The sequence below is a fragment of the Scomber scombrus genome, chromosome 24 (genome assembly GCF_963691925.1).
Source record: "Scomber scombrus chromosome 24, fScoSco1.1, whole genome shotgun sequence".
Classification (NCBI taxonomy): Eukaryota; Metazoa; Chordata; class Actinopteri; order Scombriformes; family Scombridae; genus Scomber; species Scomber scombrus.
In genome coordinates, this window is record NC_084993.1 from 4,965,919 (window position 1) to 5,110,097 (window position 144,179).

At 39.5% G+C, this 144,179-nt stretch overlaps 3 protein-coding genes across 5 annotated transcripts; 2 read left to right on the plus strand and 1 right to left on the minus strand.

Annotated features, from left to right (window-relative positions):
* The first annotated feature begins 446 nt into the window (after window positions 1–446).
* On the plus strand, window positions 447–55,271 carry farp1 (FERM, RhoGEF (ARHGEF) and pleckstrin domain protein 1 (chondrocyte-derived)). Of its 2 annotated transcripts, none has more exons than XM_062414412.1 (28): window positions 447–592; window positions 6,412–6,634; window positions 27,037–27,141; window positions 28,629–28,671; window positions 28,872–28,950; window positions 31,321–31,418; window positions 33,223–33,337; window positions 35,132–35,279; window positions 36,020–36,115; window positions 36,209–36,375; window positions 36,478–36,546; window positions 36,690–36,765; window positions 37,144–37,354; window positions 43,576–43,784; window positions 44,506–44,595; window positions 46,945–47,078; window positions 48,291–48,372; window positions 48,497–48,558; window positions 49,132–49,307; window positions 49,412–49,542; window positions 49,655–49,723; window positions 49,847–49,936; window positions 50,183–50,265; window positions 50,737–50,849; window positions 52,372–52,532; window positions 53,546–53,653; window positions 53,783–53,934; window positions 54,156–55,271. In XM_062414412.1, exons 2-28 carry the CDS (start codon window positions 6,461–6,463, stop codon window positions 54,229–54,231), a joined length of 3,117 nt encoding a protein of 1,038 aa, XP_062270396.1. In that variant the 5' UTR covers window positions 447–592; window positions 6,412–6,460; the 3' UTR covers window positions 54,232–55,271. The 2 variants fall into 2 exon arrangements, with proteins under 2 accessions (XP_062270396.1, XP_062270397.1); XM_062414413.1 differs by having other exon boundaries at window positions 44,509–44,595.
* Window positions 55,272–55,360: 89 nt separating this feature from the next.
* On the minus strand, window positions 55,361–58,864 carry LOC133976254 (gamma-glutamylaminecyclotransferase-like). Its single transcript, XM_062414414.1, has 2 exons — window positions 58,803–58,864; window positions 55,361–57,101 (listed from the first exon to the last, which is right to left on the minus strand). The coding sequence occupies exon 2, from the start codon at window positions 57,073–57,075 to the stop codon at window positions 56,605–56,607; it is 471 nt and encodes a 156-aa protein (XP_062270398.1). The 5' UTR covers window positions 57,076–57,101; window positions 58,803–58,864; the 3' UTR covers window positions 55,361–56,604.
* A 2,640-nt stretch (window positions 58,865–61,504) lies between these two features.
* Window positions 61,505–69,456, plus strand: arl13b (ADP-ribosylation factor-like 13b). Of its 2 annotated transcripts, none has more exons than XM_062414795.1 (10): window positions 61,505–62,055; window positions 64,359–64,429; window positions 64,604–64,853; window positions 65,417–65,522; window positions 65,771–65,973; window positions 66,403–66,517; window positions 66,617–66,776; window positions 67,376–67,498; window positions 67,690–67,758; window positions 68,482–69,456. In XM_062414795.1, the coding sequence occupies exons 1-10, from the start codon at window positions 61,997–61,999 to the stop codon at window positions 68,556–68,558; spliced, it is 1,233 nt and encodes a 410-aa protein (XP_062270779.1). In that variant the 5' UTR covers window positions 61,505–61,996; the 3' UTR covers window positions 68,559–69,456. The 2 variants fall into 2 exon arrangements, with proteins under 2 accessions (XP_062270779.1, XP_062270780.1); XM_062414796.1 differs by having other exon boundaries at window positions 68,622–69,456.
* The last annotated feature ends 74,723 nt before the right edge of the window (window positions 69,457–144,179 follow it).

Here is a 144,179-nt window from a genome sequence, read left to right on the forward strand (position 1 = left end):
TGTATTTTTAAAGCTTTTCATATGATCCATTGTGTCAAATCTTCATCTGAAAAAAGCTGTCAAATAAATGTAGGCCTAGTGGAGAAGAAAGTACAGTATTTCCCTCTCTACCCTACTTCTCACCACTGCCTACTGGTAAATTTATGAGGAACTATGGCCTATTAAATAAATGAAATGAAAAAACACTAAAAAGGCATTTAAACACAAGAGCAAATTGAGTACTTCTTTCATGCTTGCCTAACTAAAAATTCCCCCAAACCACCGTGAGATGGCGCTGTTGAGCCGCCCTCCTCGCACTTTCTCCCCGCCTGCCTCGCACTGTAGCGCCCGGCTGCCTGCTTGCCTGCCTGCCTGCGCTGGAGGCGGTGTGTTACCCTTTTTATTGTTCCAGCAGAAAGCTCACTGCTCGCTTTCCCACATTTGTTTCAATGGCTACCACGCAGAAACCACGTCCCACCTGAGCGGGGGAGAGCTTCAAGCTATTTCTAAAAGGTGCGGGGATTTTTACCGGCAAGCGTTGGAAATAAACGCTCCCACTGACGGACTATCTGTGGATCCTGAAGAAAGAAGACAGCGAGAGAGAGAGAGGGGGGTAAGGAAATCATGCTATCCGGATTTTGAAGCGAGGTTACACGTAGCCTTGTTGGTGTTCCTTGTATAGTAGGGTGCACACTTGGGTTCATTGCATTACACGTTTCCAGTTTAAACACAGCACAGTCTTTCTTTAATGCAACTATGCGTGATGTTTGATAAGCTCGCTTTGCTCGATTGCAAGCAGCCTGTTCGTTTTCCTTAATCTCTTGAGCTTTAGGAGGTCCAGCAGGGCTTCTTCTACTGTAAGCTTAATGATAGACAACAGCAACCTCCTCTAATTCATTTCAATCTTAAACAAACAAAAAAAAAACTTGCAATGTGCATTTTTTCTTCCTAAACCCTGTCCGATGTTAATTATTGATTTTTTTTTCTCCAGTTTCTCTCCTCAGCTGCTCCCCTGCAGTTTATTAGTCAATGCCTATCCATTCAACAGAGCTTACAATAGGCTGAGCTTGTCATTGTCAAAACGTCACCGCATGCACATTAATATTAAGCAATACATACACCCATAGACACACACACACACAAGCCCTGTCTCATGAGGTTGCCTTAGCCTACTGACATCTTGACATACTCTGGCCTAAAGGATTACTCTGCTAACCTACATCCAGGGGCTTGCACTTTGCCAACTGTAGCCTACTCATTATATGTGATGTCTTTTAAGAACTGTGCCTCATATAGGGGTGTGTCTGGTTTTATTTCACTTGACAAGGATGTTTTGTGTGTGTGTGTGTGTGTGTGTGTGTGTGTGTGTGTGTGTGTGTGTGTGTGTGTGTGTGTGTGTGTGTGTGTGTGTGTGTGTGTGTGTGTGTGTGTGTGTGTGTGTGTGTGTGTGTGTGTGTGTGTGTGTGTGTGTGTATTTAGCAGGTCTTTGGTATTGGCACAGGCAAACCTTGACCAAGCACCCACCCACCCCCCATGGAGAAAGCATGTGTGGCACCTATTAAGCGACAAATGAATCCCTTCCCTTTATTGATCTCTGGGGGACACACGCTCCTTTTTTCCTTTTTTTTTTTTTTTTGCATCCCCCCACCCCCACCCCATTCAGAATAGGGGGCCAGGGCACAGAGTCATTGGGGAAATGAATGGAGATGGAACTTGGGTGTCCAGGCTGCCTTGTTTCCAATTCACTTCTGCAATCAATATCACACCCGCAACACCAGGAGAATTGGTGTTACACTCTCTTTATTCCTTGCACACACATACACACACACACAGATATATATATACGCAACCTTACAATAGGGAGTCTCCCGAGGGCAGTAGAGCAGCTTAATGGCTCTGCGAGTGGATAGTGTCACCTTGATGAAACGTGGCACGGAGCGCAGCCATTGATCTGCCGAAGGCGTGCTGTGTTGTAGCCTTGATCTCGCCCTCACCTGAACTTGTCAGGTTATAGCCGATGCTCAATGTGGATGTCACTTTTCAGCCGTTGATGTTGGAAAAATGTCAACTAGAAAGAGAATCAGTGTGCTCCCTTCATGGGGCTTTAGCTCAGGGTTAGATTGTCTTTTTTTGTCCTTACTTAGTTTTCTTCTCATTCTATAATGAATCCACATCCTGTATTTTCCCAAATTAGCCACCTTTTTCTGCTCTTTTCCCTCCATTTTCAGCCAATTTCTGTGATTTCAATGCCAAACCTTCACATATTGAAGCAGATCAAATAACATAGACCTTAAACTGAAATGAAAAGGACTAAATCTCCAATACAAACATTGCCACAAACTTGAATGTGTGTGGGTTATATATATGACTTCATGGCAGTTCGCCTAGCAGTGTAGCCATTAAACCTCTTGTGTTCTCTGAAGTATGTCCATCACATCCTTTGTAGTTGCTGCTGACCACTGAACTGACATGATTATTGAAGCGGTCTCATGTTGCTTTGAAAATTCACAAAATGTCAAATTTCCAGACCTGTTTTATATCTCACAACCACCATGTGTATATTCTTACCAACACTGGATTATAATGTCAGATATTTGTGGCTTATTTTCACTTTTTTTTTTACCTATGTGTCTCTTCATTTATTTAAGAAAAATGCCAATTTGCTCTTACAAAATGATTAAAACCAGATTGTGCCTGCATAAATTAAAGCTTTCCCTGCACTTGTAGACACACACACACACACACACACACACACACACACACACACACACACACACACACTCACACACTCACACACTCACATCTGATTCCCAGGGCCTGGCTTCCCACTCACAAACTCTTGGGAAATTTTCAACTCACACCAGTTCAAAGGCTGGTTGAGAGGCCTCTGTCCCTCACAGTTAAAGCCCCTCTGCTGGAGGCTCCCACAGTAGCTTCCTTTGTGCCTGTGTGACCAGCTCGCTCTGTATTCCTCTCTTGCTCTGCTCCGTGTATAATCCCCCCCCAAAACGCCTTACTGAGCAGATGATGAAACTTCTGCTTCCAAATTTCCACTCGTTAAGATTCATTTAGTGATGTGAAGTTGAAGGATGAGTACGTGCAATTCTCAATATGTATGGTTTTGTTGTAGGAAAGCTTATTAATATTCAGTATGCTGTACATGTCTTCTCATGCGTTTGTTTGTGTGGTTAAAACAGAGTCACAAATAGCCTCACGTGTAGCTAGCTGAGGCCTCCAGGCTCTTTGTTGATGAGCTTCTGTTGAATGAAGGAAAGCATCAAACCAGCCCTGCTGTCTGCACAATATGATCTACTGGTGTTTGTCAGGGTAATTGGCACATGCTTGTTAGTGAATGATTAGGCAGAGCTATAAAACTGGCTCCCAGTTGACACCACCCTCCTTTTGAAGAGACTAGAAGGTAACTCGAACCCAGCGAGGCTTTCAGAAGCCAGAATATTCAAGCATGTTGTGGTTAACCTCAGTCTTTTCCTTGTCAGCTACTCTCTCAGGCTGACCGATACTGAACTGCTAATAAACAACCAAACTGAGGTTTTAGTTTCAGTCCGGTGGGGGAAGCAGCGCACAGGAACAAGAAAGCGTTCCCACAGGTGTAATGAGTAACTTGAATATCAGGTCCCTTTTTTTTTTATTGTCGGGTCACTTCCTTGGCCGAGCTCCAGTTTCCAATTTCAGTTTTTGTCACAGAGGTGAGGAGAGGTTAGTGTGTGCAGGTGGAGGGGTTAGTAAAGAATAGTGTTTTTTTATGTGTTACCGTGCTGTGAAATCTGGTGACAAAGGAGTCATTCAGTTTGGCAACAAAAAGGCTCGATTAAGGCGTGAGAGAATAATGGAAACCAATGAATAGCTGTCTGCAGAGTTTCATTGCAAATATAGATTATTGCATGCGTTTTTCTTTTGTTTACATTTTCCATGATGGCATATTTTTGTGATTTCCAGAAGGACGAGTCCACTTTCAGAGGGCAGTCAGAGGTCAGCTACTGTCATTTCCGGGGCCTCCTCCTACTTTTTGTATATCTTGCCTTCAGGAATGCTCTGTAAAAACCCTGAAGCTGTGACTCCCTCTCAGATTAGACGGCAGCTTCAGCACAGTCACTCGTGTCATCGCAACTTCCTGTTTTAACCTCACAGAAAAAAGAAATGTGACTGGCACTGAGTGGATTTAAGGCTCGCCTGCAGGAGACCGCTAATTGTACACTAGATGTATCCTCCAGATTTGGGGCAAAAAAAAAAAAGAAGAAGAAGAAAAAAGCAGCATTTGAGGAGCCTTTGGAATCGGACAACCCAGTGACATACTGTATTTTGTCTTGAAACATGGACCTGACATCTGCAATAGTGGAGTCTTCTTCCCCCTTGCACACTACCCCACCCACCAGCCTCTAAATATTTACATGGTCTGTTTAGTCAGTTTCAGTGTTATTTAAAAAAAAAAAAAAAAAAAAGAAAAGCTGCGTGTGGTCCCCTTTAAATGAGAGGATTTAAACCTGTGACTACAAAGGAAGTAACTGCAGAAAGGTTGCTCCCCTAAAGACCTAACAACCTGTTAATCAGCATGATGTCCTATGGGTCCCTAATGACATATTGATTAACAATATATTGACAAGATGGATGTTTTCTCCCTGTGCTTTAACACGAAACAGCTATTCCAGAGAGAAATACAGTGAGAGAAAAGGGATCCAGACATGCACACAAAAGGGATCCTGTAGAAAACTGATGCACTCACACATACACACACACACACACTCACAAGCATAGTTTAGGAAGGTTGGAAACATTGGATCATTGATCTTAACAATGTGTGTACGTATGTTATCCTCATCCCTGCGTTCTCCTCTTCTAAAACATTCCTCAGCCATGATGTCACCAACCGTCTGAGAGGATATTTATTGTCTGAGGTCGAGGTTTATCAAGTGCGGGGTGGAGGTTGGGGGGCGTTGCAAAGTTTGTGTGTTTGAGCCTGGCAAAAAAGGGAGGGAAGCATAGGGGGGGGTTACTGTCTTTGTGTGTTCTCAGACCGTATCTCATCTGCCCCACTTGAGAATCTTTGATTCAAGTCTGAACTGGTCTTACACAGAGCTGGGTTTGTCTGTAAATCCCACCTGCGTGTGCTAAAAGTTGGTGTGATGTGAGTGTCTAGCTACGTTTTAAACACCTCTGTCTGCTTTTCTGTGCACTGGCCGAACTTTAACCGTAGTCGTCAAGCAAGCCGTGCATATCCTGGTCTGTGGTTTATACACTCATTTCATTTCATCATCCTCCAACCTATTAAAAAAAAAATCACAGCTGAAAAACTAACCGGCTAAATCTGTTGTGGTGCTCACATTGTGTAAGGTCAATTTAACCTAGACTGAATAATGTGGCGGGACTTGTAACACATTTCTGGAACAAATTCTAGCAAAGGTTTTTCTACATTACCACAATAGAAAGCCCATCTGAGGCACATGTTTTATTTATTTCCACACTTTTCTCAGAGAAGGCTGATAGAGCCTCTTATTTTCAGCAGCTTCCTGCTTCACTTTCATGTAGTTGTCCTGGTTGCATTAAAGGTGCACTGTGCAGGAATTGTTTGTTTCTGTTTGTAAACACACAGCATTCAAAATTGGCCCCTCCTCTCTGGCCTAACAAGCAAGAGAGAGAGAGAGAGAAGTGGCCGAGGGAGCTAGACAATGAATGAAAAGAGCAAGCGGGTATGTTGAGAATAAAGCTGTAAATCAGTAATAAGATAAAATGTTGCATGTGTGTGTCGGTGCTGTCAAACACACACTGACAGCAGATGAGCAGCAGTCTGCACGCACACACAACAAAGGGGGGAAACTTTGAAGCAGGGGAGGCACTGAATCAAATAAAACATGAATCCAGACCTCACACCCTGCCCGCTGTTATTGGCTGGGGGCTACACACCCACTGCCCAAAGGTTGCAGCACAGTAACATCTCAACCACAGTAAAATAATAAGAGAATATACCGAGTCTCTGCAGATGAACATAAGTGGTGATAGAGAGGAATTACTTTTGTGTGAGTGTATAGATTGTTGTTGTTTTTTAATAAAATGCTGCATAGTTGGCCTTTTTAAAAATGTGTTTAATTATGCATCAAACACCCACAGCAGGCACTTGATGATTCCCAAAAAGGAGTACTTACAAGATAATTATGTGCATACATTTACCAACACACAGGATGTGATGTAACTGTGCTATTTAGGACGAGGGCTTGTGCAGAAGCATGGAGGACATGCCTCAATCTGCTGCCTGCTATGTATTTAAGAGGCCAAAAATCAAAAAATACACTAAATCACAGACTGAAGAGGTTGTTGGCTTTGCTGAATTGAAGCATCTAAAAGAACACAAAATGAAACCCCATATTTTGAAGCGTGGAATCAAAAATCTCTCCTTCTTTTTTCCTCTCTCCTCCAAAGAACAGAGGTCCCTGAAGCTTGAGAGCTCCTCACGGTAGCATCTGTCATCATGGTCGAACCATCCGACAGGCCGTCTACAGCCGGCCAGAGGCTGGGCGCCCCGGAAAGTTTCGGCGTGTCCACCCTGGAGCCAGGCCTGCGCCCTCCTGCCCAGCAGCCAGGGAAACAAGTCTCCTTAAGGGTTCAGATGCTTGACGACACGCAGGAAGTCTTCCAGATATCGGTGAGTAATGTCTGATTTACTGTCATACTGTAGGGATTTTCCTCATTGGTCTGTCTCGCTGTCAATCAACTGTTACGAGCACTATCAGCTGTTACGCTTAGTTGTAACCGTTCCTTGAATGTTGCAATCCCAACAGCATGTCCTTATCAAAGTTTGTTTGTTTTCTTTCCTTTCACCTAAATGGGGGAAGAGGTTGTTAAGACTTGACTTTAGTGTTATTTGTGCTTTTCGTTGATGCTTTCGTAAACTGTTCACATCCAGGTTGTTGACTTTTGACCCATGTAAGTCAGAACGGTTAGTGACTTTACCGGATTAAAACCAGAAAAAGAGTTAGTTTGTTGTTGAACTTTCTTTTTTTTTTCTGTAGTCCTCTATGATTGTAAACTAGGCGTGTCCAAACTATACCATAAAGGGTCGTTTCCCTGCAGGTTTTTGTTCTATCCAAATCAAGAGCAAACATGATCGGACCAATCAAACTATCTGAAGAAGAGATCAGCTGATTAAATGAGCCAAGCCTGGTGTGCTCATGCTTGGTTGGAATGAAAACCTGCAGCCACATGAACCCTTTATGAATTAGATGGGACATTCCTGTTGTACAGGAACAGAATATATTTGGGTCATTTGAGGTTGCACCCTGGGCTTTGGGTAACTGTGACTGATATTTTTCACCATTTGAAAAAACAATTAATCAAGAAAATAACTAATGGATTAAATACTAATGAGTATAATTGTTAGCTGCGGCCTTATTGCTTGTGTTATCGGTTATACGTACACAAATAACCTCACAGATTTAATTAGCAAGTTGTGTTACTGTTTGGCATCAGCTATGCATTTTGAAACTACTTGTTTTTTCTGGAACCTAAATTCTACATGCATTTAATCCATCATAAATCTTGAATGCAACTATTCACATCAAAAGCCTTCTTAGCTTCCAAACAGTCGGGTGACTCTGAAAAGGGAACAGCTAATTAGAGACCTTGAGAGGCTCATAAATGGAAGAAGAAGGGCTTGTTTTGTTTGTTTTCTTTGGACTGGAAGTGACTTTATGAGGATGTTTCATCCTGTATCAGCAACAGGAGCTCTCGTACTCGATCATCCTGTCATTTCCAAGATGAACACACAGATATGTTCTACTTCAACCTGTTTGATAAGTCTGTATCATTTATGTAGCACTTTATATGACACTAAGAAGCATTCATTTGGTGACAGTGATGCCTTGAGGGCTCAACCTAGCTGAATCTCATCTGTTCTGTTTTATCTAAGGGTTTGTCTGCTTGTCAATCAATCTCATCTATCTATTTATCAGCCTCCCGCTGCACCCCCACATAAATGACTGATGCAAATCTTCAAAAAGGCGTGATAAAACACAAGAGATGTGGCTTATCTGTGGGGATATTCAAATATTTTTTCCCTCATTCCTTCCACAATCCAACTGCAGTCGGTGGCTGCAAAAAAGGGCTTGATATTTAGCTTTTACCTTGAGTCTTATCTGAGAGGAAGCGGGATAGAAGCCAGCTTCCTGTCTAAGCACACCACTCCTACAGACCCCTAAAATACTAAATATAATGCTGATTCATAGACAGAAAAAACACCAACCTCTTTCTCTTACTGTCTCACTGCTATTCTCTTACTTTCCTGCCTTATTTGTGTTCTTGTTCACATCCAGAAACGTATAACTGTTATATGCGGTTTGTAAATCACGCATGTGCTTTGTGTCTTCAAGAATTGGTGTGTGCTTGCATAAAAAGTGAGTCTGAGGCATGTGTTTGTCTACAGCAGTGCTCTAGCTTCCTAATGCTATTTAGAGAAAGGGGTCCTTTGAGAGGCTGCAGCCAGCAGCTTTAATGACATCGGTGCTGCGGTGCTTTCGGTATGTCATCTCTGGGTGTAGTCTCAGCCTCTGAATTAACGGCTGCCGCAACTTGCACGCCTGTGGATAAACCCGGCCGCCACATTATCAGCTTTAACATTTTCGGGGGGAGTTTTTGTGATGATAATTAAGAAAGAATCCAGCGAGTCACTGTCTCAGCTGGCTTGTGGAACATCCTGAGCTGCAAGTTCAGGAGAGCCGTAATTGGCTCTTGTGAAAATGCCAAGAATGTATGTGGTTGTTAGTGCCTGAGGATGTGTCTGTGGCTGAATGGACAGTTTGACAGAAGTCTGGGATCTGATATCTCTCTGTGTGTGTGTGTGTGTGTGTGTGTGTGTGTGTGTGTGTGTGTGTGTGTGTGTGTGTGTGTGTGTGTGTGTGTGTGTGTGTGTGTGTGTGTGTGTGTGTGTGTGTGTGTGTGTGTGTGTGTGTGTGTGTGTGTGTGTGTGTGTGTGTGTGTGTGTGTGTGTGTGTGTGTGTGCTTTTCAATTTTTCTGAGCATTTTTCAAAATCCTAAATTGATGTCTTGTCAAAGTGATATAAAAACACTGAGCTCGTGGTTCTCCACAAAGCTACTCCTCATGACAGGGATCTCTTGCACTTCTCTCCCTTTCCCTCCTGCTCTTTTTTTTTCCAAACACAAACACGCACGCAAATGAAATGACATACCTCCACCGAGCATCTTCAGACGTCACCGCTCGGACCGCAGGAGAGCATCAGCTGAGAAAACACCAACAACGGCACCGCAAAATACCAATATTGCACCCACACACACACACACACAAACATATCATTTCTCAGGTTGAGATTGATAACGGAGTCAGTTTTCAAAATCTGAATCAGTACAAGACTAGACTGGGAAAAATAACAAAGGGAGAGGTGGGGATGAAATAAAAGACAGGAGGGTTAAGGTAGAGAAGGTATGAAGAGTGAGGAGAATAGAGAATAAAGGGAACTGACAAAATTAATGAGGATTCAGTGAAATAAGGGAGCCATTGTCTTCTGAGCTTGACTCACCTAATCAGTCTTTTTTTTTTCTGGTACAATGCCCTGCAGTGTGTTTGTGCAGTAGGTGTAGTCTAACGTGTGAATCAAGAGATAAGCATGCAGCTCACACTTGCGTTGGTACTCGACAGGCCATTTTTCTCACTACAGGGAGGTAAAGTGGAAGACAAGCTCATTAACCGAGCCAGTTATCTAAAAACCTTAGCCAGCCAGGGGGGGTTCAGGATATAGGAGCAATACAATTTAAAGATCCAAAACATGGGGCTCTTTATATCTATTTATATCTAGCTGTGTGAAAGATGTGATAAAATGTATTTTGTCCATGATGCAATGTTTAGAAAACCACTCTGCAGACAGCTGTTTGAAAAACTACGTCAGACAATAGCTCAATGCAGCGGTATTTTTAGAAAGTACTTTAAGTGTGGATTGGTCATCTCTGGCCGAGTTGTGATCCGTTTTATAATGTAGATGACTCTTGGTTGACTTCCAGTTAAAGTTTAATCTGGGATCATGATGCAGCCAGTGTAATGTAAATCCGGAAGGAGAGGTTTAGTGTTTGAATTAGATTCCATAGAGAACAAAGCTTTGCCTTTTTAGAGCTTGAAATGGTATATTATAAATGCCAAATGGTTTAAGACATGAATGCGTAACGTTAACAGTGTTATGGTGCAACATGTAATATTCAAATCTTGGATCCAGGTGGTTAAGATTGAGGGGCCCGGGCTTTCATCCTCAGAGCTGATGTCCTCATGTTTATATAATCAGCTGTGTCCTCGGGGTTCCAGTCGGGAATGTGGATTCCCATCAGCCCCGAGAACGGACTCTATTATCCGGATTCCCGTGAGCGGTAACGTGGAATCCATTAGATCAAAAAGGAGAGCCTACGGAGCTCTTAGCCGGACTCTTGTGTTTTTAGTGGCACGACGCCTGGCCGTGGCCGCGCACCAACACACACAAACTTGCGTGAGTGCAGAACATCGCCACTCACTCCCACCTGGTGAATAATTGAAGGCTGAGTAGATCTGGGGTGTGTATGTGTGCATTTGCATTACAATTCTAATCTGTTTAAGCCCCAGAGTTTACTTGCATGTCAGAGAGAGAAACTTTGTTGCATGATTTGCCTCCACAAGTAAAGCCTCCTGCCCGAGATTATCTCAGTTTATCGTGAGTTAACACCATCAGTGATTGAGGAAATTTCTGCTCCCGTTAAGGAAGGAAACCATTGTGATTTGTGGGATGTAGATTAAAAAGAGAACAAGTGACGGCAATGTAATTTATCTCTGACCTTTTTCTAAATGAGGAGTGAATGTACGTCATTCAAACAGTGATTCAACAGATTTAAACATTTTTTGAAAGTCATTGTTGCTACTCAAAGCCACTGAGTGATTGATAGACTGGGTTAAAACTAATTTGAATGCATGCACTCAGTACAGATGACTTCCATAGCCTGACAGACTGTTTATTCTAATAATACAACCAACAAAAGTGTGTGCATAGCTGCACAGTCAAATACTGTGTGCCCACCCCAATCCCCAATGAGCTCTCCTATATACCTTCCTGCTCCCCTACACCACACATAATGGCTTCAACAGGCATGTTGAGTGGTAAAATTGAAGTGATCAAATTGGGTAATCTGACCAAAATAATTGGGGCTGAAACTAAGAATCACTGTTGAATAATTGAATAATCGTCGGGTCTATAAAATGTTCATCACACGTTCATGAAACTGTCTTAAATGTCTTAAAATTGCAGGTTTTTTCCGACCAAGAGTCCAAAATCCAAGAAAGAGTTTATTATTGCATCACAAGAACAAGAAAAGCAAGCTTGAAATGTAGGATGTTTGTTTTTTGCTTGATGAATTGACTGATTATTTCAGTTATTAAAATAATGTAAAATCATAGATAATCTCCAAATTCAACAGAATAAAAATGGGCTTGATTTTCTTTACTTCCCTGTAAAAAATATTAGCACAGTACAACCATCTTAAGCCAAAATCTGAACAAGAACAAAATAAACTTGAGCCATACAGAAAAACAGGACAAGTCTGGGAAAAAAGTAGAATCAATAACAAGAATAAAACCGTTTTGATCCCATGCATTCTGGAAACATTGCAGCCAACATCTGAACCGCTGCTGGTTTTTACATTGGGCCGTGATTTATTCTCCAGCGGATCTACTTGATGGCCCCTGCAGCTGTAGCATGCTACACCTTTGTCAGACATCTGCAATATCTTCATATTTCAGTGTGGACTTGCCCTACATGATTGTGACACGATGATGAAGTCTTGCTGATTCCCCGGAGTGCAGTTGAGCTCGGTTAAGACCGCTCCCCCTCCCGCCCCCTGTGGATCTGCCCTCACTTTGAAAACCTCATTGGTGCAGATGATGCATATATAAAAGTGCACATGTGCCCTGACAGACATTTCACTCTTGCATCACATTAAGTCCGTCTCTTTTTTTCCCCTCAAAGATGATAAATTGCAGAGGGAGTACGCTGTCCTTTTTTGACCTTTATATCTAGCCATTGCTAGCTCTGATTGGTCAATATTTTTCTTGGCTAGCACGCTTACTTGACCTTAATCCCTGTAAGACCATCCAATACAGTAGATCCTCATCGTGATTGACTTTCTCAGTGGATGTCAGAAGCTTTGTGTCTGATACCAGAAGAGAGGATAGGGTGTGTGTGTATGTGTGTGTGTGTGGGTAAAATCACTACGTGGGGTTTTGTAGCATGATCGGATTGTGGCTTTATGATCTGCGGGGCTCCTGACCTCGTGTTTGTCTAAGATACACTGTCGGGCAAAGATACAGGACCGCAGGGAGGAAGGGTTATGAGGATTAGGATGATAGAACTGTTTTATAGACAACATCACTTGATGGACTGGCGGTCCCTGAGGCCCCCTGATAAATGAGCTGCAAGTCCCCCTGCCCTATTATGCACACACACACACACACAGACACACATAGTCACTCCTTTGCTCCACGGTGAAGCAGTTGACATTTCAAACGGATGAGCCTTTGTGCTGTCGGCTGCCTCAGGAGTAAATGATACGAGTGGAAGTAGCAGATATGAAAGGAATGAGAAAAGAAGATTATCAGTCACACCTTCTTTTTTTTAAGTGTCTTTAAAGATAGAAGAATGACTGAAAACAGACAATAACAGACTGCCTAAAAATTAATTTTCTTTCCACTTCTTCAAAATGACCATTTAGTTTCGCTTTCCTTTGCTCTGATAGGTATGACTGCCTCTTTGTTGGCCTGAACACCGCTGAGACTTCAGCTATTTGGCCCAAACAAGAGCAGAGGCAATTAGTTTTAATGTAGCCGGTCATTAGTGGATTAGTATGCATGAAGCAGTTCCAATTTCTCAGTCTCCACACTAACTCACAAAGGTATTTTTAAAACTTTCAGCTGTGCAGCAAACTTCTTTCTCATATTGGATTTTGAGAAGATGTTTTGAAGTCCAAAATCTACTGCATGTCCTCTGAGATTCACTCATTACACCCCACTGCTTTCTCTTTTATAGTCCAGCCAGACATTTTCACTCACTGAGAGAGAGACAAGTACAATGTTAAAAGATCTTAGAAAATGCACATTTTTGAAGCTTGGATTGTGTGACTTATCTTCTAAAGTTGGCAGGAGTCCTGGCAGGAGTCCTGGAAATGAAGTTGTGGTTTTGGAAGTGTGGGTGAAGCCAAGGTGATGTTTAAAGACAGTGAAATGTACTTATTTCAGGGTGAGGCTGAAACCCTGACTTTGTGATCTGTGCAAGTTTATGACTCTGTGTCTCAGCGTGGCAGAGAAGATCTCCTCTGTTCTCCTCTTCCAAATCATTTCTTTCTTTCTTTCTACTCTCTTGGAGCGATTACAGCACTAACATTTGGCAGGCCTCATTCATCACCGTCTGCAGAGACCTGTTCTGTGTGTGTGTGTGTGTGTGTTAAAACCCCCCAGTCTCTGCTTGACCCAGTGCTGTAACACACTAAAGCTATTTTGACGATTCATGGCCTCACAAGGGCCACATTAAACCAGGTTACATGGATATGTGAGTTTATTGGCCCATGTGCATGAACATATATACACCAAGTGCATAGTACAACCTGCCATGCAGTTCAACAGATTCCCCATTACAGTCCTCTTAAAATAAATATATACTTTTTTGATTTGCAGATGTAATGTCCTTCCTGATGCTAAATGGGAATGTAGAATGAACATGACTAAATAATGCATTGTGTTTTTTTTTACTCATTTAAATGAATAAGTGATGCATCATACTAAAGTGTGACTGGTTGAAAGAGGAGGGAGATGAGAAATGCCCCTCTGTGCAGCACCGACGCCATCTTTCATGTATTTATAGTAGACTTCCAGCTACCGGAGCTGGAAGTCAATCCACCAATCTTAACATAGAGCAAATAACATCGTAGTTCCATTTTTATTTATGATGCTGTACTGTAATGGTATAGGTCTATCTGTAAGCTAGACTTTTTGAGGGGGACATTCAGCATTAGCCTCTGGATTTTAGCACAATATCATGAATGTAGCCATCAATTAAATATTTAGGACCATTTTACAGGGTTTTTGTTCCAAAACAAGTCAGCTGGAAACATTGAAAAGTCAGCTAGAGACTCAGTTTTCCACCTACCAACATTGTTGGTACACCTACCAACACTTACCTTCCACCTAATTAGCTAGCTAGCTACCTAAAGCTGGTAAAATGTGACAAAAGATAGTTATAGGTCTGAAATGAGACGTCTGCCTTTGTTTACATCTGTACAAAAAACAGAAACCCCCCCTTTTTTTTTAACAATAACTATGATTTTTTTTAGGGGTAAATCTGCCACCTGTAACTGTATTTGTGCCACTGCTAGCTCCACATGTGTAGCAACAGTAAGGACAGGGCTAAGGCTCAATTATGACCCTAGCAATTAGAAAGAGTGTGCTGTATTTTGTGTTTTCCGTCACACAAGTATCCATATATAAGTAGTTTTTTATGCCCTCCAACTGCATATCAAGTGACCAAAGTTCAAGAAACATGTGGATCCAGCATGCCTGCATAAAGAGTCTCACAGAGGAACAGTGCTGTATTATGTAATGGTTGGCATTCCCGGCCTCATTCCTGTGGTCGAAGACCTCGGAAAGGGACTTCTGACTAGGAACTGACTTTCCTCTCAGCAACTTCTTCTTCCTTCAGTAGTTGAGCTGCTTGCTTCGACCCACCTGTGGAGCAAATTGGGGAACAATGAAGTATCATACTCATAAAAGATCAGGTTAAAAGAGGTGATAATATTTGTTAGTCCAATATAAGTGTGTGAGACACGAACAAGTAAGTGCAGAAACACAGCCGTATTGTTTCAATAAAGCCAAGCATTTTGTTGCTTTGCTATTAAAGTGGGTGTGTGTGCGCATAGAGCCACGTGGAAGCATTTAGACGTGCTGAGTTCAAACACGGTGCCACAGACAGAGCTGCCTCCGAGCTAGGAAGGAGGGTACAAGCGAGCGAGACAGCGAGATTATTACTTATTGAGTAGAAGACTGTTGCTGATGAAGGGACAATTACTGAGAGATTGTTTCTGAAAGGGAACAGGATGGGGGTAGGAAAAAAAAAGAGAGGGCCCCACTGAGGGACGAGAAAAGAGACGTGGTGTTACACTCGCTGTGATGGCGAAAGAAAGGGATTGCACGACAGAGTGCGAGAGAAAGACGTATACAGACACACATCCGTCTCCCACAGAAGCATTTTGCATTGCGCCGGCAACCAGTGAATGAGCAAACACTGTCCCCTCTGCTCAGCTGCAAACGGGATCCTTCTTTTTGGTTTTTTTGTTGCAGTAATTGCAGTGAATGAGGTCCCCAGTGAGGAGGCTAGTCAAGCCAACAGTGGAAGAGTTGGGCCCCATTTAGGGTAATCACTTTACCTCCATTTCACTGTGCTACAAAAAAACCACCATACCAAATGATTAGTTTTTGTGGATTACTTGTAATGGTTTGGGGCAGCTTGAAGTAGCTGTTGAGGTGGGCTTGCGGTGAAATTTCCAGGGCTGTTTTTACAACTTTGTCTTGTCATTCCGTTCATAAAAGTGGGATATTAATAATTTCCTGTATTTGATAGAAGTTATAGTACTCTGATGTTTAACATGCTACAATAATATCTTGACCAGCACTCAAATTTGGCACAGTAATACCTCTATTATTGTTGTTTTAAACACAATGGAAAATGAACATCAGCCTCTAGCCAAATGCTGGCAGGTTTATCATCAGTACCAGACACGCTGGCAGGTGGCCAAAACTCATTTTGCAGCTCCTGTTGTTGTATTTGAGAAAAAAAAAGAAATCTGGCTGCTGAAAGAGGGAAGAGGTCCTTGGGTAAAAAAATAGAAGTGGTGGATTTTGTGATACATGTTGAGGTTGGACACAGTGGTTAGTTTCGCTGATTTAATCAGCCCTCAGTTCTGTTTTTCCTAATCATATATTTATTTACTGCATTGCGAGGACTGACTGTGATATTTTCCCCTCCCTTTCACCTTAAAACTCATTTGAAAGAGCGAGGTAATGGCAGAGGTGGCCAGTTACACAAAATGTCACTCAAAAACTAACAATGTTACTTCTCTGGTGTAGGTACACAGGTCTATGTTGTAACACCATGTGGCTCCTCATTCCTGCTCACTTTACTGCCATAAATCTTCATCTGATGATGGAGGAGAGTAGTTTGCTTGTGTCAGGGTTTTCCCTCAATAAAAGTGGTAAAATCCCTGCTAAGGTAGGGGAAGGATGTCTATAATTTCCTCCAAGAACACATCACTTATTAGACAATCAAAAAAGACAAATGGTTTGTACAAGAGTGAACAAAACATGAATGAAATATGTACTGAAACTGAGCGATTTCCCCTCAACATAAGAGTCTTGTTATCTTTAGTATGGGAACCAGTGCTTTAGATTAGAAAATAGAGGCATAAGTGGGCATGCTAAGAGTTTAGCAAGCAGCTTACTACCTCAAGTGTCAGCTTCAATGTCCTAAATGAGATTTCTCTCCCTGGCTAAGTGCAAACCATGGCTCCTTATTAAACCTTTTCTAAGGCCATAAAGCTGCCTTACTCAATCTCTGTCACAAATCTGGACTTGTATCTTCCCTCTCAAGTCTTTAGATGTTGTTGGGTGTGTGTGTGTGTGTGGGTGGGAGCATGCTGCACAGGGTTTTCTTTCAATAGGTGAAGTGTTTCTTAATCTCTTTCCTCGCTCACTCCTCGCCTTCCCTCTTGGATGTTTTCCAGAAGCCTCAGTGGAATTCAATGGCGTCTCCCCTGCTGTGTCCCGAGTCTCCAGCCGTTTGTTTCTCTGAGAAACGAGCAGAGGAATGTAACCCCGAAATCTGATGTTTAGGGGGGAAAGAAGTAGTTTTGTTTTTCACTGCAGCTTCCTGCTTTTTCTCCGACACTCTTACTTACTTTCCTTCTTTCTTTTCCTCTCAGACTTCATGCCTCCGTCAAGCAATTTCACCACGCTTAAGTCTCATCATTCTCGCGGTGTTCAGACACAAACACATCGTAATTCACTTATAATTGCCAGTTTTGCGTCAAATAATGAATCACTCTCACCATTCTGCTGCCTTTTGGCTATAATTGATTGATTAGCTTTCATTTTAAAGCCTCAAGTTGCTCAAATAGATTGATTGAGCTTTTACCACACACACAAATACGTTTACCACACGCCTTCTGTAATCACTCAGCTGTGTCTACGCACCCTTTTTGCTCGTAAATCTTCCGTTTCGGCAGGACACAAACACAAACAAAGACACTTTTCTAGCTTAGGCATCTGTTACCTGCTTTCAGAGCTGTAACATTTGGTAAGTTAATTGATTAGTTGCTATTTTGATAATCAATTAATCGCTCGGAGTCATTCTTTAAGAAAAAAAAGTCCACATTTTCTGATTCCAGCTTCTCAAATGTGAATATTTTTTGGTTTGTGTGACTGTAAACTGAATATCTTTCAGTTGTGGACTGTTGTTTGTGATAAAAAAAACCTTTGAGGTAGTCATCTTGGACTTTAGGGAACAGTAATCGACATTTTTCACAACTAATTGATTAATCGAGAAAATAATCAAATCCCAAACTACAGCCCTGCTTATCTAATATACATTTTCCTTTGGAGTATCTAGTGTTACAGTTTCACAGATAATCTCACAGAATGTATTACCATGTTAGCGTTCATGACTAATAGTGGTTGATCTTTGGGCAAATTGACCACCAGCGCTGAAAGCAAAACCATTGATATGCATTGTGTGCCTGCTGCAGCCAGCCATGCTACTATAAGACAATTTGGTTAAAAGCATCTACTCCAGTTGGTCGACCGTTTTCATTTTTTCATCCTGTTTTTTCGATGGAGCTCCAGAGGCTTTTAGGAAACAAAAACAGCCCTGTTGTGAGATTTACAGACCTCATTATTGCACGAGGCATAGGTACAAACGTACAAACCGCCATCCTATACAAGACACTAATTGCTTTTTTTTTTAATGGTACAACACTGTGCATGTATTTTCCTCTGCTGTTCAATTTAATTGTCTGCCTCAAGTGTGCCGTGAGCCGTGACGTGCACTCTCACACAGACACACACACACACACTGCACACAGAGACACACTGCTGTCTTCATTGCAGCCTGTAGGCATTTTCATCCTGAGTCCCATCACCCATTAAGGGAGGGTTGCCAGTTTGATTTCCCACAGTGCTTTGCTGTCACTGCTGACAATTGCAGGTATTTTGCCAACATGCGGTTTATTCAACAGTCCAGTGAAGCATATGTGTGTCTGTGTTTGTGTGTATGGGCCCTGAGTCCTTTCCCTTCTGTTGTTGCGGAGGAACTTGCTTTGACGTCTTGCCAGGAGGTTAAGCCATTTAACCTAATCTGAACAAGAGGATGCGATTGGTGGACAGTCGAGGAGGGAGGAAGCCTCACCCAGCTGTCATGCTGTGCGTTGGCCAGCAGCATTCTTTAGTGCCAGGGTGGTACTGAATATAGTCAAACCCACCCAAATAATCAATTGTTATGGGTGAGTGGTGGAAGGCATGTATTAGTTTTGCATGAATGTTGCAATTTGCTGAAACAAAAGGTCTTGATTTCTCATCCACATGTAAATAAAAGCAACCCAGATTTCCCCTTATACACAACAGCATAAAGAATATATTGTTGTCTAGGATTTCGATCAATTTGTGAATGCATTAGGAGTGTAATTATATACATATTACATGTAGATGCAAGGCCATTAGGCTTTCAGCATCAATATTGACAACTGCACTTAACTGCACTTAAAAATGGTTGCCACAACTATATGTATTACAAGCAGCAACTACCACGTCTTGAGGCTAAAGCAAATGCAGAGGTATCTAAAAGTGCAACATCACCAACAGCTGCTAGATGCTCCAATTGACTCAAAAAGGGTCAACTTTTCTCTTGAAATACTGGTCGTTATGGTCTCAATAGTTCATTTCAGGCCTTCTTATAAGTGTGCTGGTTGTTATTTTGGAAATAATATCTCTGTTAATAAGATGTGAAGACTAAGTAGATAGTAGCGTTGATGTCTGCTGTTTGGGCGCTGATTGACAGCTGTGATTGACAGTTCACTCATCGGCAGCTCAAACCAGTGGGTGATGTCACATCATATTTATATATTGTTTATAATTTATACCAATAGGCTGATAGGCTCTATGATGACATATGTGGTTAACCATCCAACCCGCCCAGAGCTGGTGATAAAGATCTCAAAACAATTAACAATTCAAAAAGTATTATAACTGCAAAGAGTGGGAGACAAAACTATCTCAAATATATCCAAATATCCAAAATGGGCGAGTCCAGTAGCATGCTAGATGTTGTTGGTACTTTAAAGTGTACCGCTTCTATCCTTATGTGAGCAGTTGCTGGGTTTAGCACAGTAACACTGTGGGGAATGAGCAACACCAGCGGGGGGTGTTTGTGGTTTGTTTTCTCACTTGAGAAGTGGAAGTATTGCTTCAGGCACCATGAAAGAAAGCGGCGCCATCTATTCAAAAGCTAAAGGACTTTAACCGTGGAAATTACATTAACATGACAGTATTAAACCAGATTTTATGGACTGTTGTTGTTGCTCCTCGAGGAAGATATCCTGTGTGTTTAGGCTATTAAACATTGCAGAGATTGTTAAATGCATGAAGGAACAACCCCCTAACCCCGTCTACTTGTCCCAGTAGATGATCTGGGAATAGGATAAAATGATGCAAACATGCTAACTAGAAAGGTAGCTAGAAATACAGTACAGCACTTTGGATTAAAGTGATAATGTTCTTCTTCAGAGAGGTTTTTCTGCAGCTGTGTCATATTGCACGTGGGTGTAAATCAACCTGCGTCTGCTCTGTTGATCTTGGCCCACTGACCTGCAGTGTTGGAGCAAGACGCAGCATGCTCTCTGGTATGACGCCTTCGGTGTTTAATGAGAAGGTTGACCGTGAAAAGAAAAAAACATATACAGGTTTACAACTCAAATTACTGCTTGGTAAGGACACGCACTGTTAGACAGGGGTTTAGCTAAGGTTCAGGTGATTCCCCGGCGCTCTCTCAGCTGAGTTACGTGTTGACTGACAGTAAAATATCTCTGTCTTTATCTGTTTGTTTCTCTTTTGTCACATAGCCCTGAAGTTAACAATGTTTGATTTTGGTCAGACAGCATGACTAATTGTTGGATTCCCTTCATTTCCTGGTATTTTTCCTCCACTAGAAAGGTAGGTTTTTGGGACATCAATGCCAAATTGTGAGTACAAAAAAAAACATGATACAGTTTAAAAGTAAGGACTCAAAGTACTTTTCTCTCATCTGCCTGACAAAGAGCTGCACTGAAGGGATCCCTGCTGGAATTCATTGCAGGGGGACTGAAGGAAGAGAGTGCACAGCTTTGAGGTGTTTTTTTTCCTGCCTTTTTCCCCCCATTGAGGTTTCTTATCATCAGTCTCACCCATCTGGTTTCTATCCCTGTCGACATTAGTCAGAGTGCCGCAGAACAGACCAGAACTAGAGAGACGTACCTTTCAAACATCCCCCCTTTACTTCAGGCCAATTTTCCTCAAGACTTTTTCTATCGTTTCATCTCTGAAATGAGAATTGTGTTTTTGCCAGATATCTTGATTTTGAATTTCCGTAAAAAGCTTGATAAGTCCTCGCTAAGATTATCATTTTTGCAGTGGACCGAACCAAAAAAGTGGTTTTCTTTAGAAACCGTAATGAAAAAACACCCATAATCACAACCAAAAATGCTACAAATGCCACGTCCAGTCGTTTTTTTTCAATGTCATAGTTCATTTGAATCAGTGTCGCTGTGGGGCTCTCTGTAAACTCTCTGCACACCACAACAGATGGTGTGAATATTTTACTTGGCCATGAGCTGCAGCACTGAAGAAAGGGAGAGTGAAGGAAAATAGTGGAAAATAAAAAGAAATAATGAATAGGTGAAATGTTTGTAATGACTTGTATGGTAAATGGATGGCAACGGGAGAGATACAGATCATAAATTAAGAGATAGTGGTTTATAAAGGCCACATAGGGACTGTTGTGGCTGTTTTATTAACGATAAACTTTCTTGGAGAGAAAGACAGATGGCTGTTCTTTGCTATAATTGATGACTTTTCATTAACTGTTAATCTAACATAAAGGGAGCTTTGACCACAGAGAAATAAAAAGAAAAGTGAAATATATGTAGGTTTTGTTAGCTATTGACCTCAAGGGGCAAAAGGCGACTGGATAGTAGGAAAGAGCAATTACGTTGATAAACCGCTTCCCAGTTGAACCAGGCACTGACCGGATCAATGTGAGACATGTCCGGAGATGAAAAGAGAGGAGGGTGTAAGGGAGGATTTGTGTTATGCAAGTTTTTTGTGTTTTTGCTGGCTGATGAGTCGGCTGGGCAGCAGTGAGGGTGAGTTTAGCGGAAAGACGGACAGCAATGAGCGGACAAGCATGCTGACAGCTAACAGGCAATCGTTCCAGATAGGCAAAGAGCCGTGGGTTAACTGGATTTTTGGATGCCACACAAGGGTTATAGTGAGTCCAAAAGAAATCCACAGCAAGAGAGGCAGTGATGGAGAGAGGACCGTATATTCCCAAATTGCAAATCACATCATTAAGTTCAAACACGTAGATCTTCAGCGCTCAATCTTGGAGCATTTTTTTGTTTTTTTTTGTAGATTTACCATCGATTTAGACTTTGTTTTTTTCCGCTGACACACTCCAGCCATGTTTATTGTAAGTAACACAAACTGGGAACCCTTGCTGCGTGGGAGTCACCACAATCAACCTGCCAGCTGACCATAATGGATATTTTTAAACTCGGTTGTGACACATAAGCCCCTAACATGCATTTTGTCTCAGGAGCACCACTATAATTTAAGAATAGTCATTTTTATAAAAAGTAAACAGAAAGAGGAGGCAGTTGCCACAACTGCACACTGGCTTGGTGTTTTATTGGCAACTTCTTTTTTCCTGCCTCTCACTTGCTGAAAAATAAGCAGCTATTTTGTTGCCCTTTGCTGTCAAATCAATAAGAAGAGGTTGTTTTTACCCCATTAGCTGTGTCACAAACTAGAAAATTGGATATACACTGAGAAGCACTAGTGTTTGTTCCTTTTCTCATGTCTGGAGCTATTTTAACGACTTCTTCCCAAGTTTTTTCGCCTTGGATGGTTGGACAACGGTCGCCAGATTCCAACATATTTCACTGATGGACAGTTGGTGGTTAAGGCTCACTGCTTTAGCAATGAAGCTCTCTAATTATCTTTGTCGAGGGGAGCCGCGGTGGTGTAAGGCCCAAAAGGACAGCTGTGTAAAAACTGCACCCTGTCTTTTTTTAAGGACCAGGACTAGGCCTTTGCAGGTCGCTTTTACAGACCAGAGCTGGAGCAGGAAAAATCTGACCTCAACCGATCTCCAGGCAGTTTAATTGTGTGTCTTCATGCAACAGATAAAATACTTAATATGTCCTGGTTTGCATAACGTCTTTCCACATCTGTGAGATAAGACAAAAATCACGCTCCCAAGATGAGATAAAAATGTGTGTGTGTGTGTGTGTGTGACCATATGTGTGAGCGTGTGCAAGTGTGTGTGTCTGGCCCGCTAAGAGAGGCTCATTGATTAGAGTTACTGAATGAAGTGATTGTGATTTTGAAGTGAAAGAAGCTCAGTCCGGCCCAGTCAGCTGAAAGACTTCAACACATTTAGTTATTTTTAGACTGTCAGACCTTTAGAATGTGAAACTTGTTGAAATGTCTATAAAGGGCTTGACCTCTTTACTATCCTTATCCTCATTGACACCAAGCCTATTTTTATTCCCCTGTATTATTATAAACAAAGCTTATATATGTATATATATAGATATCACATGTGACCTCGGCCCGGATGACCGTTTCCTTTGCTGAAACTGCTGCCAAGATCAGAGCGGATCATGAAAGCAGGCCTGGCTGTTCCATTTTTAAGTGCCACTTTCATTTAATAAGCAGCATTTCCTCCACATTTGCACCATTGTTTACTTAGGTGTTGCTTCAGAAGGTGGAGAAGTCTGATTTGTAGATTTTTGATACGTTAACAAATGTTTATGAGAGGTTTTACAGCCTGAAAATCCATGTATCACAGAGTGTCACATGCTATCAGGAAGTGTAATCAGATGATATGCAAGGAAAATCTTTGGAAATCTTTTTTTTTTTAGTGCAGCAGTTCGCCACTGTTTTATAAATAGCAGCTTATCTCCTGTAGAAATCTGGCAAAGGCATAAAGATGGCGAAGGTGAAGCCGAAGCCTCCACAAATCAGGAGAGTTTTACCTGTTATTTAACCTCTTAGTATCTCATTAATTGCTTGAACTGAGTGTGGCATTTTAATACTAATATATCTGGCAGATGATAAGCTCACAAACATGGCCAAGGCTTTAGTTTCCCTTGAGCAGATGAGTTACAGCAACCTTGACCATTTAACACATGACCATTGCGTGCTACAAAGCCACTCTGCTGACGAAGGGGATTAGGAACTGAGAGGTCTGACTGAAAACTTACAGGTATTATCGCAGATGAGTGGAAACAGTACCTCTCGCTGAAAGACACTGATCCATCAAGGTTTACACAGTTTACAGACTCTTTTGCATCTGCTCGCAGTGGCAGATATCCAGAAGTCTGTCCTTCAGTCTGTAACAGGATGAGAGTTTTGAGAGTTTCACATCGTCCCACTTCTCTTTTTCATTTCCGTCCTCTTGAAAACAATCCAGCAAAAGCTCATGCAAATCTAAAATCAACAAAAACAACCAAACAAGCTCCATAAACTTACATTAAATGGCACTAAAACTATTCGCCATGTGTCATATCTAAGATTGAAAAGTTTCTCTCCCTGAACTCTTTCTTCCTCAAGCTTTAACGACCAGATTTCAGTGAATTTGGTCGGCTATGTTGCTTTTGGAGGTTTTGCTTCAGTGTCCAAAAGAGCTGAATCTGACCGCGCCTGTTTGGGTTAAGGAAGGGTTAGGATCCTGCTCTCCTCACTTCCCTGCACTTCTTGTCTCACCTTCTCATTAGGAGCTCTACTCTCACCAGTTTCACGCCAATTAAGTATTTGAGTTTGAGTCATGACTTGAAAAAAACTGAATTACAGCTAAGTTGGCTTCCCTGAACCAAAGAATCCCTTAGCGAAGGTGTTTAATTTCGCACACGACTGTAAGAAGATACGGCGAACCTTTGCGGTGACTCGTCATGTGTTCACGAGGCTTGTGTTATTATAACTGGGATTGATATTTAAAGGTTTCGCCACCATTACTTCAGTGACATTCCAATGTCTTACATTACTGGAATGTGATATGGGATCTCTCCCCGATGCATGCACACAGGCTTACTGAAGTTATTGGAGAATGACTCCCTGATATTGAAGGAAATTGGTTTTGCCCAAAACATACTTGGAATTTCATCTCGGTTTTATTACAGTACGTTCTTCTTGTACGAGATGACAAGCTACACCGCACCATTTCCCAACATCTTTCCACTCTTTTTCCTCTTCCTTTATGTTCAGAAATGTGATTTTAACATAAAAATGTGTGTTGGGGGGGAAAGACAGGGCTATGGGTGAAATTGACAAGAAATATAAGAAAGTGTGCAATCCTAGTTCTGTCTCCTCAGCATGTTTATCATCTTATCTGGCAGCTCATTCATCAAAAAGACAGACATCATGATTTTTGTTTGTCTTATTCTCTCCTGACAGTCTTCTTATCACCAGTCTAAATATCTAACACCATACTCCGCTATCTCCCCCGCCCTTCATTCTGTCTCAGTATGTGTGCCGTGTGTGTTTTTTGGGTCACATGACAAAGCTCATGTGCCTCCTCCAAAGCCCACCATTGTTTTGCACTGCAGAGATCTGGATCCTGTGTTGTTGTCGTTGGACATTTCATACGGGAGTTTCCTTACAAGTTTTAATGAAGCACGTTTAAAACAAGCACGGTTGACTTAAAGTTCTGTTCAGTGAATGCTGAGTCGGTTTGAGAGGAATCAATCGGGCGAATGAAATGATACTTGGTGAGGCTCCAGGTTGAGGAAGGAAAGAGTGAGATGGGTGGAGCAGTAGCTAGATATTTTGATATCATGGTGTTCCTCTTTGTCTTCTTTCCTGTCTTTTTATCTGTGTTGCTTGCGGATTCCCTTACAACCTGTTCCCTCACTTCCTCCTCTCCCTCTCCACTCTTAACCTGCTTTGAGTCAAGATTACCCCAACCCAGAACTGGATCCCGTCCAGACTCCATGAGAGATCCTTTGGGCTTTTTAAATGACAATGGTGTCTGTCAGTCATTCTACCAATCATTCAGGTTTCTGTATACATCTTCACTATCTGACATTTGTGTCCATCTGCAGAGCATGTTGTGGTAGGTTAGCATGTGTATTTGTATGTGTGTGTATGTTTGTGTGTGTGTGGGTGTGTCCCTGCAGACGCACCGGCCACACAAACAGATGGACACACGGTAGCCAGATGGTGACAGACTTTGGCTCACACCTTGGCCTTCAACGCTCTGATTCCTCTTCTCCTCGTTTGTCTTCTCTCTCTTTTTCTCACTATGACACATGCTGATGCTTAAACAATATCTAATATGTGCTGCTATGTGTGCCATTGTTGTCCTGTCTGTATCCTGAAATAACAGCCTCTATGTCTGTTTCTATTACCTTCAAGCATTAGTGGTATGGAGTCCTAAAAGTGGTCAATATAAAGAAAACATTGAATTGTTATTATTGTTAACATATTTTCTGTTTTTATTCTATTGCGTTGCGTTTGAGTTCATTTATATATATTATCTATTTTTGTTCATGTGATTATTTATTTTATCATTGGTATTTTTGGTATTTTTTAAAATTATTTTAATATTGGACACTTGTGGGACACCATATAGTAGGTGAAAAACATATACATATGCACAATTAGATCTTCAACAATTAATCAATTAACAAATAAAATATCTGCAACTATTTTGATAATTGAGAAATAATTTCAATCGTTTTTCATGCAAAAGTTCCAAATATTTATGATCCCAGGTTCTTATATGTAATGATTTTTTATTTCTCTTTGTCATATATAAAGAGTGAATTAAACATTTAACAGGTTTTAGAAAATTGAGGTGGCCTTTTTTTCATATGAAGATAATCATCAGTTACAACAGCACAACATACAGAAACACAGACACACATCAACAGCTACGTTTCATAGGGAGAATATAATAGTCTCTCTACAGGTGAAGTATGATATAGTTGTAACAATGTGTTTTTGCTTGTATGTGCCTGCCAAAGAAAGGAATGCTTTTCATTATAACTACATATTTAACTTGACTGGAGCCTCGTCAGATTCACTGAATGTATAATAGCACGTTGTAACTCTAAAGCTGTGCAGTCTGACAGGGTGGTACCAGCTTGCTTGAGCTGCGGAGGAGAAAATTATCCTGGGCTAATTTTGGGTTTGGTTCCATGTCTGCGTCTTTCTTGGCCCGACTCTTGTTACTGGAATCAAAGCAAAATCCGATTCTGGAGACGAGGTTGCTTGTAATGTTCTCTCACTGCTGAGTGAATCCAGAGGAAATAATTATATGCAATGTATGGACACAAAACAGTGATTACCCTGCGCTGACATCACCAGGTAGAGCTACATCATTAGACAGAACACAGCTGATGCCAGTGTCATGTAGTAGACACACACATGCACACCTTTCCTGGGGCGTTGTGGTTGTTTCTGAACACTACCAGCTGAGCATTTGCCTCTAGCTATTCATTAGACGTAAAACCCCAAGCCTAGACCCCACATTAGGGTTAAAGGTCACTAGCTTGTTAAGCATGGTGAGGCTTATTAAAAAAAAATACCATCTACAACTGAGGATTTTTGATCCTTCTTCTTTTGTGGGGGTTTTTCCCCACTTTCTACACATCTTTTTAAATGTCTCACTCTGTTGTGTAACAAAACATAATCTAATTTAGTTTATTTTTTCCACCTCTGTCTTTCTTTTACAGCAACGTTCCCCTGGAAAACTGCTGTTCGACCTGGTTTGCGCTCATCTCAACCTGGTAGAGGGGGATTATTTTGGGCTGGAGTACCTGGACCACCGCAAGATGTCGGTGAGTTGTGTTAATTAGCACTGATTCTGGTGTGCTGCTGGTTATTTTTGCAGATTAACACGTAAAAGCAGGTAGGATAAAGCATAATTAAAATGTTAGTTGCTTTCCTAAACACTGAATCTTACAAAACTAAAATAAACATAACAAATGTTCACCCTTTCACTGTTTTTACTATAGTATTTCTCAAATTAGCTTCAGCTAGAAAGCCAGATTTTCCTGTCTTGCTGTCATTGTGCTCTTATGTGCATAATTCATATAATAAATCGTAATTTTTTGCGAGCCAAGAGGGAAACTTCGAGCTGAATCTCTTCTTGTTTGTTGCGACTCATTTGAAACCACATGACTTACGCTGATCTACTTTTAGCAGCTGACATGTTTGTACGTTTAGGGGATTTTCCTTCCCGCGGTCGGGAAGATCTCCTTCAATTTACCAAGATCTTGAAGCAAGGTTGCTTTTTTCCCCCCGCAAGTTAGAATCACATGGTTGGACATTTTGTGCTCAAAAGGTTGGGACTGGCCATGTGGAACCGAGGTGACTCTGCATTAAACGATCTTTGATCTACAAAGATACTCTAAGAGATCGCAGCTTTCACCTGGATTCACTTGTTCCACCTATTTCATAAAAGGACAGCTGGTTGTAATAGTTTGCACACTTGCTGTAGAGGACATGAAGTGTGTCTTTAGCTTGAAAGATAATATCATCTCTACTGCTGCTCTGGCAGATCAGTGTCTGCTGGTAGAATCTCCATCAGTGCGTGGAAACCGCTAGAGATAAAGAAGAACTTAGCTGAAAGACAACAATGAGAAAAAGAGGACAGATGGATCCATTTATCAGTCTACGCATGCACGTACAAATACTCGAATGTACTCGGAACACAGACGCCTGCTGTACATTTGGAGCCTCGGGCATACCAAGAGTTGTTTTGAAGTGGACCAGTGGAACAGATGATGCAATGCTGAAGAAATAATGACAATATTGTCAGTACACAAAAAGACCCAGAAACACAAATAAATGCAGCTAGTATTCTTATCTACTATATCACATTGGTCCAGTAAATAAGCTAATAAATGAGGTGATTTTAATGCTTCTTTTTGCATTTCTAAGTGCAGTGTTATTAGTCGTAATATGAGCCAATATTGAGGTTGTTGTGCACTAATAGAGACAGCTGTGTCATCATTTCAATGAGCCTGAAGAAAGCCAAGAGCTTAAGTACAAAATGACCTGGCTTACACAGTCACAGCTAAAATGATTTAAATCGAGGTTTTATTGTTTGTGACACATTCAAATGAGATAAATGAAAATAAGATGCACATTAAATCAGAGTTGCTGTTGCAGATATCCCACCGTTTAGATTGGTTGAAGTGTCGTTGTAGTGCAGCTATTAATCTATTACAGCAGCACTTAACAGAAGCACCGTAGTCATTTTGACAGTTTTAGTCAGTGCTCGGAGGCAGTGATGTTCATGTTGCGCTCTTTTCTTTCTCAGGTGTGGCTGGATCTGCTGAAGCCGACATTGAAACAGATTAGACGTAAGTACCATTCAGCCATTGCACCATTTTGCTGAGTGACAGGTGCAAAGTTCCAGTATACTTCTGTTTCATTACACCATGCAGATAAGATGATATGTGAATATATATATAACAGGGTTGGTGAAAGGATTCTGCATCTCTAGCTTTCTCTTTCCTTCTCTTCCTCTTTAACCACGTCCTTTCCTCTCTCCCTCTTTCAGGGCCTAAAAACACCATCCTTCGTTTTGTGGTGAAGTTCTTCCCTCCTGACCACACACAGCTAACGGAGGAGCTGACTCAGTAAGTCCTCTCCACACAGAAACCACACCTATCCGAAGAAGAACTATTTCTTTTAATTAAAAGACATTTCGTTTTGCTATTGGTTTTTCTGTCTGGCTGGAGTGTTTTCAGTCCTTCACGTAGGTCTTGGAGGATTTATAAGCATCGTTTATGGTTTTCAGCTGACTCCAAACATAAAGCAGAGACCTTGTTACACTATGTTTGCAGCTCTTTCTGTGCTTCTTTTGTTGACCTCAGTCAGCCACTTACCATTTATAACACATTTACATCCACATTTCTTAACATCAAACAAGATTTGTTTCTGTTCCTGGACCCTAACAAGACTTCTTAGTTTGTCATGTGGGAACCAAGCTCATAAAAACAGTGTTGTTGTTCCAAACCAGCTGAAAGGAGGTGAATGCTCTTACCACTTTTAAGCTGTTTTATGTTTTTGGAAACAAGTCCTTTTGCTGTAAAAGAAAAAGGCTGCAATTTTTACTGTAGAGGACAAATTTGAATCTTTCAGGTATCTCAGACATCCAGCTGTATTTGGAGAAGCATCTTCTTTTTTTTTTCCTTGATAGATTTAAAAGATTATATAGAACGAGCATCCATGTTCCCACCTTTTACCTCACTTCTTTTCAACTCCTTGTGTAGAAAGTGTAAACTATCAGCCACCATCTTGTCTGCCTTCTTGTCATGTTTTGTTTAGTCTCACTAAGCTTATCGGAGCTGACTCTTGAGCCTGAGCCCGTGTAGGACTTGTACATTCAGTTACAGTACAGCGCCCTTCTGCATCACGTAACCAAAACATAAATATGGAGAATGATTTGACCTTCCACCTTTTCCCATGATACTCTCTCTCTCCACTGTCCATCTGGATTTACTTGAAACCCGAGTCAGGCAGGAAGCGAGCGATGTGCCTCTCATCTGTGATGAGACTGAAGGCTTAATTTCACAACAGAACATCATCACCAGTTCAGAAAGCTGCACATATTTTTCATTGATGATTCATTGATGTTATGAAGCTTCACATCTGACCACATTATTCCGCTGAACTCATATTGTCTCAGAGCGTGCCAGCTGGCTCTGGAGTTAAACAGCAAGTGGGCACAGGGCCTTTTTTTCCTTTGTTTGTCTCTCACAATGTTTCACTGTTATGTCGAAGGACATATTAGGCTAATATCAGCCCTTTATTAAAAATGGGGGGATACATGCCAGTCAGTGGTGCTCCAATGTTTTGAAAGAGGTTAAAGGGGAGCCTATTAGGCGGGGATGTTTGTATTAATTGTGACCAAAGTGTCAAATAAAGGGGTTAAATGTATGTAGGAGTAATCACTGTGAGCAAAAGACAAAGGCTAAGACAGCTTGTTAAGAGACAGAGGTTAAACTGAGGGCCAGTATAAGATAAATAAGGTTTTTTTTAATCTGTGACTCATGCAAAGCTATGCTAGTGGAGTCCAAGAATAAAGATATAGAGCTTTAAAAGAGCATGATACGTCTCCTTTAAAGAAAGACGTTGTGACTCATTCTCCAGAGCAAAGTATCTCCTAAAAGTTTGAATTGGCATGATTTTAAAATGTTCGAATTCCCAGGTGTTCTTTCACTCCAGGCTAAAATAAAATCATACTGGAGCTCAACAAAGCCTCATTAACTTTATTAGACCTAATCATGTGGCTATCAAAACGTTGAATTATTGCATAAAAAAGGTGCTGTGGACCATTAATCACGCACACACACATGGATGCACTCTGAATTTCACTCCTGCACAATTTGTCCTCATATAGTGATTAGAGGACTGGTGAACCAGCCAAGCTCTGCGTTTTAAAAGCACTCGTGGGAAAAATAAGACGAAAAAAAAAAAATCATAAATACGACAAAGAATTTCTGGAAAATATGTGCAAGTATGTGTACATGTGCTGGAGTGTGCATTTTTTTTAAGTGGTAGTAGTTTTTCAGGTCAGCTGTCTGAATGCACTCCAGTCTTCAACACACTTCACTCCTCTTTATAATGCTGACTCTGCTGTTTTCCCAGACTGAAATGCGGTGTCATGACCTGGCATTATGTGCATGTGTGTGTGTGTGCCAAACACAATGTCCAGATCACATTATAAGTAGCCCAATAATTAACAGAAAACAACTGTGGAGGGCATTTTCTCAATTAGAAAGCAGTTTCAAGTCAGTAAATGTGTAAATTCAGCAATGTGTCTGATAAATGCCAACACTTTGACGATAATGGGACTGCTTCCAATACTGTAAGCTGTTGAGTTTATGGAGTGTGCATTAACCTAATAACCTCTCTTTCTGTCTCCCTACTTCCTCACTTTCCTCTCTCACACACTCTCTTCCATGTAACTCTGAATCTATCCGTTTCTGTTTTCCTTTCTCCAGGTATCTGTTTGCCCTGCAGATAAAACGTGACCTCGCCTGCGGTCATCTCATCTGTAACGACACCAGCGCTGCTCTCATGGTCTCCCACATCATTCAGTGTAGGTGCAAGACACACACAGAAACATTATTGTAACATTTTCAACACGGTAGAAGTCTGATCTGGATGCCGTCAGATTAATGTAAAGGCTGCAGCGGCACAAAGTGCAGTAAAATATTCACAGAGGGAAATGAATCACACATTGTCCATACTGTAAAAACATACTCTATAAATATATCACTCAGTTTGCACAAAGGAGAAAAAAAAGTCAGTTTAATAAAACATGAAATAATAAACTGTGAATGAGACACTTTTACAGTCTTTTCCCCTCGTGATAAAGAACCAAAAATTAATATCTAGCAAAACGCTTTACATACAGCAGGTAAGTAAGTAGGAATTTAACATCTTGTCATTCTATGTTTAGGTAAAGTTGAACATTATGAAAATTATCGTTAATAACATATAAGAAAATTGCAAGCAAACACTCTTTTCCTCCTTTCTTTTATTATTTTTAATTAACTGCTGTTTGCACTGATTCAGAATCAATTATTAATGCAAACAAGGAATTTGACCCCAGTGTGTTGAAGTGTCAGTGAACTCACACAACAATATTCAGAAAGACAAAGACAACAAAGCTGAACAAAGATAATTAAACAAGTTGGTGAAAAATAGATAACATAGATATAGAAACAACAAATTAAGAGAAAGAGACATAACAGTTTTTGTAAAGTGTACACAGGGGTGAATGGAGTGTGGAAATGAATATAGTCTGGGTGATAAGTTACTTTATATGCAATCAGGTGGTGGTTATGCACAGTATATAAAGCCTGCTTAAATATATAATTAAAGTAATGGATGATATGTGTACTGCACATTATGTGTTTTAAACTGATATAAATGTGTATTGTTTGTGCACCAGGTTACATCGACATGCAAGCATGTGGCTCTTTCTATAAATGTCTTGTCATGTCTGAATAACAAAAATACATCATTTTAAGAGACAGATTAAACCAGCAGTGTTACATTTTCCATGCCTGACTGTATAAACACATGACAGATTTTTCCTTCGGGGTTATATTCAAACTGCACTTATCATGACCACGCTGTCGCTAGTTTAAGTGTAAGCCAGTCAGGTTGAATATACTGTATAAAGCACAAATATAGCAATTCAATAGAAAGCTGTCTTATATTACATTTAAAATAACAATAACAGTAATGGGACTTATCTGTATTGGTGGGGATTTTTTTTATTTTGTGATTGAGCATCTTGCTCACTCCAGCAGGGCAGATGCTCACCAGCATGAGATCATGATCCCAGATGATCCTGCTGAAGGACTCACTACATTACCCTCCTGTCACTTTTTCTTTATTCCATTATCCTGTCAGATACATAAAGCATCAGTATCCCCTCATATTTAAAACCACTAACATTATTCATGACAGTTGAGTGAAATGAACACTATGTGGGAGCATCTGTGTTCATCTGTGTCTATTGTTATTCAGCACCATATGTGGAGGATATAGAATTTACGGATTCACAGACAGTGACGGACTACAGCGCAGCATGCTAAAGGATATCACTCGGTCGCCGTGGTAACCATCAGTACTATGCTGATGCACCTGCAGGTGGTACAGTATGAGGGTTTATTACTGCTGATACTGGACCGATGGAGACACGCTTCATCTGATCTACATGGGGAAAAGATTAGAACGGAGTAGAAATGAAAATAGACAGATAAAATAAAGTTAAAAAATGTATATTTTCTTTTCGTTCAACTCACCTTGCTCTCATCTCCTCATTTTCACATCAAATAAATATTAAATATTCTCCCTCTCCTCCCACCTCTCTTTTCTTCCCTCATCAGCTGAGATAGGAGACTTCGATGAGACCCAGAGCTGGCAGCATCTCCTCCACAATAAGTACCTGCCTGACCAGGACGCTATTAGGGACAAGATCACTGACTGCCACCGCAAGCATGTGTGAGTTATTGAGTTATGTGCACACACAACCATATGTGTGAGGTTGAAAATGGAAATACATGAGGCCAAGACACAGATGTTACTGATAGCGGAAACACTACGAAATTGACTTTATTTATGGTGGATTGGTCAGATACTGTATTAATATGCAGTGTTTTAATCACCACTATAAGGAAAATGTGTACTTCTATATTTAAGACATTAATTGCAAGATTGTGTTAAGAATGTAGGTCATTCTAGTGTTGTTTACCTTAAAATAGCTGATTAAGATTATCCCTGCTTGGAAAACAATACTGATCTGCTTTAGTCTGATTGGGGATCAGTTTCTGGGTGGCATTAAGCTGTAAGGTGTTTTTCTCATCAACACAGAGCACACATACTGTACTTCCACAGCCTCACACCAGATAGTTATCTGTTTATTCACACTAACAAAAACACACACCCTTAACACAATTACACCCGACCAATTAGTCTCGCTTCTGCAGAGATGTTTATCTTTTTAAAGGGCGGGTCGATTATTTTTCTTTTTATATCATTCTGTAGCTTCCCAGTAGTGTTTAGTTTGTATTCACATCCGAAAATTCAATTCAATTCAATTTTGGTCAAAGTACGCATGTGTTGGTGTCAAAATGCCAGTTTCCAAAGCCCCTCTAAAAGGTTTAGCCCATGTGACCTTATGCTAAACGTGCTAACAGACACACACACAGAAGGAGCACACACACTGTTGCTGCTGCTCTCTCCAGCTCTGCTCCTGACACTCAGCAGCTGTCTGTCCCTCTGCTCCACCCAGTGCATTTTTAAACAGACTTAGTGCTACCACCTTGCTCACAGTATATCTGGACAATATTTCATGCTCTAACATTCAGCGAGCGAGTATGTGAGGACGACACTGTCAGTGAGCTGCTTGTGGACGTTTCCATTTCAACAACCCAGAAAAAAAATGCAGCTGGAGTCATCCTTTAACCACAACTGCACACGCACACACGCGTCTAATCTCTCCCCTGCAGAGGTGGCGGTCTGCAAACACACCGCTTGGCGCTTCCTGTATGCCCCCAGGACCACATACGCACACACAACACACACAACACACACAACACACACCTCTCCTCATTTACATTTTAACTGTGCTTTCCCTGTCGCTGTTTGGAAATACATGACAAACACTTTGTTTTCTCAGGGATGTAAATTCCCCTTAAAACCCTCAACCGCAGCTAAGAGCTGGAAACCAAACCACTGACTTGTTGGTTATTAATCACGGTCACTCGGCCAGCTCCTTCTCTTCACAACCCATACCTCCAATCCCTCAACCTCCCCTTAGCCAACACAGGAAGGAAGTGGCTAATTCAGCAGCTCATACAGGAAACAGGAAGCTATTTTCAGATTTGTGAGGAAACAAACTTCTTTTGTGGCCGATTGTTGTTTTTTTCACCCTCTGTGGGCATTGCGGACCCTGGTGTATTTTGAGATACTTACAGTAAATTCATGACTTAATATACTTAAACAAGCTGGAATGGGCCACATCTAACATCTGGCACATGCAAACAATGACACATGACAGCTTATTTAAGGATACTAATTTCCCTAAAGGAAAGTGCACTAAAATATCCCCATGGCTGTTGCCTTGGTAACAAGCACCCACCCACCTATAGCTGCTATGAGAGAGTATTGTTGTGGAACAAAGAGAGAATAAACTGTTTCTTTTCTCCCTTGTGCTTGACAATAAATTAGATGACAGGCTGCTGATTAATTTGTACGTTGATTTATGGATAATTGTCTGATCTCCTCCCTCCGCAGCGGCCAGACCCCAGCAGAGTCAGACTACCAGCTGCTGGAAATTGCCCGGCGGTTGGAGATGTACGGCGTTCGTCTCCACCCGGCCAAGGACCGAGAGGGCACTAAACTCAGCCTGTCTGTGGCACACACTGGAGTGCTGGTTTTCCAGGTAAAACCAAAAAGAAGTGGCTGCAAATCTCTGTTTGAACACCGGCATGAGTTGTAAACTTCTTCTTGAGAAGGGGAATACATAATTCTTTGCGGTGGTTTCTTGGCTGGTCTCGTTTGGCTCCAGTTTTAGAATTGACTTTAAATTTATATGCTCAAATCATTGTTTGGCATTTGATTCTTGTACTTTGAGTGAATACAGACACATGAACTGAGACAAGGTCCCAGAAAGCTATGAAACTGCACATTCAAGTTTAAATATAGTCACGGCAAAGCTTCAGTCAGCATTTCATGGTTTAATGAAGGCCATGCCTTGTTTGAGACTGAATCTCACTTATGTTTGTAATCAAAGAGAAAACGCATCCTCGTTTGACCAGGCTGACTCCAATCATGTCCTGACTGCACAGTTTCTTCACCCTGAAGTTTTCAAAGACTGCTGGGATTTAGAAAATTCAGCTGATATGACAAGTTGGTTAATTAGTTTATGAGGTTTTGTGGTGAGCCTCCACCCAGCTTCCCTCACCCTGGGCGGAAGAATGTACCTAATGGTAGTATGTGCCTGTACTCAGCTTAGTTTAAGTGTGCCACAGTTCATATATAATGTAATATGTGTCTTAACATTCATTTTGGGACATAATGGATTTATTATGGTTTGCTTAGAAGATGATTAAACTTCAAACGTGTCCATTTTGTTGTAGTGTTTATGAATACTAACCAGTAATCTCTTCTCCTTTTATTCAGGGATACACAAAAATTAACGCATTCAACTGGTCCAAAATTCGCAAACTCAGCTTCAAACGCAAAAGATTCCTTATCAAGCTGAGAGCAGACCCTGCTGTAAGTTACTTTCTCTCATTTCTTGCTTTTATTCGTCCTTTACTGTATTCATCCACTAATCTAAATATCTGTCCTCTCGCATGCATCTTACAGCAAAACGCCCACCATGACACGCTGGAGTTTGCCATGGCCAGCAGGGATTGCTGTAAGATCTTCTGGAAGATCTGCGTCGAGTATCACGCCTTCTTCAGGCTCTTCGAGGAGCCCAAGCCCAAACCCAAGCCCATCCTTTTCACCCGTGGCTCCTCGTTCCGTTTCAGGTAAAAGCCTAAAAGAGGACAGGAAGCTACCACATTTGCATGTTTCTTTTACTTGTTTTTCATCATTTGCCTTTCCTCTGTTTGCATCCTGTGTTTTTGCAGTGGTCGAACCCAGAAGCAGATCATCGATTATGTGAAAGATTCAGAGGTCAAGAAGGTTCCATTTGAGAGGTGAGTCATTTGTGTGGCGCCGACACAAATAACTGCATGAGACAGACCCAATCTAGCAAGAACACAAACCGTGAATCTGATTTCTCAGTTTGTGGATTCATTGGACATGGTTTGCTATCATCTGTCCCTTCTTCTTTTTCCAGGAAACACAGTAAGATTCTGTCCAGTGGCAGCATGACCCCTCAGTCGTCTTCCTTCAGAACACAAGTGCCAAAAGAGGTAATACACACTTTAACACCAGCATACAACTATCATACCACACTTACCTGAATTATACAGTCCACAGTTGTTGTTTTTTATATGCACATATTTACAGACTCTCTATGTCTATTTTCATTGATTCACTTTATCCTTCTTTTACAATCTGGAGCTGCAGTGTGGCCAAAAGTACAAACCAGCTTTTGTCCTAAGCAACTCCAGGGAGCAAGTGCGTGTGAATGTGTGTTTTCTCTCTGCTCACTAGTCCCCCAGGCAGTTCTCGGAACTACAAATGTATTCAGACTCAGTAACTGAGTTTTAAGAGCCCAGTTTAAAAGCTTCTCCTCAACTCTCCTTTTCTCTGCTTTAACCCATCACTCCCTTTTCCCTTATTTGCAGAGTGCCACATCTTTCCCATTAGTAGACCAGCCTGACTCAGCAAGACTGGCCCATCAAGTTGAATCTAATGGTTCAGAGGAGATGGCAGCGGCTACATCCCCCACCAACGGTTTCCACGATATACAGGTGGCGCCCCGCTCGGACCCGACTCAGCCCCGACAGAACCACCACGGCACCGGATCAGCGCCGGACCAACATCTCCTCAACCCAGGTCCATCCTGCAGGGCAAACAAAGGCAGCAGCTCCTCTATTCCTTACATAGACTGCAGCGACATAGACAGTGAATGTGATGTGACAAAGCACAACAGGTTTACCAGGGGCTACAGCAGAGCAAATGACAGCAATGAGGATGAGCAGTGTGCATATAATAAGCATGGGGGTAGTATCGGTCGCAATGGGGGACAGCCTGGGAGTCTGTTCGGGGCTGTAAATGGGTTCTACCACACTAATCACCAGGGGCTGATGCAGCAGAATCAACACCAGGTTATGATGGGGCTGCAGCAGCATCAGCAGCAGCAGCAAAGTATGCTGGGTAACAGAAATGCAGTAGATCAGTCTCCAGGGTCGAACAAGTTAAATATGAGTCACGACTTGACAGATGATGAAATTTTGTCAAACGGTGGTTCTTATCAAGGCCGCCTGCCGCTCCACAGCACGCGGCTGGATGAAATCTTTCAGGGCCTAGACAAGCGAGGTGTGGCGGTAGGGCGACCTTTAGGAACCGGTACGCGCAGTCAGTGCTCCAGTCCGGTGATCAGCAGCTTCCACCACCGGACCAACTCGCTCAGTCACGCCGAGATGACGAACGGTCACGGTCAGCCTCGCTCACCCCCGCGCTGGGACGACGGCGGACATTATTTCAGTAAACGTCCAGGGGTGTTCCCCGTGGAGACGCCCACTGTCCCGCCGTCACCACCCCCGATGCCGCTAAACCACTACGGCAGCTACTCCCCAATCACCTCAAACCGCACGCCACCACATTTGGCCAAACCGTACAACAACAACAACATTCGCAATCGCTCCGATACTGATCCATTCATTCTCAGCCAGCTGACATCCACCCCCGTCCACCACCATGACCCACATCGCTCCGGGTTGCACGCCCAAGCCCCTTGTTCTGCCCCGACGGAGCGAAGAATGATCATAACTAACGGCAACCATGCAGGGAACCTCATAGTTCCGGGTCAGGCACGGTCCAATACAGGGCAGCGACTGTTTGGCCGTCGTGGAAAGCCTGGTCACAGCATGGCTCATAACAACCACAACAATCTAAATCAGCCTGTCCAAATGATTGACGGCTCCACCAGCAGTGGCACTGACACCAGTGACACAGAGTCAGACACCGGGAGCAGCGCGTACAGCCAGCCATTAATGTACGGCAATCCCGCGGCTGTCAGCTCCATGAATTCGGTTCACTCGAACGGCTTGAACTCGTCCCCGATGACTCGCCCCAAGTTCAACTTCGGGAGTCTGCAGCTTGAGGACGGGGGGGGCCACGTTGAGGTAGAGGAGGAGGAAGGGTGTTACCACTTCACTGAGGAAGATATAGGCGGACGTGTTTTCAGCTGCTGAAGGGGAAATAATGAGTAGCTGAACGTCACATTAGGTGTTATGATGCACCATAAATATAATGCAAGAATCGTAACGTGAATCTAGTATATTACAGATGAAGGCGGGTTTTGTCTTCTTAGAGAATTGTCTAAAATGTATCAGATAGCTACAATAATGAAGACCTTTAATAGCTCATAATTAAAATAGAGAACCTTATATACCCAAACACACATTTTAAGGTTCAAACCTATTTTAGAAGTAAGGGAATTTACATGTTTCTGACCAATATCATGGGCTAATTAACCTACTTTTTAATGCCACAGAGGCTTATAATTACATTTTGTTTCTAAACTTCATGATCTTTTGTATTTAGTATGCAAATCTATTCACAAACTGGTGACTTAAAATTAACTTTACACATAGTAAAAGTTTTGCGCTGGCTGTTTGTCAAAGGGAGAATCAGTGTGAAAAGTTTTGGCACAATTCTGCCAGCTTCCTGTAAAAAAGTTAAAAGAATCAGCATAGGTACTGTTTTAAGGATTACAATGTGCCATAACTTAACAAGGATTGTATATTCAGTGTAGATGTGTATGTGCAGATGAATAATACAGATTGTGTAGGGAAGTTAGGATATTGTAGATTTTGAGGGGAAGAATATTTCTACAATTCTCCCTCATTTTTCATTAAGGAAAACACTTGATAGCATTGATATTTCAGTCAATTCTTTTTTAGGAGAAATGAGGATTTTTCTGACTGTTTTGTAAATGAGGAAAAAAAATTGTTATCGCTGCTGATGTGTTGAAGCAAAGACAGATCGGTTGATTTTTCAGTGGCGTTGACTGAAGGCGAAATGTGACCGAAAGCTGTCGAGCTGAGGATCTGCTGCCTTCCTGTGTCACTATACGCTAATAGCACGACAGTATGTTTGTAGTAATAACGTTTCCTAATGTAGCATTTTCTCTAAATCGACCTTTTCTAATTATTTGACTGTTGTCTTGTGCAATAGAAGGGCTTTAAGATAATAGCTGGTTAAGGGATTTCAGTGGGAAGTCGTGGAGTTTTAAAGGGGAACACTGTTTTATGTCAGATGTGATATACAGTTTGTACAGTAATGATCTTGGTAGCAAATGGATTGTACTTAGAATAATATACCTGGTTGGTAGGAAAAATGTGTCTAATGTGTAAGCTATTTGAATTTGTTGGAGGAGGAGAAGGAGGAGTGCTGAAGCTAGCAGCCGGTTAGCAGACGTCCTTTTCTTCTTCGGAGCACTTTTTCATGCTTTCATCCGGTTTCTCTTCTCGTGTGGGCAACTTGCACTGTTATTTGTTCGTGGTAGAGACTTTTTGTAGTAAATCTCTTTTGTATTCACCATTAGGGAGGACAGTGTCCCAAGAATTTGCATAGATTTGTATCAGTTTAAACAAACAGGATCTTTTAATCTTTATATCTGTATTTTTGATAATATTTCATAATATTTGAAGCTGGTCTTTTCTCAATCTTTATTTCTTTCTATGTTTCTTTCTTTTCTGGTATTATACACACTTCCAAACATTATAAGGAACAATCAAACATGCCAATCATCGTCCTTACACTTGTGACCATCCACAGCTGTCTGCTTTGCTTGGCTTGTGCTACAACCTCACGCAAAAAGGTAACTCGCTGTTATCTTTCTTTGGATGCAGTTTTCTCCTCTGTTACAGTACCAAGACAAGCTGCTGTCCACATTCCTGTCATTTGCTGGCTCTCTGCTCACATGGCTTTTTTATTTTTAATTCAGCACCTACAAGCAGTTCAAATTTATTAAATTACAATTAGCACACATGCTTTTCTGAATTTGGAAATATGCCCACAAAATATCCAGAATCAGGGCTAATTTCAGAAAATTGTGTTAGGAATCTACAAGGTGACGTAACTTGGACTAAATCATCTGTATCTTATCAAACGTTGTTACTTTCTTAAGCCAAACATCCTTTTCTTTCCTCAAAGCTTCTTCTTGAAACAAATGTTCATGCTTCACGCTTTGTAAATGCGCTGTTTTAAGCATGTTTTCTGTTAGCTGGGAAGGGGGGGTGGGGGGGAATGCTCCTCAACACTGTTTTCTCACAATTTCCCTTTCTGTTTTTTTTTTTTTTCTAAATGCATGTTAACCAGGCAAGGCTGCTTTTCTGTCATTCTGCGCTGTTTTTGCTCACTTTGTCACTCGGTGTTTCTGTCACGGGGCTCTAAATGGTTCCAAATGTTTGAGAAGCATTGGGTGCACTACCACACAAACTAAACAACTCTAGAAATGTTTAGTTTTTCTTGTTATTCATCCACTCACACAAGTTAAATTGTGGTAGATTACAGCTTTTATGCCTTTTTTGATACTACACCCTCATGATGAATTAACTGCACCCTGTCTTTTTCAAATTTTTAGATACCATTGGTGTGTTTTGCCCCAGGTTTCCTCACTGTACACAAGAAAGAAACAACATTGACTCAGCTCCAGTGCTTTTTTAACGGCGAGTGAGAGGGCGAAGCTAGACAGAAACAAGTAAAGTTAAGATTAACGCATAATGTAAGTGTAAAAAAAAAAAAGAAGACTTTTGAGAGTCAAAGCAATTTTATTTTGTGAGGAAAGTCGGAGTATTGTCAGAAGATGGACATACACACACACACACATACACACATACATGAATACTGGAGCTGAGTCCACCTTGTGTTCCTTTTCCACTGCCTGTCACCGAATAGCACTTGCAGCAAATCACTTTCATTGAGGCGTTTTTGTGATATTTTTAATGTACTGTACATACAGTATCAGACTGATAGATTGTGATTTTGTACTCATAATGTAATTTGTATGTTTATGGAGTTAATTAAATCAGAGCCAAATTTGCTAGATTTACTCAAAAAAAGAAAAAGATTGTAGTCTCTTCTGCGGTGTTCACACTGTGATGATGTGATCGTATTGGACTGATATCAGGCTGCTTACAGGAAGTCTGAGTGTTAAAAAGGTTTAAGCTTGCATTTTGGCATCACATCTATGCTTCTCTTTCTGTTTACATAACACACTTGGTACTGACTTCTTTTAAAGGAACAAATGGCTTTCTGCCATTTGGTCTAATTTTGCGATTTTTGAGGGTTTAGGTGGCAGCTTTACTTTTTTGCAGCGTCCTGTGTTTATTTGATTTCTCATGCATGCCGAGGCCGTCGCAACAAGTGTATGCTGAGTGCACGAAGCATTTAATCACAATAAATACTGGACATGCAAACTGCTGCTGATCTAGCTAGCTCTAAAAGTCTTTATGTTCCTGTACAAAAGAAAGCATTGAAATGACTGAATATATGGCCTAAAGACGCACTGACTCACTGGTTTTCTTTGTCACTCTTGTTAACACTTTGTATTTCTGCACACCTGTCCTTTTTTTTTTAATTATTATTTTCATCTGCAAACATCTGGATTTTTATTCTTGTCTCTTGAGGTTTTGCTCTTTTTCTTTACCCTTCATTTCTCTTTTTAACACTGTAACTGATTGTGTGCACTAGTGTCAATAAAAACAACATCCTTGTACGTTCGAAGAAAAAGGGACTCCAGAATTTTCTGTAGATGGACACAGTGTCCAACGACCCTCTGCCCCACCCCTCACCCACCTGCACCCACCTGCGCACCCTTATCCTGCTTGATCTGTGACCCCTCCCCGTGTCTTGTGTCGTAGTAGCTAGACTGTAGAGTAGCGGTTGTTCGTTTCGTGCTCCGCCTGATGCACCCGTAATTGTCATGTTTTCTAGCTTGTGTTACCTCGTTGTGTGTCACCTGTTTTTATCGTTGCATTAGTTGTTGTTTTTTTTCTGTGTGGTGGTAAGTTCTTTTATAGCACCCGTCACAGATCCGCACTCAGTGGTTGCCATGGTTTTACCCATGATCCAGTTTGGTGCATAAAGCCACCAATCAGTGGACTCTTTGGAAACTTTGCACCTGGGCAAGTATGAAGTCACAACTTAGTATTTGACCATGTAGTTAACCTCTGTAGTGAATCTAGCTGTAGTGAAAAGTAGGTTAATATCTTTATCCTTCTGTCCGGATGTTGGTATTTTCTCATGTTATTTACTTCAACTGCAATCATACCAGACTTCTATTAAAAAACAGGCAATTTTAGGTCGATATAAATGGATAAGAGATCATATCTGTTGTGCATTGTAAGGGAACTAAAAAGGCATATTTTTCTGTAAAATAAGCTAGTTTACATTGAGTTACAAGGAGTAAAGATGTGCTCATAACCTTATTTATTGCATCGGTATGTCTTTGACACACCCTTATAATGCACAGATATGCCCTTTATTAAAAGTCTGACTGACTATAATCAATAGCTCCTTACTAACCTCTACTACTTTTCATTTTCTTCTTCTTATTTATTACCTTTCACTTTGGCTTTTGAACCTTTTCAGATGGAGATCCACATAGAGAAATAGAGTAGACTGATTCAGACTCAAGGGACCCTGGTACTGTGCATGTCATGTACCGAACTACCGGAACATGACATAGATTGATTTTATAGGGTTGTATAATCCTGAAATTCATTGCCATAAAAGTTGTTTACATATGGAAGAATTATTAAGGGGATATGCTTTTAAATGCTGAAAATATGTATGGGGGTGAATGTAGAAAACCTTTTCCACCACTGGAAAGTGTGTGGAAAGAGTGAAAATGTCTCTGCAGGAATTAAATGATAAGGAATACATTTGTTGGCAGTGAATTTCATCAAAGTAGCTGATTTCCAATCTGTTTTAACACTTATCCTCTCCTACCATCTTCTCCCTTATCTCACTCTTTGTTCTATTCCTGTCCCCCGTCTCCCTCTCCCCCTTTCTATTTTTTTCTGTTTTCCTCTCCTCCCCCACAGGAAGCCCCGGTTCAGAGGACTCTCCACTGGGAAGTCCCTGTGTGGTAGTAAACGGGAACGGCTCGGTAAATGGACAGGGCATGGGCGGCACCAGTGTCCTGGGTCCAGGTCAGAGTCCCGAGGGACGGCAGCTATCGCCACTCACCAGCCCGCTGCTCACTGACGCAGGATATGTCCGCAACGAGGATGAAGAGGAGGCGAGGAGGAAGGTGGGCGTGCAGTCAGGGGGATTACAGATGCGGAATTGATTTATTTTTTAAAATTTCTTCAACCAAGTCACAATCCATACATCTATTTTCCACTTCTTATCCAGGGCCTACCAAATCATACACATGTCTATTCTGTTTACATAATAATTACATAAGTAAACAAGGTGATTTATGGGAAAATCAGGAAAAGAACATGATTAAAGGGAGAAATGCACCTTGTTTACGTTCACTTCTGCAAGAAATTCTTTTTAGCTCCGTACATGTTGCAGGAACAGTGTTGTCTTCCCATTCTGTGCCAAAAAGCAATCCAACAGATTTCCTGCTGCCTCCAAAAGTAAATGAGGACTGGTGGCAAAAAGTAAACAGCCCCATAGCCCACAGCAGTGCAACAACATCAATAAGAGTAAAGATACATATTTAAAAAATAATTTAAACTATAAAAACATGTAAATCCCAAAGAGGAAAAACAAAGGAACAAAAAAGAACGAACAGTTAGCAGCACAGTACATTCATGCTCAGTTTGACGTTGACAGCGGGTGGACCAGACGATCATAGACATATTTTCCTTTGCGCTCCATATGATGACACAGATGTAGACAAAGACACCACATAGTCATATTATCATATGTGTGAAGTTGTTTTCTGTAGAAAGAAAATGGAGATGTATCGATGGATTGATTGATGGAGAGATGGATCGATCTCTCTGTTGTTTTGTGTCCAGAAGTTTCCCACAGACAAGGCCTACTTCATAGCCAAGGAACTGTTGACCACAGAGCGGACCTACCTCAAAGACCTGCAGGTCATCACAGAGGTAAGGACGACATTTCTAAACATTTCTTTAGTTTTTCCACACACACACACACCATCATTTATCCGTCTCTGCCTCGTCTGTTTCCGTGTCCTCTGCTAAGCGTGAGCCCGTCCTCGTGAAGCTGAGATAGAAATATTCATAAAAGCCATCTGTGTTAAGACCAGGAGCTAGACTGGCCAACTGTAAACACATTCTCTGAAGTAGACAGTCCTGCATAGCATGCATGCAGGACTGCGAGCCAAAGTTGGTCTCTTTAAAGATTTAGCCTTGAGTCAAAACTGGTTATTTAAAAGTCAGATGGGGACAGTGAACCGAAGTTGGTCGTTTTAAAGCTTAGTGTTGGGACAGTGACTCAGAGCAGCCTGACTGTTGGGATCCAGATGTGAACTTGGTGTTTTTTACAACCTGAATATCAGGAAAGTGAGCTCATTTGGGTCTTTTTGAAAGCAACTAAAGTTGATCGTTGTCTTTGTTGTCATGTGACATTAATATTTCACGGTGGTTCCAGTATTTGGATTTTTTTTTATTCCTGTCCCAAAAATGGGCTTTTATGTTCATTTAGCTTGGCCCTCGGGGGAAGACCAAGGCTCAACATCAGCAGGACAGATGACAGTTAAAAACATGGCTGCCAAGTTGAATACACTGAATTGCCTTGTGCAAGAAAGACTTTCATCCTTTTGTTTTTCACAAGAGAGCATTACAAAAGTGCAAAATGAGCTTCTTTCAAGCTGTAAAATGTGTATGTTGTTTGTTCTTTCTGGCTTTAAATCTTCATAAACATGACGTCTGGATCCTAAATCCTTGGATAAAAGTGCAGCTTAATATGGGTCAGACGTTGCTTTTTACATGATTCCACTTTACTGTCTGTCTGTTAACAATAAACGAGAGGAAAGTCAGCAGCAGGAGTGTAAAGAATAGAGACCACCAATAGAGAAAACACAGGTTCCAGCCCTGTATGGTAGTAAGACACCATCACCTTGACCCCTGACTTTGCTGTGGACTGGAGGATGAAATTATATTTCCCCTGTCCTCCGTCTTTTTGTCCCTCTCAGCTGTTTTTCTTCTCGACAGTAGTTTCCACCTTCTTTGATGTGGTAGGAAGGCGTGTGCTGGCGCTTTTTTAAAACCTCTTAAATATTTTCTTTGGCTGGCACCGCAGAGGCCTGAAAATCCCACACCCCTCTCTCTCTCTCTCTCTCTCTCTCTCTCTCTCTCTCTCTCTCTCTCTCTCTCTCTCTCTCTCTCTCTCTCTCTCTCTCTCTCTCTCTCTCTCTCTCTCTCTTTCCCCCTCTGTCACTCTTCCTCTCTCTCACTGAGTCCCTCTGTGAAACAGCTGGCCGGCCTCCTGTCTGCACTAGCTGTCATAATCGTGCGTGATTTACTCCGAAGGGGAATTCAACACCTCAGTGTCAGGGGTTGTGGTGTAGTCGCTCGGGGCCATGAGGATCACGGTGTGTGTGTATAAGCTCGCTGATGGTTATCCCTGGTGCAAACAAATGTCAGGATGCTTTCAAGTCAAGCCACTCGTTTTGACCTCTGACCTTCTACTCAGGGCTCTGTTGGGATCATCATAGTATATTCTGTGTTTTGTCTGTTTCCACATACCCATGGAACCACTCAGTGTCTGTATGGATGGATTTGGATGTATAGTATGTACAAAAGCTTATATACAATGTTTTGTTTGTGTACAATATATTTTATTATGTAAGCCTAACTATTTTTTGTCATCATAGATTATTCAGCTGATTATTTTCTTGATTAATTGATTAATCATTTGATCTATAAACATCAGAAAATGCAAAAGCACAAAAGTGCAAATTTTCAAAGTTGTTTTTCATGTTTTTGTCTGACAAACAGTCTAAAACTCAAAAATATACATTTTATTATTACATAAGAGAAAGAAAAGCAATAAATCCTCAAGCGAGAAGCTGGAACCTGGTGTTTTTGCTAGAAATTGAAAATAGTTGCTGATTCATTTTCTTGTCCATTGAGCTTCAATCTTAACTGCATTCAGTGCTTCACTGTAGAGTATCTGGCACATTACTTCCTTGGGCAAGGCTCTCTGATACAGTCATAAGGATCCTCCAAATGTAAACTTCAAAATCACTCAACTTGAACCTTTGTGGATGTTTTGATTACTTGCCCCTAAAGCTACACCCAGACAAGACACACTGGCAGCCAGGAAGAGAAAGAGCTTGGTTAGAATTGGAAAATATTACGTATATCAAAGGTATAGCAGTTGGAGACGAGCCCAGAGATGAACTTAATTTGTTGCAGTTTAGTGCTCTGACTCACTGATGTAACTGATGTTTGTGTGTGTGTCTACGTGTGTGTCTTTCTCTATCCCAGTCTTTCCAGGGTGTTGCAGGGAAAGACGAGGCGTTCCCAGACTCCGTTACCAGCCTGATCTCCGCCAGCTACGATCCGGTCTACAAGTTCCACCAGGGATTCCTCAAAGAGGTGGAGCAGAGGCTGGCACAGTGGTCAGTGTCTGCATGTCTTCCCATTGATAAAAGAGAAACGCCTTTTTACTTTTACCTGGTCATCAACGTGCACATGCATGCAGCAAACACATTCATTCTGGTCAGAAAGGAGGTCACAGGCCATTTTATACAGCTTTACTGAGGATTAATGTAAATACAAGAGATGAATAGTCAAAAAAATAAAATAAAAAAAACATTAATTTAAAGATCTTAGCATCATGGCTGTACAATGTCTACACCGTTTGTCTTTTACTGCATCCATTTGGTAGATATTATGTTGATTTATTGTCTTTCAATGTTGGGAAATGCTGCAGATAGTTTAGTAATGTTGGAGGAATTGCAAGTTCAGTTGAGTTGATGCAATGAAACAGGATTACTGGATGTAAACAAAACACATCCAGCAGAAAAATGTGAGGTATTTTAAGACCAGATTAGCGTTTGGTAATTCGCTATCGTTGCTTTAGTGGTAGCTAATGCCTGCCGAGAAACCCCAAAAACCTCAATGCAGAAGGAGAAATAAGGTGATCAAACAAAGAGTCTGGCTTGCTGATGTGACATGAAGTCTAATGTGAGGCTCCAAGTCCTCTTTTCCTCCTGCAGGAATCTTGTGTGTGTTATTTCTGTAATGACAGACAGGAGAAACACACACACACACACTCGCACACACACACAAATCAACCACGCTTTTGGCGAGGGCCCAAGGACTTGCTGGTAATGATGAATTGGATTGCGGGGGAACATTTTCCAGTCCAGTGTGTGTGTTGCATGCATGTTTTTGCTACTCTTTGGGACCTTTTTCGGTATGAACACAACCTCGTCGGGACCAGTAGTCCTCATGGGAACCAAATCCCAGTCCTGATGAGGCAGAACGTCCTGGTTTAGCTTAGCATTGAGAGAGAGAGTGTGTGTGGGCTGTCATAGGCTACTTTTGGGAACAAAATTCAGACATAGGACCAGTTAATTGGTGACAGCTTGTCCAGTGGGGCTGATTTTTGTGTCAGTGGTTAAGGTTAGGGAAGTAGCGGTGATGGTTAGGATAAGTCTCCAGGAAATTAATGCAATGTAATGTTCCCAAAAGTGACCATGAGCTGATTTATATGACTGTATGTGTGTGTGACAGAAACTCAGCTCTGGTCTGACATCTACTGGTGAATAAATGTTACTGCATGTGAAAAAATATCTTCATTTCTTTCCCCTCTCTCTCTAATTCAGGGAGGGTCGCTCCAACGCTCACATTAAAGGGGATTATCAGCGAATCGGTGACGTTCTACTGAAGAACATTCAGGGCCTGAGGGTAAACAAACAACATTTCCTTGTTATTCTACCGTAGCTGTAAAAAACTGGATTACAGGTGCAGGAAGTATCTTTATCTCTCATCTATTGTTATTAACTCTTTCTCATCTCTTTTGCATCTGCAGCAGTTGACAATTCATCTCCAGAAACACTCAGAGTGCCTGGTGGAACTGGAGCGAGTCTGTAGGTAGGTGCATGACGTAGCGCAACACAGCTAGAAGTAAGCAAAGGTCAATTTAAAGGATACCATGTTTAAAACATTGGGCTAGGTGGGACACAATGTCAGTTTATTGAATTAAGATATGACAGACGGTTATTAACCCAATAAAGTCTCCTTTCATACATGAATTGCAGATTGAGTTACCTCACATAAATTGCATAAAGGCATTTAAAGCACTTAACAAATCAAAGCTTGCAAACAAGCAATAAAATGCAATAAAACTGAGTGTAAGTAACACTTCAGTCAGATACTATCCTGTAGTGGAGGTGATAACCCATTCAGGGCATTGTAAACTAGTAATAAAATGTTTAAAATCGATTCTAAAAGAGATGGGAAGCAAATGTAAAGATTCTAAAATGGGTGTTATGTGCTCTCTTTTGCTAAAAAAAAGAGTAAATTAGTAGTAGTGAGAACAGGTGGAGTCAATTAATAAAACAGAAAACTGATATTAAATAGAGAAAGTACTTCCAGAGCAAGTAGTTAAATACCTTGAATAAGGTGGTGCTAACCTTAACCTAACCCTTCCTCTCTGCACCTCAGGTCCAGTCGGAAGGCGGAGGTTGTGTGTCGGGAGTTTGAGCAGCAGAGGGTTTGCTACCTCCCCCTTAACATCTTCCTACTGCGGCCTCTCCACCGCCTGCTGCACTACAAACTCATCCTCGAGAGGCTCTGCAAGCACTACCCGCCCACCCACGATGACTTCAGGGACTCCAGGGGTAAGTGTCTGCCCTTTCTTTTTACCACCTCCACCTTCCCTCACTCACACATGTGTTGTATTATGCGTGTTAACCTGAATTCCTCCCTGTTCCTTCCTCTCCAGCGGCTCTGGCCGACATTTCGGAGATGGTGCTGCAACTCCAAGGTACCATGATGAAGATGGAGAACTTCCAGAAGCTCCTGGAGCTGAAGAAAGATCTGACCGGCATCGAAAACCTTGCCTCGCCCGGGAGGGTAAGAGTCTTTATTTTTATTTCTCATAGGACAGGGAACAGCTTGATGTTGTTAGTATGAGTGACTTCTATGCTTTTAATGGTGACTCTTTGTGATTGTGTTTGACTCACAGGAATTTATCCGGCTCGGTTGCCTCAGCAAGCTCTCAGGGAAAGGCCTTCAGCAGAGAATGTTCTTCCTGGTACGACATTGAAGCTACTTTTCAAACTGGATTTAATATTTGTGATGGCAATAATGTAACCCCTGCTTTTTTCTGGCTGCCTTCTTTTCTTCCTCCCTTTTGATCTCTTTGTCTTCTCTACAGTTCAGTGATTCCTTGTTGTACACCAGTAGGGGGATGACCCCGTCCAACCAGTTCAAGGTTCATGGCCAGCTGCCTCTATATGGCATGACGGTATATAAAGACATCTTTTTTTTTTAAACTAGATTTAAAAAATGTATCCAAAAAATCCAAATCAATGTCGTTTTCTCTTTTAGGTTTCTCTGAAATTGATCTTTATTTTGAAGTCCAAGCTTGTTTTCACATCTTATGATGCTAAAGTGAAGAATACTTTGCTCAGGATTTGAAATTTTACACAAAAACCTTGGCTGGGATTTGTGTGTGTATTTAAGCTTTGATGATGCTTGTGTGTGTTTGCAGATCAGAGAAAGTGAGGAGGAGTGGGGGGTTCCTCACTCATTCACCTTGTTCGGACAGCGCCAGTCTGTGGTGGTGGCTGCCAGGTACACAACCAAACACATGAACTTACTCCAAATGAGGATAACAATGATACAATTGAACAGAGATGTTAAAAAAAAAAATCCAGTAAGCATTATAATTTAAAATGAAGGAAAAGACTGAAAGCATTACATGAACAAAGAGATCAAATAAACCATAAATCATCCATTTTTAATGAAAGTGATGTGCGTCTTAGAATAACAGTTTTAAAGATTAATACAGGTCAGCCTCATTAAAAATAGATTGTCTTCTCTGCAGGACCTCTGCCACAGTTCAGTTGTCCTCCAATTAACTTGGACTATGTGACCTATTTTCCATTCAGTTACTCATTCACTGATTAAAACGTTTCATGTGTGGCTGTTTTCTAATTCTTGTGCACTTCATTGGAACATTTTAGGTTAATATTTCCATAGCATGCAGCTACACAACCGTTCTGCATTAAAACTCTCTTTCTCTCTTTCTTCCTCTCTGCGTAGCTGTGCGTCAGAGATGGAGCGATGGGTGGAGGACATCAGGATGGCGATCGACCTGGCGGAGCAGAGCAGCAGTCCTCAAACTGACCTGCTCTCCACCAGCCCCACTGACAACAGTGAGTCTGCTCAAATCACAACCTTTTAAATAAATCACTAAATTTGGCACTCACAATAACAAAATTAAGAAGTTTCCAAAGTCTGACCCTTTAGTTCTAGCCTCCTTTACTTCTTTAGATTTTTCCCTTTGACAAGACAGACGGCTGCTTTCAGCACCTCATGAATTGTTCCAGGTTGCCTTTAATCGTATTTTTAATGTCACCTGATATATGGAAGTCTATGAACCTCGCTCTCTCCTCTTCATCGTCTCATTCTTTATCTTAAACACCTGTCACCATCTTCAATGAAGTCTCCGCCTGGTGACCTTTGGTTTGACGTTTCCATTGTCCCGCAGCTAAATCGCCTCTCATGTACATTTTAAACTCAAGCTGTTAAAGAGTATTGGCTTACAAGTAATAACAAAAGGGTATTTTTTCCTTCTTTTTCTTCCCCCAGTTTGTATTGAAATTGCTTTGATCACAATTTTGGCTCAGCTCTTTGTCAAAAGAATCAAAAGAGCTTCTTCTTTGGCTCTGCTTGTATACACATTTTTAGACTTTTATCAACTAAATCTTAACATTCTATGTATCTGTCAGGATTTAATTTGTGTCCCGGTTTTTATATATTTTTGTTTGCTGTCAGAAATCAATAAAAGTCACTAAAATAGCAAGATTTGTAATGCTGAATGTCAAGGCTGTAGCTGTCCTCAATAATATCTATTAAAGCCAGATTGTTGTTACAAGTCCAATAAAAGGTTCAGCATGTCTGTGAATAGTGCAATCTGACCAGAAAAAAGCCAAAGCTGGAAGCCCAAACCATGTTTTTGTGCAAATTTGTCCAACAGCGCAGACTGGAAATGCTCACCTCCAGCTGCAACCAGTTAAAACACATAACATTTGTCAGCCGTGCGTAACAAAGCAATCGTCAGGATGTTGCAGAGCTTGTTTCTCCAGAAGTTTGGTCCTGATGTGACGCATCAGTCCACAACCAGTTCTTCAACAATAACAGTCTTGAATGTAATTGTTTTGTAGCTTTCTTTAAAGCGACAATGTCCATCAGCAATGAGGTGTTGAGTTTCACGAGATAGTGTGAGAGACTCTCACTGTACTTCTATTTCACCAAATCAAGAATCTGAGACATTGTTTGCTGTTCAGATTGTAAAGCTCTGTGAGACAGATGTGATTGTAGACTATAAAAAATTAAATGGAGTTGAAACCCCAAACTCCAAAACCCCTGTGTAATGGTGTGTGAAACCAAGTACGAAGCGTTACACTTTTCATTTAACTTCCCATCAGCTGGTAAAAATAAGAAAAGCATTTTATGTTTTTCCCCTTTTACTACCAGATTTCAGTGGAAAAGCTTTCCCAGAGGCAGAAATAATTCAGCCTCGACTGGCAGAGACAAAGTTAGCACACTGACAAACCCAAATGTCAATAAAACCGCTCCAGTGAGAGTATAATACGTAACATATGCATCATAAATATGTGTGAATTGTCTTGAGGCTGCAGTATATTATATTTGAACTCTCCCGTTGTTCTCCAGAGCTGTCGGAGGACGGTGGAGCCGAGCAAGAGTCTGAGGAGGAGCTCTGCGGTTCGCGCTCGTCTCTGGAGCGCCAGGGTCACCGTGGTAACACCACCGTGCACGTCTGCTGGCATCGCAACACTAGCGTGTCCATGGTGGACTTTAGTGTTGCTGTGGAGGTACCAGACTGTGTTTGTGTTTCTAAATCGCCTTCTGTCTAAACATCACATCTCTGTTTCTCCTCTGAAGCTCGTAGCTGTGGAGTCCAGTCGTCTGTTTTTGTCCAGTGTGTACTTTCTGTCCTGGTCTTCTTCCTTACAGGCAAAGGAACATTGAGTCAATGTCCTTTGTCTTACTTTTCTTCTCATGTCTGTGTTTTTGGCCTTTTCTCTCCTCTCTCCATTTTCACCTCCATTTGTCTCTCTGTCCACTTCACTTCCACCTCTGTCTGTCTACGCTGAGGCCAGTAGTCCGGCCAGTGAGTTGACGAGGCCCCTCAGAGGCAGACTTCAGGGGTCCGAGTCTCTCTTCTCTGTGGTTTGCTGGTACAGAATATACAGCCTGTCCTTTAGTGACACCTGCTGGAGTAGAGAGGTACTGCAATAGTCACAGCTGAGGTCTGACTGTACCAAATCCACCACAAACCATAACCTAGCCAAACAAGTTAAATGTTAAAGAGACAATTTTCTGAGCCTAAATTAATGTGTTTTTTTTCCTAAACAATACTCACTGTCATGACAACTTGCTCACACAAACCAGACAACCATTTTAAAGTGATGTCAGAATGTAATTCATATTGTAGAGCTGAAAAAAGGAGTCTAATCAATCAGACAGATAATTAATCTGCAACTATTTCAGTAATTGGATAATTGTGTGACTCACTTTTTTGCAAAAATGTCAAACAGTAATTTGAGGACCAAAATGTAAATGTTCTGACATTTCACAATCTAACAACCTATAAATTAAGTAAATAATCATCAGATTAATTGATATTGAAAAAAATTATGTTAAAGTTATGTGCAGCTCTGTCATATTTCTTCTGCATGAGTGTTGTGTGTGAATCAGTGCTGTAACCAGACAAGTTTTCCATCTTTTTTCTACATTTAAACATCATAATGGGATCAGCTTTGTAGTTTGTGTTATTTGAACCGGTTTTCTTCCTCCTGTCTTCTCTCCTCTTCTGTGTTTCCAGAACCAGCTATCAGGTAACCTGCTGAGGAAGTTTAAGAACAGTAACGGCTGGCAGAAACTCTGGGTGGTCTTCACCAACTTCAGCCTCTTTTTCTATAAGTCGCACCAGGTTAGATACTTTTTAGTTGATTTTTTTGAGTTGTTGCTGCTGTGTCTGTTTATCACCCATTTGAAAATGTACCATTAGTTTGCCAGTCAAGTTAAACAGTTACAGATGTTAACTGAGGTCTGCCTGCAGGACGACTACCCTCTGGCCAGCCTTCCTCTGCTGGGCTACTCTGTCACCGTCCCATCTGAGTCGGAGAGCATCCACAAGGACTACGTCTTCAAACTTCACTTTAAATCCCACGTCTACTACTTCAGATCGGAGAGCGAGTACACGTTTGAAAGGTACAGAGCGTGTGTCCTTTAAGTAGCTCTACAAACTTAATCTAATCTGTCCCGTGTTTTATTTGAATACAGTGTTGACATTTTGGCAAGTCTGTAGGTGCCCTTAAACGATCGGTATAATTAATAACTGAAAATGGGTGGAAAAGTTCGGTACTTTTGGCAGTAAAATTACTTACCCAAGTGGTTTTTTTTATGTTCTTTTCATTTTTTCTCATCTCAAGGTGGATGGAGGTAATCCGCAGCGCCACGTGCTCCGCCAGCCGCTCCCTGCCGTGCACCAGGAAAGATCTTTACTGATGATACCGACGCCCTCGGCTCTCCTTAGAGACGCTCGGCTGGGTGAAGATCTAGACTTCAGACTGCACAAACACCTGAAAAGACTCTTACGATAGTGTTTCACACAGCAGGCGCTAATTAATACCTCTGAATAGCTGATTCACTTCCTCTTTACACATCACTCAGAGGTCCTCCCACTTCACCTCGGTCACCTCCACCTCCTGCATCCACCTTCTCACTACACAAACTGCTTAAAGCCACTTTCTGCACCATTAGTGTCTGATTAGGGGCAAGCTGTCTGTGATGGCAGTTCATTCATAAATAATTATCCTTTTTTTTTTTTTTACTCTGAACTGGCAGCACAGTCTGTGTAGCAGCGTTTTCCTGACTGACTTTATGTTTGCACCATTGAGTGACGTTCACATGCACACATGTTGACATGGATTTACAGTAATATTCAAGCCAACAGCCTAACCTGTTTACAGCCAGGAGGATTTTATCTTTCTCATAAACCTGAATGAAATACAAAGAGATTTTCCAGAAGTATTTGGGACACTGACACATGTGTTTGTGCACCACATCCTATCACTCTGTAATGTTTCCTTGATTTGTAATGTTCTTAATATTCATGTATGATGACATATTTGTGATAGGGATTCAATAATGTACATAATTTGCTTAAATGTGGAGAAGTGTGCGCATGTGAACACACTTGAGTCTTTTTTTTTTTGTATGACAATCTATAAATAATTTGAATTACAGTAAATGTGATGCCAGTTTGGAGACAATTACAACACACACATCTGTTTTCCTTTTTTAAGGCAACTTTTTGTACAATACTTTGATACACTGTGAAATGTTCTACTCTCCTTTTTTCTCTTTTTCTCCTTTAGTTTTTTTCTCATTTTAAAAGGACAACTGACTTCAAAACTGCTTCCAACGCCAACAGAGATTTCAATGGTTCATTGCCAAATATCTTTCTCTTCTGTATCCCTCCAGGTTTTCTGGATTTTAATATTTTAAATAAAGATGAGAAAAGATTGTGTTCATATGAAAGAAATGAGACCATTCACTTGTTTTTATTGATGTTTTTATGAGAACTAAAGCCAGGATGGAGTTAAGACAAAATAACATGAGGAAAATTTTAACTATTTTATAAACTATTGTATTTCAATGGAAAACTCAAATATACATATATAAAAAATAATGTCAAGTCATGGGTACAAAAGTGGAGCTATAGGGAGTTTTTATTGGTAAAATCCTGTTTTATTTTTCTTTCTTCATCATTGAAAAGTGCAGCTAAGTAATGTTAAGCTCCGCCAGCTGATTTATCTGCCCATTGATTCAAACTGACCGCACATTTAAACATACTAATATCGTTTGGAAATGTAGAAATCGTTCTGAAAACAGTGCCTTTGTGGTTTCAAGATTTAACGCTGGGGAAATTTCAAAAAGCCTCAGTGGACCAATTGCACAGCACGCCACCTCTAACGGCTTTGATACAATATCAGCATCTACAGAGCTTAAATTGCTGCTCCAATAAGTGTTTTTGAAATAAAGACGCCTGAGGCAGTAGCTTAACAGGTCTGTGATAAATCTGACTCCATATCTCTGCAAGGAAACCTGATCAAGCTTCTATTTTCTTTCACAGCAACACCCGGCTTCAGTTACAGAAAGGCTGCTGTCCAGTATAACGGTAATCTCACCTGCTGTGAATCAGAGTTAACTACTGACTAGTCAAGTACCTTTCTTTCACATCTACTCTGCCGTGTGCCGTTTCTGATGCCTTTCAGCATGAAAACATTTGCATGTTACTGAGAAACAGGATGATAAAACATGATCCATGATTGTTACGGCTGTATCTACAGTGCAGCATTTCCCTGTGATGTAAAACATTTGAAACCACAGACTTTAAATGACACACATGGGTTGTTTTTAGAGGTTTTGTTGACCTAATGCTGTCAAAGAAATAGCACTTTAGCAAATTATTATTGATTGTACTCTTAGTATCGACATTTACATTACAATCAGAAGCCTTTCTCTTAATGAAGTAATACTATTGGTTGCAATATCTCCCTATACTTTTAAGTTTTACGGCTGATTACTGTCTTGCCTCTAATGATTCACTGCCTCGATACTTAATAATGTCATTTTTTAATGTTTTTTTTCAATTTCAGCACATAAAGAGGAAGCTACATTGAACCAGGCTATACATAATAACTCATTCCCAAGATCTTAGACACAGAACATGCATTCAAGTATGATTTCCTTCAAATGTGAGAAATATTCAGCTTTGTACAGAGGTAGAAAGGGGACTTATGTATTATGGAGATGCATGTAAGCTGTGTGGATGCTATCTATTCAGGATCTACTAATCTCATCCTGCGAGTGACATCAGTCCCGTGCTTCTCTGGTGACGTAGTCCAGCCCGTGATCCCCATATGAGTCATAGCTCTCGTAGCTGGGCAGCGAGATCCACTCTGGCTTGTACGTCGTCGTGCTGTACACAAAAGCCTCTGCGCCACTTCCAGGTGATGGCTTCTCCTCGCCCTCTGTCGGTCCCTCCCATTCCTTCACCTCCACTTTGATCAGAGTCCGCTGGTACATGATGGGAATGCCTTCAAAATCATCCAGGAATTCCAGCATCTGCTCGTCCACTTTATAGATCTCACCTTGGATTTGGTGACCTTGGCCGGGGATGTTGAGGAGGAAAGGGATGTTGTTCTCGCTGGCAATCACCAACGGGTATTTCTCAGTGGTGAAGGCTGAGGCGAGGAACTCCGCCTTTCCATTGACGCTGTCAAACATACGATAGTGGTTGGGCTGCCCCTTTTTCAGGGTGCCATAGACGAAGACATTAGCCATGTGGACACAGGGGGGCGGAAACACCTCTGAAATGAGATGAGGTGGAACTGTTATGGGTCAGGTGTCAATCAGACATGATTAGGATCATATTCTAATCGTGTTTATTTATTAGAGGCATCTGAAAATGTTCAGAGACTTTGCTTTGACAGCACATCTGCAAACCCGACATGCATTTCAACCATTTGGAAAGAATCATTTTAACTTTTTCTCAGCCACCTTTTTTGGGATAAAACAAAAAAAGACCTACAAAGAAAGCAAAGCATGAGTTGCTGAAAAACACCCCAGTGTGAAATAAACTGCAATATTCATATTCAGTATCTTATGTCTGTAACTTTATATCGAACTGTTTTGACAGTTTCTGCTCAATACTGGGTTATATAAAGAGATAAAAGTTGTTTTTATCTCTTGGCTGTGGGTGGTGACATCTATATATCTACATGTGAAAGAATGCGGATATATAGACGAATGAATAAAATGCAGCTGCCTCGACTTTCCTGTCACATTAAGGAGAAGCTGCCGCCTCTTAAAAGTTCATCTGAGGGTTTGTGAGTTATTACTGCAGCACAACAACATCCCCGGGGAAACTAGATAATACATTTTCTATCAATGTGTGACTGAAAATCGTGTCCCTGTGACCTCCAGGCTCGCTCTCATTGAAGATCTTTGGACTTTGGATCAGCTCAATAATGAATTCACTGTGACGGCCTAAATAATCTTCAAAAGACATTGTGCTGTTAAGACCATAAAAAATGTGAGTGTAGGATGAGTTTGCACAATGATACAGTATGTGTGTAAGATACACACATGCATGCATAGAGATTGAGATAACAAACACTGCATAAGGGCTGGGCAATATATCGATATATCAATATGGTGATATGAGACTGATCTTCTGCTATGTTGTGAATGATCCAGACCTGTCATGTGATCTGGGAACAGGTCTGCTTCCTGTCCTCAAAGTCAAAACTAAATGTGGAGAAGCAGCATTCAATTTTTATGCTCCACATATCTCAATTGCAGGTCTCAGTTCTTTTAAATCAAGACTGAAGACTTGTCTTGCCTTGCCTAAAAGCTGCATTACAGTAAAGTGATGTAATAATTTTCATCTAGCTGTTTTATTATTTGCCTTTACTCACTAAGTCATTACCTATATCCACATTACTGATGACTATTAATTAAAAACCTCCCCCTGTGTCAATACTTGGCAAAAGCACAAATAATCATCCCTACAATAGTGTTGCAGTATTGATATCGAGGTATGTAGTCAGAAATATCGTGATATTTGATATTTTCCATATTGCACAGCCCTGCCCTAAATAAGCTTATGTAATCATTACAATAACCCTGCAGTAGCTACTAGTGTAATGTAGGCGACACCGTTTAAGTGCTTAAAGAGGCTTGTGTTATCTTCTAATAACAAGTACCTCATTCATCCTGCAGATCCGTCATACTGCACTGTCACTGTTCATAATCCCTTTGAATGTATTATATATATACATATGTCCCTATAATGTTTTTAACTATCTAACTTGTTGTGCAGTATCTTGGTAAACTTGTTGTCTTGTTTTATCTTGTTTTCTATTGCTGCTGGTCTCTAAGATTTACCAAACATAATTTCGTTGCATGCCTACAGTGACAATTAAAGTGTCTCTCATAAAATCCAAATGGTATCTGTGTAACAATGCAAAACACGGCTTCAACATACAGCCGCAGGAGCGCAGTCGTACCTGAAGTGAGGTGGAGATGATTGATCAGAGTCCTGCACACTAACTTCGTCTGTTTGAAGAAATGAATGGAACCGATCACCCGACCAAACCACATTGAGAAACCGGGGGAGGAAGTGTTGACGCATGCGCAGTAAAACTTGAAATGGGAGCCAACAGATGGCACCAAAGGGATGACGAAGATGGTTTATTTTTTATTTTTAAATATCAAATTAGTCTAACATTGTGTTGTAATTAGTCTAAAATCCCCTCAATTATAATTATATTAAATGTTAACTGAGCAGAAATATCACTTAACCCTGAGCAAAGATTTGAAATTAGGAATTAAAGCATTTATCCTAAAGAAGGCTCTAGATTTTGTAGAAAAGTAATGAAGTGGGAAAAACATTTTATGACAGTTTTAATGTGTATTATTGAATTTCTGAGTGAAAAAAATATTGTAACAATTATAATAACAATAAACGCCTGATAAAATTGTTGTGAGCGTTCACTAGTCAAAAAAACATCACAGTATAATTTTCCTGAAATAAATAATAAATTATTGATGTATTACCAATTACAAACTTCTGGCTAATTTGTATACTCTGCAAAAACCAATACTACAATACTTTGCTAATTATTTAGTTATGGTCTTTGTAGAGTTGTAGAGAGTGGTGTACAAAGACATTGAAGTATGAAAACAATTACGTAGAATTACGGGGAAATTTGCACAGCAGGCTCTATAAAACCCACTTAGCATGACATAAATATTATGAGACTATTCAGTAATAATATTGTCATAGAAGCAAAATATTGAAAAGAATTACATTAAAGTCTTTAAACTTCAGTCAAGAGTTCAGCAGCTTTTTAAATTGGAGCCAAAAGGACAACGGCCTCATTACTGTCAGTCTAGCCAGCTTCTACACTCACACTGGATCCCAGTAAACAAATAAAGATTATTGCAATGAGAGCAGCAGATACATCTCCTAAAAACTGAGCTCAAGTTGTCTGAAGAGGAGGTAATGTTTCCTCCGGCGGACATTCTTCATCCTGCCTCACTGCTCTGGCTGCAGACTCACCTTTCAGCACTCGCTGAGATGAACAGCGACAATAAGTCAGGCCGGGAATTAAAGTGCATCTATCTTTGCCTTAACAGACACTTGATACTCAGTCTAACAACAAAATAGCCTGCAGACTCAGTCAAGGAGAGCTGCTGTCTTCTAATGTAGTACCTTTCACTCGAGTAGAAAGGAGGAAATTCAATGATTCTGGTGAAGCAATAAGTGAAGTAAACACAGCCTCTGTGGCTGAGTGTGTCATTCTCTCCTTCTCAGTTCAAGACAGTTCAGTTCAGTGGTATGGAACAAACAATTGTGCCAAAACTATATTTAAAATCATACTTGAGGCTAAAATGAAGGGAGTTCAAATGATATAGTATTATAAATGTGTGCATGTTCAGTATTCTCTCTCATTTCAAGACATTTACAGAAATACTTGCTGCTATGGGACTATTCAATGAATAAAAAACAACTTTTCAGTGTTCACTTTGAGTTCTTGTTCACACAATTTGTACAATTTTAGTTTTTTTGGTGCTTTTCCAACTGCTGTATATGATTCTTCTGCTGCTTTTACGACCAGATTTAGTCCAGAACATTTGTGTTTGTTAGTTTTTATGGTGGTGGAAAAAAAGTTTTATTCAGTCACACTGATGTAGGATTATTTAATGAGTTTGCATGGTAAATTTTAGCATGTGTTTGAAATGTTTTCATTTATGTATTTCATTGTGTTTTATGTATCTAATATTTAAGTGTGTGTGTGTGTGTGTGTGTGTGTGTGTGTGTGTGTGTGTGTGTGTGTGTGTGTGTGTGTGTGTGTGTGAGTGTGTGTGTGCGCGCGTGCGTGTGTGTGTGTGTGTGTGTGTCCTACTGATGGCATGATGGCATTCATAACAAAATGCCACATCATTTTTTAAAAAGAGATTAAACAGTGTATTTTTCACAAAAAAAATGCTTCCACAATCATTATCACTAAATGATAGGTTGTCTTAAAACAGTAAGCAGGTTCTTAAATGAATATTAATATAGGTCTATCTTGTTGTAATCATTCATATTGACCAACCTCTTGTGCAAAAAATGAATTGAATGGTTTATTTGACCTAATATAAAGCTTCCAAATTAGTCAAATCAAGTAGATATCTTTCAATGTTACAGTATTTTTTTTTCACAATTGTGATTAAAAATGAAACTTCTGAAGACATGTTACTGGGCGAAAGTAGTTAAAATGTATGTAATATTTGCCTTATTGTAGTTTATTGTTTGTTGGACACAAATAGGGAATTTGATGCTAAAAAGACTGTTAATGTGGCACATATCCAATTGACTAACTCAGACTGATGAAGTCTCATATAAGCTTCAGATCAACTTTGAAATAACTGTGTGGACAAACTGTGGATTTTCACACCCATCACTTCCACTGAAAGCACATTTGGAGGATATCTTTTAACAGCCAGTATGAACAAGAGGAATTATTACAGCAAGGACAACCTCTTTCTATGTCCATATGAGCACCTGACTTATGTTTGAATACTTAAAGCATTGTGGGGTACAGGTATATAGTCTATTATAGTCCACAGGGGGCGCTCTTTCCCAGCAGTGGTCAATCTGGACCAAAACGACGCAGATTTGTTGATTACGGGAGATGACGTCAGCACGCCCGCAGCCTAGCAGCAGAAAAGACGACGTAAACAAAGCGGGCAGAGCCATAAACCAGCTAAGTAGCTAAAGCTTCGTGAGCGATACCTGTTTATTTATTTATGACAACATATTATAGTTCACAGCTTTTTTTTTATAAATATTCCGGACAGTAACTTGACGTGTGGCCTGTTGTGTGCTGAAAACCAAACGAGTTAAGGGGTTGCCGTCACCGCTAGGCTAACTAGATAAGCTAACACATCAGATAACGGGACACGTATTGGGCTTTTTTTTTTTTGGAAAATTGATGTCAACTCAAATAACGTGTGTGCATATAACATTCAACAGGCGCTCCAATAGTTAGTTTTAAAAGCTGGCAATGCTGTCAGGTGTTTGTGTTGCCATGTAGCTGTAGTTAAGTTGGGGGAAATCGGCTAGTTGTCGCCACTAATCAGGGCTGGAAAGTGTTGAGACGCTTCTGGCTAGATGAACACTTGAGTGAAGTCATCTCTCCTCTCTCGGATTGCGATGTTTAGCCTGATGGCGAACTGCTGTAATTGGCTGAAACGCTGGCGAGAGCCTGCAAGGTAAGAAAAATCACAAATATGTCATTATATATTCCTCTGAAACTTTTAATAGCTCCTGTAATTGTGCCATTACTTTTGGAAAGTTGGGTAAAGTCATTGTAATCCATTCATGTTTTTACACAGAGAAATACAATTCAACCACTGACAGGAAAGTTCAGTAGGTAGATTTTTAAACCATCCATCATTTTTGTCAAATACCTTATGGAGATTAATAAGGTGATTTTACATGATTGAAGCAACAAATATGACATGACAGCTCATAGTTTAGCTGTCTTGAATCATCACAGCCACATAAATAAACAGAAAGCAGAAAACTCTCTGCATGTTTGCCTTTTAATGATGAAGATCCTTTTTTATTATAATGGGCGTGATTTATTTTTTAGAAATTAATATATTGGACTGTTTAACCCTTTTACAGATATTAACAGAGCTGAAACAACGAGTCAATTGACATAAAAATAATCAGCAACTATTGTGATAATAAGTTAATCATTAAAGAACATTTTCACACAAAAAAGCCAAACATTCCAGCCTCTTAAATTTGAGGATTTCCTGCTTTTTTCTTATTTATTTCATTGTAAAGTGAATATGTTTGTGTTTTGGACTGTTTTAAACAAAACTAGGGTCTACATCTCTGTAGACTCGGAAAGTGTTTTCACTATTGTCTGTAATTTTATAGATCAAACAATTGTTTAATAAAGGAAATAACCAGCACACTGATTTAATAAAGAAAATAATGATTAGATATTATTTCAGCCTCTTTTAAAGAAATCAGAAATCATACAGTGTTTCTTTGCTCTACTGTGCTCTTTATTGACATGTCCTCAGCTTTCCAGTGTTATCTTCAGTATTTTTTAGTTTTCCTGAAAGGCCTTACATGGCTGAAGAGAACAGAAAAACGTAACCGTGAATGCTTAACCCACGTGGTTCTTGTGAGGCATCTGATCCTTTGGATTTAGGCAGAAATCCTCACCTAATCCCACAGCCAAGTCTGTTCAGTGGGTCTTTTTAGTCTTGGCCCGTTTGCTGCGCTGGGTTTGTAACGCTGTGCTGCAGACAGAAGGTGATGGGTTAACGGACAGGGGAGCCAGCCAGTCAGTATCTCACCTTTTTTTTTGGAAAGTTTATATCAAGAGACTACCCTGATGAAAGCCCATTGGCTTGAGAGGACAGTTAGATGGATTGTGCGCGTGATGTCGTTTCGCCGCAAGTTTAAAAGTTAAGTATGGAGCCACGAGACAAAAGTGGGTCGTGCCCTGGATGCAGACTCAAGAGTGCATCTGGTTCTAGGTCATTGTGGTCTTCGATGTTTTTCATTGTGTATTCAGTGGATTTTTCTTTATTGTGTACTGTTGTGTTTTTTTGTGTGAATATTTATCTAAATGTCTAAATTGCAAGATGCTGTTATGACTAGAATATAAATATCATGTAAAGGGTTAAAAGGTGAAAAATGACATGTGTGGATCCAGTCTTAAAGTGGCTCCAAACTATTCAAAATTATAGTTAAACCTTCAATATCTTTATGTATTTTGGACAGAATAATCAAGGATGCATGAAATCAAATTGTGATCAAGTCTCAGGTTTTAGCATAAATGTAGCAAATGATGCCGCAAAACCCACAATAATTTGAATTAGTAGTATTTCTGGATCATTTTGAACAACTTTGTGGTGTTTGCTGTAACTCGCTGCTCAAATGTGTGCAAACAAATCTGCAGAGCTGGCTGTGTGTCCATTCCTGTGTGCCTGCACGGGACACACAAACAGGTTTTTTCTTTTTTAGAGATGATGACTATAGCTGAGAATGTTTTAATCATAATGGCTAATGTCAATATTAGATTTAATTCCTGTAAGCTGTATTTTAAATTATTTGCTTAATAGAAATGTATAAACAGTGATATCTTCTCAGGGAAATGAATATAGACAATCCATTTTTATATTTGGCTTCATGTTAATAGTAAAAATGATATTTGATCAGCACTAATGTTGCATTTTGAGCTACATCAATAGGGTAAATATAGTTAGGTAGTTGCAGTCAGCTGATAATCGCTTACTCACTCACTCACTCACTCATGCCTATCAAACTCTGATTACATTGGTCAATCAGATTTTTAATTGGCTTATGTGCCCCCAAATGCGTCACGAGAGATAATACCAGTGTGTTCCTCTAGTTCGGTCACGGTGCCATAAACCAACCGCTGTCTCTCCTTTTGTCCTTTGTTTACAGGCCTGGACCATATCGCTGAGCAGGGATGTCTGGGCACTGTGCTTCATCTGTATTCATTTTGTACTTTATTATCTTACAGGAAAGTGACTCTGGTGATGGTGGGACTGGATAACGCAGGGAAGACCGCCACAGTACGAGGAATCCAAGGAGGTTAGGACTGTTTGTTGCACTTTTTTCTGATTAGATTTTTTTTAATCTTTGTCCACTTTTAAAATGCTGAAACATAATAAATTGTGCAGCAAAAGTTGTGCTAAAGATTTTATTAACATCACGGCCTGCTTTCTCTGCTAAACTGATTCATGTTCGCTATTTTTTGTCCCTCAGATAATCCCCAGGACGTGGCCCCAACAGTCGGTTTTTCCAAGGTGGACCTGAAGCAGGGCAAGTTCGAGGTGACCATCTTCGACCTGGGCGGTGGGAAGAGAATCCGCGGCATCTGGAAGAACTACTACTCGGAGTCGCACGGCGTGGTGTTTGTGGTGGACTCCAGCGATGTGCAGCGGATCCAGGAGACGCGGGAGACAATGGCCGAGGTCCTTCAGCATCCGCGCATCGCTGGCAAACCAGTGCTAGTGTGAGCGATCATACTTTAATCTCCATTTACATACTGCGTCAAGAAGTTGTACAGTATGTTTAAACTGTGAGAGAAAAAAAGGCATTTGACCCTCAGAGATACAGCAGGGAAAGTATAAAAGATGAGGAGATAATAAAGAAATTGCCCAGTTTAAACATCGGAGTCCTTGGTCAAATTAGCTGCTGAATAATGCACACTGCAGGTTGATTCCTGGATGCATCGGCCCAATCAGTAATCAGGACACAAACCACAGGTTAGGGCACTAAGAGTTTTTAAAGTATTTCTCCAGGTATGCAGAGTGTAGTCAAATCAACACTCTACATTCAGAGCAGAGTCGCATTTCCATAAGATTTCCATCAGATATTTCAACCACTATAACTGCAAAGATTGAATATGATCACTGTATTTAAAGCTACTTAATTTTTTCTCTTCATAGTCTGAGTGAGTAGCTTGATCCAGGGAGCCAGTCCAGTCTAAGAAAAGGGATTGTACAGTTTTATTTATTTAGCTTAAATGACAACCGTTTTAACTCACATCTTTTTGTTTTCCCTCTCTGCTTTCAGGCTCGCCAACAAACAAGACCAGGAGGGAGCGCTGGCTGAAGCAGACATCATCGAGAACCTGTCGTTAGAGAAGCTTGTTAACGAGAACAAGTGTCTCTGTCAGATCGTAAGTGTCTCTGCACCTGTTGTGGACCGGCATTGAGTGACATTAAGGGCAACTGTAGTTTCACCCTTGTATAGAAAACAAAACAGCAAGGCTTATTTTTGAGAGCAATTGGCTCTTTTTCTTTATTGTAAGAGACGTGCAGAATGCGGAATTGAAGGATAACATTAGAGAAACAAAACTTCAACATCAAGTTAGTTTTTTTCCCTGACTTTTAAAGCTCCATCTCTTGATTTATATCCCTATTCCAGGAGCCGTGCTCTGCAGTGCTTGGCTACGGCAAGAAGGTCGACAAGTCCATCAAGAAGGGCCTGAACTGGCTCCTCAGCAACATTGCCAAAGACTACGAGGCCATTACTGAGCGCGTGCAGAAGGACACGGCCGAGCAGCAGGCTCAGGAGGAGCAGGACAAGAAGGAGAGGGCGGAGAGAGTGCGGCGGATACGAGAGGAGAGGTGAGGACGCGGGGGTGATGGCGCGTGACGGGGAGGAAACAACTTAACCTGACTGCAAAACTTTCTTAACTTCTGTCCTGATGGAAAACAACAGTATTTGAACTATTACGTCGAATACAGAAAAGGAAGATAAGGAGAGAAATGTTTTTTTTATAGTAAGATAAATTAGAAAGAAGATGGTCAGAGTGGAATGAAATAAGGGAGCAGAGGAAATGTCAAAGGTGTGCACCTTCAAAAATACATTTGTCCTCGCTTTCTTAGACTGCAGTAAAAATCAAATGTTGCTTTTATTACAAAAGTGCAAACTCCCACTGAATACCACAAAATACCAATTTTTTACAAATGCGCACTTGAATTAAATTCGCCCTTTGTCACCGAGGGAGAAGTGTATCATTATGCCGAAAGGTTAACATCTCGTTCTGTTCACAGAGAGAGGCAGGAGAGGGAAGAGGCAGAACGGGAGGGCAGGCAGATCCAGGAAGAGGAGCCCGACGACGACAACATGCCAAGCCCCTTCCAGCCAATCGGAAACGTCGTATCCGAGGTGTGTAACGACTGTAGAGATCATCTTTGAAACTTCTTTTAGTTTTTTTCTATTTAAGCCCCATTTTAATTTTAATTTTGGCCTTCATGTTGCACCCAGAACGAGGATAAAGAAAAGGAGAGAAAGAGGCAAAAAGAGCCGCAGGAGGGCCGGACCAACAGCTCGAAGGCTGATGCTGATCAAGAGGAAGAGGAGTACGAGGAGGACAACGACGAAGAGCCAGATGACACGAGACAAACGCCAGAGAATGCCAGCTCAGGTGAGTGTGTTCCTAAAATCACCCCAGGTAGCTACATTTTAGTTTAGTTTAGCTTAACCCTAACAGCTTAGAATAGCTTGGCAAATAGTTCAGTAGCTCTGTGTAAAATCAGCTTGGTAGTTTATTTTAAAATGATGTAAAAATTAAAGATAAAAAATGATGATCTGTATAGATGTGAGGGCAGCGGGTACCTTTTGAAGATCCTTTGCCGGCAACTTGTGGTTTCATCTTTGCACCACGGGAAGAAAGTCAGAGCCTCGCAAAGATATTGAATCTGGTTTCAACTTTGAAAGCAAATGATTAAACAAACGCCCAGAGACTGCAACGAATATTTGTTTGAGATATTTAAAATTTTTAAAGAGACAACTAGTCAAGTTAACTCCTTGATATTCACCCTGTGTTCTTTCACCAAGCTCTGAGAATATCTAATACAGATAATTACACATTAAGAGCATGATTGCATGATGAATTAAGGGATAAAAAAAATGGCAACAGTTGAAAGTTGCTCCAGTCCATTAATCGTGTGAACACGTTTGAACATGACTGAAGAGAGGCTTAATTTAGGGGAATGTACATCCAAAATGTATCCTCTCATGCAGGCACAACAGGCGAGCAAAGCAAGAAGAAAACGAGGAAGCTGCACCTGAAGAGGAAGCACCGGGTGGACCCGCTGAGGACAGAGGACGCACCAGCAGAGAGCCCCACCCCTCCTCCCCCTCCAGGTCAGTCTGTGTATCATCATGAGCTGTTTATGCTTTTAAGTTTTGACCCAACTTTGATTGATCCTGCTTAAATTGTTCCAAATTGTGGACACATGGATTCTGCTGCTGGTGTGAGGAGGCAGCCTGAGCATCACTTCAGGTTTCCCACATTTATTTTAACAAATCTCCTCCCTATGTTTTCTTTCTTGTAGTCGGATGGGCCACACCCAAAGCTTCTAGGCTGCCAAAACTCGAGCCACTCGGGGACTCGAAACATTCTGGTAAAACCGCGTCTGACGTCCTTTCGTGCTTCATCCCTCGCCATCCGTCTGCCGTCTCATTTCATGCATTACCTCCTTTTGTTATATCGCCAAATCATCCATTAACATTCTCACTAACACAGGCTTAAGTGCGGATTAACTCGTTCACTAACTGTCATGGCAGTGAGTCAGTGTTTCCTCTTCACAGTAGACGCTTAATTATTCAATCGGCTCTGGCACGCGCTGCCGTTCAAAATGTTTTAATTGGAAAGTTTATCATAAAAAAAATAGACATTTTTGTTTGTAAGAGTGAAGTCATGCAGACTTGTTGTTTCCCAGCAGCAGCAGGAACATTACATTTTGTCAGTGTGGTCGGCGTTGCAGCAGAGCAAACACTGAACTCTGTCTGCCTGGAGGTGTGTGTGTTGACTGTTAATTAGTATCACATCACTGTTTCTTTCCCTCTCCTTGCTCTTCACCAGGCATGTGTTTGAATGTGTGTGGATCCTTCATGGCTGCAGACGTTTTAATCAACTCAAAGGCTTGTCTGTGTGCTCATCCACATTTTTCTCTCATCTACCTCTGTGCAGCAGCATCTTCCACACCTCATGTCTTTCTCTTGTTGCTTTAAGTTTGAAATAAATTGACAGTGATTTTTATTTATTTATTTCAGGGCTCAGTGTAGTGAATGTAGTTTAACTAACGCAGTCAAACCTTTTTTTTCCCCCTCCTCCCCTTTCGCAGACTTTTTCAAGAAGCCGCTGCCGCCTGTCGCGAATAGGCCGCGGCCTAACGGCGACACTCACGACATCATTCTTTAACCTCGTTTACTGATTGAGGTCCTTCAATCACGGCTCTCCCCTTTTTTTGCTTTCTGTCTCAAGCGAGCGGTGTGTAGACAACCAAACACACACAAAGACACCGCAGCGGAGACGGGGGGTACGGCAGCCCGCAAGCGTGGCGAGCGTGACTGAGGAGCAACATGGGAAACGAAGTCCTTGCTCAGAGGCCGTAATACTGTACAGTTTCACAGACTGACACAGTTCAGTGTGAAACATGGAGCCTGCCTGAACAGTCTGTCAGGTTCTGTCTTCACTTGACAAAAAAAAAGCCCATTTAGTGCTGAACTGTTTCTGCTACTGTAGGCTGAAACTTTGTGTTTTTTTGTTGTTGTTGTTTTGTTAATATCAGTGTTAGTCAATTGTGTCCACCTGCTTTTAATTGACAAAGAATGTAAATATGTTCAGTATATAATAACCTCATATATGTGTATGTTTCTGTTTCTGAATAATGGATCTGTACACACACCGCCATTAAAATGACACCTGTATTTTCACATTTTCTTTTGCACCTTCAGTTTTGGAGTGTAAACAAAGGTGTAAAGCAGACAAATATGATTTATCAGGATATGGATGAAGAGGTAGAGGATTTAAGTGGCTTTTCACAGATGAGTGCTTTAAATTTGATCGTTTTTTTGTGTGTGTATGTGTTTTTTTTAAAAAGTGGAAAGCAGTTTTCCTTTTTTTTTTTTACAACAGCGGTGAGTCATTGCTTGAATTGTCCTCCAAGGTGAAACAGGTGAAGTGTGGGCGCACATGAAAAACACTACATCATGGTTGTTAATTGGTCAATTTTACTAATGCTATGTCTTGACATTTCACTTATATACTGTAAAGTTTTTATGGCCATGAAAAGAAAAAGAAAAAAAAGACTTTTTAAAGCTGTAATAGGGAACAATGTGTGTCCTTTATCACACAGCGTCATAAAGGATCTTTATTTATTGTTTTAAAATGTAAACATATGAGAATCTATTTGTCTTTATTTGTCTACAGGGCTACAGATTTTGTACACGTTCAGCTGTTTACACTGTGCATCTGTTTTTAAAGTGATATTTCTCTAGAGGCGAGAATCAGCCTCAGACTTGCTGCCTCTCAGGTGGCCCTGAGGTGTGCCAGCACTGTTGTTGTTCCAGCTTTCCTGGCTCGTCTTCTGCAACCATTCCCCACTTTGAAAATAGCTGAAATTACATCTCAAAAAGCACAAACACAAATCAGGAAGAAAAAAACCCAACTTGGAACCACTCCATTGCCCCAGTTAAGTTTTTTTTTTTTTTGGTGTGCGTTGGAAGAGTCCGCAGTGGGATGATGAGGGAGGAGACAGTATCACTACACCTGGAACAGCCCATATTGGGTCAGAGCACATGAGAATGATGTGTAGCAAAAGTCAAAAAGTGAAATATCACTTTAAAACTGAATTACAAATATATAGTACAACACTCACTCTCTTGTTAATGAGCTAGATGTTTAAGAAAAATATTTTTTCTACGCAGTTTGAATTTTATAACCGCACAATTAAAGATGTTTTAAATATATTCTTAACTGAATAGAATCTGTTTGTGTGTTCGTCTTTCTGTTCGCAACAGGTTGGAAATGTTTGATGCTCTTTGCTGTATTTTATTTTTGGCTCACCTGTGTGGGTTTGTCACTGCTTGAATCATTACTTCAGGTAATGATTCTTAAAGTTGCTGGATTGTAATCAGGTTTTATAATCTAACAACTACAGTTAAAGTCGCTGCATAGTTTGCTAAACTCATGCCCTCAAACAGCTGTTGTCCACTCGTAGTTTAGCAACCGTAATTATGCACAGCAGGCTGGTCAATCTTTAAAATATGCCATTATTTTATAAGAGGTGGCTGACAATTTGCACCTTTTTTCAGCTCTGCTGGGCACAGCAGGTACAATCAGCCTCAAATATGATGTAATTTAGTCCATTGAAACAATTAAGTTTTCACTCTGACCCCAAATAGCTTAATTTTACACAGTATTACAATTTTCTACACATTAATAATAATGGAATTACGGTCTTTATTAATGGTGTTAGGACTATAGTAATAATCTGACAATTTCCTCCAATGTACATTCTTGCCATTCGGGTTGCGTAATGCTCCCGCCACATCCCAGCGCCTTATGCATACTGTTTTAACTAGAGTGGAAAATTGTGAGGCATATCTGGATGATGTTTGCCTATTCCTCCACTTGATCCTAGCATCTTAACACCCTGTCAATCATATTTAATTGTCTCCCAGAGGCCTCCATCACCCTGAAACTTGCAAAATGCAAATTCGTGGGACAAGGCCATGTTCGTCCTGTAGCGCAAAAGTGCAGGGAATCACTGACTCCCTGGTTCCACAGTTCAAAAAAGCCCTGCGCCTTTTTCTAGGCATGTGTGGATTCTGTCGGAATTTCTCTGATGTGGTGGCTCCTCTCACTGCTGGATCATGCGCTGGTCACTCCTGCAGGATTTCAACCTGCAGATTTCCTACATAACAATGGGTTAAATAGATTAAGGTATTTGTAATGGATTATTTGGATGGCTGAAGGTAGTTTTCAAGTGGTTAAAGCTCCTGAAAATGTAACAAAAATGAAAACCACCCCTTAATTTATAGCCTAAAATGTCATCATTTTCTAATTAAGGATTTCCTTTCCCATAATACCACCAAAATAGACCAAATACCATGGAAACCACACTTGGATTTTCCCCTTAATTGGAAAATTAAAGCATTTATGTTTGAAAGTGTTTTGGGTTTGCCTTTTTTAAATGAATGGACAAATTATGGAATCTTTAGCTAACTGAAGGAGTAATTAATGATTTATTTAGGGACTGGTGATTTCATTGAGTAACAAATTGCTACTTGTTTTTTGTCCCCGGGTAATAAGTGCTATTTCCTAATTGCTTGTGCCTAAGAAGAAAGGAAAATGGCTATTATTCCATTCAAACTCTGCTTTTGTGACCAAGACAATGATATTTTCAAATTGACCTATTTCCAATGGGAAAATGGGAAAATTATTTTTCATGAAAAATAATGTGCCAAAATGTTCAAAAATGAATAAGCAGAATGATAGGAGACTAAATGTGGGGGCATACATAATCATACCAATTTTGATTCATATGTTGTATTTTCTTACTTTATGTGAATGAAAATGGCAATTTTGTCCTTTTTCCCCATTGAAAATAAGTCCATTTCAAAATGTCACCATTCAGGTCACAAAAGCAGAGATTGAAGGGAATAACAGCCATTTTATATTATTTTAAAGAAATAACACTTAATACTCTAATACTAAGTTTTATTATGGATCAAATCTTTTTTAGAGTAGTATTGGACACTGATAATATAAGAAAATATGTGCAGCCTGAGACAATAGAGCTGTACAAACTGAGCTGTCATCATTGTGACGGATTAATTCAATTGAGATCAAACTATCAAAAACATTCACTGTGAGATAATGTTTGAGTTTTGTGTGTGTGTGTGTGTGTGTGTGTGTGTGTGTGTGTGTGTGTGTGTGTGTGTGTGTGTGTGTGTGTGTGTGTGTGTGTGTGTGTGTGTGTGTGTGTGTGTGTGTGTGTGTGTGTGTCTGACAAATAACACTGAGATTTTTCATTCAACCCGTAAAAACACAGGTCACTTTATATATAGACCGACTGACTCACTGTTTCCAAGTGCAACAAACTGAATGAACTCATTACGGTTATAAAACAGGCAGCCTCGGTGTTTGTTCACACAGTGCAGTCGTGATCTGTCACTAATACAAATTAAACTGCCCGAGGCCGGAACATTTTTCACCGTGGAATTAGTCTGTATCATAAAACAAGCAAACCTTCATCTGAAAATGAGCTGTACGCAAAAAGTGAAGCCTGCACCGCACTGATGATGGATAACAGAAAATGGAAAAGTAGCAATTCTTTAAACGGGTGTAAGCAATTCAAATCCCCTTGTTGACAAAGTAATTACACATGTGCTGATGAGAGTGGGCTGGCTTCATCTTCTGTTCTTTATTTAGAGAGAGGAGAAGAGAAAAAAAGGCTTATGTCGCCAGAGATCTTTTCTTAAATATAAATATACATACAGCACAATTTGGGAGGAAAACAAGCTTCAGCATTGTGGTTTTTTGGCTGTTGCACATCCTCATTCAGACTCTGTCAAACATCTGTTAGCAGCGTCTACAGGCCCGCACCCAGAACATTGCAGTAATGTGCTGTCTCATTACTGCTCTCCCTGTTGTCGATACACAAGACAAGCTTCATTTAAGTGAGCGATGTCATGATGCGGGAGCTGAAACATCCTGTAATGATGCTGTGCCCCGCAAGACGAGGACAGCAGATGCACCGCTGCCCTTAAGCAGGTGCTTTCAACCATCCATCCCCCCCTCATTATGCTCACACCCTTCGATGTCATCAATCTGTGACGTCCAGTTCAGTCCAGGAGCAATTTTGTGATGAAGTGTTGTAATTTACTCGCCTCCTCACAAAACAAAATAAAAAATCAGCTTTATCTAAGATATCCCACAATGCCTTTCAGCAAACCCTAGAAAGTTTTAAGCTAAGAAGTTTTTATGTCAAGGAAAAATGAGTCTCTATTAGTTGGCTTATCCGATTGTTCAAATTACAAAAAGGCCTCAAGTTGAAAACTGCAGCATCACAAAATGAGGCTGTAATGCATTTTGGTCTATTGAGGATTTCTCTCAGTGGAAGAATTGGTATCTCTTTCTCCTCTACAATGGATGTCTCTCTGTATTGTTGTGCAAATGTCAGTGCAAAGATAGAAAGAGAAAAATGCTCTGCTATCAAAATGCCAGTATGTAAGTATTACATCCTGACATCAAGTTTATCCTGTAAGCCATTTTTTAAAGTTTTTATTTAAAAATCATTGAGATATCTGGTGCATAGGGCTACCTTTTTTTAAAAAATTCTTCTGTTTATTCCAAATAAAAACTGCTGTTGCTGCTGCCGCTGGATACATAAAACGCATCACTTCCTGCACGCCAGAGCATTTTTCACGGGGATGACCTACAGCGCCGGGCAGCGAGTGTTTAAAACAGCAAACATAAAAGCTTTCATGAGCAGGGAATAGGTTGAATCACTGTTGTGTTAAATCACTTGGATACAGAGAACAGCAAAAGGGCCATGAACTGAGATGATTTTTTCTTCTCTTTGGGAGGGCGGGGGGCAGTTTTGTTGTTGCCAGTAGGGCTACCATTCATCTGTAAGTGTTGACTGAAAATGCAGCATATTGGATTTGGTCACATGTAACCCTCTGGTGCTGCCCTCTCTCTTATATAGCAGTGTTAATAACAGCAGGTAATATTGCTGCTAGCAGTGAGGGAATTGTTCAGTTCGCTGCTCATTGACTCTTGACTTCCTGAACAAGTTGGGAAATGCTGTACACATGCTGTAAGAGTTTGAGGTATCACAGTAACTCATACTGAGCACTTCTTAAGATGTGAGTGCCACTATATCACATTTTTAATATGTGGGATTGGATTAGAAATAAAAGAAAATAACATAATGAATCAGTTCAAACAGCTATAATGTTGAGATTTTAATTTGAAATGTGTGTCTGCTGTTAACACGGCATGATTTAGCCAAGTTGGACATGTTCCTGGATCAACATTTCAATCAACCAGTCACAGCCAAGTATTCAAATTTGTTCCAAAAGTTAATAGGCCTGATAAAGCCCTGTTTTTGCTTTGGTCAGCATAATTCATCAATCTAATGAACAGGAGCTAATTTTGGTGGTGGTTAGTTGAACCATACTTTCATAAGAGCGACTAATTTTTGCTCTTTTCATAGGCCATGCTGATAATAACCAAAATATATATAAACAATATCAAAATACACCAGACTTATCTTTTATAATACTGACACATTGAACACATTTTCTCTCCTTTTTATGTAGCATTTAGCCGAGTAATTTGGAAAGAAGCACAGTGCAGTAATGATGTCAAAGGGCTGTGACTGGTTGGTCGCAATGTTGGTCCAGGAACGTGTCCTACTTGGCTAAATCGTGTAAGTAAACTGTGTTGCTAAAGTCAATTCATCTCTTCCATAGACTTAAAATACTCACTAAAGCACCAAATGTGTATTAATCCACTGCAAAACATAGTCCCCAAGAAATGCACTGTTTACCGCTGAGTGTCACAGATGGGGTAGGGAAGTCAGAAAGCTTTTAATGTTATTTTTCTACAGTATTAAGAAAAATCATAATGAACTAAAAATGAATGTCAGTGAAAAGTTGTAGTTGGCTGTACGTTCCTGTTGTCTTCTTTGATAAATTATTAATACCGCTACTGTTTTCTTGGTACTATCATGAAATACAGTTCCAATGTTCAATATAGGTAACAAAACAATAGATTAATGAACGAGTATCATAACTCCCTCCTCTGCCAGCTTCTACTTCATATATAATTCAATAGAAATATAAAAAAGTGAGTCAATGAAAGTCACAGAGGTTATTAAGTGTAGTCAAGCACAGTGCATGAGCTCTCCTCCTCTGCAGTGTCATCAGTTTTCGACCAACAACAGGATGTCTTACATCTCCAAGTTTTGTCCTGACTGTTCAAGTTTATGGTCTTCCAAGCACATTGGCAGCGGATCAAATATCACACGGATGTTCTCCTGTGCCATAACACCTACCCGACACCTCGGTGCACGCTTCAGACATCGCCTGGATAGACCACTGAGGTAAGATGCTGTTAGGACTTTATGAAACAAACGCTTCTGCCCCTGGATACTCAGTGATCTAGTACAGATTTATTTTTATTATTTGGAAATCAAGAGGGTTGGAGTGAAAGTAGTGGAAGTGCTCAAGCACCCTAGGCACCCACAAAGCTCCCTAACACACCTTGAATGAGTTGGACTAAAGCTCCTATAGCCTACAGCAGATTATAATAAATGAGCAGCAAAGCATTCAGTATTTCACTCAAGGACACGTGTGGGCAGATAAAGTTCAAACAGGTGACCATTAAATCCATGTGGATATTTTAATACTTCAAAATATATATTTTCAGTATTTTGGGAAATCTACACTTTGCTCAGTCACACATTTTATTATGAATATCAATGTTAAAACTCCTTCCCGGCTGTCAGCTCATGGTTTTGTCAAATCTGGTCCTAAATATCTCTGGCATCTGCTAAAAAGATTGAATCCCAAAGGTGTTTTGATACCATGTTCCTATTGCTATTTTATCATTCATCATTCACCATCTCTCTTTAAATGCAGCAACGATGCTCGCTGCAGGCAGCTGGTCACTGCAGGAAGCTCCATCTCCCTTCCCGTTCCACTAAAAAAAAGACAGTGAAGAAGACGAATAAGGCGGGCATGCATTAGAAAGGAGAGCTAGGACACATTATAATGATAAAGTCATCGCTATGCAAACTCCTGCGCCTTTGATGTACTATCAAATAGAGTCTAAACGTAGTAGGGAATGAGTTACCAGGCCAACACTGTACAGTCTGTTCTCCTTTGTTTTTGTGTGTGTGTGTCATCTAGAGTAATCAGAGGATCTCTGTTATGCAATTTAAAAAAAAGAAGCCTCTGGTGACGTGTGTAGACACAATTCAACTGCTCATGAAACCCTGAGGGTCAAATAAAGAGCAAATAATGAACAAGTTATGTTCTAGCTTACAGTTAGAAAAGGTATTAGGTAATTGAGTGTGCTTGTGTGCTGGAGGGGATTGCGCTGCAGCAGGTTGAGCCTGTAGGGAGTATATACAGTGATGTTTGGTGAATCTCTGCTTCTGTGTGTGTTTACCCTCTGCGGTCATTTATTATTGCCTGCAGAGGGCAATGCAGCTCCAGTAATCACTGCGCACATAAATAGCACAGACAACAGAGTTGGGAATACATGGACACTATTAGCAAATGTGAATCTTGCTATTCATCTGGGCTCAGTGGTGTCTTTTAGGATGTTTCCAGGGCTGACTAAAGGTCTGACCCAAGCATGCTGACAATAAAGGAGCAAAATGTGGCTCAGGAGAGGCTAAATCTACTGTGTTGTATTGAGCTGGAGGGTGGTTTTAACCAAAGAGCAGCACGACTTCATCCTTTAATGGATTCCATGTAATGGCTCATTATACGACTAAACAGGGTATAAAAGGGGAAAGTTGATGCATGTGATGAGCAGATTTTCACTGAGCTCCCATAAGCAGCTGTTAAATGCACACATCAACCAGTTAAATGTACATTTAATGCTGTTACATGCTGAGATGCTGCAAGCAGGGGAGCGCGGGGATCAAGTGTTCTTTGTGTCACCATTTGTAACATAGTTGCTGAGGAGGGTGGACAAAATAATGTGAACACTTCATGTAAAAAGGGGTTTCAAGTAATTAAATCACTATTTCAAGTGTTACCTCAGCGGTCTTTTATTCAGTGGGCTGCCTCAGTCTAAACTTGGGCTCTCTCAACTTTTTTCATTTATGCAAAGCGACGCCTGCGACCCGTCGTCACCACAGACAGATTAAGGGGCTGTGACCTTTCAAGAGATTCCTGCTACAGAAGATTCAAACCACTACAGAATACTGCGCCGAATATTTTAGGAGACCATCGGCTGAGGTTGGATTTGCACATCTCTACCTACAGGCCTCATCTTTTTCCAACAAAAAAATGTTAATATAAGTAAATTCAAACAGAAGCTTTGGCATTAAAGACCCCCTGACTCCTTTGACCCTCGGGTCCGTGCCTGCTGGGCCCATTTGGTAATCTGTCCATGTTCGTCACAGGTTGTCTAGCCCCCTTCGCACAGGATTAATATTAATGATCATTGCAGGGTCTTGTAGCAGAAGGACAAGCAGCTCCTCAAACCTCAAAGATCTACTTAAAAATACATGGGTGTTGCGCCAGATGGGATTTAAATTACAGGAGGACTAGTCATTTCACCGAACAGTAGATCATTTCTGCTATAATCATTTCTGGGGAGGTTGAGTTTTAGGCACAGATGAGCTGTTAGCTTTCTATTTCTGTGATAACACATATCAGAGTGCTGATACATACATCTCCTTTATAGCTGACAACTGCGGCTAATTGCACCCACCTTTATATAGTGTTTTCAATGGTAATTTAGTAACTTCAAAGTTAATCCTTTTTATGTGATGCTTCCTTTTTGCTGTATAGTCCCTTTGGAATCATTATCACTTGCTTACTGCTTGACTGCATGCTGCTACTGAGGGCTGTGCCTATAAACCTATAAAATGTGTGTGAGTAAACCAGGAAATTTAAGGAGACTTGTTAGAGAACTGTGCAGTCTAATGGTGAAAACAAAAAAACAAGTAATCTAACTAGAAAATCAATTAATCCTAATCCTAATCGGTCATGTCTCTGGTTTGATTTGTGGCATTTTCTCTTACATGATTGTAAACTGAATATATTTGTGGTTTTGCAGTTTTAAATATGTCACAGTTGTCTAAAATTTGTATTGATTAAACAACTGAACAACTGTTAGTTGAAATCATCTCTTTTGCAGCCCTAAGGCAGTTGTAGCTTCAGCTTCTGTCACAAAACCCCTAGTAGATAAAACAATCATATTCAATTAAAATATACCACAACTCAACACCAAACAAAGAATAAGGTATTCTGTGTTATTTTTTTTCTTAACATGCTAACAGGGATGATGATGGAGATTTGGCAGTAGCTGCAGTGTCCCATATTGGAACTACTAGAAAGCTTGTAAGTGCTGGCTCATGAGATTCAGGCTTGATTCCACAAAAGCAATTTGCACCTACTGGTGAAGATGAATGCAGTTAATGTAAATGAAGAAACTGCCCTGCAAAGCACTTGAGCTGAAGCCCTTCCTATCTAGTGCTCTTCTCTGCAAATGCACTCTGCTGTGCCAGTGGTAGACCTATTTCAATGTCACATTATAAAATCATTCCTGATCCAATAGTCTCATTGCCTACGGTGAGTACTCATCTAAAACAATGGGCTAATGCGTCAGATGCACTCTGCTTTTAGTCAGTTCATCTCAAACAATATCTGCTTAGTGTTTGGTATTAGCACACCTGATAGGGACACAATGCGAGGTTTGATTGAGTTCAGTATAATACAAAAGGTGGAGGTTAGCAAATGGCACAAGGAGATGCAGAGAGGCGGTAAAACGCAGGGAGATTAGGGAGAGAAAAGCCAATGAGAGATGGGAGTGAGAATAAGAAAAGGAGATAAGGGATAATGAGGTGTTCGCAGGGGGAGTGATAGAGAATATAAAGGAAAAAGGTGCAAATAATGGGCGAGTGGAATTTAGAGAAGAGACAAGAGGAGATAAAGGTGAAAAAGGACCAGAGGAAGGTGGTGGTATCTGGCCAGGCTCAGCAAAACAGGGGCTAAAAATGTGAGCTGGGATAGAGAGGCGCCATGCTGAGGGCAAAACGGGATTGTTAGAAAGTGCGACATCGATGGAGCCTTCAGCCTTTAAATGACAGGATGGTATGAGGGTGCACTGAGGGCAGCTGGAGGGGACATGAAGGCAATATGGGAACATTTGCAGAGGACCCGAACAAGTGTTTTGGTGGTTTTGAACAGCATTATTGTCCTGATAGTGTTGGGCGATGACTCAAATTTTGCTTTGTATATTATAGTCTGGTATTTTCTTTGGTTAGGGGCAACATCAATCAGTAAAATAACAAATTAAGTCACCAGCACTCACGGATAAGAGTATATCATTTTTTTAATGATGCACAGACGCAAAAAAAACAGACCCATTTTAGCTCTGGGCTTTCCTCTGGGTTACTGAACCAACAGTGCGTGTGAACCCTATTAAACAGCAGCCAGGAACCTGCTGGTGATTTTTCAACCAGCTGATACAAATCATCAAAAAAACTAGTACAGAAGTATCAGAAATTGGGATGAGAGGTTTCCTGCAGTCAGACACTTCAAGTCTGCAGGCCATGAGTTTGTAATCTATGCTTCATGGGAGACTGTTAGGCCACTGTTGAAGGGAGGTGATAGGCAGAGGAAACATATTAAATACACTACTCACAATATTCTACATCCTGGGGGAATATCTGAGGGGCTTAGACGAAGATTACTGTCTTGTTTTGTTTTTTATGAATAAGTTTATTATTGATGTATATGCATTTGTTCTCTGGAGGTTTTGCACAAGATTGGTCTTCATATTTACATACATTTATTTTTTAGTAGTCACTTATCTGGCTTTATGTGATATTTTTTCCTCCTATTAGTTATTAGAAATGTTATTTCTATTGGTCGCTTATCTGGCTGTCACTATCACAAAATATGATGTATTTGGTAAACCTATTGGTCAATTATTTGTCTGTAACAATCCTATATGACCTGATTTGTATCAGCGGGTTGTAATCACCAACAGGGCTGAAACATGTCCATTTTCTTTGCTGCTGTACATCATTAAAAAAGTGATATACACTCATCTGTGAGTGCTGATGACTTCATTTGTTATTTTCTGTGTTTTTTGGGGTCAGCACAAAGTACACTCTAAAGACTGAGTTGAACACACCAGTTCTTTCGTTTAAGCAACATCAATCAGTGCAGTCTAACAACAGACAAATCCGACGGTCAGATGATTGAGAAGAGGCCTCCTGTGTTGAAATGTCAACATGAATTCTACCTACAACTGATTGAATGAACACTCGGGACTATGAGGTTTGCTTCAGATTGTCAGTTGGAAAGGTATTCACTCAAATTACCAGATGAACATTTCAGGACAACAAAAATGTCATGCAAATGCAAACCCATGCTTTATTATACCATTTAAACCTGCACTAACTGATTTATGCCAATAGGGGGCAGCAGAAACTATTTTGTTGAGTTTCTGGCCTCCTGCTGAGTATTTACTTCTTTTTTAGCTGTTTTTGGTCTCCACCAACTTCTGAGAGAAATATTTGATTCTTTAGTTGCTAAATGCTGCACAAAGTTTACTAGCTAGTCACTAACTTTGCCTTTCTACTGTTTAGTGCTAGGCAGGTAGAGTATAGTTAGTTTTGGAGTCTTGTTTTTTGGCAAAAACAGCTGCCAAACCATTGGTTAGTTGCAGGCTGCAAAACATAGATGAGGAGGCATCTGTAGAGCTCTGTAGATGTGTGGCGGACAGAAATCCCATTATGATACTGAAGTAATGAGATCTCAGCTGGCTTTGTGAGGCTATTGTCAAGAAGAAAAACATGAGAGTCCTCTTTCAGCCATGGTTGAGAGGTGATTTTGATGCTTTGACCTCTCCATCTGCCTCTTGATCACGAAAATGCCATGTGGAGAGAAGTCACATCAGTTGAGTCATGAGTGTGAGTGGACGAGAAAGTGTGGGAGACTGGTGGATTATTTTCTTGATATATTTAAAGTGGTTTGATCAGGAATATCTTTAATCAGACCTCTCTTGCCAGGTCTGCCTGTTTTGAAGATACAGATATTTGAAATGTAAGCCTTTATTTAGGTGGAAGTTAAACTGTGAGTTAAATATGACCTCAAGTTTGTGATCACCATGATATAAACCACCAAATGTGATGCAAACCTTGATTTTATTTCCTAAATATTTGCCAGAGCTTTAAAAAATGGCTGTATACTGCATTTGGTGAGTATGCCACTGCATCTCTGCATTTAATATCAAAGCTCAACAGGTCGTCAACCCCACACTGGTTTAATTAAAGCACAGCTGTGGATGCATCAATATGCACTGTACTCCCCTGACGTGGAAAATTAGGTATTACTTCAATACACCCAACAGAGCTCCTGAGGTCTATAATCTCCTGATTAGAGGGGTTGGTACAGTCTGAGTTTGCTTAAAGGTCAAGGTTCAAGCACATTAGTAAGAGGTGAATAAACAGTGGCACATGTTGTGTTTGTGCACGATAGTCAGACGGTGCCGTTGTGTATTTCATGTGTCGGTGTGTCAGCACTACTGAATGACTGAGGTACAAATCATGTGACGGGGTGAAGAAGTGCTGAGTAAAGTAAAGGTAGTAAATTCAGGAATGAAAAAGGCTGAGAAGAGCTTTTGGGTGACATGATTTGGCTAAAATTGACAGCAAAGTAAATTGATTTTTTAAAGTATTATATTTGATCACTCTTTACTACTTTATGCTTTATTAAATGCAATTTAATGTCATGCAAATGAATGAAAATCACTAATATAGGTCTTTGTCTGACTGAGAATGAGATCAAGAAATATCCTGATTTGACTGGAGTTTCTTTGGTTTGTGTATTTTTTCATCTCTCTCCAACTTGCCGTTTAATGTGCAAGCATGCACACAATTGAGATTAATCTGAACTGTGATTTTGACACAAACATACACAGACAGACGATCCCGTTCCCACTGAAAGACTGATCTTTGCTGAGTTGGGCCATAATTACTTGCTAGCAGACAATGGAGGATAGGAAAGCCAGAAGAAATCATTAGGGAGCTGTCAGGCACCTAAAACACTCTGATGTCAGTCGTCTGTGGCTCAGTGAGACAGTGTTGTTGTTTTAAGGCATTTCTGCTTTGCTGAAGAGCACACAGGAGAGAGTGACAGGAAGCTAGATTTGGACTCCTGATGAAATAGAGTGTGCAAGGACTAATCAAGAGATAAAGTAAATATTTGAAGACATGACCGAACCCTCACCTTGTAGCCTCATCATTGGTTCTACAGTTCAGTTTAAGATTTTTTCTTTGCAGTTAATTCACTCTCAGATTCTTTTGAGTACTTTTAAAGCCCTATATGCTCAGGCTCTGTTATATATTTCTTTTGTGATCCATATTCTGCAACAGGACTCCTCAATTCTTATAACCAAATACTCTTCTGTGGGAGATTGTGATTTTAGCTCCAACACTGTCTAATAAACTCTGCCTCAGTATCATCGACGTAAGTGTCCCACATTTAAACATTTTTAAAAGGCTGCCTGGTTCATTTTGATTTAATTCAGTGTGTCTCACCATTTTCTGTGATTGTTTTAAGGGACAGGTTCACAGTTTGTGTCTTAAAACAACAGTCAGGAGCCCACATGAGCAGTGAAAGAGGTTGATCTCGCTGTAATAATTCCTCCTGTTCATACTGGCTGTTAAAAGATCTCCTTCAAATGTGCTTTCAGTGGAAGTGATGGGTGCGAAAATCCACAGTTTGTCCACACAGTTATTTCAAAGTTGATCTGAAGCTTATATGAGGCCTCATCAGTCTGAGTTAGTCACATCAATTGAGACTAACATTAAAAGAGCTCTACTTGATTTAAATCATTTAAATGGCTTAGGCTTTATCCCCCATCACTTACATCATAAATCCATTATGAAGGGATCTTGTGTCAATGTTTATTTGGGCTCCGGACTGTTTCAAGGCCAACTCATTCTTTAATGTATTTTAAAGCATTGTATTCATAAGTGCACATGTAACAGTTACAACATGAGCCTATTCTAACTTCATTTGATTGAATTCCCAATCAAAGGGCGACTTTTTGACACTTTCAGTTGTCAGTAACAAAAAGAACATAATTATTATGATACTAATGACACAAATACTGCTATTACTACAATTACAACTACTAGTACTACTGAAAATAACCTTAATGCTCTTTAAAGCAGTATTAATTGATTTTTGGTCATTTTTGGCTGTTGATATTTTGTCACCGTTTACAGTTGATATGACTCACCTCTCCAGGTTAGCTGGTTGTACGTAGCACTGCCTATTTACACAACTAGCAGACATTGAGCGATAGTAAACTTTATTTGGAGTTGTGTTTCTGGCCAGCTGATGAATCTAAGTCTTATATTTCACTCCTTTTATCTCTGTTTTTTGGTCTCCATCAACTACTGAGGAAAACATTTGGCTCTTTAGCTGCTCAATGTTCCACTATGTCTCTAACTGTGTATGTCTGCTGTTTGGTGCTGAATGTGGAGTGTACAGCGGGTTTATTATCAGAGCTTTTCCTTCTGCTGCTAAAAGGTTAAAGCTAGCAGTGAGACTGCACCAAAATAGTGAAGTTATGGTCCATAAAACCCCTAATAATGAGCTAAAAAAGCTAAAATGCTCCTTAAGACTGAAGGGAAACTGCAGAGTTGGGTGATACTTCTCACTTCAGTGGGAGAAAAAGTACTTAGATCCTTTACTTAATGAGAAGTACCAATATAGCAATGTATTACTATTACTACAGCGTAATACTCCAGTCCAGCATGAAACAATCTTACTTAAGTAAATGTACATAAGGATTACCAGCTATATGCAGTTCACTTTGTACAGTTAGCTAGTTTAGTCCAGTGGTTCCCAACCAAGGCTTCAGGCCTCTTTAAAGGGTCACAAGATCAATCTGTGTGTTCCTGACATGATTAATTGGAGAGGAGAGAAGAAAAAACTGTTCTGATCTGTTTCCAGTTTTTAGACTTTTTAACTATCATTTGAATTTTTCTGAAATATTGGATCATTTGAACATTTATTGAAACGAAACCATTTGAGACATTTAGAGGGAAACAAATCTCTATATGGTGGAGATGTTAACTCAGACATCTGAAATGTGACTCTGACTACACACTGCTTTTTGTGAGACATCAGAAGCCAAAAAGGTTGGAAACGACTGGTTTCATCTTTAACAATGTGTTTTATTTTAAAAGCTTGTGTCAAATCTTCATCTGAAACATAACTAAAGCTGTCAAATAAATGTAGTGGAGTAGAAAGTACAATATTTCCCTCTGAAATGTAGTGGAGTGGAAGTATAAAGCAGCATCAAACTGAAAACTCAAGCAGTACAAAACCCATGGCAGTACAGTAACTAGTGCCATGGGGTTTGTACGATTCTAAGGGGCTCTTAAAAATGAATAGAAAATAGGTTCATAAAAATAAAACTAATCATCATTTATCATTAATAAACGTTAAAATAATATTGTCTTTACATTAACAAACGGTTTATTTGTTTCTTGTTTTTGGCAACCCCGACCAAAAACATTCAAAGCCTCTCTGTTAACCCAAACACCCCTCTTTACATGAAATGGTTCAGTCCTGCTTCCATACCAGGTGCGTTAATTGCTACTAAATTGCGAGTAATTTATGGAATGAATACAACATTAATACAATGTTAAATACAAGCAGGAGCCCGAAAACGAAAAACAAAGACAAGAAAGACAGAGGGAAAACATAGGGAGCAACAATATGTCACCACATTTTTCAGAAAAAAGGTGGGTTTAAACCATGAGTGTTGGAAATGAACCTGTTTGCTAAACTTATTCCACAGTGAAACATGCTAATGTCACTTTTGCTGCCATAACATTAGTAAGGCTACTGCTAATATCTCTTTACAAACAATTCTGAGTGTTTGCATTTCACTCCTCTTTCAGCTGACATTTCATCAATGGAGGGAAACTTTTAGCAGCCATTCATACTAATTAAGTTGTCCCTGCCACTGGTGCCAGGCTCTGCAGCGCCCCCTGTCCCCCCATACTAATGAACCAGCCCTACACCCAATTGAAGAAGGAGGTAAGCAGCATTGTGTTGAATGGGGTCTGTGTATTTCTTTTTGTTTTTATTATGAAAAATGATTAAATCCTTTTCAATGAAGATAATTGGTATGTACCATAGACTGTATATAAATGGACGTCACCCATTGGTTTGTGGACTGCTGCTTTGAAGCGAATAGTTTCGGATCTGAGCAGCACCTTCTTGAACATTTCCGGTGCATACCGGGTAAAAAAACAAACACGGATTCTACTTATATGGGCATCAGGAGGAGCAAGAGGCGCCCTGTCAATCACGACGTAGCCACGCCCTAATGCATACCCTGCTTTATCGTCAAATATAAAATCAGGGAGGCCAAAATTTCACAAATGAACACCATATTGCATTGAAAAAGGCTTTAAACTAGCGATTGAGACCATAAACACATTTTGAAAACGTTTACTGAGGTTAGAAATCAAGTGAGAAGTTGGTGAATTCTCCATTGAATTCTCCGGTCACCCCCCTGGTGGCATTTTGATAGAATGCAGTTTTAAGTTACTTCCGCGTTGGCATAATTTAAATTTATATATATTTTTTTACTTTTCATTAATGTTCAGAGAATTATCCATTGAAGAATTTCACCATTTAGATTACATGTAGACTGTAACAGGCAGTCTAAAGCACATTAGTTATAGAGGGTATCAGCTTGCATCAAATAGTGAATTCCACTCTCTGATTCCACTGTATGCTGAATGTTGCATGCATGTCTGCACAGTGTTATATTTTCACCGCTCAATGTCAGTAAATATTTAGTTGGTATTGAATTATAAGAGAGTTGCACGCTTGCACAGGTAGAGTATTTTAAAGCTTTGAATGGGTCGGTTGGGTTCTGGAGGAGTGGTTACAGCAGCTGCATATAGTTGGCGGGACCTGTGCTTGGTTGGTGGGACCAAATGTGATATTGTTTCATATGGCCCAAAATCCCTGGTGGCGACCCTGTTACACATACAGTAGTTATTTGAGCTACTGTTAATAAGAAAATATTGATTAGTGCAGCTTTACACTTTCCACTGGACCTATAATCCTCAATGCCACTGCCTTAAATGTGAATGCGGCAAGGTCTATCTAATACAAAGTCACACATTTTCAGCATGGTCCACTACACTACTTGGACTGTGAATTTAAGCAGAGGTAGGAAATCATTATTTCGCATGATGAATGCATGTGGGTGGTGGACGACTCTCACTCTGAAAGCAGATGAAGGCAGAGAATTGCATGTCAAATCAAAGCAACAAGGCAAATTAAAAATAGGTGAAACGGAGAGAAGTGCAGCTCCGACGTTGATAGGCAGAGGAAAGCGACTGTCTGGAAAGGTATTGAGGGAAATGGTGGAGTGATTGCTCCCTGAGGGGTGAATCAGACACAAAGGGGAGAGTGATTCTGCCCAAAGGTGAACTGTATGTTTTTTAAGACGTGGTGTGTACACTTTAAGAGTGACCCTGTCTTTCTCCTGCCATTAAACAGTTCAGATCCAGGTGGTGGTTGCCCTAGTAATAATGTCATCACTGTTCCATGTATGGCATGTATGTGTAATCCTGCACTGTAAAGGTTATCCATGCCACAAGTGTAGCAATTACAGCACCTTAATATAGGTTATTGTAAAGGGAAGGGCATCTGACAAGATGCTTAAAAGACAGCCTTTTCATCTCCGGCTTTCCAAGCTTACAGACATACTGAGTCACTTCAAGGTCTCGCAAATTGGATTTATTTACAGCAGCAGAAAGGAGGCTGTAAAAAGAAAAGAAAGAAAGAAAAAAAAACAAATCGTAGGGTAATGTTACTTCTTGGTGGCCTGTCAAAGACTGTCAATCTTCCCTCATCTTAATTGGGGGAGTTGAGCTCAAGGGGCAGCAGGGGCACCTGCGAGAAGAGGGTCATGTGACAGATGGGAACAGACAGATCATCAACAGGCAATGAACATTACAACGTAGCTATAGGAAAGAAGAAATACTTATGTTGTCATTAAAGTTGTGATAAAGCATTGAGCTATAATACTATCATTGTAAAAAGACAACAGATGATACCTACTGCAGTGTTCATCCATTGCAACATTCTTAACCAAAACCAATAAAACTAATTGTAAAACCCAAAATTATTGTTGTCAGCAAGATATCATTGATGTAATAACTCGCACAGCTGGCAGTAAACATACTAGCTTGTGGTGGAAAGTAAAGTACTAAAAGACAATTTTAAGCTATTATACTTGAGTACTTCCATTTGATGCTACTTTATACTTCCACTCCACATTTCAGACAGAAACATTGTACTTTGTACTCCACTACATTTATTTGACAGCTTTAGTTAGCAGTTTGTAATCAGGGTCACATTTCAGATTTCTGTGTTGTTGTTAACAGCTCCACCAAATAGTGATTTTTTTCACTCTAAACTTATCACATTTATTTTCAGTGAAGGTTCAAATGATCCAATATTTCACCAAAAACAAAGATTAGTGAAAAAATCCAAAAACTGAAAACAGATTTGTGCATCAGAACTTAGTTTTTTTCTTATTTCCTTTCCCATTAATCATCTCACCACCACTCACATGTATCTGCTGACCCTTTGCAAAGGCCTGACCCCTAGATTGGTTAATTGATTGTAAAGTAGTTCAAACCAGCTCCACCTCCAGCAGCTACAACAGTAAGCAGTGCTGCTCTAACACTGATGCTTCACTATTAATAATCTACTGATGTTGTCATATATAATTATATATCAGTCAGAGGGACCAAACCACTACTTTTACTGTAATACTTTAACTACATCAAGCTGATAATACTTATGTACTTCTATGTAAGTAGTATTTTGTATGTTTTTACTTGTAATGGAGTGTTTTTACATTGCTGTATTGGTACTTCAGTAAAAGAACCAAATACTTGTTCCACCACTTGATATTAGTAATGCTACATAGCTCAGCCGTCTGTCATGTGACTCCTTCCCTTGAGAGTTGCCCCTTTGTTCAACCTACCATCATCACTGCAGGTGACACAGCCATTTCAGTGAGGCAGACTTGCAAATTTTGGAAAGAAAAATCCTCTTTCCCATCCCAAAGGCACTACACACCTCGCCAACTTCAGCTCCCAGACTGTTCCCCAAAGTGCAATATGTAATCCAGATCTTGTTTGTACAGCCACCTGGTAGAAGAGTCCCTACGGAGAAGCTAGAGAGAGTGAAAAACAGGAGAAAGCAGCACAATTCAACATGCAAAGATCAATACACACTTTATGTGAATAACAAACTGCATTCAAATCATTGACAACCCATAAAAGAACATATATGTTTCTGAACTACAAAAGCTTCCTGTAGCGGAGATCCTTAATATCCTGAGTCATTACCTCTGTGCTTACATCGAGACAGGCCTTGCAATCAGAGGGCTGTGCTCATCCAGATCAATACCTACCTGTGTTCCTTTTTGTGATGTTTTGGGACCTGATCCAGTGGACAATACACAAAGCCATTTTGGCTGAACAATCCAATTGTAAATCCGATATTGTGAAATGAGCAAATCAAAAGTAATTTGTGAGTGGACAGTGTGGGCGGACCGAAAAACCTGTGAAAAGGAAAAACAATTCTCTGAGAGTTAACGCCAAAGTGTGATCGGCCACTTGTGTTACAGAAAAGAGTGGGTGAGAAGGAGCGGTCACACAAGGTTGAAATCATCGCCTGAGAAGAAGCACAACAAATCTGTGGTAAGTCTGGGGTGTTGTGTTGTGTGTTGTTGTACTAAGGAAGCGTAGGAACCTGCAGCTGCGTGGGTAGGAAGCTCAGCCCATCAAACACCCTGCAGGTTCAGGTATCTGACAGTCCGTTGTTCCGTGCGGTTCACATGACCAGTTAACCATGTAGGTGGTTTTCTTTTTCATAAACTCAGTGCATGAATAGGTTGTGTAGGTAGAAATGAGGAACTTTGGACATGAACATTTTGATGGATGCACTCTGGCATTTGCTGGGATCAATTCCATCACCATTTGGTTGCAGAAGAGTTTTTCTAATCGTTTGCGTTGCTAACACCCTTTTCAAGCTCAGTGAGTGCATCAGATTGGATTAGTTTCTCACTATGCCAGAGAGCTGTGAAGCTGCCTCATTTGAAAGTGATTTTTAGCCCAAAATATTGCCCCACTGCTCTTAATTACTTCCTCTTTTGAAAAATGTTCCTTATATTTTGTCCACCTCATTAAGATACATGAAGGGGGCAAAATAATAGGGACACTTTTCAGTCTAATGCACTCGAGTACACCAGCAGAAGTTGTTGTAATGTCACGTGATGTAGTCTGAAAGCAGTATGATCAACTGGATTTGAAGGAAGATAATGAAAAAGAAAAAAAGAAGTGATAGTGTTGACAGTAGTTCAGAAAAGCAAACAGCCACTCATTAGTTTGAGTTAATTTCTTGATGAAGACCCACCTGGCCATATGTTTGCACAATCAAGGCTTCGCTGCACATGACTGGACTGGGGGAAAAAAGTCAGTGACAAAAGCTGTTGGCCTTTTAAAAACTCAATTCTTTAATAGAGCACATAACAGCACAGCCAGTCAGTGCATCAAAGAGCGGTATGACTTTGCAGATTAGATCATAATGTGGATAAGAGCCGCACACACGAGCATTGTAAAGAGGGATATGAGAGGACCTTTTACTCCTTTGCATCACTTCATTTCATGCGTGATGTAAGATTTTTTGCAGCCAGGGGGTGAATAGCTGACAATAGAAACTCCTCTGCAATCGTTTTTTTTTCATGTGGGCCAATTTGTGCGCTTGGGTGGTTGTTTGTGTCTGTGTGCGCTGCTGTTGTGCACGTGTGATTTTGTCATCTGGTGTATCTAGCTGTGTGTGTGTGGGCATGCATGTGTGGAAAATATCACCTTAAATCAGACCCCGTCCAAATAGAGTGTTGCACATCATCAGCCACTGGACCTCAGGGACGACATTTGCTGTTGTTTTGTTTGAGCTGAGACAAAGTCTTTTTTATCTGGCAGTGTCATTTTAGAAGGTCATCGTTCTCCACAAAGACCAATACTCATTAAATTCATTAGGCGGACACAAACGGTTACAGGCGTCAGACAGACGTGTGCAACAGGTCCCAGCTCCAATTGTCTAGCTGGAATTAATAATCAAGATCTGCAGACAAAGTAAATTTATTCTGATTTAAATAAAGGAGAAGTGTTAAAATCCAGGTGTCCAGGTGCCTAACTCTGAATGTTTGAAGTGTGTATTAGTTAAAAAGCCTTTCTCTAGTCTTTATCCCCCAGAGTTGCCCAATTTTATTATACCAGAGGTTTGGGGTGATGGGATTCTCAGCATCTCTAATGCATCATGTTTTATGAGAGCATTTTCCAACTAATTGTGAGAAATTGGGCAGGTTTATAAGTTTGTGCTGCTTCTGTTGATGTTCAAACACCAACAAAGAATTTCATCTTCGGAAATAATAGATGATGATGGAAACTAATGGAAATCATTACTGCGGCACATGCGGTAGAACAAACAGCCATTATACTGCAGGAGACATTACATCTACACACATGCCTGGCACGGACGCTAACAGAGATAAACGGAAGACGAAGGCTTTCATTAACTGTATTTAAAGGAACAATTTGACATTTTGGGAAATTTGCTTATTGCTGAGAGTTATATAAGAAGATTGATATGCCTATATAGCCAGCAGCTGGTTAGCCTAGTTTAGCATACAGATAGGTATCAGGGGGAAAAGCTAGCCTTTTCCTAGCTGCTTGTGGTTGCTTTATATTTACTGTGCAGACGTGTATGGCTGCAACTGACAGTATTTTCATTATCGATGAATCTACAATGCAATCAACAATATTTAATTTAGCATCATGTACGATAAGAACATGCAACAAATCCTTATATATGAGAAGCTGGAACCAACAAATATGAAGGAAATGATAAATTGATCGTCAAAACAATGGCTTATTATTTTTCTTTCAATAGACCAACTGATCAATCAGCTAATCATTGCAGCGCTACAGAGATGAAGAATGGTATTGATCTTCTTACCTAACCTGAACACCTAACTAGAGTGATGAATTCATACAAGATGAGGCATATTTCTAGCTTGGAAACATTTCCAAATTTTGGTGTTTATTTTCATTTTCTGACCAAAATAAATAGCACTCCACTTCCATACTGCCACAACCCCTCACTTAAAAATGTCCAACTTACTCAAAACTCATCAGCCAAAGTACTCAAACAAAAAAAGCTCTCCACTTTGCTTGCTTCCTTGCAAATGTACGTATTGATCAGAGACTCTACTTCCAAAGCATCACAGAGACTTGTGCCTCAGTAGACGTTTGCTCTGATTTATTTACTACCTAACAGCCCGCCCATACTTTCCACTCACAGAATGCCTTGTCATCCTACTCATTTGAAATTAAACAGCTAGAAGCGGAGTCTTGGCTCTTTGCTATCTCTCTTTAACGTCCCCACAGTCCATCATCCGCTCTCTTCTGGCCACGCGGCTTTGAAGTTCATAAACTGTGCAGTAAAGGATGGCTGATCTGATGGTCATTGCAGCTGAGGCAGAAAAGACCCGGTCAATAAACCCAGAGAGTGAGATGCCTTTCCGGACTTAAAGCGGGGCCTGTAAAATCATGCATCTGGGCACATTTTACCTTTGCTCTCTTTCTGTCACTCTGTGTTGAGTGTTTGGGTGTAGCATGATGGGGAAGCAATGAGGTCTCTTGAGGACTCTTGAAGGATAACTGAACACTTATGAAAACAAACTCCCACAGCGCAGAATATGAGCAATTATTGGGTTTTTGATTTCTTTTTGAAAGCTGGATGGTTGTTTTCCTCTGTGACTTCACTGAGATCTCAACTGATAAGCATTTTAAACATATTTATTTAGATTTTCAGCTTGTCAGATGGTGTGTTTGATCACAATAACATGTGGCATTGCGTTGTTGAAGCAAAACATTTCCCAGTTTTGCTTAAAATCATATCCCAAAGGGGCAGATACACAATGTTTGAAGAGAACTAAATAAAAAAAGATGAAACTTGACATCTCTCTCACATTTTATTCCAAAAGATTTGGAAGGAGGGATGTTATTTTGACATGACACTGACTCCACTGTACTGCTGTCACATGTAGCATAACTATTGCATGAATACATCATGAGAGCTTAGGAAATCAGTATTCAGAACTGTGCCACAAGCTGTTATGGGGCCGCTGTTCAGACATAATGAATGTGTTAGAAAGCAGACTTCATGTAAAGTGAATGCGGGAAAAAAAAATGAAGTTCACTTGACCTCAATATATTCCTCTCAGCTCCTGAAAATTGCTTTTGCTTTGGTCCTTCCACTTGATATCTTTTTGCCAATCACAAAGAGACACAAAGATCCACCGAGTGTCCTCTGTGTCTGTGCACCGTCAGCGCTGCTGTCGTAGCTAAGATTGTGCTTAAGAGCATGCCGCACATGTGCCAACTCAGCAGCTGTCACCGAAAAGTGAGGAAGGCCAGAGTATGAAAAGAAATCTGTTTCTCGTCTGACACTTTTCAAGTTGCAAGAAAGGCAGAACACAGTGGAGTGGCAGGGTGGTCCGGTGGGTAAACAGACTCTTGCCTCTCAAAAGAGAGGACCGGACTCAAGTCCTTGCTCTGGAAAGTTTCCATTCTGCTGAAGTGTCCTTGAGCAAGATGCTGAATCTTCAGCAGCTGCACACACCTCTATATCAAATACAAAGTCAGCAACTTTGAGGTTAATTTAGCTTATTTTCATACCTAGATATTGAACACCAATACTGTGTTGCTTCAAACCAAAATATGTTTTTCAAGACTATTAATCTGTTGGTTACTGAAATGTGTAATATGCATTGAAATGTATTATCTACCATTTTGGTAACACTTTCTATGACGCCCATGACTATAATTTATCATAAATATACTTCTAATGTGTTATAATCTGCTTTTCAGCACTGTATAGTTATACGTTTGTGTTATAAGCAGTCATAAATATTCATAATATATTTCTCATAGTTGTAACGCATCATGTATGTTTATAATGCGTTATAGATGTGAGTGCCATAGAAAGTTTCACTAGTGTTTTCTTATTTATTGATGAGAATGTAAATCATAATTTTGTTAGTCTCATACTATTTGATTTGACTTCATTCATAAAGTTATTGCACTGCTGCTTGAGGACATGGGCTTATTTTCTTCTATGAACAAAACCGTTTATTTAATATTTCTCAGAGTGAGCCTCTTAAAAAAAGGGTTATTTTGATAAACGCTCTCACACAGTTTTAACAGCAGTAGTATCCAAAAAATTCAAATGATAACCAGCCCTACATTTACTTTTTGTAATTTTAGATTTTAAAGATTTATTTTTTCATGATAGACATATTAAAAAAGTTCAAATTAAAAGTTTGCAGGTGATGACACAATATGTTGTATTTGTTTGATTGACAGCTGTGGCAGCAGCAACTTACACCCGCTACCTCAACTTCACCCAAGCTTCACCATGTTTGCCTAATTTGGATTTTCCACCACCAGTGACGGACAAAGATGGCGGTAAGCTGTACTGTATTCTATATTTAGACTTCAAAAAATGTTTTTAGACCTTTTCCACTTACCCAAAATATTTATTCTGCAGTCTGCCAACAAGTAAAGAGGCTTCAATCTGAAAGGAAGGCTACAGTTTTTATAACTCAGCTCATATGAGGCATATAAAATGAAAGAAACTGTGATGTAAGGGGTAATTTCAGCGAGTAGTTACTATTTGCTTTAAATCATAATATCCTGGAATAGAACTTGCACATTGGAAAAGTTGTGTGTCTGGACACTTCACTTCACTTTATTGTCCCGTAAAGGAAAACTCGTCTTGCAGCAGCAAATATTAATAATGCAGAAAATACAAGTGCAAAACAGTGTCTCTACTTTTGGTTACAGTGATGTGTGTTTTCCAGGAAGCCCAACAACAGACTCTATGGGGTGTAGATGCCAAAAAAGGAGCTAAATAAAATTGCAAAACTCTTGTTTATAGGTGTTCATATACAGTATATCAGCTTTGTCAACATTGTATTTAAATAAAGTACATGGAGAAAGTGGCTGCTCTGTGTGGAAGCATATCCACCTGGTGCATTAAGAAATCAATCTTGTAATGAGTCAAAGCAGCAATAAAGTAGATTTTATGGTGAGGCGCTGCAGTCAATGTGAGGCTCAATGATAAGAGCTTATTGAAATGTCATTTATTTGATCCATATAGCAGCCACTATGTGTCACATAAGTCATCCTGAATACATTGGTGGAGTAAGCGAAAATGTAAAATCATTTTTACAAATTTTAAACATTTTACAATTTGATCATGAAGGTTTTAAAAACAACTAAACAGGGGGACTACATTTGTTCAGACAACCTTATAAAACGCTAAGCTAGTACCTGGACTTTGTAGTCTGTTGTTTACAAGACAAGTGTTTTTTACTTGCCAAGGAGCAGCATCTGCTCCTGTTCCTCTTTCAAGTGCTGACTGAAGAAGCGACAAGCTTTGAAGGGCGACCGCTTCATTTCCTGCCGTACAGATTGACTTCAGCTCCGGAGCTTTGGACTAAACTTCGGTTTATTTTTTTAACCAATATAGAATTTGATCACAGAGCTTCACAGAAAAGAAGAGGCGAATCAAAGGACTCAAGATCTTATGTGATTTTATTCATGAAGTTACATCACTCTTCCTCAACCCCTTAGCATGTTTATATTCACTACCATCATCCACCCCTATTCTCCGCTTCCTCCCACTCCTCTTTAGTATCGTGTTGGTTGATCACATGGTGATGTCACCGGTGCGTCTCCTCTATAATTGGCTCCAGTGGGCAAGATGCTCATTACAGTCAGCTGTGCGGTAACCCAGAGGAGTTATGACAGCGTTTCAGACAAGCTGTTGGGAGGTCGTGGGATGGTACGTGACACCTGATGAGCAGCTCTTCCTCCTCATGCAACATGTAACAGAAGGGAGGCGGAGGCGGGGGGTGGTAGGATAATAAATCATGTAACTTTAAATTTTAATGAAAAATGCAATATATTATGGAAATAATCTATCGTAATAAGCTGCTACGCCCGTGAGGGGGAGCACCTTATTCTCTGCTGCAAGCTAATGAGACACAAGACACAAGAAATACAGAGATTGAAGAGGAGGAGACTGTATTGATATATTAGATACAACACTGCTTGACTTTATTGAAATAGATGTGACAGCCTGTGCAGGTAGAGGAGTCTGGAGGGCCAAAGTTTGCGAAGATACCATTAATGAGAAGCTGTATTGTAGTTTCAGTATAGCTTCAGTAGCAGAAGAGTTTCAACATATGACAAACAGTAAGAAGGATTTTTCCAACTTTGAGGCAACTTAAGGGGAAGTAAAAAGGAGAAATGGGATGTTAAGGGGTTATGATTCGTCTGACTGAGCCCGTCTTGCCAAATCTGAGCTTGTCTGGATTTGAAGTTTTATTTATTTCCCCCTCCCTTGAAGTAGTGGAGACTTTTTATCACCCAGTTATTTTTATGTTTGCATGCCCGTGACTTTTATGCATGCTATAATTCTTCTTCCTTTCTTGGCTGTGTATCATCTTGAAAATTAGATTTTTATGCAACAAAGTATAAATTAAACAAACACATTGCCAGCGCCGCTAGAATAGCAGACATTCACATCCACATACGCAGTAAGGAGGATTGTGACATATCCTTTTTCTCTTGTCTGAGGGCGAGTTGAAGACACTGATTTGGGAGTCGTAGCACGAGAGTGGCTTTTGTGCTCCCACAATCCAACAGCACTTGCTGTCTGGCTTCTTCAAGTGGAGTGAGGGGCGACAAAGGTGGTTAGCCATTGTTGCATAGACAGGTATAGTAATTACATTCTCTTCCATTCAGTCCCTATCTCCGTACAGCACCAGCATACCCCTCTCAAACTCCATTATACGCTTGCCAAATGGAACAAAAGCCCAACATTCAATGGTTTTGGCACTCAAAAAGAGACACTGACCCCTTCTGGGGTTACACATCAAATTGTGTCATGGTCCCGCAGGCTGCAGACTATGACTTTTAATTCACGGTCTCAGAGCGGGGTGTTATATCAGCCACTGGATTATCCTCATATTGGCACAAGGGCACTTGAGAGCCCCTCACCCTCGCTCTGACTGGGTTGAGGTCATTTTAAGATTAAACTGTTGTTATATTTGTCCTGTAGCACTACATATTTTACTATTTGCTCTGTTATTGTCTGAAAATATCAATATTTTCCAAAGATCCCATAGAAAAGCGAGTATTTTTATGTGAACTGATTTTTTTTGTGCATTATTCTCTGTATGAGCTTTAAAACTGTAACATTTCATATTATTTTATAATTTTGACATGACAGAAATCTGCTCAGATCTTGAAGAAGCCAGAGTGGACATGCACCATATGACACACTCTTTGTTAAAATGTAATTAAAAAGGAGTTTGTCATGACAATGAGAAATGAGAGAGCTTTGCGGTTGAACATTTTTTTGCAGAAAGACGAACCTTTCAGGGGAAGAATCCTCGGCTCTTGTTTGTCACAGCCTGCATTTCAGATCCGCTCTAAATTACACTAAATTGAACTGTTAGGGCTCAGTAGACAATTCCTAATGAATACAAGGGCGACACACATCTCATGCACGGTGGCTTGAGAGTGCGCAGATGTTATAGTGGAGCCTGAAGTAGCACACAAAGCAAGGCACTTGTCTTGTCTGATGAGAGGGCTCATTTGGAACTGCCATTAGTAGATGTATGATTTATGGCTCTGTCTGCTGCTCGTACTGAAACCACTGCTCTGGCTTCAGAAACAGCAGCCCAGAATGGAGAGCTCGCTGCTTCTGTCTTGTTGCTAAGACGCTGCACTGTGAGCTTTACCCGTGCAGATGGATGGTAGAGAGAAAAGGGTGTCACATACCAGTAAATAAGACTTATTTTAAAAATAGATCGAATTATGGATGCAAATAAAGCCACACAGGCTAAATGTTCCATATTGGTTCATATCTATTAAGGATTTCTATGCAGGCGATTTCACAATATTCCACATTTTTAAAGCTACTGATGTGAGAGTGTGTGCAGGTGTAAATTTGATAAATGTATAAAATAAGCTTTGTGAATGAGACACAGCAGAAATGGGATTTAGTTTGCAGTTGATACTGATTTGTACTCTTACTTAACCTTTATATGTCCTTGCCATGATAGGCAGAGTTACAAACAAACAATGTGAAAAAAGACTGATTGATACAAAAAATGCAATTTATAAAATCATGAAATATGTTTTTACCTTTGACCTCCTTCTGCTCCCTCTGTATTTTGTGATAAAGTGAGTGAATAAAATCTCCGAACAAGCTGTGAATGTAACATGTTGTAAGATAATGTAAGCTATTTGTGAACAAATATGTCAAAAAAATCTGGATGTCACATTACTTGATTTTACATAACATCAATGAGACGTATTATTAATGCTCCACTTTTAAAGTTGACCTACAAATGTTTATATTAATTGAGTTCAGTGATGAGTCCAAGAATTATGTTTTAATATGAACCAACAACCCAACACAACCCTGTCCCCAAAGAACGCCATCGACTGGGACCAGCAGGATTAGTTTGCAGTGTAATAAAGTGACTGTATAATTTACTAAATTAAAAAAATAACTGGATTTAGTTTTAAAAATATTCCTTAATCCCTGTTATGCCCCCAATTGTTCTTCTGCTGCCTCCAGTTCACCAACAGATTACTCTCTTGGTTTTTTGTTGTAAAATTAAGACAAATTGGAGCTGTGTTCCAATACCACTAGATATAAATTATATACAGTTTGCATTGTATACCAATTGCCATGATATCGCTGCTTTTTTTTTGCAATAATTGGAAATGGAAACATGGAAAGTTAATGTACTGTTTTATAGGAAATGATACATACGCCTACAGATGCCAACTTTGCAATGACGCTGACAATTAAAGATGACAAAGAGAAAGCAAAATGATTACCTCAAGATGTTTTTTTTTTGTTTTCCAAGGACTTTCTGAAGCTTTGTCACCACCATTCACAACTTAGTTTGATTTTTTGCAGCTGTGAGTGGCTCCTTTGTTCCCCTAGTGCATTTGGAGAGAATGGTTCCCATCAACAGCACACTTAAATTTGTCACTTTTCCAATATGATCACACTGAAAACCTGCTTCAAATTAGTCTGTACTTTAGTGTGGAATTGGGGAGACAGTAAGCAGCTGCAGACTCTCTCTTGTCCACTAGTTGGGGACAGTGAGTTTTCTTGCACTGCCTTTCAGCTGACCTTTAACCCTTCTACTCACCTGTTCTGTTCCTCATTTACAATCAGCTTTCCTCAATCTGTGCTGCATCTCCCTGCTCTGGTTTTGACATTTTCAGAGGCTGGCTTGCCTATTTTTTGTGTTGGTATTGTCTCTGCCTGCCCATCTCTTACAGGCTGAAGGTCTGTTTTTATCATCTCTCACTATCTCCCAAATCTGTTATTGATCCCAGTCAGCCAGTGGTACAAACCTAGATTGTTGCACTTGTGTACTGCATTTAACTGCACCACCAGGAAGCCCTCAAGCAAGGCTTTCTCGATTAAAAAAGCTTCATAGTAAAAACATGCCCTCAGAGGGCACATAAACCTGGTCATCTGTCAGTGTTGTTTCATGTTTTCTCAGTGATATTTCCACCAAAATGTCAACCAGTTGCTGTTTTGACCAGCTCATGTAAGGAAAAACAAAATCTGAGCCATTTGCACTTTGGAAAATGGCACATTCATTCTCTCTTTTTTTCATAATTTCCTCTCTCTGTCCTCGTTACGTAGGAAGTAGCTGCTGATGCTGATGTGTCGCTCCCTGTCTGGGTGCTCTACTGTGCCACATCTGTCCATCTGTCAAGCACACAGTCCCATCAATCACACAGCTGAATGCAGGTGAGTGTGAGGTACAATGAACAACCATTAATCACTCTGAGACATGGACACCAGTGGGGTGCATCAGTCGGGGGGGATGTTTAAGTATGGTGATTGTATGTACACTTGTGTGTGTGTGTTTGTGTGTGTGTGTGTGTGTGTGAGAGAGAGAGAGAGAGAGAGAGAGATAGTTAGGAAAGCCTTGAGGCAGACATCTAGGAATTTGTTGGGAATTTGTATTTTTTAGCCTACCATTATTTTGCTTTTGATCAATTTTTCAGCTGGAGGGAAAATGGCACTTCTTGTGTTAAAGGTGCCGTCACAAAAAGTATCAACAAATCTATATCAATCTAACTTCACTCTACATCAATCTTCTCAGTGGGAGAGCAAACAAATTACAGCATCATGGTCAGATCATGACCATTCTTTTCAAGCTTTTTCCTTGATGCCAAGATGCATACAGCCTGAAAACTGTAATTGTCAGTGCTGCTGGAAAAGTTGACAGATGTGCAGCAGCATAAAATGTTATAAGTTGTTATATATATGGCTTGAATTTGAAAAGCAACCATAACATCAGTTAGGAAATACAACAGTATGTGATTATTCTTAGTAGTCATGAGATGATGAACACAGATCAGCTTCAAGAAATCAAATATTTGTTCCAGCTTTTCTCTATGTACGTATTTCCTGTGAAATTCTGGATAGTTTGCCCTCTTCTTTAGGCCTTGAAATATTATTCAAAGGTGGAACATCTCATAACTCATAAATGTGTGGTTTTGATGTAGATGTGGCTTTATTGTAAGGCCTAAAACAGTTGGGAACCACTGGTGTAGTTGTGTGCAATCTGAGGTCATCATAAAGCAGTAATCGAGAGCTTTTCTTGTTCTACAAATGTTCTCTTGGAAACAACATGTTCTAGTATTAAGAGGCAGAAAAAGAAATAAACAGTTGTCCACGCCAAGAACTGTGTGTCTGACACATTCTCAGCTTCAGCCCAGTCAGCGATAGATCTGGCAATTCAGTCCTGTCTGTTGGTATGATTCAACTTTCGGGGATGCTCCCTGCTGCGAGAATTTAACGTAACAGCACGAAATCCATAGCGACATGTTAAACAACACTCTGGGAGCATTGTAATAATCCTCCAGTGGGAATTAACATAGACAGCACATCCCTCCAGGGTGCATAGAAACAGAGCAGAGCAGGTGGAGGCTGCTGTGGAGAAAGGGTCACAGCAGTGAGCAGACAAAGTGAGTTTTAATGCCTTCCTCGGGAGATGTGAAGGGGGTGGATGGAAGGTTGAGTTGATGTGATGTGACCTACTGTAAGTAGGAGTGCCCCGTTGAGAAACAACAGCATCCATCATATTAGCAAATATTCAAAAACATTTATTTCTACTCAAGTGACAAAGCCTTCCAGCGTAGTGTAGTAGTCATGATTGTCTTTCGGAGATCAAATTAGGAAATAGAGCAACGTTGTTACACAGCTTGGAGACGGAGGAGGTCAGAGTGGACATATAGGAATAAATAATGTACTTCCTGTTTACTTCAAACATCAGCTTTGGCTTCTTTTGAACACGGCCGGCATCCTCACTGTAACCAAGTTGTTAATATTACAACCATGAAGATGAATGTCGCCTAAGATTTTAACCCAAACCACGATTTGTTCCCCCTAACCTTAACCAAGTTGTTTCAGAGTCTAAATCTAGCTAAAACTAGAACCAAAGCGGTGTAAGATAATAAAACGGTTTAATTTTTTGCAGTGGCGACTTTACAGTTTAGGAATGACATCGTCCTGCTTATGTGGGAGTCACATCAGAAAACACTAATGTATCTCGTTCTGAAGGACAGTTACACACCATGCAGGTTGTCAACTTTAGAAGACTTCTTGGGACTGTCAAAACTAATACAATTTTTGTTTAAAGACTTTTGTTCATTTAGTAGCTGTGTTGTTTTGAGTAACTGCCCTCATGAGATGTTTAACCTGTGTAGGAATTTCTTTTGTCACTACTTCATTGTCCCCCCCACTAACATTCAAGCCACATTTGTCCCAGAAGTCTATGCCCACATGACTGACATTGTGTTTTACTCTCTTGTAGCATACAGATGAAATCTCCAGCCGCCAGCAGAAACCGTTTCAGGCTGAAAAACAAAAGGTAAACTGAGCTTTTGTAGAATAAATGCAGATACTTATTCTTTACTCACTGAGCTGAGGAGATAGGCAGAGAAGCCAGAGCAGTGAATAGAGATGGATAGCAGTATGTTGATCTTGTCACTGACACGGTTGGATTTCAAAAATCACATTCATGCCTTACAAACTTTATCTCCTTTGAGTTTTCTTGCTGCACTGTTCAATAATTGGTAGTTTATTGATTTAAAGTTGTAATTTCAGGAAGAGGACATTTATAGTTTGAAACATGAAATCATAATGTCATGTAAATGATGTTAAAAAGCTTTTCATTAGATTTGTCTTTTCTTTGAGCCGGCCAAAATTCTGCTTGATCACAAAATTGGTGATTTATGAAAGTGCACCCAAAATCCATTTATTTGAGCTATTATGGCTGCACTTTAACAATATTGTTTGTGCATGTATTTAAAAAAAAATGCTGTTAAATCATTTGGTTTTAACTGTAGCCATCTGACAAAAAAAACACCCCACACAGCCGATTACACGCCAGTATTGGCCCAGGTCATGGTGTAAATTGTATCATTTTGCAATTTTTATTCCATTAGACTGCTGTATGTATGGCTGCAACACGGCAAGAATGCAAAGCGTGGCTCTGCATTAATTTGGTATGGGGGAGAAGACAGTGTTGCTAGAGAAATCTTTAATAAAAGATAGACACACTATCCTCCGATGTGATACAGCAGGTTGTAGAAAAGAGGAAAGGATGACAAGGAGCTCTGTGGCCTCACATAAAAGCAGAAAAATAAATGTCAATATTGTTCAACTTTTTTGGACTGCTATTGATGAATTTAAAGATAATTGTGTACAAGTGATGTGACTCCTGACCCAAAGGGAAGGGAGTGTGCGTTTGAACTTGACCAGTGAGGTGACTCTTTAAAGCACATTTCTCACGGTAATATTACACCAGAGTATATTAGTTGTGCTGATTCAAACTGCAAATTGCTTAATAGTGGTGTGTGAGGATATGAAATGGTTTATTCATGACAGAAAATCTCTGCTGCTGCTCACCTTGGACCTCTGTTTTTGTTGACTGGCGAGCAGAATCGAGGGAGCGTGAGAGAGAGACGGCAGAAAGAGAAAGCAAGCGTAAAGAATTATAATTTCCTATATGAATAAATAATTTAAAAACAAACATGGAGCTAAGCTGTAGAATGAAACGCCCAAAGGCAATTAACTCCAGGAAAGAGAGAGGGCAATTAATTTTGTTTATCAGTGATGTATAACTTTTATGTGGACCCAAGAGGTTTAGAAAAGTCCCTGTTATCTGATTTTATGTTTTATTCAGATGCACATTGGTGGCTTTGTGGCCTCTGTGAATGTCCAGCTGCTAAGTATATGAATTACATGCTTTAAAAAAAAGTAACTATCCAGAGATGTTGGCTGGAGCTGTGTGAATTTTCCGCCCTTGTTAAACTACCGTGTCCTCTATTCAGAGAGTCGCTGTGCATATTTTTGATGAAGCAAATCTTAAACCATAGGGAAGGAAAAAATCCAGAAAGGATGAAATTATATGAAAAAGCCCCTAGAAATGATCTTGTGTATATATATATATATACTACTGATGTGCAGCAGCAAACAGATGTTAATGGTAATGTAAAGCCGGATTACATTACCTATCATCATAGCGAGGAACTGTCTTTAATCAACACATCTGTCGACTTGTTAAACTCGTTACTGAACATATCTGCTAAAAGTTCACTGACAACATACTCTATTTCATTTGGTTTGCCTACAATATCTTGCTTGTTAGGTTTCCTTTCATATGCCCACACACAGCTTCACTCTGCAAAATGTTGACTTTATTTAATATTTATAGTTATACAACTTGCTGAACAGGGCTTATATCTCATGAAATTGTCTGATATTAAACAGATATTTCATATTTTATTTTTATTCCTGTAAATCAGGGTATGAGAGAGCTTAGCGAGCGCGTCAAGTATGGTATAAGGAGGCAGAGAGAATGAGTTGTTCAGTGACTAAAAAAGTGATTTATTCAGTAACCAAAACGTGTCTCAAAAAATTAAACGAAAACAAACAAATGGCTTAATCTGGTTTAACTCACAGGCATCCTTGATTTTGGCTTTCAGGGAGCATTTCTATACTTTGGCTATGTTTAAAATGACATTCAACATCATAAAAGTATTAAAATATCAGAAAATACCCTTTGATGTAAAGAAAGATGTACATGAAACAACATTGTGTTCCCTATCCTTAACCAAAGCTGGCTAAATCTAACCACAAACAGGACTGGAGAGAGCAGTTTGCATAATGGGGAGATGCACCTGAACCTGAAATGCCTGGAGAAAAAGCTGCAATTTTGAATAAGTGTGCGTAAGTGTGCCTTTTAGCCATAAGTGAGATCTTAAAATGTCATGAAAGTTCATGAAACCTGACTTCATGTTTTTTGAATCTCCCTGAGCGAGTCGTTCAAAAAGTTTTCTACAACCTTTGCTTTTAAGTCTAGACTTTTCAGCTTTGAGCTACTTTGCTGCAGACAGTACAAGAGAGAGGACCCGGGTGTTGAAAGGGCGCAGGCAGTCGAGTGTGTTTGATCATTACTGTCTCGTCTTGTAGCAGCGCTCACCTTATTCCTGTGTTCTGAGTCAATGTAATGAAAATGCGACAATACCCGACCTACTGCTTGTTTGAGCAGATAGTGGATTGATTTGGAAAGGTCATATGAGGTTGCAGTGTGTGCATACAGTGCCAGGCTGAGCAGCTCTGATATCAATAGCCACTCATTACTGCCTCTGCTCGTATGTGCTGCAGGGACAAGATATCATCAAAATTAAACAAGGTGCCAATCTAAAGTCTCGCCACAATCAAGGTTTTTTGTGAAGCTAAATTATCATGAAGTGTTTTCTTCCTGGACTATCCATGAAGTGCAGCTGATTAAAATTGATTGATCAATTTTATACCATCATGCATTTTTGTCAGTATTGCTCATGAAGCTTTCTTTAAACTGTGCTGTGATTATTTCTCTACTAGATAAAGACACAGTGAGAGACAAGCAGCAGTTTGCCATTAAAAAGGGAATCAGAAAGTAATAGTATGGAGGTCAAGGAGGCTGGGGGACATTTACATACCAAAGTTGCTTTTTTAAATGTTCTGAAAATGTATTATTAGCCACTAGCAGCATGACTCTATGGATGTCAGGGTCAGTCAGTCCACCTCTTTGGTCCAGACTGAAATATGTCAACAGCTATTGAATGGATTAAGATAAAATTCTCTAAAGACATTTGTCATCCCCAGATAATGAAGACTTTTCACTCTGGAGATACCCTGAATTTTCCTGTGGTGCCACCAGCAGATTGACACTTTTGGTGTTATTCCAAGCTTGAATTTTTAGTTATTAATGTTACTACAAACCTCAATGAGATTTTCAAAGAGGTTTCCTGAACTCTCTATGACTTGATCCTCTGACTTTTCTACCAGCGCCACAATGAGGCTGACATTTGCGGGTTTTGAGTGATATGTATCTACAAAGTTTTTGAGTTGAAATCTCACATTCATGCTAACCTCAGGATGAATTGTAATAACTGGACTTTACATCTAGTGCAAAGTCAGGTCAAAATATATATTTTCCCCCCATACTTACACATACTTATACATACTTACTTATAACCTACAAACCTAATGAAACTCTCATTCTCTTCTGCTGTAATTTCTATTTACTACTAATTAGTGAATGTTACAGTAACAATAATATACAAAACTAATACATACTGTGCACAAGTAAGGTTCTTAGTCTTATTCTTTTTCTTAGTCTAAAATTGAGACATTGATTTTTAATAATGGACATGATTATATAATACTTTGCATTTCCTCATTAAATGTCATTTATTCTTACTAAAATGTAACTTTCTAAGAAAGTGATTTATAGAGAAAATTCTCAAGCAGCAACCTTCAGCTGTCCTTTTTTTTTATCAAGTTTTATTCTTTCATGAGGAATGACAGCTTTTTGACATGTTTCCATAAAATGAGAAGCTACAAAGAGAGACATACTGTGTCTCTAGTGTATTGCACAAAAAAAAAAATCTCAAGTGTTTTTTCTTAACTGCTGGTTTAAAGACATAGTGGTTAACCTTCGGTCATTGAGGTTTTTTTTGTAACATCAAAAGACCATATCAGACTTCAAAGATCGTTGTGATGTCAAGAACAGGATTTTGACCTGATGAAACCAGGATAATAGACATTACCAAAGGACTTGGACAGACAGTGGTCTTGGTCTGCAGTACTCTCGATTTGCTAAGAAGTTCTTTACCTGTGAGAGCCAGGATGCTGTTGGCAACAAAACAATTCAAAACCTGTGCTTTTGTGTCTCATTCAAAGCCTGATGATGGAAGTATGTCATGTTACGCAAGTCTCACCTCTACACACCATGGAAACAAGAGGGGTGAACCTGCATATAAAGCTATTGACAAGAAGTCAAAAAAGTATAAATACAATAAGATAATACAATCAAAAGCCTATATACAAAAGCTAGTAACACACAGGAATAACAGTGTGTGTCCACCTTGTCTTTACACTGCTGTTTTTATAAAAGAAATATACATGCCCCACTTGAGGAGATATGTTTGTCCTGTCCTGCATCTTCTGGTACGTTTCCTAATTCAGTCCCCCAGTCCTGAAAAGGAGGCTCTCCAGGCATCTTCCACTTCCTGAGAATGATTTGCTGTCCAATCATTATAGCCCTCTGGGTCCAATACCTCAGTGATTGTGGAAGAAGCAGATAACACCTTACAGTCTTCTAATATATAAAGCTTTTTGACTCAATACACACAAAACGAAAAGTGAATCATCATCCAGAATTGATGGATTTTGGGCCATGTACCCTCATCAATATTACATCTTCAGCAGGCTGCAGAATCTTTGAAACCAAGTCTATAAAACCTACTTGGAGTCTAGTAGAAGCAGTGTAAGTTTTCTAATTGAGTAAGCCTCACCCTCAGATCTCTTGACTTTATTCAGGAGTTGCTGCAAATCTCATTCCATTCATGTTCATCCAATAATACACCTGCATCTCTTTCCTGGACAAATGTAAAGGCTGCACCAGTTTTATTCCCTCCATAGTTCAAAAGCGCTCTATAATATCAAGATGCTTCAAGTCCTTCACGATTGTAAACTTGACCTGAATATCTTTTGCTATATGCTATTGCTATTTTGCTATATATGACGTAGTTGAAAATATCTCCAGAACAGAGTGTCAGGTAAATTATATTGTTTTTCTACATTATCAAATGATTTAGGTTTATTGGTGCAATATAAACATTATAATTTAAGAATACCGTTCCGACCATTCCTTCCAAATAAATGACTGTTTGTCAGTGCTTAACTTTATACCAAATACCTGAGGTTTTATTAAAGTAAAGGTCAAAATCTGCCAGCCCTGCTTTTTTCTTCCTTTTGGCTCTGAATGAAGTAATTATAATAATGTTATTCTTTTGTAATCACAAGTCTTTAGTTGTCCTTGATGAGATTTTAGCTGTTTTTCCAAAAGATGTCTGAACTGCACACAGTATGCACAGAATGAAAATCGACAAGTCTTTGGGCATAAGGCATTAATCAGCCAGTCCTGTGAGGAAAAAGCTGTACTCAAGGGGATAAAAAAAAAAAAAGAAAATCTGAGAAGATATGAACTGTACAAGTTGCTGCCATTAGGGGGACAATATGTTCATCTCACTCAAAGATGTAGTCTTTAACTCTAAAGTAAAATAAATAAACTAAAGGCCTTTATTAATGGTAGCTTCATTAGTATAGAAATCAAGGACTATTCACATAATGAACAGCAGCTTCAATTAAAAAAAAAAGAGAAAAAAAAGATTATTAAAACCAGATGGATATTTTCCACACAGCAGAAGAACTCTGTTACACTTATAAGGTGTAATTTAAATTGTGAGTAATTTTGTAAACCTTCGACATCATTCACAAGTCATTTGTATCATTAGTTTTTCCATTTTTAAAGAGACACCAATGTTTCTCGTGCTCCATATGATTTCTTTTACCAGTTTTTCTCTTTTTAGACTTTTTTTTTTTGACTGCACGCCATATTGATGCATAACAGTGATTGTGCAAACTTACAAGAATATGATTGAAACAAATAAATGTGTTAGTCCATCTCACTTTATTTCCTTGCCTTGTCATTAAAGTCAGTACAGAAAAATCTATTTTTCAAGTCACTGAATAATTTGCATTTACTTTGGTCGTTTCATGGCATTTCTTTTCTGACAAAAGTAAAATTAAACTACAAGTAAAATATATATGTCTTCATCATTTCATCATTTTCCATTAAATTGCTTGCTAGCTAACTTGACATGCAGCATGTAGTTCAGCCTTTTTTTTTTAACCACGAACTCAGCCTCCCAGGCAGTACAGAGACAAGTTGTTACCCTTACGATTACAAAGCCTTTCCTCCTCCTCTGTGGTGATAAAAGTTGTATAAATGTGGTCATCGTGAACATTACATATTTCCTCTTCTTGGACTGAACAGTGAAATCAATTTCACAGAGGAAAAAAAAACATTTAACTTTTTCCTTGCACACTGAATTATTTGCAGACTGTTGCTCATTCATCTTCAATTGTCCTGCTATATAATCATACTAGGACTGTTTGTTCTTCATCACTATACACACAGTCAGAAAGAACCAAAAAAAAAAAAGAACCCTTAAAATCAGAAATGATTGAGTGCATTTAGTAAGCCTCTTCACTCTCAACTTACCTGCCCTCATTGATGTAGCAATTTCACACAAAAATACAGTAATAGCACATGACCCAGGCCATCCACTTCACTGTCGCTTCATAAAAGTCCCCTCTGGCTACAAATGCAAAAGGTTCAGGTGCAAAAGAGCCTATTTCTACAGAAGCTGTGCCCTGCATGAGCCATAGCAAGTCTTGAGAGTACCTTACAATGGAAGATTTAATGTACAGTTTTCACATTTTAGCTGCACCACAGTGGATGGAGCTAAAATCCTGAATGCACTTCAAGATATTCCCATATGAGTTGGAGTACACAATGGCATGTAAAGTGATTTAACAGCAAAATTGACTCTGCTGAAATATGCTATATCTTTTTTTATATGGCCAAAGAAAACCCAACCAAATACTGTCTGAACATGAGCTACTACTTCAAGGCCAGAAGGCATTTTTTAAATTTCCTTGAATGACTTCTGAGAAATGTTCTGACTTTGTACAACAAAAAGAGACCAAATCACTTGACCCATGATGCAAATTACTGGACATCAGCTGCACTGCTTTTCCTGTATGATAAATTTAGTAGTACCAACATGCTTGAACTATTTTTCTAATGATAAATGATAAATAGGCTGCATTTAACTGTTTTCTAGTCTACAGACCACTCAAAACTCTTTACATGTCAACACTCACCCATTCACACACACATTCATACACTGATGGTGCCGCCTTCTGGAGCAACTTGAGATTCAGTATCTTGCCCAAGGACACTTAGACATGTGGATTCAAAGAAGTGGGGATTCAACCGCTAATCTTCTGTGGCTAAGGACAGCTGTGGCTGGTTTGCTCCTATTCTTAAGAGCAAACAAATAATTGTTTGCTCTTAACAACAAGTATAAATACTCATTATTCCAATTTCTGAGAACCCAAGGCAATATCCATCAACACATATTACATTTACAGTAATAAATAACAGAGGAAATTGCCACCTTTCAGAAGCTGGAAAGGCAATAGTTTGATATTTTGGGAAATGTATTTGTTTGCTTTCTTGCTGAGAGTTAGCCGAGAAGATTGACTCCATACTCATATCTGCTTTTGTAAATATGAAACTACAGCCAGCATAAAGACTGGAAACAGCCTTGCTCTGTCAAAAGGTAATAAAATCTGCATATCAGAGCCTGTAAAACTAACTGAAAACACATTTTTAAATCATACCAAAAAAATTGTAAAAATTACAATTTGTTATTTTAGAAAAGGAAACAATATGTGTGACTATTTCTTGGGTAGTGCAGTGACTTCCCAAGGTCTTGCCAGCACTCTGAAGTTGCCAGGCAATCAAAACCTGTTTGCTGAGCTAAGCTAACCGGTAATGTGTAGCGTATTTTAGTGAGAGTGGTATCATTCTTCTCATTAAACTCTCTGCAAGAAAGCAAATATGAGTATTTCCCAAAATGTCAAACTATTGTTTTAAAGATTACAGTGTGATCCTTGTAGTAATAGTTTATTCCTCTCAACCTGTCAAACTAGCAATGCAGTGTGAAATACAGTCACATAATTGCTTATGAATATTTGCACCAGCTGTGTTCATTGTAATGCCGCCCAGTTTATTTGCTATTGTGTGTGTTTTTAATAGTTTTAAGATGACAATAGTCCTGCAGTATGGCACAAAGGCACAAACTATAATTGAAGCTTCTTACAGTATTGATAATACACACCAGCAGAATAACTCATTTGTTGATAAGGGAGAACCTGGATAACTATTAGCTATATGTAGTGCTTCCCTTCTGGGTATTTGCTGTGCTGCCTGGTCAATACGACAGCCCTTTGTAAGTGGTATTTGTACGTGGACATGCACAAATCTACTTTTTCAATGTCTGAAATGTCCTCCACAGCTCTGATAGCTGAGTGAACTGTAGTGTGCTCCTCTTTGACTCCTTAGAGGCAGAGAGGCGCAAACAAACTTATCTCAACCAAGCTCTCCCTCCACTGCCATGCAGTGTTTTGATGTTTGTGGATGCCAGGAAGTAAACTAGTATACAGCTCCCATCATAGCTGTATACAGAGAACACTGACAAGGATTGGGGAAGTTAAATAATTATTCCACCACTATTACAAAATGGGAAATGAAATAATCAGAGCTCTAATGAAAAAGTTTAAAAAACAGTGTTGCAGACTGATATGTGCATTGTAGCCCTATTTTGTCTTGACAGCCCGAACAGGATAAGCATACAGGTCCCATTATGTTTCCATCACTCATTCAGAAAAAAGAAATATGTGTAGCTCAGAGCCAGAAATTGGGGACTACAATCACCCAGCACCATATGGTGTCAAGTTATACACATAATATAGACCACTCACACAGCTCCACAATTGGGTAGGGACTATTCAAATGTAGACTATAATTTAAAGTATAAATCATGCACTGTACCCTGAAAGGTCAAGCCTGCAGTTTGTGCACTGGCAGTCTGACAACACATATATTATAAATATAATGCAGAGTCAGAGCAACTGTTGTCTGTGGGCCAAAAAACTCTGAAACACAAAAACAAACACAGTCTTCCCAAATTGATGCCAGGTCTGTGTTCATCCCAAGCCGGGTCTGAAAAGTGAAGCCAATGTAGAAGTTTCTCTCTAATGGCCGGTAGGGAGTGACGCCAGTGAGTTCAAAAATAAGTCTTATTGTATAGAAGTCTATGGGAAAATGACCCTACTTCTCACTTGATTTATTACCTCAGTAAACACTTTCCTAATTAGTTTATTGTCTTTATCACTTTCAATTCTTCAACACAGCATGATGTCACTTTTGTAAATTAATGTCCAATCTAGAATAGAACATCACATTTAACCATAGACTGTAAACACAACATTGACATTACATACTGTGCACCTTTTTAAACGGATTAAACTGCAAAATGTGCTCAAATACATTTTTTTATTCCTTTTTCAAAAGGTTTTAAAGCTTTATTATCCGTAAAGTGTTGTAATTGTTTTTAGGAATTACATTTGTTGATTGTTGGTTATCTGGTTCTGTTTGGAGTAATGTGTGTTTTGTATGTTTACATTGCAGGAAGTTTCTATTGGAGTGGCCAGCGACCATAGGCAGGTCCTCTGCAGCTGTACCAGGCGCTAAAAACGTCCCCACTCGGATGTTTGACTTGTCAATTGATCAGGACCAACCAAGGTGGAGTTGGCAGAGCTGCATGTCGCTGATTGGTCCACTTGTATGCTTCTTGATTCACCAAACAAGTAAGTACTGAGAGACCGTGTGAACAAGTGGAGAGCTTTTCATTGTGTCCTTGTATGTGAAAATTGCACTTCAAACTATTGGATCTAATTTGCGTTATCTGGACGGTTCTTAAGATGAGATGCTTACAGGAAGGAATATTGTGCAATATGTAGTTTTGTCCCTGCGATTAGTTCCTGTGGCCTCATAGTTCCTGGAACTATATGATCAAAAACAGTTACATGAATGTTTCTTATTTTGAGGTTTCTCTTATTTAATGCCTTAGAGACAGTTAGGTAGAGATAGTAGAGAAATGATAGTAAATGACGGAGAGATGCAACTAAGATCCCCAGCAAGAGGTTGGCGTGTTAACCCCTAAGCCTCTTGAGAAAGAGATCTTGATCTAAATGAAACTACTTGATAAATTACAAAGTACAAAAAAATGCTAGTTGGGCTGTTAAATGTTAAATTTATACCTGAATAAAGATGATAATGAAAATCCATTACTCTACATGCATTCATCCACATGCACATACATGTGGTTGCAGATGGAGCTTAAACTGTGAGCAGAGCAGCGTTCCCTGAGAACAAACACTCAACAAACTAAAAAATGCAAGAAAATAGAATAATAATAATAAAATACAAAAAACCTTTGCTGCAGTCCTGTGGTTGAACAGTCAGTGACTGCTCCAAATCAGTTTAGTCTAATTTCACACTGTCAGGCTAAGTTGGAAGAAACAGCCATCAAACACGGTAAGGCTAATATGTTGTTTCTTCTCTAATGGCTGACTGCTTGGCTCAGATCAGAGCGCCTTTTGAAGTTGTGCTTCCCTTGACTTGATAAGTGTGACTAACAACCAACAGCGGGTTGCCAGTGAAGAACAGCAATATTGTTAAAAGTAATAGAGGTGTTATCTCACTAATGCACTTCATACTTTACAACCGTTGGAAGGAGTGGGGGGAGGAGACGAGGACAACAACTGATGCCTGTTTGCTGCATTTTACACAGCCGCTCTTCAAGAAGATCCTTGTGGTATTTTATGAAGCTGCGGCTTGTCTCGCAGTCACTGTTTATTGAGGAGAAATGAATTGCACGACGGCAGCGGCTTGCATAATGAAAATAAATCATAAATGATGACTTGGGAGCCAAACTGAATTATATGGAGCAGCATCAATCCCAAGCTTTTGCGGGGTTGCAGGTCCTTGAACCCAGATCCTCTAGATTTAAAGTAGCTAATAAGTTGCTGGTTTCAGTGCTGCAAAGGAAATATGATGTAAATCAGACATGACTGAGGAGGAAATGGGCCTTGTGGAGCACCAGAGCAAAGTTGGAATTATAAATGCAGCATGGAACATTTGGGATAACATTATGTAAATCCTCATCTCGAGAAAAGTGTTTGACAAAATGTTGTTATTTTCTCCTCTCAGCCACAAACAAGTTCAAACTCTTTAATATTACAAATGCTGCCACAAACATTGTGAGCTTCTTAATACTGGCTGATAATCCGCAGACGGAAATCCTAAAAATACACAATTCCAGAAACACCAGGCATGTGTTCAGCCAATTATATGAACCAAACTTTGTACTATGTGATTATTTTGTTCTACTTTTTGACTTGTAGGTGGCTGAAATGCGCACTGTGCTTCTTTGACGTCTCTCTAACAATAACTAATTTTCTGGATTTATGAGACATTTACTAGCTTGTACAGCTATGTACTGTCAGACTGTTTTCCACAATGACCTTTGGAGATATGAACATAAGAAAAAAGAAAATAATAAAGCACTTATATGTTAGTTCTGCACCTAGTAGTTGCACTTCTGTCAGGTGGACCTTTACTCTCAAAGTCTTCTCCTTCATCTATTTTATCAGTTTGGACAAAACATCTTATATATAATTAAATATAATGAAAGAAATTAACAAGTTAAACAACAAGCAGATAGCTACTTAAAAGTCGCCATTATTATTTTAACAAATTAATTAGGAAATGGGGAGTTTATGGCTATAATACCTACATTTTCACAGATTTATTATAAGCTAAATAAAGCAACAATCTGTCTTGAACAACAAGTTATTCATTTATTCATTATCCATATCCTTGAATCTAAGGTTAGCCTAAAATGTAATGGAGATCTCCACAAATTTACTTTAAATATGATGATCCGAGTTTTTTGACAAATGCCTACAAATCTAACCTCACCTTTTCATTTTTTAGACACCTATTGGACAGGATTATAGATAAAATCACACATAAAAAATACAGAGACAAAACTGATTTGCCTTCATTTATGGCTAAATATGCAAAACAATAAAAAGAAACCTCAGTCTTGTGTGATGTGAGGTGGTATTGGACTATATTTGCTGCAGAATTTAAACGACAGGTGTAAGTCCAGCCTCTGGCAAGGCTTGGTGCTTCAAACACATTTGAATTAATACTTACTGACTTTTAAAATCACTACTTATTTAAATAATTAGTCTTTATCCAGGTCCGCAGATTTTTCACTGTAGGCTCCCGGATTAGCCGTCTGTCGTAAGACCTCCCAGTCGTCAGCTCCCACCTGGGGCGAGTTGAGTGAGGCTCTGTGTGGAGTGGACGAGGCTGGAGGATCACATCCCCTGTCCGAGTATGTTGACTATGATTAATGACTGAGAGGAAGGTTAAAACAGTGATTACACACCAGCTAGCATGCCGCTACTTTTAACATAAGCCCTTCTTCACCTGAATCTGGGGGGAAATCTATATCTTATACGGTTGTAATCTGTAAAGAGAGGAAAGGAGAGTAAAAGAGATAGAAGTTAGAAAGCAGAAAATAATCATTCTCTGGTGCTTTTGTAGTTTGCAAAGAAACGATTGCAGGATGTTGTCTTTTTTGTCTTGCATTTCTAAAACCAAAAATACAAGAGTATAAAATGAATGAAACTGTTTTATTTGCCCTAATGTAATGCTGTCATTAGTGAGTCCAGCTAACGAGCTTAGTAAGCGATCATGCACAACCATCTGAGTTTAAAATGTCAGCAGAAACTGTTTTCAACCAGCTCATGGAGCTAATGTTGGCATCATTTCAGCCGGCAAAGTCGATGATAACTGGCTAGAAATGAGAAGCCTGCTTTTGTCTACTTATGCCTGAAAACAAGACCCACTGTTTCAAAAATCAACATGGATTTCGACTTACAAATCTTTTACTATTGTAAACAAAGTCCCATATGAGAGATAATAGAGAAAACTAATGGGATGAAGACACATTACAAATGTTTAAAGTTTAGCTTCAGTTAATGTGTATGAAGTTCTTAAAGTATTTAGTTGACTGTATTATTTGTCATATCTGAAAATAAAGCAGAAGTTGCGTAGGTGTATGTCCAGACAGTGACATGTGCTCACTTGACAGAGCTGTGCCATAATTAGTCTCGTTCACTTGTTCAGTTAAACTTGATCGATGTGATTTGAAAATTCCCACATCAGAGCAGCTTCTGGCTGCTGTTCCCATGGCAACATTATTCCTTGCTAGCCATTTGTGTCTGAGCTTCTTCATATCTTCTGTATCATTTGGCCGCTCATGGTTCATGGATACGCCCCACCTCCCCCGTTTAAGAGATTGTCAGGAAAATAGCCAGGGGAGAATCTTCATCTTTTTTTTTGTTCTTTTTTTTTTTGTTAAGGACCTTTTGCAGACAGACTGTGGTATCTCTAGTCAAATGTTTTTTTTTCTTCAGTATCATGTTGACAATGAGTCTTCCTGTTGGCTCATTGATCCATATCCGTGTTGTCATTTTGGGTTTTGTCATGTCATCTTGTCTCTGGCAGGATCTCAAACTTTCTACAGTAATAGAGACAACATGCCAAAAAATATCTCTTTATATGTCAGACCGTGCACAATACTGTAAAAATGGAAGTTTAAATTAATTAATTAATTAAATTAAATTAAAATGAGGAAACCATTGATGTCAACGGTTGCATTAGAGATCATGTTTTATATACCTGTTGTTAAGTAGCTGGAAAAAAAGGTACAAATTGCATTTATCTGGTCTGAAGGTGTAAAATATGATTGGTCGGAGTAGAGCTGTTCCTCCTTCACATTTAGAGGGGACAGCTGGTCAGGAAGCCTCTTTGACGCCTCTCTCTGGAGGTGTTCCAGGCATGTCCAACTGGTGGGAGACCATTGGGCAGACCCACAACACACTGGAGGCATTACATGTCTCTCCTGGCCTGGCAATGCCTTTGGATCTCCCAGGAGGAGCTGGAGGGTGTTGCTGGGGAAAAGGATGTGTGGGTTTAGCTGCCCGGGATAAATGGTGGTAAATGGACGGATGGATGAAATAACCCATCTCGAAATGATTGGGGATGTTTATTGCTTGGAATAACTTGCATGACACTGTAGTAACTTTTTACCATTGTGTTGAGCCAAGTAAATATTCTGACCTGGCACACAATTCAGATAATTCTCCCTGAACTGCATAAGAGACTCTCCTCACAAGAAATGAGCAATATTTACATTTCCCTACCAAGGACGTTTCATTGTTGCCAATGTGAATTACAGCCTTTGTATATCAGGAGCAAAGGTTGGAGGAATATAATGTTATACTGCATCAAAATATATCTTCTCAGGGAAGGAGGTTGGAGTGAATGGGCTCATCAACAAAGTGTTTAACTTTAACACTACTGATCAAAGCATCTGGTTTTCTACCAACAGTCAATCTTGACCTCTTTTTCAACATCACTATGATATATTTTTTAATTTAGCTATGCGTTTTTTGTGCCAGCAAGTCTTATGCATTTTAGGAGGAACTGACAAAAGATGTTCACGTGCTTTTAAAGCCAGGCTGTGTATCTGTAACAGCAGCCACTGTTACAACAACTGGCATAATGTGTACTTCCTGTTCACTTTTGTGATAAAGCCACTGAGATGTCTGTGTGACTTACTAAAAATAAGGATTATTAAGATTACTACTGTATCATTAGTTAACATTAGCCACCAAAGGCTACTGGTCATACCAGACCAAATAAAGATGTACTAGTAAAACCCCTGAGTGTAATGAATTGAGTAGGGGTGCTTTTTATTGCTTATTGATTAATGTGTTTAGATTTAAGAGGAAGATTGTGTTATTTCTTACTTTAAGAGTTACACAGTCTTCCTCTTTTTATGAACGGCTGGTGTCTAAAGTTGCCCGGGCCTGAGCAGGAATAAGCTGATAAATAATGAATAAATAAAATGTTGATGGATCAGAAAGAAATCAATAAAAGTTGTTGATTTTACAGTAGAGCACAGAGCAGAGCCTGCCATGAGGAATGAATTCACATGATCCTCTCACTCCGTCAGTGATTTACACAGAGTGTGACATGTATAAGCTGAAGAGGAGCAGGAGCTGGGAACAACAGCATAACACGAGTTTGACAGACACTCTCTCCTCCTCCTTTTCCTGCACCCATCCCACTCTCCTCCAACCCCCCCCCCCCCCCCCCCTTACCCCCGCCTCTGGTCATCCTCAGAGGAGTTGTCCCCTGCCCAGTGGCATGTGGATGTGTATAATGGAGATGGATGGTGGCTGGCTCTGCCACACCGTGGAACAGACGGACTCCTCCCTAAACGCCTGTCTGCCAGCCTCCATCAGTCTCCCTCTGACAGCCCCGCGGAATACAGCCCAGGCTCAATATTGGCCAGCTCAGGTGTGTGTTTGCGTGAGCGTCTGTTTGTGTGTCTGTGTGGTCTTTTAATGCACAGACCTACTTAAAAAAACATATTATAAACCTATTTTGTGTTGACCTGACCTGGTTGAAAGTGACACAAGTTCACAGAATAACTCATCTCAGCTTTTAATGCTGACTTCTTGTAAACATTTGTAGGGAAATCAAGGAACAAAATCAACACACACAACAGCAAATAATGCCTGAGCAACCCAAGGGTGAAAAACCACAGCAAGCTCCCAACGAGTCTATTTTGCAACGAGATATCCCACAATCCTTGGAGAGTGTATAGCTATTGTTGTCACCCTCCTCCTACACCTTGCTTCTCCCTCTTCAACTCCTTTGCTGAACCTATATCTCTATAGAGACTTTAAAGCATGTGTGTGTGTGTGTGTATACACAGTGATATGCGAGTGTTTATAAGGCGGCCTACGGAGGCTGTATTATCCCCTGGTTCCTTATGCATTTGTGCCTTTGTGTTATCTCTTTCTCGTAAGGTTCATACCAGGCGCTGTGAAGTTCAGTCACTATGCGGTCCAAGCACTGACACTCAGTCTTGTTTAATTAAGCTGCTGGATCAATAAACTCTTTGATTTCTACCCTTTTTTCCCTTCCTGGAGTGCCATCTGTTCACTGTGACTCAAGCAAGACGAGTACAACCTTTCTTGGATTCTCTGAAATACCCATTAAAAATCCATTAAGACAGTGACAGAAGAGATGGGAGGGAAACTGGGTTTAGCTCAGCGAATAAGCATTTAACCAACTGTGGTTATTTTTTGATGTTTTAATATGGATGCTAGAGTAGCTATAAAAGCTGCAGCAGTAATGAATCAACAATGATGACAACAAGTATTGAAAGTGACATCGAACCCACACACTAAAAAATAGTCTTGTCACTTCAAGGAAAAAACTAACCTAACATGACATAATAATAACTACTTTAAAAGATACAAAGTCCTTTACAAGGACTCATAAAACGGAGAAAATGCAAAGTAATAAATAAATAATAAATTAAACTGCAAAATGTAGGCTGCAAATTGAACACAGACATTTAATGTTAAAAAAATGAAAGAAAAGGTTGTCTAAAGGTGGGGATATTTGTTAGAGAGTCAGTGTTGATTATAATTATGATTTGAACATGACGACTGACTGAGTCACTGGGGCCGCTGACATAACATGCGAATGGGAGAAATAAAACTCTGAAAACGGCGTGCAAGTGAGAAAGTTTTATTTTATAATTAACTTCAGGTTTTAAAACTGCAGCTTCTTTCCCTTTATACGTGCATATTACAACCTAAATAAGCAAGGCTTGTAAATAAATCTGCAGGATCACATGAGAATTCAGGATTTTGGCAGCTGCCTGGTGACATAACTCACAGCCTACCCAGCGCTCCATTAATTGTCACTATATTTACTCGGCCGTTAATTATGCTCTCCTGTCTGGCTGCTAAGACAAGATATCTGTGTGTATTGGTGGAAATGGTCTAAAATATGTGTAGTTTGTCCAGTCTTTGTAGGTTAGCTAGTATTTTAGAAATTAAAATTAAAATTAAAATAAAGAGCTAGTTTGCGTGTTTTTTTTCTCTTCAGTCTTAACTTGACTTTTTGACCAATTAAACTCATCTACTAGCTCAGATGCCATTTTTTCCTATAACACTATGGCACTATAAAGCAATACATTTTTTAATGAAATCCCATAATTTAAAGGTACAATCATGAGCATATAAACACATACCAGCTGTAACAAAATTTTAGGTGGATCCTTTTTTTAATCCACGCTGATGACTCCCTGAAGTCTAAACCAGAAACAGTGGAGAGACTGTTTCATTGTTGCGTTGGTTGCTGTTTCGGGCACTTTGCTGCCACTTACAAACTGATTGTGTTCATGTAATTAGATTCAAAGGTGGGTGGTGAAAATGGCCGGTATTTCAGGTACTTGCGGCATGTGCTTTAGCTACAAAATGGCTAATTAGTCAACATTAGCTGTAAATGAAAGTAGCAGCTGCTGAACATTAAGAAGTCCAATTCGTGTTAAGTGTTAGTGTAATAGTGTTTAGTCACCACAGATGGTGACTAAACACTATTATAGTATCACATGAGTTAACCTTCTGAACTTAACCTATTAGATATAATTATATTAATTCATGGAATTAGGCATTGATTATTGGAGGTCAGTGGTCAACATCTGTTGTTAGTTCAGCTGGATCAGTGATGATTTGGCCTGATCAGAAGTTGAATTAGCCGCTACAATACGAGAAAAATTCATGTGAGCAAATGTTGACTTTTGGGTATTAGTATTTATTCTTTATAATTTTTTGTCGTAGTCTTGCTGGGTTATCAATGGGATCATCTCCACTTCGAGCTAATGCTGCTGTCTGTTTACTTTAACTTAATTTAGATGTAACTTGTGATGTGCATTGGGTACTTTTAGCATCCTATGTTTAGTCTTTCCTGTCCCCAAACAACAGTGATTGAAACGCTGCTCTTCGTCACTGTTAAGATCACCTTTCTTTGTCGGACATCAGTTTTAATTAGTTCTCGTCTGAGTCCCCTATCCCTTCAGTTAAACTGTCAGTATCTTTGATACTATCACTGACAATGTACTCTACCTACTGAAAAACAAACAAAACAACGTGAGGTAAGTTGTATAAAAGGGCCATTACTGTAACTTATTTCTAGAGGAGGCCAATAGAAACTCCTTTTGGGAATTAAATTTTTTCCAAACTGGACTATTTTCACATCTTTTTGTGTTTAAGTGACTAATGGGGAAATCGGTCCAGTATTGAGTGAGAGCACTGTAACCGTCAGCCATTAAACGGGCTACAATGTAACCCTTTGGGGCATTAGAACACTAGAAGAGCTTTTTTTTCCCCGGATTGTCATTTTAAGCGTCTGACTACATTATGGAAAGGACCATACAAAGAAATAAAATGTTTTTCTTCACCTTTCGGATGATCGGTTTGTTCTTGTGTCTAATCAACGCTCGCTCAAGGAGAAGTCTCGTTCTGAAGTCTTATGAGAGTTGAGTTATTGTCAAAATCAGCTGAATATTCAGTCATGTGAGATGTTGGAGAATGTGCCGGGACAAGCTTGTTTCAGCACTGGCAGTCAGTCACTCAGAGAGACTGTGATTCAGAAGACGGATTTCTTTTTTTAAGTGAATGAATTGTAAAGGTTTAATTTGGTTGAAGAAAACTTTCTGAAGTCAGTTTTCATTATCTTATATTAATGTATATCTTGTATTTACCCAAGACGAAGTGTTGTGGGAAGTAGTCAACATTAAGGAGCAGCTTAAAAAGGATTGGTGTTTCTGACTTTTTCTTGGTTATGGTGTCTCCTGAACATAATCCAGACATGTCAGTCAGAGCTAATTTTATTTAGCCTTGATATCTGACATTAAGGAGTCTCAGCATCTTTTAATTATGTGCATTATAAGAGGGGGGTGGGGGATTAAAGCTCTGATTGGTCACCCTGCAGCCTCAGTTGCTGTAGTATCGCCGCGAGGATCGTGAATTCATTAATCTCTGTGTCAGTCAAGGCCGATATCATTCCATTTCGCTCAGCGACGCCCTCAATCTGATCTAAAAAAGCAAAGGAGTTGGCATTTGCCTTCATCTGTTCAGCTGCAGCCAACATATCTACCATTGTGGCACGCAAGACTGCATTTAGATCCACGCCATCTTGAGTTAGGCAAAAGCAGAAAATTCAAGTTCAACCACCAGAGTCCGCCCCCTCACTTTTGACAGAGGAAGTTGATAGATTTATTTATTTTGTTGCAGCAAGTCACACTATGGAAAAATGAAAGTTTACATACTGTAAGTAAATAGAAATATAAGTAGATACACAAATACATGAATATATAAATATACAAATGTGTAAATATATATATATATACATTAATAAATCATTGAATAAATACACAAATAAGTTTGACGTTTATATATTTAATGTCTCATTTAATTCATTTATTTATGGTGACAAATAAGATATATATATAATTACATTATACAATTATATATTCATTTATTTAAGTATTTAGTTATAGAATGTATATATTTATATATGTAATTTTGGCCCCTTTGCAATCCTCCATAATGTAAAGATATCAAGCATCAATCTGTTAACATTTCCTACATCCGTACTTGTGAAAGTGTCTAATATATAGTGAATTTGTCATCTGCCTAGACAAAGAGACTTCTGTGTACCTGAGGCCACAAAATATATTAAAAAAGAGAGCTGTAAGTAAAACAAGGCCTCAAATAGAGAGAAAGTGAGAAGTGAGAGGAGAGAAAGAAAGAGGCATCACTGACTTATTAGACTGGTGGTCTTGGCACTGGAGCGAGACAAAGAGCAATATAAAATGCCGTCACTTCTCTGGGATTATCCCAGCGTTGATGGAACTGACAGCCTGCCTCTTGCTGTGGGATTCCCATTTGGGAATGAAGACAGCTGGTTTCTGTGGCTATATTCAACCGCCCTGGCTCATCACTCTCGGATACTCTGTACCCACATAGACCCTGCGAGTTCACAGGCGGACGAGCGGCTGCCCCCCTTAAGCACAGGGCTGGAGGAAAGCAACTGAAGGAATTGACAGTAATACAAACATAACAGCCAAATCCTGTCAGCAAGTTTAGTCAAGAGAGTAGACTAAATTGCTTTGTTTTTGGTCGTGTCTGTTTTTCTGGCAAAATGTCGACTTTCATAAAACTAGCTTTCCAAATATTTGGCTGATAAGATCATGCTGTACTGTAATCTTTTATTTTCTTGGATCAAGTAATTAAATATAATGGGCAGTGTGCCTGTGAAGTGTGATAAATTAGTCTGAATACATCATCTTGGACCTTAAGGAAAGTGCTACTGACATTTTTCACTGTTTACACATTTTATAGACCAAACAAGTAATTAAAAAGTCTAAAAAGGTTCCTCCCAACATCTCTGCTCAGAGAACATGTCAAATTAATCATCCATTACAACTAAACAAAGTCCATCTGCTAGTTCACGTGTTAAAATAAAACTATAGAACAGCCTGTAAATGGACTTCAAGTACATCAAGAATGAAATTCAAACCTAATGTAATGTGTTCCTGTAAAGTAAACAACTATAGTAAAGTAGTAGTATTTCATTAGATTTATTATAAAATCGTTGTAGCTTGATGCTGCAGTAAGTTTAAGGTATAGTAACCTTCATATTCTTTAATCCATATCCATTAATGATGAAGATTTAATTTCCTGAACCGCTCTGAATTAAATAAAATAAACAAACAAGCAAGTTTATCTCAGAGAAAACTGTAATCATCATTCATAACCTTTTCCTTTCGTAATCCCTTGATAAATAACTTTTATTAACAACATAGCTTTGAAAAACACAATGAACGGAATAAAGAAACTGAAAAGAAGCTTATGAATGATTCATGAAGTTACTGCAACACCACTACTTTTGTTACTGAAATTGAAAGTTCACTTTTTATCTGAAAACAGTATATTTAGTAAATATCCTGACCTCAGGCTTGCAGAACTTCAACTTTTTGTTCCATTTCAAATAACGATTTAGGGCGTTCATGAGATATGTCCTCCTTTGCTCTGTCAGTTAACTGCAGGCATTGTGTGACTTATTCTGTTTGCATGCTGTGATGTTGCATAGCCGTCCTTTGTATTTCATGTTCCAGCACAGAATAAGAGCGGATCATCCTTGCCGTCTGAGAATGAATACATTTTCCAGTGTGTGAATGCATTTTAACCTATTTCGGGGCTAATGCAGTAAAGCCTGTTAATGCAAACGTTGTTCTGCACTTTCGCCTCACGAATTTGACTCACTTGTGCGAGTGGAGTGTATCAGCTGCCAGAGGCCTTCCATGTGCCTCACAAACCATTTTTTTTCTCAAGTTGTACCTCTCACAAGGTCTCTGGATTGTACTGGAACTCACTTTATCTCAGTGTCAGAGCTCTTATGGAAAATCGGCTTCATACACTAATGATGCTTACCTGGTTTTTTTCTGTATCATCCTTCAAGAGCACAGAATCTGTCTTCAAAATCCATCATCATCTATGCAGAGCAGTGTTTTAAAAAATGTAGTGCGTTTTAATTTCCCTTGGTAAGCAAAATGTTTATATTGCCCAGAAGGAACCGCTTTCCACTAAGCGGCGGTGATATATTTTCTAATACTTGCTAGAAACTCAATCATTTATAATCACTGATGCCAGTAATAGTAGCAGTTTCACTATATCCTTGTTGAACTTGTTTGACATGCCTCTACTAATCCAACAACAGCACCCAAGAGTCACCATCCAGTCTGAGGTAAGAACAGTATCTCTTACAGGCATGTTAAGCTGCCTGGTTGTTTCGTCCTTGGCGGGGACGGAGAGCAACCCTCTAATCTTTTAGTCAGACCCATTTCGAGCCATTTTTCAAACATATTTTGTCTTGTGTAGTGAAGAACAGCTTCCACTACACATGAAATCCTAGCCTCACAAAACGGTCAGGATGTTGTAATCTGCGAGACTATCCTTTCATTTGACTGCACTGAATTCAGACTTGTGTTGTGTCAGAAGAGTTGGAAAAATATTAACAGGTCCAACATTGACCTGACTTTTAAGCATTCAAAGACAGTGACTCAAAAGCTCCGTGGTACAAATTCTCAAGTAGCTGATTATGTACAAGTGCAATTTTCTTTTCTTTTTCATTAAATATTAAAGTAAGAAATGACTGGAAGTAGAGAACTGCATAAAAAAATAGTGGAAGCAACAAGAACATTGTGTAAAAATCAAAGTGCACAGCATGTTGTTGTGTACTTCGGGGTGACAATAAAATGACTATATAGATATACGCTATGCTCCATAAACAGTGTTTAGATATGAATGCATGTACAGGACATGCACATGTATTGCAAAAAACGTGTGCAAAGATGTAGCTGAATTATAATTATGTGAATTAGTTTCGCAGTTACAGAGCAACAGAGTGAGCATGTTAGCAGAAACATATTCCATTCAAAATTATTGCCAATTAGCTATTGATGAGTAAACACATAAATTGGATCTTGTAAACATGTAAATAACAGGAGATGTGTTATACTGTTTCATGCCTGAAATCAGATCCTGAATCCTTACATGATACATTAAAGTCTGATTCAACAAAGAATATACAGTAAGATGCGACATGAGTTAATCAAGCTAATTAAACTAATTCAGTTTAATAAATTAGAAACATCTAAGTACTGTGTATATCAAATGATAAATGTTTAATAAACAAAAATAAAACATGCTCATTAAGAAGAAGTTTATAGAGATTTATAGAGATACATAGTTTGATGGCATTGTTATATCGTGCCTGCTTATCTGAACTGTCATACAATATTATCTCTTTTTTCATCTTGTGCTTTATTCAGCTTTTAGAAAAAAGTGTTAGATATTCCGTGTACGGCTAACATGACAAAGGAGAAAATAAACCAATTACTGTAAAACCACTTCGAGTTGTTCAAAATCTAATCAAATCATGCATATTAAAACCTGTAATGTAGTCCGACACAGCTAATTATCGGTTTATTATCACTCTTCCACACATATTTTAATAAACAATAATTATTATATTGTAGATGCACTGAATACATTTGACTACATTTAAATGTTTGCTTTATCTGCAGTATAATTTGTCATTCTTGCTATCAGCAGCTGCAAAATAAATGACTTAAAACACTCTAAACCCTCTTATAAATAAGTGCTGCTCAGTTTTTCTGCGCCAGAAATTGTCACAATGCTCACAGCTGCTGATTTGAGCTCAGAGAGTTTTCACTTTCATATGGTATTGTTATTATTATTTACTTCACTGTTTTACTTATTTAGCAACTTAAAACTAAATATATACAATATTAGCTGGTTAAAAAATGGAAATGATAATATTGAGAAGTTACAAACTGATAAACGCACATACAAAAATAGTCAAGACAGGACAGCAATGACAAAAATAACCACACCTGTTTTTGTTTTTTATTTTGTCATAAAACAATATATACAAGCTTACATAACAATATGTATAGATATAGGATTTGACAGAATAGGGTTACTTACAGAGACACGATACAATATAGAAAAAATAGCACAAAAAACTATCAAGGTGTTGGAGATACATTTTAAATATGGAAAAAACAACAAAATATATACTAAAAACATTGTAAATACATTTGAAAAGTTTCAACAAACAAGTGTGTTATACAGGCAGCATGGGACGACATCCGGACAAACATAATTAATTGACCAGACACCTCTTCGCATCCCACCTAAAACTGATTTGTTCCCCTCAATATTCATGGCATAAACAAAATCCCCTGAACGCCTCATGCTTTAGTATGTGTTTTTGATCCTGGTGTTATCCTCCGTGTGCTATGTGCAGATGTCTGATACACAAGTTGATCGATCACAGGTCTATATGAGTTGGACACAGTCAGATTATATTGTAGCGTTAATTAAATCTCAGTTAAATGTAAACCACTGGTGTGGTTGATTTGTCAGCTGTTTAAGACTTATTGAAAATACGATTGTTTTTACAAAATGAGCTGGACTTATGTTACTGTCACTGTGTGTGCACATTTCATCTGTCTGTAAGTTGATCTGCTGATGCTGGTGAAGCAGAAACCTCCGATTCTGTGCCTTCAAGCTTCCAGTTATCAACATGTGAACCTGTGCGAGTGTTTGCGAGCACATAATGATTCATGCAGAGTTTTTTCACCGCAGTAATGCTGCAATGAAAACATGCAGTAGGAGGGAGAGAGACACACAGTCTAGGCATGACAAACGGGACTTGTAAGTAAGTAGGGGAGATTACACTGGTTGCTAAACTCTCCATGGGGAAAATGTTAAGCAGATCCAATGGATGAAGTAATTCAATTTGAGCCCCTGAATAATAGCATCATTTGCCATGGAATTAGCATCCGCCACTATCAATCAACACAGCAAAAGACTAACAGAAGCTGCGCCCACCAAGGACACAGGCTTTCTGTGAAATTCAAATCATTTATCAGGTTAACTTGAATGTAGCCACCAGAAATGGCAAATGCATTTATGCAGATTTTAAATAAAGAGTGCAGAACACGTGCATTGATAGTTTTAGATGAATAATGTGGGGCATTTTTTTGTTGTGTATAAAATCTCTGAGCCTCGAGTTGTGAGCATTGGAGTACATTTGTAAATGTCTAGATCTTATTTTTTGACACTATCAAAAAGGTGTCACTCTTTAACACTGTAGTAGATCAGTGTTGTGATAAATCTGAGAGGTCATGAGATAAAAGGAGAACACACATTTATAGTTTTTCCTACTTTTATTTAAGTTTGGACTTGTTTCTAAAGTGCCTAAAAGTTTTATTTCCTCAATTCCCTAAAAATGATTCAAATGAACGTTATTCCTACTGACTGAGGTACATGCAGACCCCAGAGGGTTTTTTTTAACCATATCTCATAGGTGCTTTATTCCATCTTTCCAATTTTTCATGACTGTCAGTTTGTTCCTAATCGCTTCATATCTGTTTGATGCTGTTCTTAATGCTCTTTAAAAACCAATGTATTGGAGTTTTGGACACTGGAGGGACTATAACTCACTTTTGAGAAGTTAAAAAAAAAAAAAAAATCACTTAACTAAATAAAAAACGTAATCCCACATTCGCAAAAAATCAATCTCCATCTGCTGACAAATAATATGAGATTTGTTTGAAAGCTGCAAAGTTTGTAGAGCATTACATGAATAAATATGTTTGTTTTTTAAAAAGTGTTGCTGTAATTAGTTTTTGTTAAAATTACTGCCAATAAGCTCAAGAACAATGTTTTACACTCAGTAAAGCAAATTATTTACAGAATATATAAGAAATATATAAAAAAAACAAGATGATAGATCATAGAACAGCTTTAGAAACATGAACCAAACTATCTTACTTGTATGATAATCTCCAGCAGTCACCTTGCACAAAATGTATATGTGGTGGCTCTTTACTTCCTTAAGTGCTTCCATGATCTGGATCACACGCTCCTATGGGGATGCTATCATGTGTTCAGAGACTTCAGAGGGCTGGGTTTGATGTTGCTAAGGCGGACTCTTGATGTGATTTCTGCTAAATTGAAAATTCCTCTCCCAGCTCAACAAATTGGTACCCTTTCAGTGGTGAAAATTGAACAAATTAGATGGTGCTGGCTGCATTCAGAAAGCAGGAGACATGTTTCTTTTGTAAAGAATTTATTTCATTGCGGGGAAAAAGGCAGAGTTGACAGACGTCTCAACACAAGGCCATTATTAGTGTCACTTTCTCAGAGAACGTACTGCTGAGCATTGAAAGGCGAAAGTTTTCTCTGCTCTCCTTTTGAATTAAATAAAATAAAAGCATAAAGAAACATGCCCAGTGTCCCATTTTGCTCTACATGCTAATTCTAAGAACAAATTACTTTGTAAACTGGACCAATTTACTGCAAAATTCGTCGTTGTGGCTGTGAGACACTCAACATTTAAGCAAGGCTGGCAATTTGTTACATTTGTGACACCTCACAGCACTATGTAGGTTGCAAGACTTTCTAAATTAATAAACGCAGATGAAAGTTGAAAGAGACAGAAAAGGAAAACTGGAGCTCAGGCTTCCTCGGCTCAAATATTGTTTGTCTAAGTGTATTGCATTCTGCTTTTCTAAGGCTTAGAGTCTTTTTCTTTCATCTGTTGTCACTAGTTTATGTAGCGGCTACACAGAAAACACAACCAGCTTTTAAAAAAAAATTGCATCACTAACCAAAAAATCAAAAGGAAATCAAAAAACATGATAGTTAACAAAGAGCGTTACATTCGTCTTCTAAGTTGTTCTCACAGGACACTGCTGTGTGCTCCTTGCGAGGGCATCTACAAAGGACAGAATGCGTTGTCTTCTTCTCTCAAGAAAAGACAGTGATGTGTCGAAGCTTGCTGTGAGATGACCGGGTCATCCTTATCACTGACCGAGGCTGGCAAAAACGTCAAAACATACCCTCAATCCGCTTAAGAGGAGGAGGAGGATCAGCACTTGTAAAACTGACTGGCACTGCCCTAGGCAAGGTTTCTCCGGACTCAGCAAAGGGCAGCTTACCAAAAACAACTGATGTTCAGAAGAGTTAATCATTACAAATGCAGGTTTTGAGGATTTCTGGATGCACTAACTTTTAATCATCCTGAGGCTTATCTTGGTAGTAGTCACCAGTAGCAAAGGTGTAGTTTCAGTATTTTTTCTTTCTTTTTTTTTTTTTACTACTAGTTCACATTTGGAGCTCATTCGAGGATTGCTGGATGCTGTGTAGCCCGGTGGGGAGTCCACAGGCTTTCTTGAGGGATCTATCTAAAGGTGACCCTTACTTGACTGGCAGTTTGTGTCAAAAGGGAAATGCTTACAAAGACTCTTGTGGCCAGAAAGACCTTCTCTAGCAACTTAATGATGTGTATCACAGTTTGTTGGAGGTAAAGTGTGTCTTCTTTTGAGTCTTAGTTGCTCACTTTTAGCTCATCTTTTTGTTCCACCTGCCAGTCAGAAAGCATCCTGGCTGACAGTGTATCAGCCTTTGTCATGGCAAGAATAAGATCATCCAGGAACAGAGGCACGGCTAAACGGAAAAAGTGTAGCCTTTGGCTAAAGCTGTTCTGTGAAGCATCTCGTTGAGAGTGATCTGGCAATGAGCCTTACACATTCAGAGAGCTGCTATTTTTGCAGTGAAGAGAGAAGTAGAGACTGTGTAAACAGCAGAAACTCTCAACTGTGCTTTTAGTTGACTGTTATAGCTGAAATGGTTCAGTCACATGATTCAGAGGTGAGATCTGTTTTTTTCAACACATCCCCATAATTAAATTACCAGGTCGATTATACTATGCACCCCAGAACAACCCAGAGGAGCATTTTCTAAAATGCTGTCTCTATTGGTGCTGTCCAAAATTGTTACAAATCACTGTTAAAAAAGAATGATGTTTTATAGTAAGACCTCTTGGTTAGGGATGGGAAAGGATCATGGTTTGGGTTAAAATGGTCGCTTGAAACTTGGTGTGGGTTAAAGTTACTACTTACTTAAAGTTAGACAGCCTTGGTTGTCTTTGGCAACAGTTAACATCATGACAATTGTATTTACGATAAAAAAAAATTCCCGACTCGTGGTTGGAAATGGGAAGCAGTATCCTGCAGATAAGTCCACTTTTTGACATCTATCTTTGTAGCCATCCACCCAAACCATCACCTCGGATTATGAACATTTTTCTCCTTATATTGATCTTATCCAAACTGTCACTTCTCCAGCTCATAATTAGTATGGCCACAAGATGGCGTCTGTCACTCGAACATAACTATAGGTTATTTGTGCCATCTGAATTTGCGACCTATACTGTTGTTTGTCTTTTGAGGACTGGTTGCTCTTTCTGTCATTTTCCTTTTCAAGAACTCTGTCGTGAGGTGATGTGAGGAGAAGTGAACCCTTGGTGAATATATGTATAATCAAATGTTCAAGAGAAGAGAAAAAATGTCCTTGTGCACATAAAGATCAAAGAAAATTTCCTTTTCCAACAGTCACATGAGAGACAAAAGATGTCAGAAGTCAGAGCACCAATAACAGGGATGGAGCACATGTAGCTCATTGATCTGTCACACAAACATGTTCAATATGTTGAGCTGCACAGCTAGAGGCAGGGTGGGTGCAGAACTTTATTGCAACATTTATTGACACTGAAGCAACAAACAGTGAGCAGACATCTGACAAGCTGTCCCAGTGTTGGTTGTCAGCAGATCTGTGAAAACTGTTTCTGAATTTCCCAAATTCTCCTGCACTTATGTCTGCTGCCAATCTTAGGTTGTCATGTATTGACCTTATTCTTTGTCTGAGCTAGCACGCTTCTGTATTGCGCCTTTTTGATCATGCTTCCATTTTAGAGGCAATGTGCATTACTTTGTTTAGTATTGAATTACTAAGTATTAAAAACAGAGCAGAAATGTTATCTAAAAGAGCTGAGTTTAAAACCTAGGTCACTGCAATTGAAGACAAACTTATATTTTTGCTGTCTGCAGTGGGTGGTTCCCCGCAGTGGGAAAAATAGCAACTGGTTCATGGGGGGTCAGGTGAGGTTACTCTTTCCCTGCAAGTGCTTTGTGCAAAAGGACCGAATTAATAGCAAAAGCTTCTGTTTTTGTAACACTAACTAAGCACTAATTGTATGTTTCTAGCTAGTAATTAGGTGAAGTAAACTTAATGATTGGTCTGCAAGTGAAGCACTACCTCAGTCCAGTGTTTTGGCTCCTGAACTTTTCTCTGAACATCTCACCTCAACATCAACACCTCAAAAGCCCTGAGGGGTTAGATCCAACCTCCCACTGTGCAGATCGCTCTGGAGAGATGATAAGACTCCAGCTAATTGTTGGAATATAGAAACCTGAGTTGTTATTTTGTTCATATTTCAGCTCAGTGTTAGTCACCCATGTCTCTGAATTATTTAAATTATGTTATTTGGTGTGGGTGAGACCACACCGCTCACAAAACCAAGAATTAAGAAAGTCCAACTGGCAGCCGTCCAATTACTCAACATTATCAAAGTTAAATGAGCGTTTCATTTCTGCTGTGTGATACAAAGAAAAACCCACCGTTTCTCACTCTCACTTTAAAAACTCTCTCTAACATTTAGCCTTGTTGTTTGAACCCCAAAGGAGGTTAATTTGATTTTCGCAAAGGTTTTACTGAAATTGAATTATTTTCATGCACCCATAATTAAACATTTTTATAGAGCTGGACTGTTTGCTCTGTGTCAGACTCCTTGGGTTATTTCAAAAACAAAATTTGGCCCGCAGAGGAAATGTAGGAAGCTGTGAGTAACACTGTCTTTGTGAGGGAGTTACATTGTGCCTCAGTAGTCCTGATATGAAATGACTTGCTAAGCGAAAGCTGCAAGAAATGTTGTTTATGCATGGATTCGTAATGGACTGTGTCTTGTTTGTCCAGCGTGGAGACATCCTGTAGTCCTGCACCTAAGAATATTTTGGCTGAATAACTTTTTGAGTTTCTTTTTCTTTTTTATGCATCTGTAAAACTCAATAAAATCAGAGTTTACAACTGTTATACAGAATTAATAATTGGCATAATTCAGTTTTAATAAGGCCACAAATTAAGTAATTTTGGGGTGCAGCTGTTCTTGTTTTCATTTATTTCTCTATGGTTCAGCAAACAGCTTTTTGTTCAGTGTTAATAAAATCTTTACACAGCGAAAAAATCAAGGAGACGTCTCAAAAACCAAACAGTGCAGAAATCACGGTGCTCTGCCTCCATAGAAAGCTTTAAAGCCTCATTTGCAGCCGCAGCTTTTGACACACTCGTATGATGCTTTCTTGTAAAATGAGGTTTGTAATTACCAGTGTCGCTGTGACCTGGGGCACAAAGCGCACGCTAATTATAAATAATTGGAGTTATGTGGATTGAATAACTTGGCACAAACAAGTGCTGTTGTTTACACCAACAATATGAGAGTCAACAGTCTCGTTATGTCGCCGGTTATTTTGGAAAACCGTAACATTGTGCAAATACACTGTCACTGCCAGTTTGACCTAAGCCAGCACGCAGGTAGGTGTGAACATATGTAGGGTCACATAGAGAAGTAATCCTGCTGCTCGAAACTGTTTGGTGTCATGTTCAAGTGCAGTTAAGCACAGCAAATACTCACTTTAAATCCTTTAGTGATATACTGACAACATTTTTGTCAACTCACATAGGCCTGTTAAATGATAAAGTACTTGGGATGCTGATTTTTGTAAGAACCTTAAGTGAAAAATTCAGCAGGTAAGAGTTTGAAAAACAGCCGACTAATATTTGGAACTGCTGCCTAAAAATAAATAAAGGCACAAGCATTTCACATTTAAATCCAAAATAAATGCCCTTATGTGTACACTTCAGAACCTTTGGGAGTGAAAAGAAATCCGACTATAGCAGAATTAATGTGTTATTTTTGTAATCTTAGCCTAGATTTGCAAACACCGGCACCCGAGCCAAGAAATCATCAAAAGCCAAAAACTGGAGCTCCTCTTCTGTGCTGTCAGAGGAAGGCAGACCAACTTTTGTGGATACAGTGAGTTTGCCTGAGGAGATTTTGCAGGGACGTGAGCACATTTTCTGGTTAAAAAAAAAAATTAAAAAAAATGTCGCTCTGTAATTAAAGAGAGCTCATTTGGATGGGAGAAATAATTTGGATTGGAGGAGCGCAAACATTCGGAGAGTTCATTAAGTCAATCTGTGACTCAGCTATCCAAGATGAAGCCCTTGTTATGTTTTTACAAATGAAACAATGTGAATTCAGTTGAAAGATGACATTTGCCTTTGAATACTGAAATCTGATGCCATCAATTTTGAGTCAGCATCCCTTATGTAGTTTTCATTTGCTTCCTGACAGCACAATACTCTCACTTTACCAGTTTTACCTGAAGTCTTTACAACAGTTAAGATCATTTAAAAAGGTTTTTCAGTTCACTTGCCTCAGTAGAATATAAATGCATTTAATTTATTGCACATAACATATTAAGTAATAAAAGCTAAAAATTGGCTCTTACAAATGCCTCATCTGATATCAAATTCATTCATATTGTGCCAGATTGAAGCAGACATTTTCAAACTAGGAGCTTGAATATGTGTGATCTTACACCTAATAATGAGTAGTTTCTCCCAGTTTGATTGAATGCATTTAAGTTCATTTTATTGTAAGGCTATGAATTTTTATAGTTTTATTCAATTGCTTATATGTTGTCTTCTGTGCTTTGTATTCAAAGAAAGGACTGCCTGCATACTGTCATGAACATCCCACTGAGATAAAAAAAAATGTTGTCCATTTATGGCATTGAAGGTACTCAGTGGGGTTTTTGATGACTAGCAGAGCAGTGAACCATTTTTTTGTAGTTGCTTGTATCGTGTACAAGCATGATTCAACTCCTTCATGCTCTTCTGGGAATTAACAGTAGGTGGTAGTAGCATGTCAACAAACATAGCAATGTGCCAATAAAAAAAGGCTGCTAGCAAGTAAACATGGATTATTCACATCCATGTTTATTTGCTAGCAGTGAACAATCCATGAATTTCACTGCTTTCCAACAGCATTGTACCAAGATTTGATGAGTATAGCATAAATATGCTCATTTTAGGTCTACTTCATTTAAGACTTTAAGAATGAGGCTAGTTGTGGTTTTGTAATTGTACCAGTGCTTTCACTGGGTATCATGTAAGTTGTCTTGCAATATTGTGACATAAATTAGATGTAATATGTCAAATCATTCTGGTTAAAACGTTGTTAAACTGTTGGACCATTTACTAGACTGACAGGGCAGTTTCTAAATGCTTGGGTTTTGTTGTTAAAACTGAGTGGAAACAATTAGAGTTTAAAAAAACTCTGTATTGCAGAACCAATCCAAAGTTCTCAGGGCAGTCCTTCATTTCGGGGCAGTCACTGGCATCATTTGACCACTGTTCATTTAGAAAGACCCCAGACTTCGGTAGGAAAACTCTGATTGTCTGGTATCATGAGACTAAGTGTTTCACTGGTCATACACATTATGTTGATGCCGTCTGGTGACACTGCCACATTTTAGCTTTTGCTGAGTTGACACCCTTGTTTCGTCTTCGTTCCCACCACCCCTCCTTTCTTGTGATAAGCTCAGCTTTCATTTCACTGACTTAAAACAGGCCAACAGTGATGGGCAATAATTTGAAAGTAATTGCTGTAGTCTTTTTAAAATTAAATATAAGTTGCATCTTCATAGGTGACATTGGGTATTTGACCCTGTCTTACCCCTCATATCCTGTTACCACCATTACCGCCCCTCTAATCAAATGTGCCATGTGTATTACAGCAATATCTCATTAATAATTTGTCCTAAATACACCCAATCCCAACCTCGCTCTAGTATCTACATCTATGAATAGCACTACTCTGCCTGGTATTTCTGCTGTCCTTCCTTGGTGACATTTATAAAAGTTTCATTGCAGCAATATAAAACATTACATGTCGTGCTCTCATGAATCATTTGTGTCATGGATCATTGCTTCAGAGCTTGGCCATAGCGCTAACGGGTGACGTTAATGGGGAGCAACTTTGCTTCTTCAGCGAGTGTCTTTTACCGTTTGTGACAGACAAAGCTGATAAAATGTACAATATGTCATAGAGAATTAGTTTTTTAAGTAACATTTATGGTTTGTTTGTCTCTCAGTGATTCCATTAACAAATTCCAGATAAGTACTGCGGTCACCTGTGAAGACTTTTTGATTTATTTTGATGATTTTTCAGTGGAAAAGGAAAGGTTAAGCCTGTATAATAGTGGGGGTTAAAGTTCAAAAAATGAATTAATGTCCCCTCATTTTTTAAAACCAGCAAGGAGGTGACTGTGTGTAACCTTACCTTGCAAAGTGAAAGCAGCCATGCATGAAGTGTTTTCCTTCTTCAAGAGCCTTTCACCTTGAGGCTTTTGTACATTTGCTCCCGTTTATTTATTACTGAAAAGCACATTCAGTATTTGATCAGATGTGACAGTGCGATGCTGTCAGTGAGTGATGAATAAAGCTACGTACAGCAGCTGCAGTGTTTCATATGGATGCCTGCTTGCGTTTCTGTAGCTTGTGAATGAAAGGGAATTACCTCAACCTGATATTAGACTTAAAAGGAAATATTGTTTTCAAGTTGCGCATCTCATACTAAGATCCTCACTTAAAGATAAAACTTCATGGCGTGTCTCTTTCTCACCCTGCCGGCTTCCCCATCAGTGAAAAGGAGACACATTAGCAGCAACTTCAGCCTGTATACAGCATCTAACCATGTATGAGAGAATCACCATCAACTGTGAATGAGAGGAAAAAAAATAACTCTCCCTTATTGCAGAACTTTATCCTCTCCAATTCTGTCTGATCTGTATCAACTGCTCCGTGGAGAGCACAGCCTGCGAGGAAAACGTTTAAGGGGAAACTACGAGATTCGATTTAGATTGTTGGCCTCCAAACTGCATCCCCAACGCCTTTATTACATGAATAGAATGGGAGAGCACTTTCCACACAATTACTTTTCAATTTGTGTGTTTGATGATCTAAAATGCATTGATGTGGGATTAACTTAATCTTACAGAAAAGCATATTATTCCAAGAAAAGCAACTCAGTCTCATTTATTTTGTTCAGTCTCAGGTGAAACAAGCATGACTTCATTTTTTACTTTGTACTATAGAGTATTTCAGGCATTTTTTGAATCATTGCTAGAATATCTTTCTTTTTTAAAAATGTTTTTTATTTTATCAGGCTCCATAAGGTGGATGAAAAAGATGGGGGCATACTGAGCAAAAGCAGGGCCTCAGTTGAATATGACACATATGTTGTATAGTCACTCATGCCATCAAACTACATTTGCTTTACAATTTAAACGCCCAAAAATGCCATAGAAGCAAAATCAAACAAATAAATAATACTCAAATGATTACTTTTAAGAATGGCTTAAATTTGTTGATACAAGCTGAAACGCCTGGTGTGGACATGTGTCATTTTGGCTAGAAAACAGTGTTTTAGGATTTAGTTGGATTCTCAGTAATGTAGCTGTCACAAAATATTATTGAGATTCATCATGAATAACATTTTGCCAATTAGTACTGAATATGAAGTATAACTGAGGCTGGTGAGAGTTTTATTGTATGTAGGATTTCCTGCAGATGACCTGTTTTTGGAAAATGCTGGATTTGATTAGTTATTTTTAGTAAAGAGGGGCCTCTTAGTCCTAGAGATGTATTCTGAACTTCAAACAATGAAATGCTTTGCATTGTAATTGTTCATATTATGTTGGTTGGTGGTATTAATTTTGTTGACCCTTTTTTGTGAAGGACAACAAATAAAGTTTTGCGGTTTTTTGGGTATTAATGAAAATATCTGACACACTTAAATTTTGACCAGAGCACCATGAATATCTGTATGGAAATTTGAAGTATTTCATTCTCGACCGAAGTGGTGGGTCGACAGAAACCAGATAGACCTTACCATCCATAGAGCCATGCCACTAGTGTGGCTAAAAAATGCTAATTTCTTTTTAAAATTCAGTGAAGTAAAAATAGTTTGGTGGGTTAAAATGAAATCAAAAAACTTTTGAATGACACTGATGGCTTGACTGTTAGTTATTCATCCAGCAAGTCTACAAGGTCTATACTGGCAGAACGGTGGTGTTGATGCATGCATTGTGATTCTATGTGGTGATAGATTAAATCTAGTTTTGACAATAGTATGTGAGAGTGGGAGACTGACCTTTAACCACAGCTTCAGGCTTCTGTATGAACTAATATCTGCTCTGCTGTAGTGTCCTTGAGCAAGACAACCTGTGCTCATAAACTGACCATGACCTCCAGCCTTCCTGTGGAGGCAGGCAAACACTTTTTGTACTGTTGTCAGTACAATAATGCACTATAACTGTTATTATTATAGCACATATTGTTATCATTATAAAAAACGTTTTAAATTCAGTTTGGCAAAAATAGCTAAGCCATCTAGAAATGTAGGTACGGTTGTTTTTGCCTGAGTTTTAGACTCATACAGTAGTTTTTCTAGTGAGGACGGGCTGTATTATCAGTGCAGTGGGTGGGATTTCTTCAGGGGCTGAGTGCTGAGAGGAGTGTTTACCGGTACTTGCAACCCTGTTATCTAGAAATCACATTTATATACCACTCATTTGCAAATGCAAATGTTTTGGGAGGGAAACATAATACCATCTATATTGTGTTTTTATAGAATAGCTCTACAAAATCCACTCTTGCAATCCAATATCTACTCATAACTAAAGCTGGAATAATGTTTTTTGGCTATGTTTAGGCGCTCACAGCACTTGGTAAAGGTGTGGGGGAAAAAAACTAGTCTTTACTTGATTGTTGTGGTGAGAAGTCATACTTGAACTCTCTTAGCAATTAGCATTTGCTTTTGAGGACAATGAAAGGGAAATTAAAGTTCTGCTCTCTTTTTAAATTATTTAAAAATGTACCTGAACTCCAGCAAATTATTCAAAAGGATTTAACACAATCATATTTTAAAGTTTGACACAGAAACAAACATTTTGTCCAGCCTTAAGGCTTCATTGGTAGAATTGTTATGGATAAAATACCTGATGTGAATATTAACAGCTGAAAAAAAGCTCACATTGCTCTAAAATTCCACACTTTTGTTAAAGCAATTTGCTATTCATTTTTCATTATATTTTAGAAGTTTGTGCCCACCAAGTGATAGCCAAATAAGATGGTCATTACTCAGAATTGTCATTAAAAATGAATGAGATTTTGACAGGCCTTGGGGGACAAGGGGAGGAAATGGACTTGTGGATTTCAGGTAATTGGGCACAGGCTACCTTGTAGAAACGGACTACTTCCCTGTAAGACCCATGTCGTCAAACAACCCCAGAAATTACACAGGCTTGTTGTGAATCACATTCACACCTCACCCACAGCGTTGAAAGAGGTCCCAGCATGTTCTGGAGCTTATAGCTGATTCCTCTCAACTCCTGCAGGTTTGAGTTGGGCTCATAACTTGGATTTTGTGCTCTCATGAGCCAAATAAGGCTTTTGTTGCATAAAACTTTCCCGCCCTGATATTACAGAGATTATTTCACAGCGGGTGAAACTATGATGAAATTAATTTCCAGAAACTGAGCCTGCAAAAAAACTGTACAGACAAAATAACAAAAGAGCAACAAAGGCTGGATAAACAGATATAAAATCACATGAATCTGTCCTTTCAACAGATTCCACTCTCAGTTTAGACTTTCCTGTCTTCGTTTTGCTCTTTTGGCTGTAGTCATCCGATGTGTGTTTTGGCTCTAGTGTGCAGCAGTGGCAAAGAAAACCGGTTGGCTGAGAAAGTTCTGGGCAACTCTCATAGACACCAGCTGGCTGCTTACAAGACTTGGCCCGTGACGCTGATAAGTAGAATCGACTTCACAGATTACAACACGGGAAAGATGTCAGAGTTTGGAGCCGACGTCTTAGATATTAAATTGCGGCCCGAACAAATTTCACAAATAAGATTTAAGAATTTCTTCTCAGCAGCGATTAACCTCAGTAAATATTGAAAATTAGTAGTTTGCCTAATGATATCTCTCTCTTGGGCTCATAGGAGGAGAAGTATTCAGGGAGAGGGGAGAGGTATTCAGTTTGTTGTAATCTTCAATTCACCACTAGAGGCCACTAAATCCTATACACTGGTCCTTTAAATTGTTGCTCTGATATTATATTACAACATTAAATGAATATTTTTAAGTATTTTTAGTATAAATATTAAATATTTGTATGTGAAGCTTGAAGAGTTGGCGTTATGTATTTGTATTAATCCACTTCCTGTATAGTTTCTTCCTCGACTGTTTGTCATTTAAAAAAAGATTTCCTTTCATTCTTGCAAGAAGAGATTAAATCAGATCATTCTGAGTTATTTTTAAATTGCTGTTAACACTGTTTTCCTCTCCACTTCAAACTAGAAGCCCCCATACAGTGTAATCATTTTCACAGTAAACACTGTGCCTTTGCATTGCTCTTTGCAGCATGTTATTGTCATTTTTTTCCACTTGCCGTCAGTATGTTTCTTCAGACTGGTCAGCTTTTTGTTACCATGTGCAGTGGTTCACTTTGCCCTTTTACAAAGAAGCTATAGCAATTCTTTGCAATTTATTGTCATCATGTTTAAAAATAACATCAGAAGAAAAAGGTGGCTTTCAGAAATGTCTGCAGCCTGCCTTGTTGAAAGTAAAGATATGTTATAAATAAAGTATAAATAAGTAAATAATAATTGCAGTTGTCTGATATTTAAGTAGAACTATTGTCCATTATTACCTTTTTAAGGTGAAAGGGTGTAAAAAGACTAGTACTATTTTTTCCCCCCTCGTTGAAGCTGAAACTTTGTCATCTTTGCTCTGACACCTATTTCCAGGGGCACACAGTGTATAAAACCTGTGGCTTAATAAAGGTCAAGTCCAATAATAAATCTTATATTCATGCTTTCCTGTAAAGTTATTGAAAGCATTGTAAATGTATATGTATCTAGGTTCACTTGTGGCAGGCAGAAATGTTGCTGGTAATGTTGTCTGACTTGGAGTTATGGTTCAACTCTCAGGGATGTTTTGCTGTCTGGAATACATACAGTAGCAATAACATCCAGAGAGCAGCAGAAAACACCTGTAATTGTTATTATTGTTGTGTGTGTATTCATTATCCTCAAGTAAACTTAATTATTAAATCAAGAGATGATTGATAGAATGGCAGGGTTGGTAGTTACATCGTCAGTTCCTTATGCAGAGCCATCATGTCATTGTGTCTTTGAGCAAGAAACTGAACCGTCCTACACGCTGACTTATCTTCTCTTCTTTTAAAAAAGGCCTAAAAGCCTTTCTATTCAGGAAGACTTTTTCATCATATCATAGTCTTATCACCGTTTTCTTGTGTTGTATGTTAAAGCAAACACCTCTGGGGCTGATGAATATGGCCAATGCATGAGTCCCAAAAGTTGCAGTTCATTGTGGCCGATTTGAGTAACAGGTGGGTGCCATCACAGGCATATCGATACCATGGCAACAACGTTGTTTAGGTGACGTAACCACAGTGTAACCCTTACAGTTCATGAAAGTTGATTTTAAAATCTTTAAAAAGTGTTTGGTTGTACTAAAAGATTAGCGTTAGCTTTAGCATTATCACAGCTAACCATAGACTGTAAATGCACCATGTTAACAAATTTAGCAGCGAGTGTGAGGGTCAGCTCCACCCTCTCGTCCAAATATGGTCTTTTGCTCAAAAATTCCAAGATGGTGACGTTCAAAATGCAAACTTGAGGCTTCAAAACAGGAATCCACAAACCACTAGGTGAGGTACTGATAGGGACTTTTTCCATTTTTCCATTTCAAAGTGTTGTATCTTTGTCTAAGTAACAGAAGTAATGTGAGATGGCAATGTTAACATCTGAGCCAGGATACTTCTGCTTTATCCAGATGCTCTTACATGAAGTGACAAAACTGTATAAGGCTGGTGGATTATGAGGACAGAGCCTCCTACTGTAGTGCAATACACATCAAACTTTGTTGCCAGAGGAGTGCTATAGCAGCAGGTTTTGATGAGTTAGAGGTGGAGGTGGATCAGCGCCTCCTGAGAGTCCTCACCTGCCCAGAGCAAGACAACTAGTGACGGCATTATGCAGCATGTAGAAGTAACAGCAGCACTAGTGCAGGTAAATCCTCTCTCTTGTTGTGTTTCTTGCATTTATTTCCTTTCATCAGACAAAACTGTGAAGTGCGCTTTTGCTTTCATATGCTCAGGGTGAGTAACATTATCTGTAGGCACAACAGTTGCTTCTTTGTGTGAGTTTGAATAAAAATCATTTATTATGCACACCACTTTTTGGAAAAACAAACAGCATCCTGAGATGTGATATTGCTTTTGGTTCAAGTTGCCTCGCAAGCTGCTCATGAATGCCTGTGCTTAAATGATTACCTGATTCTGGGGTCAAAAGCAGGTAGTGTATGAGTCTCTACCTCACAGTGCTCTTTTCTTTTTGTTGCAGCTCAGGCTCACAGTGAATCAAAAACATCACGTCAACACATTTCTGTTGCATAATAACTGACTTTGTCTCATTTGAAGAGTGGGTCAGCCTTTTTAAAAATGTCTAATTAAAACTGAGCTCAGCTTTGAAGCATCTGAAAACAGTTAAATCATTAAGTTACCATTAAAGCTGCATTAAGCAAGCTGAACATTATTTCAAAACCAATCAAATTACTGGTCAAACATTAACTTTGATGCTCACAGATTAAAAACTTTTGTCAGTTTAACTAAAATTAGAGCAGTTACAGCTCAAATTAAATCTGAAAATAATAGAAATATACAATGCTTTAATAGAAATAATAACGACTGCAGATTATCTATCAAACCCACTTTAAAAACAATACAAACAGAAGTGCAGATGTTCAGTATCTTATCATATAATATAGGACATGTTTTTGGTTTGATCATGTAAGTATTCATGCGATTCCTTCATTTGCATAACATCCTGCTGAGTTTTCCCACAAATATGGCAGATGCACAGTTTTGCACACAGCTCTTGTTTTATGCTAATACAGCTCATTACTTTGCATTGATTGGTAGAATAGTTCCACGACTGCCAAATGAAAGCATGCCTTTGTTCTCAAGTGGTTTATTAGGAGCATTTTACCCTGATTTTACAGTATGCCACGTGATGATTTGACACATTAATCTGAAGCATAAACAGGACGCCGTGTTTTCGCTAAAACATGCGTGCCATTACTCATGAATGAAAGTGTACAGTTAATGGGATGAACAGATGGAAATTAAGGTGGAGTAATCCAGTCATATAAAGCAAAGGGCGATGGAGCAGCTTCTCGTGTAAATTGGATACACCGACAAGTTTAATTTGAAAGAAAAAAAAAATCTAAACCAATGTTCGACTAAATATAATTTGAAAGGAGACAGCAGGGCACATTTGTTCCTCGCACCAGGTATAATTGAAGCACATATATGCCTGGAAAACATGAGCTGTAGGTAGGAAGTATAATACAGAATGCACAAAATCAAATATATTAAGGTAGCATTTGTTTTCATACACAATGTGTGCTTCTCCAATTAAATGGCGTAAGTTATAACTGTTCCTCTCTCCAAGTTGTGACATGGTGAGTGTTTACTGGACTGATATTCTGTTATAGTGATTTCTGCCACAATCTTGTTAAAGGAATAGTGGAACATTTTTGGGAAATACTCTGATTCATATCCTTGTAGAGAGTTTGATGATAAGATTGATGCCACCTAATGTCTGCCAGTTCAGGACCTAGTTCTAAAAGGCGGATAGCCTAGCTTAGCATTAAGATTGAAGGCAGGAAGAAATGGCTAGCTTGGTTCTTTCCAAAGTTTAAGAATGCATTTGCACACTTTATATATCTGACTGTTTGGAAGTCTGATGTTTACACATTACAAATGATGAACAACACCATGAAAACACTCACCTTATGTAGGCTAGGTAGGGACATGAATAATATTTAATTAATTAATTAATACAGAGGCGAGTCCACAAGTCCAACGTGCCTCCTCTTCAAATGCTTGTGCATTACTGACGTGCTCCCATGATAAGCAAGGTCTGCAGGCAATCCTTTCCTTTGCAGGGGCCAGCCCTATAAACGTGATGAAGTAATGTCAATGGTGTATTAAAAACCCTCTAGCATTTCATACATGGTCTAGCCATATACTAGGTTTTTACCTAGTCCTGTAATACGATTATTGAACAATAATTACTATATGACAGGTATATGAAATTCCAGTTATATTGTACAATTTTACAAACTGAGAAAACAATAGTGAAACTGCTTATTATAGCTATCTGTTTGGTCCATGTAAGAGGATGAACCTTCATGCTTATGCACAGTATGCATATGTAGCATGTTTTTTCTTTAAAAAACACCATACTGTACCAGAGATTATAATATAAATCAAAACAGAAAATACACAACAAATCACGTGGATGTATGTGTATTTGCACATGTGGACACGCTGTGTGCACCTGTGATTTATCTGTTTAATTAGCATATTGTGATTTATTTGTGTGCAGTGGCTTTGCTTCTGTTGTAGCTTTTCTGTGCTACATGCTCCCGGGTCGCATGGCCCTGTTTTCTTCACATGAATCTCTTGTTGATTTATTGATCAACCACGCTGAAGCTGCCAATTAAACACACACGTCTGTTTGGTTGTTTTATGAATACTTACACTGAATCCAAATCTATCCAGTCACAGCGAGAAATATAAACGTGCCAGAGAAAACATGAAAGAAATGAAACAAATCCTCTGTGAAAGTACCCTCACAAGTACAAAGAAAGGTCGGCACACTTGTGCGACTGCTGCACAATGGACAGATTAGTCATGACATTTACTGGACAGAAACATATTTAGCACAGCAGATGAAAATGGGGACAAGAATGATGGATGTCAATAGACAGCCCAGTATCCTGTCAAAGCGTGGTATATTCCCGCTGATACACTAGAGGATACGGTGTCAGTGTCACGTTTTGCCTCGCCTAGATGTGAAGTACACGTGTTTACAAATTTCAAAGAGCCTGTCAATTGGCACAGTTCAGATGATCATGTATAAGGTGTCAGATTTCCATATTTGGAGGTGGCAGCCTTGAGTGTTGGAACAGTTTCTTTAAACAACGTAACTATTATTGTTGTAGGACGTTGGAAGTTGCCTAACTTTAACGAGGTATAACTTCAACCCACACCACATTTCAAGTGATCATTTTAACATAAACCATGGTCTTTCCCTAACTCTAACCAAGTGGTTTGTGTGCCTAAACCTGACCAGACCTCAACCACAAATTGTAAAACGGTCGCCCCCTGCTGGTCCTATACCTTCATACACCTGTATGTTTCACACCAACGCGAGGCAAAACCTGACACTGACACACAGGGCCTTAGGGTGTATTACAGCCTTTGGTGTGATACTGGGTTGCAATAGAATACAAAAATCATCAAACCATAGATTTCTTCCATAGAGAAACAAGGGATGTGGCATTTTCAATTAGGTTGCCATGGCAACTTGGCCAGTCCGTCAAAGCAGAGGTGATCACTTTATTCTCTGAAAGCTTGGTAATATCAGTCTACTCAAGTATTTAAGTTCTGCCTTGCACGCACGCACATTTCATCTCTTTGCTTCATAAAAGTTTTATGAATATTGAAAGTAAACCTGAAACAACTGTTTACTAAGTTTAAATGTATTTTTGAGTCATTAGTATGGCAGGCGATGTGTTCATTTACATCCAAAACACACTGTGCATGCTTCACAGACGTTTATTCTCTACATTAACCAGAACACGGTGGCACTGAGGCGCCATAAAAGCAGCATTTTCTTTCAGACTTTCGATCAGTGCATACTGGCAGCTACTTGTGCTCTTGTTCTGTGATAGCATATCTTCTTCTTCTATGGTCTTGTAGCTGTTACAATAGACAAGGAGAAATGTGTTATCAGTTCATAGCTAAGACAGTACTAAAGACTATTCATGCAGGAATAGGCTCTTCACGTGAGGAATAAAACAAAAGGAGATTAAAAAAATCATTGTAGCCGTCCACATGCATGCATATGAGACGGTATACATTATGCATGCAAAACATGCGATGTGTAAGAGGGGCATTAAATGTCATTTCTAGTTTTGGGCATCAGTCTTCCCTCAAGATTGGCTCAATTGCACAATACTACACTACGTCTACAGTAAGTTGAATAGGTCTGAAATCTGTCAAGAGGCACATTAAAAAAAAATGTAGTAGTTTTTTAAAACTGCAGCAGAGGTCAAGATATCCAGAGTTATATAATCTCTAGTATGGGTCAACATCCAAACATGCAGAATCCTACATTTCCCATTATGCAATCTGTTGTTATTTTTCTTGCCCCTGGTAAATGCCCTTTTTCTTTCAAACACCACACCCACAGTTTGTAACACAGAATAAGAAATAACCACTGATGACATCATGAGGGGATATTTTCAAAAAGCTACCGCAGTTA

Coding starts and splice junctions, on each gene's coding strand:
- farp1 (XM_062414412.1), top strand. CDS start 6,461: ATGGTCGAACCATCCGACAGGCCGTCTACAGCCGGCCAGAGGCTGGGC. Junction 6,635..27,036: donor AGGAAGTCTTCCAGATATCG/GTGAGTAATGTC, acceptor TTTCTTTTACAG/CAACGTTCCCCTGGAAAACT. Junction 44,596..46,944: donor ACCTGCAGGTCATCACAGAG/GTAAGGACGACA, acceptor TCTCTATCCCAG/TCTTTCCAGGGTGTTGCAGG.
- LOC133976254 (XM_062414414.1), bottom strand. CDS start 57,075: ATGGCTAATGTCTTCGTCTATGGCACCCTGAAAAAGGGGCAGCCCAAC.
- arl13b (XM_062414795.1), top strand. CDS start 61,997: ATGTTTAGCCTGATGGCGAACTGCTGTAATTGGCTGAAACGCTGGCGA. Junction 64,430..64,603: donor AGTACGAGGAATCCAAGGAG/GTTAGGACTGTT, acceptor TTTGTCCCTCAG/ATAATCCCCAGGACGTGGCC. Junction 66,777..67,375: donor GCCAGAGAATGCCAGCTCAG/GTGAGTGTGTTC, acceptor CCTCTCATGCAG/GCACAACAGGCGAGCAAAGC.